At 39.9% G+C, this 144,179-nt stretch overlaps 3 protein-coding genes across 3 annotated transcripts; 2 read left to right on the top strand and 1 right to left on the bottom strand.

The window, feature by feature from the left end:
- Positions 1-31,318: 31,318 nt before the first annotated feature.
- rxfp1 (relaxin family peptide receptor 1) lies at positions 31,319-99,175 on the top strand. The gene is made up of 18 exons (XM_071532562.1): positions 31,319-31,361; positions 40,525-40,662; positions 69,874-69,957; positions 77,799-77,904; positions 82,532-82,603; positions 83,625-83,696; positions 84,529-84,600; positions 84,896-84,967; positions 85,166-85,234; positions 85,372-85,443; positions 85,664-85,735; positions 88,736-88,807; positions 89,162-89,233; positions 89,961-90,032; positions 91,257-91,486; positions 97,426-97,836; positions 98,093-98,311; positions 98,859-99,175. The coding sequence occupies exons 1-18, from the start codon at positions 31,319-31,321 to the stop codon at positions 99,173-99,175; spliced, it is 2,265 nt and encodes a 754-aa protein (XP_071388663.1).
- Positions 99,176-104,134: 4,959 nt separating this feature from the next.
- Positions 104,135-117,415, top strand: etfdh (electron transfer flavoprotein dehydrogenase). The gene is made up of 13 exons (XM_071532572.1): positions 104,135-104,319; positions 105,125-105,283; positions 107,653-107,882; positions 108,939-109,020; positions 110,360-110,478; positions 111,460-111,537; positions 111,831-111,977; positions 112,301-112,441; positions 112,914-113,057; positions 113,367-113,535; positions 113,870-114,052; positions 114,825-115,046; positions 116,786-117,415. Exons 1-13 carry the CDS (start codon positions 104,289-104,291, stop codon positions 116,947-116,949), a joined length of 1,869 nt encoding a protein of 622 aa, XP_071388673.1. The 5' UTR covers positions 104,135-104,288; the 3' UTR covers positions 116,950-117,415.
- A 144-nt stretch (positions 117,416-117,559) lies between these two features.
- ppid (peptidylprolyl isomerase D) lies at positions 117,560-126,932 on the bottom strand. The gene is made up of 10 exons (XM_071532583.1): positions 126,783-126,932; positions 125,906-126,046; positions 125,161-125,267; positions 124,454-124,642; positions 124,119-124,241; positions 122,791-122,897; positions 121,720-121,864; positions 120,992-121,078; positions 120,236-120,278; positions 117,560-118,279 (listed from the first exon to the last, which is right to left on the bottom strand). Exons 1-10 carry the CDS (start codon positions 126,865-126,867, stop codon positions 118,191-118,193), a joined length of 1,116 nt encoding a protein of 371 aa, XP_071388684.1. The 5' UTR covers positions 126,868-126,932; the 3' UTR covers positions 117,560-118,190.
- Positions 126,933-144,179: the final 17,247 nt, after the last annotated feature.

Here is a 144,179-nt window from a genome sequence, read left to right as displayed (position 1 = left end):
TCACTGGACAGGCGACCTGTCAATCACTCGGAAATCTACCCCGTTTTATAACCATTATATTCTGTTAATGACTCTATTTAGAAAATCGCCATATGGACACATAGAAGAAGTAAAATTAGCTACTGAGACCATAATCTCTTTATTGACTTTATATTTTGAGTGAGAAGTTGGTTTGTGGTCCCTTTGACTTGAATGGAGTTGGGCGGGATTTAGAGGGTGCATTCCATTTGGCCAAAATGCGTCCTCTCCTCCGTCCTCGCGGCCTTGTCTCCTCGCTGACTCGGCATCCAAAAATGAGCCGCCATCATGAAGGACGTTCCAATTGGTCAAAAAACGCATGAAGGATCCTTCAAGTCTCCTCACCTCCGTCCCCCAATAAGGCGTGGTTGGAGGATACTCAGGTGTATCCTCGATGCTGAAATAATGAGTTAAGTCAATTAACCATTGGCACGTGCGGATATAAGCCCGCCTCCATACCATCAGAAAACGTGTGGACATTGGCAGAAAAAAAATCCACAGGTGTAAGTAGCCCCAACTTGTTATATTTTTCAAACAGAAATAGCATAGGTTTTAAATGATAGCCGAATATTTGTTAATGAAGGGTTATACGTTAAATGTCCATATACTGACAGATCTGATGTAGTTGTAGGATGTCAAACTTTTTCCAAATAAGTAAATGATCTTAAGGCTTGAATGTGATTATAGGGACAGAGGAGACGTGCCAGCTGATCCTAGCATAGAGAGGGTGAGTTGGGGGCAAGTAACGTAAATGTTAGCTATATGGAGTTATTTTATAGGATTTATCATTAATATGAATGACATTCCATGATCTAATAAGCCTGAATGAAATCCATTCATTAGGACATAGACATAGCCTATAAATGCACACATGCGACGGCTGCAGCTGGCCCTGGTTCTCCCTCATACATGAGACTACTGGCGGGAGACCATCGGCACTCCCTCCCGCTTTAATAGACTCGTCTGGAGGACCAGCAGCCGGAGTCAGCCGCTGTGCGCTCCCCATCCAGCCCCGATCCCAGTCCCCCTGATGAGCAACCGAGGCCATCAGATGCTGCTGCCCACTCCTATGTGTGACCTCCCCGGCTTCCTCAGGTTCTCCGGGAAGAGGCCGAGGATGCACGGGCTGACCAGCAGATGGAGCAATTTTTAACTATATTAGAGACACTTTTTTTTTTTATATATAAAAAAATAAATAAAATGCCAATTTCTCTGCCTTTTAGGCGTAGCCTACCTGTGTTTCCATTCTCACCATATTCATAACCTTGGTCACGGTGCGTAATGTCTGTTGCCATGACAGGACATATTTTCATCATAAGGCCGGTATGTTTGTCTTTTTCTGGAATCACTTCTGTGTCTTCTCTGGATCACCAGTTGGTTTGCTGCGTTTGTTTGATGTGTCTCTCATTCAGTATTCATCATGCTTGTGAAATGTGTTTGTGATGCCATGGAATTTCTCTTCGGGAGAATAAATTCATACTAAACCCCATTTACAGCATTTCATTGTTTTAAATCACACATTTTTCTCTTAGATCTATGGTTATTTGGGTATTTATTTATTTAGTTAGGAATAAAAAGAAAGCACTTTGGTTCACTGCCAGTGACATGTCAAACAGCCACATGACCGTTATCTAATCCAAGCATAAAGGATAAAAGTTGGACAATTTGTATAACACCTTTCTTATCAGTGCTACAAAGTGCTTCACAAAATTAAAAAGTAGCATACAGCAAACAGAATTACGAAAAAAAACAAAAACGGAATAAAAACAGAAATCAGGAAACGGGACGCTTTTTAGGCATTAGGCATTTTTTTAAGTGTTCTACCTCCATGAGGTAGACAAGACATTAGATGCTGGCATAATTTAGATGAATTAAACATTAATCTGAACTTTGTTAAACATTTTTATGTGGATAAAACGTGAGCCTTAGAATAATTTAGACAGCTGTCATCCTGCGCGGGAGGAGCCTCAACGCAACGCTTCACACGTCAGTTCAATATGGCGCATGTGAGGACGTTCCAACTGACAAGCCAGGTTCACTCGCCTCCTCGCATCTTCTCCTCGTTTTCTCCGTGACCTTTGACCGAGGAGTCGAGGAAGAGACGCGAGACGAGGAAGAATCTTTACCAAATGGAATGCACCCAGAGTCTTTTTGGAGCCGACGCTAGTGGACATTAAAGGAACTGCAGCTTTCAGCCACTTCCTTATTGGCTTCAAAATTCACCTGTGGTTTTGGCTGCTTGGTTTCAACACACACTTGTCTGTAAATGTGACAGATGCCAAATACAGCAGTGTTTGCAAATTGTTTTTCCTCAAGTGTAGCAGCCCCGATCACAAATGCTCAATCACTTTTCATCTTTAATCTAGAGTTTGATATAGTCAGAAGAGCTTTTTTTCTGTTCATCTAAATGGTATACATCCCCAGAACAACATGATCTCACACAAATACGTGAAATGAACACGATCTCTAAAATGGCGATTTACACGCTGTGGACACGTATTATGGGAAAATAACATTTCTCCACCACAAACTGAATTACGTTCCCCCTCAACGAATTTAAATTTGTTCTTCTGCTGGAAAAACATAAATTTAACACCTTACCTTCCACCAACACAGTAATTCGCTGTTAACCTGTTAACATGTCATGTTCATTTCACATTTTTCTGTGAGATCAGTCTGCCCCAGAAACGATGCACAGCAGCAAGGAACTGTAATAACTGGATATTCTACGTATGAAGAAATGACATGCTTTTTGATGGGCACCTTTATTTGAGGCGCCTCACAGTACCATGAGTGCATACATTTGCATATGTCCATGTGGGTGGCCCCAGTGCAAATCACCCTCACTCTGACAGTGTTGGTTTCCCACTCTAGCTGCTGAGCTGTACAGGACCATATCACTGACGTATGACATAACTTTAACTTGATGCACTGAGAGTACATGCTGTACTCTAAATGACATAACACTGATTTTACACTCTCTGAAACTCAATAGAGTTTTGCACTCTCAGAAATCTTAATAGGGTTGTGCTCCTTCTGGACCTTAATACAGATATACTGCCTCTGGAATTGTATTAATTTAATTGGCTCAAATGCCAGAATGGAGTGAAAGCAAAATGTGAGTTGCAGTGATTCTTGAGACAATACCAGACGGCTATTGGATTGCTTTTCATAAACTAGAAGGGCACTCGGAGAGCGCAGACTTCCACCAAGGTTTGTGCTATTATTGCTTGTTAGTGAGTCGGATCCGGATCCGCTCCAAAATGTAATGGGTTCTTCCTTGGCCCATGCTACACCCTTCCACGAAGTTTCATGAAAATTGGGCCAGTAGTTATTCCTGCTAACAGACAAACAAACGACACCGAAAATATAACCTCCTTGGCGGAGGTAATAATAAGCAGATTGCACCTCCTAACAAAGCTTTCAGCAAGTGCTGTTCATGTTTTTAAATGTGCCCACTCAACTAACTTGGTTGCATGCTAATATTTCAGCCTGCAGGAATCACTGGAAGGCCAGTGACTGACAGGCAGGAGGAACTGCCGGTGGACTGTGTTTCCTAACAGTATAAAGTAATCTCTCCATTAATTATGGTCTAGCAATGTTCATAGCACAATACACAACACACAATTAAAGTTTTGTCAAATTATTGCTAATTTCATTTCAATCTTGCTTTGAGAGCCAGGGGTTGTCCCGTTTCCACCTTGAAGCAATATTTGCTTCAGTGGAAAATTTTACATTTTTAGCATGTACACCCCCACATGCAGTTCATCAACATCCCAACCATCCCAACATCAGTTTTCCCAGGTATCCATTGTGATGCCTGTAAATCTCCAATCTCTTGTCACACTGCTATAAAATGTATGGTGGATAATAAGACTTATTTTACTGGTAGTATAATTGTGCACCTTTTTACACTCAAAATAGCATTCCAAATGCAGGGTGCTGTGTAGCTAAAGAGACTCCATATGGTGCCACTTTCACTCTTAGAACTATGAATTACAAGGGACTCACTGAGCCTGCAAACTAATTTGTATGGTAAGCTGTTCAATTTAAGTGATGGATAATTGGAGAGTCTAAAGTGCCAGTCTTTGAATTATAAAATTACATTGTCAGCAATCAAGTTCAAAAGGTTTTGCACAGTTTTTAAATTTACATTTAGCTGACACTTTAATACCAAGCAATTTACAATCCAAAATATACATTTTATCAAATTGAATCAAAAATTGCCACCAGTTACCTGATGTTCATCTTTTAATATTTATAAAACATAGTGGATCCAATGTGTAAAAGTGTTATCATTCGGTCAAGGATTTAAGTTACAAAACTACCATGTGTTTCTTTTCATTTTGTGCTATTGATCATTTTGTAAGATTTGGTGTCATGTGTTTCAAAAGGTGAACAACTCATTTTGGAATTAAACTCTTCAATTAGAGCAACAGTAGAATAAGAATAAGTTCCACCAAGGTTACAAGCAACCAACAGCAAGGAGTGCAAGGGCCAAAGCCATAGTGTCCTCACAATAGATAGCTGTAACTATTCCTGTGACCATTGAATAATTACGTTATTATAATTATGCTAGAGAAAAGCTAAGTAAAGACATAAAGTCAGAGGGATCCGCTCCTATTTCTGTCTTTAACCAGGTTTGCCTTAGAATACAGCCCTTTTTTTAGGACTGTACTGTATCCTGTAAAATTGAATTTTACTGTTAAAATGAGGCAGCTTCCCAAAATAAATTGAATTTTTGACGAGGGAGAAAAGCATGGGGTGACTATCTTGTCCTGATTTTTTTTTTCCTTCAGTTCCCTGCAACTTCACAAAAAGTGGCCCAAAAAGCAAATTGGCTGTACATACAGATACTGATGGGTACGCAGGCACAACTCTGGTCTTTATTCTGTTCCATTGATTTGTCGCCTTCTGTTATTCAAATGACAACTTTTTCACTTTCGCTTCATCTTTTGTTTGGATTCTAACAAATTATGACATATTGGTGCTGTCCCAGGAGATTTATCATATCCATGCAGCCAAAGATACTGAGCACATGAAACAATGGAACCAATAGTAATGTCCCCAAGTACTCTTCAGCTTGATGAAAACATTATGTCTCTGTGTCAGTATTCATCGAATCATTCTCTTATTCTGTCAGTTAGTTGCAAATACACTACCTTCCCCAAACAAATGACTGTATCTGTGCTCCACAATGCCTCCTCACACAATGAACACACAGTTTCTGTAACATATATTTGTTTGTTGTCTTCACATACAGACTGAGCAGTGATGAGCATCTCATAACAGTGATTTCAGGATTTCCTGAATTATATGAACAAAGAGATATATATGTGCTTTATTAATCCAGTTTCCCTTCAAAGAAGTACTATTATGGAGGGAAAACGATTTATATGAAAATTGTAAGTTTTCTGTATGGCTTCACCAAAGTTAATTGATTTTGAATATTTATTTAATTATATTTGCGCATTTGTTTATAATGCAAAACTAGGATCAACTAGGAGTGCAACAGAATGCATCTATAGTGCAAACCCAATGCAATAATGAAGCAGTAACAGACTTTCCCATTTGGAATGAATGAATTTATGGTGGAGGGCTACAGATTTGTTGCAATCAGTGTGTTCATGGTGTTAGTTCTTTCAGCTTACAAAGGAGGCAGCAGACACAATCAAATGGCATTTTCTTCTTCTACTTCATACACAGACCTTGATCCCTCTCTTTTCATCCATCTTGGTTTTTTGTCTGTTGCTCGTAGTACACCTCACGGTTCCTAGGTATTTCTTGTCACTTTGATCAAAGGCAGCAAATGCCCACGATAATATTTTGGAGGATATTCTCTTTGTGTTTTCCTTTTGCACAGTGATTTGTTCCACCTTGCAAGCGCTTGTAACGCTTCCCATGTTGTTGGAAGAGGATGGTTCAAAGGAGAGAAATCAAACAGCTGGTGCTATCGTCCCTGGGGAAATTTATCGCCACAGGCAATGCATTCCAGGGATACGGGAGGATGTACACAAAAGCATTTCCATGATTTAGACCCCTACACATACACATGCATCTGGTGATCTAGGCCTATACCGCTGCTGCTTTTTGATCAGGGATGGATCTTTGCGTAGGTACCTTTTACTTTAAACATACAGGGTAAACAGTTTGCACGCTCAGATTTTCACTCAGTTTGTAAGCTCTGATCCATTGGGAGGATTGTCTTGAAATGTGGGGAGATTTTGTTCCAAACAAAGGCAAAAATCTCAGTGCCTGGAAAACTAATCATTGAGTCATTGGTATTGATCAAGAACCCTGTGACCCCCCCCCCCCCATAGATATATTAAGTAAGAAAAATCGGTACGACTTTAACATATTTAACATACGGTGCTGAAAGAACAGGGTAGCTGTCGGATATTGCAGGACGAATGCGAGTACCATCAATAGAACTTGCAGAAGTTGCCTGGTGGTTAGTGAGCATTAGTCAGAGTTGGACAGTACAGTTACATCTCCCAGGAGGTATCATTCCGTTTCTTTTATAATTTCAGTACCGACCTTATAATTATCAACTGCTACCCGGTCCTTACAGGACATTTGGGTAATTTCCCAGCAAAGAACCTCAGAGGTAATCAGAGTTATAGCTATGCCTAACAGAATCATGTAGGTCATGTAGTCAGTACCTCATCAGTACCTACCTAGTCCATACAGGAGAGTAATGAGTTTTAAGAGAAGAATCCATGTGGCTCTTTTTCAAACGTCAAATCATTTTCAGTTATTTCGCAGCTACCATGTAACTTCACCAGGTGAGCACCATATACTAAAGCAAGCCATTCCAAGTAGTTTCATAGTATCCATCCAGTCCTACAGTAGCCTACCTATCCAGTCCTTACATGACATTGAGTTTTATGAGAAGAATCCCTGTGGCTCGTTTTTCAAAATGTCAAATCATTTTCTGTTATTTCACTGTAGCTACCATGTAACTTCACCAGGTGAGCACCGTATACTAAAGCAAACCTTCCCCAGTAGTTTCCAACCCATTCTCATTCCCAACTTGTCCTACGTTGACTCTTTGTCAAATCCCTTAGCGTCACTATAACAACACTAACGGTACTGTTTCACGTCTGAATAGGATGCACCGGGTGTTCAAAAGACTCTATGGTAAAACCTCTTGTGGCAGTATTGGACGCGTACAACCTTCTCTCCTAGAACATGGAAGCGGTACCGAGTCTAGCCTACATTATCTCCCCAAATAAGGGATTCCAGTTTGCTGCATTTCTTTGCTTGAGGCTGGAGTCTCAAAACTTGAAACTACGCTTGAAAGAGCCTGCAGTGGGACAGAAGTGAAAATGAAACTTTGTCGTAGGACAAAATTGAACACATTTGGAAAGGCAAGAGGTTTTACCATTGAATCTATTGAACACCCGGTGCGTCCTACACAGACGCAAAAGTGTACCTTTAGTGTCATTATAGTGAGGCCAAGGGATTTGACCAACATGATTTCAAAAGAATATGTGAAATGAACACGAAATCTAAAACGGTGATTTACATGTTGTGGACACGTATTATGGGGAAAAAAATGTGTCTCCACCACGACCTGAATTACGTTCCTCCACCTCGAATTTGAAAACGTTCCTCCGCCACGAATTGAATTAAGTTCCAACGGTTGGTTAATGGTTAAATTTAGGCAAGTAAAACAAGTTTGGTTAAAGTTAGGGTTAACGTTATGGTAAAGTTTAGGCAACTAAAACAACTTGGTTAACGTTAGGGAAATGGTTTGGTCATGGTTAAATAAGAAAAGCGTTCGTTAAAAATTAAAATGTGACTTATGGTTGCATGTCCTATGGAAATGCTGGGAATCGAACCCCGGTTGCCAACATTGAAGGCCATCCCCGACCACAACACCATACTGGCCACCGCGCTACTTCAATGTCACACTATTTCCTGTTTATAGTCGTGTCTCCTTCACGTAACCGTATCGAGCTGGGAACACGTAAATGTAACACTCTACGTTCCACCAACATGTAATTGGCCGTTAACATGTCGTGTTCATTTCACGTTTTTCTGTTAGATCAGTCTGGATTTGACAAAGAGTCAACATAGGACGAGTTGGGAATGAGAATGGGCTGTAGTTTCACAGTAACGTCATGCCTGTAACCGATAACTTACCATGTCCAGTGGAAAAAGCCCCCGCGTAGGATCCATGTTGTGGTGATGGACTATTGGAAGCAGTTTACCACATTGGGGGTTGTCCTCAGAGCTGCAGCACCGGCTACTATTGGACCATAATCGGCGACCTATCAATCACTGGACAGGCAACCTGTCAATCACTAGGAAAACAACCCTGTTCTATATCCATTATATCCCATTAATGACACAATTATTTTGAAAATTGCCATAAGGACACACATTAGAAGAAGTTAAATTAGCTACTGAGACCTTAATCTCATGTGTAAAAAAATGTATTGACTTTATATTTTTAGCAAGAAGTTGGGCTGTGGTCCCATTGACTTGCATGGAGTTGGGGCAGGTTAGGAGTCTTTTTGGAGCCGGCCTCTAGCGGACGTTAGAGGAACTGCTGCTGCCGCCACTTCAGTATTGGATTCATAATTCAATGAGAATGAGTACTTTGTCTTTTTCTACTTTCCCTCTTGACCGGGAGGTAAGGGTGAGCTTCAGAGCAGCACCCATGGGTCTGGTAGGGATTCAGTGTGTTGCTCAAGGACACTTCATCAGGGTGGATGACTGTGTCATTGGGTGCTTGAGCCCATGTCTTCCAGTTGATAGATGGTCTCACTGTGCCATCCTGCTGGCCATATTCTCTTCATCTGCACCTTTTCCTTATTTTTCAGTCCATATTATTATTCCCTTGCAAAGACATTTTAAATGAACCTTGCAAGTGTTGTTAATGCACTTGATGTGACTGTGTGTTTGAAACATTTTTGCATGCATATTATCCTCCAGCAATCATGAATGTCCAATTTTGTTTTTTAATGAAATTGATATCTTAGAACATCAAAAATACTTCAATGGTAAAAATATTTTTTTCCTAATTCCTGAGCAGTTGACTGGAGATATGAAGTTTCAGTATTCGGAATGCATTATATATAGACTGCATTATACATAGAGTGAAATGAATTGTGAAAAGAGAGCGACTTAAAAAAGCTGTATGGATCTTCTCCTCCTTCATCTGCAGTAGTGATTGTGAAAAGAAGTTCAGCTTTTTATTCTAACTGTAGTTGTCGCTGTAATTACTTAGTCATTTAATAGTCTTTTCCTGTAGTAAGCTGGTAAATAGGTAGTACTGTTAGGGTGACTGTAAAAGGAACATGTTTTAGTTATGACATTTCTCTGAGGCAGAGCTGCTCTGGAAGCAGAAATAATATTTTTGGTTGAGTTAAAGCTAAAACTCCAGTCTGTGCAGAGTGAGGGCTTACTGATAAGTGTAGCACATACGGAAGCAGAGAGTACCTGTTATCTGGCAGTTTTCAAGTGGGTAAAAACTTCCTTCAGTCAACTGAAAAATAAGCAGAGATGATAGACAGCCCTGTGTCTGATGTGTGTTTTGAAGAATGATTTGCAAGACATTGACACCTTTGCTCCATCTTTTAAATTGAAAAATGAGATCAATATATCCTTTGAAGCGCTGTGGCACTTGCGTGGGGAAGTCTATAGCCTGTGACATTATTGAGTTTATAGTGTTTCAGTCATAGCTAATACACTGTGTATTGAAGGGGGCGAGTGACACCTTGATGACATTTTCAACAAGAACATTAAAGGAAAAATCGACCCTAAAACACTTTGTTAATACACTCTGTTAACAAAAAAACAAGCAAAAAAAAAACAGCCGTTCCTTGTATGTCTGGGCCCATTTTTTTTTTTTTGTGGTGTACTTTTCCAATTCCCTTGGATAACTGGTCAAACATAGACAATGTGAAGGAGTTTGATAGTAGAAACTCTAAAACATCAACAGTAACCATCAGGTTTAGCATTCAACAAATATAAAATATAACATAAAGGAAGAAATCCATCATTGGAGCAGAGATACCAATTTCTCCACCAACAGTTGCCTCAGTAAACCAGAATGCAATACAGCCACAAGACATTTTGCATTCTGAGTAAGTGGGGTGACTCTCACTTTATCTCGACTGGAAAAAAACTCGCTCCGCTATCGTTATTGCTATGGCTGCCTTCCCCTACATGTAAAACCTGCAGCTGAATGCAACAAGCTCACACCCAGTCTCTGGCGGGTTGCTGAAAGTCAGTCTTGGAAACGTAGGAAATCATAAACTGTAAAGTAGAGGCAGATGAGAAAGGGAAAGTGGGTACACCAAAAAAATGTAATTGCAACACTTAATTGTATATGACATCACAAAATAACTCCTGGAATGCATTGGACATAATAAATTGATACCATCAGAGGAAGGATTTTTCCTTTCAAGAGGGGTTTATGCAACAAGTACAAAGGTTTCCCTGGCAAGTCAAGTCAGGACAGTGACTCTAGGCATCCGGTCACGCACAGCAGCCTGTGCGTGACCGGATGGCTAGAGTAGAGAGTCAAAAGTGCAGGAGGTCGACCGCTGGAGACCGCATTGCTTTCTGCTTGTGTCTTGTCCGTCACGCGTATCTGTGTTTGTGTCTCTTTCTTTTCAGCAGCTTTTTGAAGTGTCTTATGTAACCAAAACCAATCACTGGGATATTCTGTTTGATTGTCACCATTTGAAGTCTGAGTGAAAGGCAGGTGGCAAGACTGCAAAAAAAAAAGGAGGAGCAGGAAGAAGAGAGAGAAAAACAGCAGAGAGGGAAAGTGAGGAAGAGAGAGGTTTGCACATGAAAAGTCCTCAGACTCTAAAGCAGTGGTTCCCAACGTGGGGTCCGGGGACCACCAGGGGTCCTTGAGGGAGTTTCAGGGGGTCTCCAGCAAAGAAGAATGACTGTTTTGATCATAGTTTCTGTGTTATCTCTCTACCTACAATACAGATAGTCATGACATTCTGGAAAAAATCATATCTAACAATAAAAATATTTTCAGATTTGGGTTTGAGAGACAAAATCTCATGAAATGGGGGTCCGTGGGCCTAATGTGGACTAAATTAGGGGTCCTTGATATGAAAAAGGTTGAGAATCCCTGCTCTAAAGGTTATTAGGTATACTTGGTATGTTGGCACTGGCACTCAAAAAAAGTGTGTTCATTTCAATTGTTAATACATAGATAATGTGCATAGCTCCAGTAAATGTATCCTGCATACCTTGACTGCCTTGACTTCTCTTTTCCTGGATATTGCCTGATAAGATAAAGAAGAGAAGCTGGAGGAGTTTGAAGAAATTTGGTGAACATATAGAAATGTTAGAAGCGATATACTGACACAGAAGCCAACCTGATCATTATTCTCTTTATTCTCTTTATGTTTTTTTTGTATTTGTTCTGTCTTCTTATACAGTACACTTTATCTATCTATTTGTTTTTTATTTATCTTATCCTGTATTTCTTATCTAATGTCTTATATACCTTGTGCAAAGCACTTTGAGTTGCCTTTCTGTACAAAATGTGCTATATAAATAAACTTGCCTTGCCTAATAATAATACAATAATAATAATACAATAATGCATTATTGTATTATTATTATTATTATTATTATTATTATTATTATTATATTTCCTTGGTTTGGTCCTCCACTGTCTGTACACAGGCTTTTTCTATGATTGCTAGTCTTTGGCTGTAGTAGTTACTTTTAAATTGTGACTTGCTCATTGTGGAGCCATTCTTCCCTGATAAAGACTTTATGGTGAAAGGCTTTTTAAATTTCAAGCTTTTAGTCTACCCTCCTTACCAGATTTAGAGAGCCTTGGGCTTTGTGCATAAGCTTGAGAGTTTACTTTTTTCTCACTGGAGGTTTTCAATCTTAGAGCTAGTATCTCAGTTTTCTGCAGATGAATTGGGTCACGTGCTAAAAATCTCCTGCCAAGTGTCATTTCCAGTAGATCCATTTAGTAGATCAGAATCGGCATTGCCACTGCAAACGCAATTACAGTCCTGAGCCCCTACCTGCTCACTCATTGTGAGTTGCTCTGGGTAAGACTGTAATTAAGCTAAGGGCCTGAAAGTAATTTAAATCCTTTTGCTGGCCATGTAGCACATATGAGTGTGGCTGATGCACAGCACGTCTCTGATGACCAGCGCTGCAAGGCGATTGTCTAGATCAATACCTGTGGTTACTTTTATGAGCAGATTATTATTACTCATCAAATTGTAGCCAGCTGGAGCCCTATCAAGTCTCATTTCAGGAGACGGATGGAATCTACAATGTACTAGGCCTAATCTTTATATAAAAATGTGTGAAGGGAGGGTTACATTTTTGGCTGGACCGCAACAGCGGGGCCAGCCCTACAAACGCGAATGTCTGTCACTGACTGACTGACTGACTGAGTGACTGAGTGATCAATTTACACCATTGGTCGGCCGTGGCACGTGGCACATCATAGCGTCACAGAGCCAGAAATTTAAGTTTCGTTTTCTCCGCCGTCTAGTTTCTCCGCTGAGATCAGGAGCCCGTTTCTCCCACACAGTAAGCAGGCTGACCAATATCATGCATGTAAGCTGAAGCTAAAGTAGAATCTATACAATTATATCATATCACCGTTTATGTCGATGCATATGCGCGAGCTCAGTCCACCTGAAATCCTCTGTTCTGTCGGGGGAGAGAGACACACAAACAAGCATGAAGGTTTCATCACGCCGAGGGCTTATTGCCGACCTTCCCGAAGTTTCCCGGGGCCACGGTTCCGGCCGGTGCCACTAGCTGGGCGCCGATTTGTTTCCGATGATCCGGCCGAGATTTCGGCCGGGGTCCCAATGACGATGCGCCCCCGGTGTCCGGCGAACAGCGTTTTTGGCACCGACGGGTAACAGAGCGCCTGGCGCTTGGATCGGCAGGATCGATGCGGGCCGTGGGTGGAGACGACAGCGGTGGAGAGAGAGACGGGACGCGCTGGAACGATCAGTATGGATGTATGGACTATTATTCTGTATTAGCAGTCTACAGCCAGGGGTTAAAGTGGGCCGGAACGATCCGGAACGGTGTTGCGGCACCTTCGATTAATAAGTAAATAAATCTGATTGGCAGTTTCATACATAATAATGACAAGCGAGTTCATAGGGCTGCCAACTCTCACGCATTGACCGAGAGACTCACGCAATTGACATTTTTCACACGCTCTCACGCCACAAGTCTATTTTCTCACGCAGTGAAAAACAAATTCATAACTGATAATGTCGCGACATGAAAAAAGGAAACTGACAGTAGGACAGACGAGACAGAGCAGCACGGCGCAGCAGCGAGTTATTCAGATCATCTGAATAGCGAAATATATATAAATTATTATATTATTAAATATATTATATTATTATTATATAATTATTATATTGTAATTTATTCCCATGCATGCTGCTCAGAGTAATCTCAGTCAGCAGCTCTTCTGCATCTCTCCCTCTCCTCTCGCGCCGTGCGCACGCAGGCAGGAGTGACAGTGAGTTGCTATGGTTACGGGGACGCTCTGTGTCTGTCTCTGAAACTTTCTCATGATTCCCAATAATAGGTTTTTTAGGTTAGTATGCCTATGCAAGATCATGAATGCAAGCACCTCCATGCTGAAATCTAGTAATATAACATAATCTTTACATTTTTGGTTAACATTATACAGGGTTGCTGTTTCTTGACTTAATCCAAGAGGTTAGGTGGTGTAGAAATGCAGGAAATTTGTTTTAAATTACTATCCCCCCCCCCCCCCCCCTCCGAAACAGGGTTCCCCCACCTGCCAAATCCCACTTTAACCCCTGTCAACAGCGGAGTTACTTACACCATTGGTCGGCCATGGCACGTGGCACACTCATACACGGTCCAGCCATATACTAGGTTTTGACCTAGTCTTGTTTGTATTTGTTTTGGATGTCCTCCACCAGAGCCTCATAAAACAAAAGGGACTTCTGAATGGCTGCACGTGGAAGCTGTCTCATCTGTCTGTTTACTTTTGTGCGCGGAGACGCATTATTCTTTTTCATGCGCTGGACTTGTTTCTTGTACTTTTCTTTTTTTTGCGTTTGTTTCTTCAACAGAACCTGTAGTTCTTGAATTTGTTTCTGAAGGTTCTTTAGTGTTTTTCGTCTTCTTCTCCACCCTCGATTACGTTGCCTAAAACACACATGTGCATCACAGTAAATGACACATTGCAATAGTTGTTACAATGTACTGTTACATTGTTACATTAACCTCTGCGACCTGCGGCCCTCTTGTAATATCACGCCTTGACTACTGCAACTCCTTACTGGCAGGGCTCCCGGCCTGTACTTTCAAACCTCTGCAGATGATCCAGAACGCGGCGGCGCGTCTGGTCTTCAACCAGCCCAAAAGAGCACATGTCACTCCGCTATTCATATCCCTCCACTGGCTCCCAGTTGCTGCCCGCATCAAGTTCAAGTCCTTGATGCTCGCCTACAAAACAATAACCAAAACGGCTCCGACCTACCTGAACTCCCTCATTCAGGTCTACGCTCCCTCCCGCTCACTACGCTCTGCCATGGAGCGGCGCCTGGTGCTGCCACCTCAGCAAGGCCCTAAGTCTCTAGCCAGACTCTTCTCTTCTGTGGTTCCCCGGTGGTGGAACGAGTTGCCAAACTCCATTCGATCCGCAGAATCCCTCTCTATCCTTAAGAAAAGGCTAAAGACCCAGCTCTTTAGCGAATACCTCCTTTCATAAAAAAAAAAATAAAAAAAAAATTGATGCACTCTACGCATTACCTCATAGCACTACCTTGTAGCACTCCCTCGTAGCACCTATGTCCTGTTGGACCAGAACTTAGCTTGTTGCACTGTCTCGTAGCACCTTTGTCCTGTTGGACCAGAACTTAGTTCTATAGCACTTACTCTCGTTGTTCTCTCCTATCTAGAAACTTGCTTGTGTTGTATGCAAATCTCATGTGTAAGTCGCTTTGGATAAAAGCGTCTGCCAAATGTGAAATTGTAATTGTAATTGATAAGTAGAATTTGGTTAATTTTATACTGTAATGTAATCATGTCTATTTTCATTAGCTACTTTGTAAGTACATTGTAACATTTGGTTATTACATAACACTTTGTTATTACATTGTAACAAACACACATATGCCCTATTGCCCCCCTTGCACATTTTCTTTGACACTTGATCCATTTCATAAACTAAAACTAGACCTGGAAGTGCTTGGCTGTGGATCTACAGCTTGCACTGGTGATAGCTGGGGGCTGTGTGGAGGGGTGACGAGGTCTTGTATTGCTTCTTTTCTGTCCTTGATCCTATGGTAAGTCTCCCTCCACTTTCTGCGACGTCTGCGCTTTTCTCTCTCACTGAGGTCATTGATGGTTTTCTTCCTGCCTGACTCTAGGTCCTTCCTGTAGTGATCACGTTACTTCTCTAAATATTTCTCTCTCCTCTCTGGGTCAGCATCGCTGCTGCTTTTCTGCAGCACTTAGTGGTGGATCGGCTCCCTGCAAGTATGGTATTCACATTGTAAAACTGATCTTAAATGTCAACAACTTCAGTAATTTCAACTGTAAAACTTAAAAATTAGGTGAATAGTATTATATTGACTAATATTCACACTAATAAATCAATAAACCAGAACCAAATTTCTCAGAGGGGGGAATGTGTTAGGGTAACAAGACTGAATGAAAACCTGGGGACACGACTAAAATGTGTATTTTAACTAAAATATTATGGATTTCTTATAAAAAAAAAATATTTAAAGCAAAGATGGGATATGGAGTCACACAACAATGCAAAAAATTACGATTTCTGAAGGATTTTAATCATATTTCATGGCAACGTGTAGTGTTAGAGCGCGGGGACAGGTAACAAATGCTATTTTTTCAGTGTTCTAGGTAGTTTTTATTAATGTTTTAAATTATATATCTTAACTTTGTAATTAGATCAATGTGCAGGACACTTTGCTTAATAATAAAATGTATTTTACAGTTAATTTTCATGCATATATAATGTCCTGGGGACGGAAATGGCACCCATTCGGCGGAATGGCTCGGTTAGCCAAGTTGAATATACTATTTAATTTAGCAATAGTTAGCTAGCCAGCAATGATGAATGCATACAGTAATTTTGCTAACTAGCGAAGAGTCTCTGCTCTCTCGAATTTCTAAATGAAGAAAAGACATCAAATCTTCCAACCAGGAAGATGCAGAGGGTAGGGTTGGACATTTCCACTGAAGTAATATGCGTCTACGTGCTATAAGCGAAGCAAAGTCTATGACACCACTCTCTCTTTTAGTCAGACCAGTCAATTCCTTGGGCACACCGAAGATAGCAATTAAAGGACTGGGTTCAAGTGTAATATTGAGAGCTTTAGACAAAGTATCAAAAAAGACAGACCAAAACCAGCTAATTTTGAATAGGAGTAAAACATGTGAGTATGATCAGCAATTGATGAAGAGCACCTATCACATGTATCACTCGTACCAGGAAACAGTTTACAGAGTTTGGCTTTGGTGAAATGTATTCTGTGTAAGACCTTGAACTGAATCAAAGTTAGGCGAGCACATGAAGACGTAGAGTTTACCCTATTGAGAGCTGTCTCCCACCATTCATCCGTAAGGTCAAGCCCAAGTTCTCCCTCCCAGCTATCCAGCTGTCACAGAAAGAGAGGGAGTCCCAGAAGATATAATAAATGCCCGAGAATGACCCAAAGGTATTTAGGATTTGCAAAATGTCACCAATACAATTAACTGGATCTGTGACATAAAGCAACAGGTCATCAGCATACAGGGAGACCCGGTGTTCCAACCCCGTCCTATGGATACCTGTGAGGAGTGGTGAGGACCTAAGAGCAATGGAAAGGGGCTCTATTGCTAAAGCAAACAGCAAGGGGGAGATCGGGCACCCTTGACGGGTACCTCTCGTTAAAGAGAATTAGTTTTTACACTGGCAGTAGGGGTAGTATACAAGAGTTGTATCCACAAAATAAACTTAGATCCAAAACCAAACTTATTAAGAACAAAAAATAAATAATCCCCCTCCACCCGATCAAAAGCCGTCCCTGCATCTAGGGAGACAACCATTTCAGCATCTAGCAAGACAGTAGGAGAAAGCACAATATTGAGTAATCATCAAATATTAGACGAAAGTTGCCGACCACTGATGAATCCGGTTTCGTCCTCAGAAATAATATCTGGCAGGCATGGGTCCAGACGGCATGCCAGAACCTTGGCAAGAAGTTTGACATCTGCATTTAGAAGACTTATAGGTCTCCAGCTACTGCAATCCTCTGGTTCTTTGCCTTTTTTGAGAATAAGGGAGATTGAGGCTTGCATTAGTGTTGGGGGAAGAGTTCCGTTCTTCAGGGAATCATTAAACATATCTAATAAAAGGGGAGCTAACTGGTCTGAGAACTTCTTGTAGAAATCAATAGGAAAGCCGTCTGGACCTGGCGCCTTGTTGCTCTGCATACCCTTAAGACTGCTGGTTATCTCCTCTAGACACAGAGGACTGTCCAATTTCTTTTGTGTGGTAGAATCAATATTAGGGACATTCAAATTATGAAAAAAAGGTCCCATGGCTGTACTGTCAGTAGGAGGTTCAGATGTGTAAAGGTTGGAGTAGAACGTGGCAAAGGCATTATTTATTTCAATTGGGTTTGTAGTGTGGGAATGAGAAGAGTCAAAAACCTGAGTGATGAACTGAGAGGCTGACTGGCATTTAAGCTGCAATGCTAGAAGGCGGCTAGTCTTATCACCATACTCATAGTAAGTCCCTTTTGTCCGTCTAAGAAGATATTCAGCCCTGTTAGTGGAGAGCAAATTAAATATGGTTTGAAGCTTAAGCATCTTAGTGTACAGTTTGGGAGTGGGAGAACTCGAGTAGTGCCTATCTAATTCACTAATTGCATCGATCAGGTCCTGCTGCTTTTGTGTCCTTTGTTTTTTAGAGTGAGCATTGTACAAAATAATCTCTCTCCACATCACTGCCTTAAAAGTTTCCCATAAAAGGGAGGGGGAGGTTGATTCTGACTTATTATTTTCAATAAAAACATCTATGCTTTTTGAAATATAATCACAAAATTCTACAACCTATCTGATTCATAAGTGTGGAAAATACTCGAGCCATGCCCAATGGGGTTAATATTTTGGGATGCGATCTATCTAACTTTGGGTCAATGACAAGGTTCAGGAAATAAAAAAGCAAATAAAATATATACATTTTTATTTTTTATTTTTTTCCCCCGTAACAAATTCATAACTTAACATTTTAGTTGCACTAAAGCCATGCAATTATAACTAAGACAGTACAAGATACAGAAAATTAACAGAAAGCATACACCTGCACCTTTGGTCGCTCCTTAACCCTGACCTACCCCATCCCCATGGGTCTTTCTCTAAATTCCATAACAGTACGTTGCAAAATAAATAAGGAAACAAAATAAAAAATTATATCATGGTTCTAGCTGTGTTGAGTGCCTCCTTCCTAGCCTTGAGTACAACCTGGCCTGCCCCATTCATCCTAGCAACAGAGAGCTCCATAGATAAAATCTCTGTTAAAGAGTGATTCCACTGATGAATAGAAAGAGTGTGCGGTGGTTGCCACCTAACCACCAACATCTTTTTAGCAACAGTGCATACTGATAGCCACAGCTGTCTTTGAGTATGGTTAAAATTCTGCCCGGAATCATCATTCAAGAGCATACATTCTGGGGAGCGGTCGATCTCTAAACCAAGTGTTTCAGAGAGACGTTTTGTTATTTGTTCCCAAAAACTTCTAACTGATGGACACTCCCACATGATATGTAAAAATGTCCCCATTTGATTCAAATCACATAGGGTACAGTTTGGAGAAGTAGTTATATTCATCCTAAAACACCGCTTTGGTGTCAAATAAGTTTGATATATGAAGTTCAGGTTTGTTAGTTTATGATTTGGATTTTGTGAAGAATGCGAGGCATTCTTCCAAACTCGGGCCCAGTCTATAGATGATTCAGAGCAGTCTTTATTCCATATTGTTATTATTGCTAATGACGTCTGTGTATGTTCTAACAATGTGTTATAAATTAAAGAGACATGTCCTTTAAATAATCCTGATAGTTTCTTAATTAAATCCATTATTGGATGAGTAATAGGTTGCCTGTCACTCAAAATACTTGCAGCCCGTATAGCAGAACGTAATTGTAAATATAGAAAAAAAGGAGTTGGATGATAATTTGTATGTTTCCCTCAAATCCTGAAACCTTCTTAAACCAGTATCATTCATAATGTCTCCTAAGCTATGTATACCTGAATTATACCATTGAGTATAATAATTGAGTATAGTATAGATAAAATATTGTCCTCCAATTTGGGGCATAGACATTGACCAACACCACTGGAGTCTGATGTAACGTACCCTTGACTATAATATAACGCCCCCCAGGATCTGATATTGTTCGCTCAGCAGAGAATTGAATCCATTTGTGTATTATTATAGCCGTACCCCTGGCTTTAGTATTAAAATTTGAATGGAAGACCTGCCCCACCCAATGTTTACGCAGCCTTGTATGATCATTCACACGTAGATGTGTTTCTTGGAGAAAAGCAATATCAGTATTCAAACTCTTCAGATGTGAAAATACTCTAGATTGCTTGATTGGCCCTCCCATTCCCCTGTCGTTCCAGCTGGTAAACCTAATAGAGCCTACCGACCCTCTCTGACCTACATTCTGGTTAGCCATTAATCAAAATCAATATGTAGGATGACAAGCATAGTGGATAAGCATCACATACACCAATAGAACTAAGTAAGAAAAATAAAGACCCTCCCTTATAAAAACACCCAAAGCATTCCCCTAACAAATCTAAACAAACAAAACAAACCTCTTCAAATCCAACGAAAACAAGAAATACAACAAAAAAGGACATCCTAAGCTCAACATTGCGGTTAACAAGGTGAGTAGCAAGATATACATTTTGCACAACCAGTTGACCACGCAGTGGCATCTGTCCCCAAAATATTAAAATACACGCCACTAGAACCATTGTGATTTTATAACAAGCAACTAACAACGATAAAATCCCAACATAAGGATTTAATCATTGGTACAGGAAAAATCTGAAGGTGACTGTGTAACATGGCCACCAGCAGAGGGCAGTGCTAGACAGCCCACAGTTTGACCAAGCGATCCAACCAGGAAACTACGTGTTAGAGAGAGAAAAAAAAAAAAAAAAAAAGTGTCTCACCTTAAGATCCATGCCATTTCGTTGTGTGAGCCCCTGTTCACAGGAAGAAGCGCATGATATATTGTCCACCAAAATGTCCAAACGGGCTGTGAAAGTAAAATATCCAACCAGAAAGTCTAATAAATCTGTCCGTGAATGAAAGTCTCTTGTAGCCATCTCTAATCCACAAGCGGTGGATTTGGAGAATAGTCCAGTAGTGAGGTTAAATAAATCGTCCATCCGGCCTGGGAAAGCCATCTTCAATGCTTAGTCCCCCCAAAAATAAAAACTGGAAAAAATAGTAAGCCTAAACACAGAAACATTCTTGGAAAATAAAATAGCCAGCGTCGCCTTGTATTTCAAGTCTATGTATGTGTCCGAGACTACTAAAACATACATCAAAGGAGATTACGGACGCCCGTAATGAAACAGGCTGTTAACCCTTGAACATAAATACAAAACTAATAGATTCAAAAGCCCTCCAGTTATTAGTGGCCTGAGGAGATTGACACTCGTATGTAAAACAGCTGGTGCCATATTGAATCTGTATCAAAAACAAATCGAAGACATTAGCCAACTATGTCTAGTGAACTAAAATGAGAACCGTATCAGCAACGTACAGCAGCGTCAGTCCCTTAAGATTTATGAATGCATTCTTAGCGTTCGGCCTGCTCTGGAGATTCAAATAGGCGATCCACGCTGTTATAGGTGACGCGCAGCCGGGCGGGGTAGACCATGCCGAACCGCGCTCCCTTCTAGAAAAGCAAGGATTTGACATTGTTGAAGGCGGCTCTCGTCTTTGCAACAGCGGCACTAAAATCCTCATAGAATTTGATGCTGTGTCCTCGGTAAGACATTTCCCGGTGTTCCTTGACCCAGTTTGTTCCTTCTCAATGTAGCAGGGGAAACAGACAATTACTGGCCGGGAGCCCTGACTGGGCTTAGGTCTCAGGCTGCGGTGTGCTCAGTCGAGTTCTGGAGTGGAGCTAGACAAGACCTCCCCAGCCACTTCCTTGAATAACTCAGCCATAAACTGCCTTGGGTTTCTACCTTCTATACCTTCGGGAAGACCCACAACACAGAGGTTTTGACGCTTGGAGCATGAAATCAAGTCCTCCACTGTGGCTTGCAAAGTTGTATTCTCCTCTGACATGGAGGCTAGCTTGGACTTCAACGTTGTAACGTCTTGCTGCAGGCTGACGATATCATCAGAGTGGGTGGAAAGAGTGTCTTTAATCCCCGAAATGGTAGGAGTATGAGTTGCCACAGTGTTGGTTATAGATTCAAGTGAAGAATGAATCAGGGCCATAGCTGCAGGTAGAGATGCGCTGAATTCTTCTGTCAAACTTTTCCTTGATTTCTCGAGTTCCTTGACCAGCATTTCCAGTGTTAGCTGTGTAGGAACAGCCAACGCCGCCATCTTCTTAGCCTCGTGTCCGGGGGTAGAGAAAGCTTCAGTCAATTGCGTTTGGTTTTTTCCTGCCCGTGCGCTCTTATTCATTTTTGTGCAACTTTATTCTCTCTTTATGTTAGAAAATGTATATACTGCAAATAAAGTTGAAAAAAATGGCGTAAACAAAGAAGTCTATCATGAAAAATGGGGAGCAAATACCATCTGCGTCCTCCCTCTACATCGCTCAGCCGGAAGTCCATATTCTCTTAATAATGATTAAATTCGGAGTGACAAAAAACTGGTTTATTAAAAACGACGTATGCAAAAGTAGCCGACTAGGCTAACGTTACTGCGGAAGTAAAGCACGTCATGCATGACAACACCACAAACTCTGACTGATGTCGCGGTGATAAAGGGGTAATTCACTTTTTAAATAAGATTATTATGGTAGCTTCTTTGATGCTACTTGAGTTGTGTCTGCTGAATTATATAGTGTTTTTGCATTTTTTCCCCAAATATAGGCCTAATTACCTAGAAAGCTTCTGTGATGATAATAACCATTTGTTTCTAACTTCAGGAAACTTAACTTTATCTGAAAGGATGGATGTATTTATTTAGGTATTTATTACTTTGATATTGATGTTCAGTGATCCAGATTTATTTAGGTATTTATTACTTTGACTTAGATGTTCAGTTCAACAGTTATCCAGTTTCTAATAAAGTCAAAGATTGTTCATTTCCGACAGTGTCAAATTATTTTTCACAGGGTGGGGGTGGGGATATCGGCAGATTAATCGGCTATCAGCTTTTTCCTGCTCCAAACTATCGTTATTATATCGGCCTTTAAAAATCCACTATCGGTCGACCTCTACTTCAAAGACAATCAGTGGTAAGTACACCAATGGGACTTTACTTTTTATTTCATCAAGTGTCTAAGTAAACTTTTTAATTAATATCCAACCTGTTATTATTCCCTTATTAGGCAGACAAGATAGACAGTATAAAGAAAGGCCAAACTTTTAACAGTTTTGCTGAGGCAGAGAAGGCCATTGACGTTTGGAGACGGATATCATCCAATTCATGTAGAAAGATCAGAAAAGCTTATTGACAGCAACAAAGAACTCCAAGAAAGGATTGTTTACTCCAGAATAACATATTCCTGTGTTCACTTTGGGACAAAGAGAGAGAGTAAAAGTAAGTAAAACCAAACAAAAACAATGGTTTTGAATTTTAGGAGACTGTGTCCTCTGAGACTCATCTATTGTGAGATTACATTAATTCAACATGACTATCAAAGTAATTGTTGAGGTTTTAATATAATTAGAATTAGCTAAACATGATAGGTCAATTAAAGATAGTACACTATTTTGAAGTGTCTCATGTCTGTGTTATTTGACTATAGGCAAACATGTGAGGCCATTCCAGCATTATCTGTGGATGGGGTGTTCCATGGCCATTCAGCTTCGATATGACCGGAAGGAGGGGAAACTCTGTCTCACAAGAGTGGCAGATGCACACAACCATCCTATATCTCATCTGCCTTTTCACAAATATCCAAAAAACAGGCGCCCAAATGCAGAGGAAAGAGCAGAAATTGAAAGGCTGGTACAGTTGAAGGTGAGTTAGGTAACATAAGTACATTTTTTGAGACTAGAAAGAAAATATTATGATGTAATTTTTTTACAATTTTGTTGCATGTTATGCATATATAGGTCAGTTCATCCACCCTGAATGGCTTTGTCTTTTTCCATAGTCATGGAAAGCACCTCAAGCTTAAAGACATACATAACATCAAACAGCAAGTTAAAAAAAGTGCACAAACTGACCAAAGTGAAGCTGAATGATAGTGAATATTGTCAAAAACTTGAAAGACAAAGGATACACAGCAGAAATGCTGTTTATTCAGTCCCCGAAAATGTGTTGTGCATTTGAGAGGAACCCTGACATTGTATTTGTAAACTCTACATACAAAACAAGTGGGTTATGTCCTCCAATGTTTAGCAGTTGAACATGTTGCATAACGCATTCTTACGGCATGAGACCAAACAGTATCTTTCTAAGGTCTGCTCTTTGTTCAAACAAAGAAATACAAGCCGGCGGAACATCAGAATGTTCTTTGTCGACAAAGATGCCACAGAAATTAAAGGTCTGCAAGAGAACTTTGTGGAAGCAAAAGTACTTTTATGCTCATTTCAGGTCATTAAGCATTGGAAAAAGAAAGTTGCAGAGCTTCTTCTGACCAGAGAACGAAAGAAAAGTCTTCTGTCCACACTCTACTCAATACTGTACAGTGAAACACTACCAAAATATGACTCAAGCATACAGAAGCTTAAAGAGCAATGCCTAGACAATAAATTTGTGGAATATTTTCTGACCAAGTGGGATGCCCAAAGAGAAATGTGGGCACATGTCTTTAGAAAGGACTTGCCCACCATGGGAAATAACGGATCGAAAGCCATTTCCAAAAACTGAAGATGTTTCTTGAACCAAATCTTTCTGTGTCTGAAAGCCTTACTGAACTGATCAGATTCATAGACAGGCAAGAATGTGAGAAGAGTTTCCAGGATTCAACCGTGTCCATGTATCAGTTTTTGGACACTCACTGTGACAGCCAGATGGCAATGGATTTATCCAAAATCCTTACTGACAGAGGTTTCAAAATAGTAGCTGAAGAGATACAAAAATCAGACAGCAGTCAAATCAGCATCGGAAAGAATGACAAAGACTACAGTGTTTACTGGAGAAGTCAGGGTAGACAGAAGACATAAACTGTGGACAAAGACATGAAAGGATGCTCTTGTAAACTGTCAGTGTCATTTGGTCTTCCATGTGCCCACATTATTTCCTGCCGGAAATATGAAAATGTGTCCCTTAATGACCCATCATTGTTTCATCCAAGATGGCATAGAGTTGGTGGCCAACCTGAAGTGGAGGTTGGAAATCACCTTTCAGATTCCCTTCAAACCACACTGAAGCCACCTGAACACGGTGGGAAGCTCAGTGGGAATGACCAATTTAATGCAGTCCGTTCTGTGGCTATTGAGGTAACAACTCTGATAGCAAGCTCAGGGCGTAAAGAGAGGAAATGTTCCAGATTCTGAAACAACTGCTGCACAGCTGGAAGCTAAACAGGAAGGTGGCATTACTTGAAATTGACCAAATGTCTGAAACAACTAGCTTGGAGAGGTTGGAGTCAGAGAGAGATGCTGCACATGTAGTTGATGGTGATGTCATGATGGTGGCAAATGAATGCTCCTGGACAGAAAGTGAGCCAAAGAGACAAGAGGGCCTTTCTTTAATGAATAATTCTGATGACATGAAGGTGACGCTCAAAATCACACCAGTGAAGAACAGATGGGGAAGACCAAACAGACAGAGAAACTTCACTTTTAAAAATAAAGGTGAACAAAAATAACAATCTATTATGAATGCAAAATGTAACTTAGTTCACATTGCATAACAATAGTTTAGACCCAGAAAACTGAATATCTGTCCCTGTATTCCAGTGCACATCAGAAGCTCAGAACGCTTTTGATTGAAAGTAGCATCAGATTCATTAAGGATATTGACATGAACTACATGTCAATATCCTTGCGAAAAGCTAGCAGACATGGACACTACAAACAAGGTAGTGTTCTGTGTATTATGAAATTCAGAAAACACTTGGTGCACAGCAACTTTGTGTTAATTGAATAAACAGCCTAATTTTACCATTTTCTTCCGATTGTTTAACTACCAAATAAAACTCAACGTTACATTAAACTGGTCATTATGATGGAAGGAATGGTTTACCAACTCAGAAACTCGGGAATCATCTTTATTTCCCAAATACCGTAAAGTAAATATTATCAATCTGATAATTCCAGCCAAAAGACCTCGTTGTGATGACCCCCCTGAGGTGGACGCATTGCTTCCTTTCCTTGTGCCCACTGAATCTACAGAGATACCATCACATTGTGCTGGCTTTAGTGCTGGAGGAATCACTCTACACCAAGATGACCTCAAGTCCCTCCAACCAGGAGCATGGCTCAATGATAATGTGAGTATAAAATTTGTTTTAGTTTTGTTATTGTTATCAAATGGTATTTATCACACATTTAATTGTAAAGCAGTGTCACTGTACCTTGCATGAATGGTTCATTTCAAAATATTCAACCTTTTACCCATTACTTGTGGTCTTCAGCGTGAGTCAGATTATATAGCTTGCTGGTATCTGTTGTACTTGTAACCCGGCCTGTTAGGCCATGACAAAATCAGGAAAAGACACCGACTGCCAATAAATACAAATTATTTATTGTACTAAAGAAAATAAACTGGGTAACTTTGGATTAGAGATGCACCGATTGCAATTTTCTTGGCCGATTCCGATTTCCGATTTTTTAAAAGTCTGACCTGCCGATTCCGATTTTGGCCAATTCCGATTTTCTTTCTAAGAACTATAATTGACAGCATACACAAACATTTTTGTAACTTTTCTTTAATGGAAAATTAAAATTCAATTGTATGTTCATAATAAAACATTGACTATTAATAACTTACATTTTCTCCAAAACTGCACCAGGTTACAGGACCTTCTCTCACTCTCACTCAAACAAATCTCAAAATAAAAACGTGCTCCAGGTTACTGGACAGAGCTTTTTTGTACAAATAAAATCCAAACGAAAATGAATTGCAGTATATCCCTCTTTATACTTTCCCAAAAGAAAACTGGTGCAACAGATCTATATAACAACACACCTAATGTCATTTATTTACATCAAAAGGTTATCCATGGAGCCCAGCCATAGTGCCATCTTGTGGTGAAAAAAAAATAACTTTTTGTTTTGACTCCGCTGAGATCGGGAGGTAGCTCGTTTCTTCCACACAGTAAGCAGGCTGACCAATATCATGCATGTGATAAACTGAAGCTTGAAAAGTAAAATCGCCGTTTATTTCCATGCATATGCGCAAGCTCAGTCCATCTAACAGCCCTCTGTTCTGTCGGCGGAGAGAGAGACACACAGAGTATGGTGGTTTCGGCGCATCGGCCGATGCTCCCGGCTGCATGTTGCCGGCCAAGGCTGTTAGCTTGGCGCTGATTTGTTCCCGGTGATCCGACCGAGATGCCCGGCGAACGGGTTTTTCGGCAGGATCGGGTGGATCAATGCGGCCCGTGAGCACGGTGGAGACAGCAGCGGAGAGAGCAGATGGGACGCGCTGGAACGGAGATCAGTATGGATGTATGGACTATTACAGCGGAGTTTTTACCGCTGTCTTAAATTTGACCGGCACAGAATCGGATAAATGAGACTGATCTGCCGGTCACTGGTCATGGCCGATCAGCTGAAAACCGGCCGATTCCGGTCACCGGCCGATCGATTGGTGCATCTCTACTTTGGATATGAGGTGTGTTAGTCAATGGCATCAGTAGTGTTCATGTGGATGTGTGTGGACAGTGTGGTGTAGGGTGTTGTGGAGTAAAAGCAAAATAAAGGCAAAGCAAAACAAAAGGGTGCAGGCGCTGGCAGGGAAGAGAGAGAGCCCCGCTGGAAGCTGGGACTTTTATATCCTGCAGAGCACTGGGCCCAGGTGCTCCAGATCTGGATGGACACTACCAATCAGCTCCTGCAAACAGCTACTGCAATGGTAGACAGTAACTGACACAATACACAAGCAGGCAGGGGCCGTCACACAAGCTACAATTAAATACTGATGAAATTGTATATGAGGGTTTTTTTTATATCACATGTAGATAATACATGCCTACATACAAGAATCCACCAAGCAAGTGTATGTTATTCAGTGTGCCATTGTGAATTTTTGGAACAAGTCCAAGTACACTGTCTGGGATTACAAAAAGGTAAACAAAATAATTTTACAGTCATCAACAATGCAGATCTTAATGTTCTTGTTGTTGTGCTGTTATTAAGACAAATTTTTGTTTGAGTGAATAGGTGCGTTTTGAGGAGTATCACTGGATTTTCCTGCCAGTGTGCAGACATGGACACTGGTTCCTTGTTGCTGCAAATGTGGAATTGCGGCAGGTCTACATCATGGACTCCTTGCCAAGTTCTGCAAGAGAGCGGCGGTTCTTCTTGCACTGGAGGTATATTTACTCCTATTGATAGTGTAAAATCAGTAAAGCCAATGACATCTTTCACTTATGTTAGTGTAGTGTAGGCTCATGAATAAACACCGGACTCTTAACAAGTGCTGTTTACTTCAACAGGCTAACAGCAAAGCAAAACATATTCTCAGTAGCGACATAGCATCGTGCATTCAGTAGTAGCCATCTTGAATCTGTCTATACACAGCGTCTCAACTAGTACCTACTTTACGTCAGTGCCGCCTAGTGGTAGAAAGTAGCACTAATATAAATGATGGAACACAACAGTTAGTCTTTTTAATTATGAATCAGAAACTTCATGAAGGAGCGAGGCACCTCAACAGGGGAGTGTCTGGATGGATGGACCCTACAGAAAGTCCCAGTTGCTGAACAGCAGCATGGCTCAAGCCACAGCCTTTTTGTGCTGATGGAAAGTATTTATAAAAGCACAGATTTTAAAATTGCCTTGTTGTTAAGTAATTTTTTAAATGTATTATATATATTGTATATGCTATAAGTGGCATGGTTTGTGAGCCACTGGATGTTTTCAAATTGTGTCTTTCAGAATGCTGAAGCCCTGCTTAAAGATGCCGATCCTGCCATGGTCCAGCAGGAGCACATGGAGAGCCTCAGAGGGTACATCCTAAATCGGCTGATTTGGGCACAATTACAGTACAGATTTGTTAGTCTGTCTGTCTCTCTGTTTGTGAAATGTTAGTTCATTTTAGTAATCTCACTGTTTTAACGCAGTAATTTTGCTTATTTTTTTTAACACAATATTAGGTGGGTCCATAGTGTATAGTGTAAATTCAGGACCTTAATGCTAATACATTGTAGCTGGTGACTGATGGTCAATTTCTCCCACCATTTGTCAGATGTTGTTGGAGTCTTAATATTGAAAATCTATTTTATTCAAGCCTATTTTGGCTGGCTTGAATTTGTCTGGATCTGTGGCAAAAATGTAGATCTCAGCTACGAGAAAGTGTTGCCTACATGGTTCCACTCACATTACCACCCTCCACCCTGACTGCCTTTGTTTCATCCTTTACTTTTAATCAGTAAAATTAGAGCTCTCACATGCACCCAACTGCCAAAGGTAATTTTTCGATACCAGAGGAACAAAGGCTAAAAATAAATGTAATCCCCCTACCAAAACAATGAAGTGATGGCAAGCTCTGTTAGAGGAAAGCAGTCAGTTGTGTAATTCAAGTAATTCATTGGCTGCCAAGACATCACAAGCTAACTTGGCAAGCACCCACAGGGGTTGTTTGTATCTAATGATCTGACAATCTGAGGCTTGGCATAGACTCTAGCTGCTAAAAACATACTCACATTAAACATTCTGAAAACCAAATGTCATTGTGTTATTTTCACCTTTAACAATGTCACGAAATAGTTAGCTTTAAAATGTTTATGTTCATGCAATGTGATTGTTGCCCTACATTGTTAACCCCATCCCACTTTATACCGTATTACTCCTACTTGCATCATTCCCTACCATGCTGCAAACTCTTACTATAATTGATATACATGTTGATTGGATTGTTTGTATTTTGCATTTTTTTGTGAGATCCTCTCTGCCCTAGTACCATATGTGCATAGTTGCATGAGCATGTAGTGTAATGTGAGCTGTATAACTGCACCATTAACACCAAGGAAAATTCACGTACTTAATTGAATTTGAAAATAAAGTGTTTTCTGATTATGATTCTTAAACCGAAATAGTCTCTGGTGGCATGGTTGATACGGTCTGTAAACTCACCCTTAAGTTAAATATTTAACAAAACGGAAATGAACAACCTCTCGTCATGAATCTGTTTTCATTTTCAGAGGGAAAAAATGAATATAAATAGGATTTTACTTTTAAAACCTGTTCCCCTGAAAGAACTATATTTTCCAAACATGTCTCGTTCGACCCAAAATAAAAAGCTTCCAGCGTGAGTCCTGCATACAAGAATTGCTAGTGTATGAGACAGTCAAAGCAACAGTAACGTGAATGAATAATTTGAGTGGCATTTTAGGTTAAATACGAGTGCTTTGGGGATTACCCTGGTGATAGAAACCAGGATTCCCTTTTTTAGACAAATCAAATCAAATTTAAAATCTCATTTACTCATTCTACTGTTTTGTATTCCTGTATTCTTGTATTTTCAGCTGCTTGCGATCTTGAAGATATAGTTATTCAAGTTTCCCAGACTCTTAGGCTTGATGCCATAGTCTACACAATGACTAAATATGTAAAATTACTAAAATGTGATGTAATGTAACTTAGTTCTCACAAAAACAAGCCTCTGCCTAGCTCTTAAAACTAAAGGAAAGTGCATGCAAGCAGATGGAGAGGGTTATTTCATCTGTCGCAGGGATGATAAGATAAGCTAACCGCTGGGAATCATATTTCAGGCATGCATCACCCTGCCTGTCACACCAAAGCCGCTGCCTCCAAGAAAAAAATCTATGTCAACACAAATACTATATACAGTAACAAGAAGAAAAAAAAAACATAACTAACAACAGCTTCTGGACCTATGCAGTTCTGCTGGTGACTGAATTAATCACAAGAGAAACCTTAGGAATAATCATGTCATAACCGCTTAAATTTCTTTCAGTGGATGGAAGCTGTCTCAATGTTTGGTGACATGTGGGACCTGACCCTCAGTAGGAACGAGCGGAATATGGAAAATTCATGAACAAATGAATGGGGTTGTTAGATCTGTGAGGCATCAATGTTTTGCACTGGATGACCCCAATCAGATCAACCATGGGGGACAAGGCTCTCATGCCAGCTGCAACAGGGTTCACACACTGCCCCCTAGTCTGAATTTGGGGATTCTGCAGCTTACAGTGAGAGCAGCAGAGCGTTGGATCAACAACATCAATCAGGTCAGGTTCCTTTTTTTTTTTTTTCAGTTACAGCCTGGTTATCCCCCCCCCTCTTGTTCAGTGCCCCCCCCCCCCCTCTCACTCTCTCACTCTCTCACTCTCTCTTTCTCCCTCTCTCCCTATCAGATGTCAGATTCAGAGAAAAGCTTTATTGGCAGGAATCAGAGTGTGCCAAAGCATATTACAATAGTACATATTACAATAGTACAGGACAAAACAAGGTGCAATATAGATTCATATAGGAATTATAGCAATATATTAATTCAAAATACAAAATATAGGAATTCCTAATTACAAAAACTCTATTTTAAAAATTGTTCATATGATAAATATGATTCCATGGACAATGCTCATATACAATATATCCTAGACAATTTCACTTCAGTCTCTCTCTCTCTCTCTCTCTCTCTCTCTCTCTCTCTCTCTCTCTCCCTCTCCCTCTCCCCCCTCGCGCGCTGCACCTCTGCTACTGTGCGTCAGATGATGGCAATTCATTCACTTCAGACTCTTCTCTCTTCTGTCCAACTGGTGGCTGAAGGAATCGACCTGGTGGAGGGACTGCAGGTTCTCGTGTAGCTACTCTCCTCCAGTTGCACGCTTTCTGTCTTGCTCTCTTATAATCGCACGCATGCGAACAAACTTTTGGTGATTTTTACGCACAGGTACCCACAGGACCAGCACGAAGTCCGGCTATCGTTATCCCACATTCTCGCGTTTTGAACAAAAACTACAAAAATACCATGCAAGTTTACGTCGCTGTGATCCTTGCCTATGGAGTCTCGGGTAAGTTCAGCTTGCATTTATGGAGTCTTGCCAGGCAAGGAACATAATGAATGACTCATAGGCTCCAGTAGACCTGCTGAAAGGAGGCTTATGCGCAGAGAGGTGATAAGTTGAAGTGGAATTGTAACCACTGTAGACACTAAATTTACCTTCCTCAATCAATTCGCCTCGTCGTGCCTGTCTGGATTTTGAACTTCACGGTTGCCTTTTACTCCTCCATCATCGTTTCCATCACTGAATGTACGAAATAGGACACTTAGTCTTTTCATGAAGTACACTGATGAAGGTGAATGCAGGTAAAAGCCATCATCCCTTAGTGATTCCCCTTATTAAATCTTTACCAGTCACACAGGAGGAGATGAGGTGAGATGTGGATTTAGCAAAAAAAGGGGCTGCAACTCAATATCAGGAAGATGACCCTAATATTGTGTACATTTCATTCACTATTGCACATATATATTTGTACATATTTTTATTTCTTATTTCTTATTATATTTTTTATAAATATTTTATATTTTTAATTGTATTATTATTATTTTTATTTTATTTTATTATTTTTATGTTTATTGTATGCACCTCCATGCCAAAGCAAATTCCTTGTACTGTGAAAACTTACTTGGCAATAAACGTTATTCTGATTCTGATTCTGATTCTGATACATGTGATATTGATTTATTAATGTTTTACAGCAGACAGCTTATCACTTACGCCTTTGAATGTAAAACTGTAACAGAGATACTTGTGTTTTTTTAATTACTGTATGTCCTCTTTATTATTTAATGTCAATCTTCTTTGTAATAACCAAATGCATAATTGCTCTCAAATTATCTGGAGGTGGAGCAGACTGTAATCAGTAGCGGAAGCACCTTTCAGCGTATGTTAGCTCACTTAATTCCTGTTGTGAGATGGTATATAGCCTATAGCATACATATAGTCTCTAACCATGAAATCTAAAGTGATAGCATAGACATAATATTCCTACTGTGCATGCAAAATCTTGTAGTGTGAATGTAGAATTCAGCGTTTTGGTCAGTGGTAGCCTTATTTTAAGAAAAAAGAAAACATAGACTCGGCATGGATATTTAGCAGGGAACCATTTCAGCTCTTCACTAGAAGTATTCTTTGGTGACTAATGGGATTTCAAATCATTAGAAAGACCACATACTGGAAAATAAGGGTAGCAGTAGGAGTCTGCTTAGTGTGTTGTTTTTTTCTTTGTTTGGGTTTTTTTTTATGTGAAGAGCTTCTCAAAAAAGAGAATCTTGTGAATGGAACCATTTGCTATCCTGTTTTCTGAAGGGTTCACAAACCTGGTTGATTAAATGCAGATAATTAACTAATTAAAATATAGCCACAAGCGGCGATTGCAGGATCCAAGCACAATTGGACAGATAGACAGACAGATAGACAAAACATTACAGAAGGTAGAAAACACACAAAAACTGACATGTTGTGAAGATCGAACATGCAGTCTAACACCGGCTTTTGTGTTGGCCAGTGACTTCTGTCAAGTTAACCATTTCATAGCAACCACATTGCTGGAGTTGTTCATGACTAAACGTTCTATTACTTGTCCTTGATGACTAACGACTTTGGAAAGGGCAAGTCTGGATTTGATCCCACAACCTTCCACATGAAAGGCTGATGCTTTACCTAGTGAGCCAAACACCTGTTACAGGTTTAGTGAGGAGAAACTAACTAAAGGGAGAAGTAGTGTGATACTGCAACCTATGTTTGACAGACTGACAGTGCTAATCACTTATCAGAACATTGTACACTCACCGAGCACTTTATTAGGAACACCATACTAATACTGGGTAGGTATCAGCTTTCAGCTCAATGTCAACCGGCTACCAAAGTGACATCCGCCTCAAGGTTCGACGTGTTGTGCATTCTGAGATGCTTTTCTGCTCACCACAGTTGTAAAGAGTGGTTTATCTTGAGTTACTGAAGCCTTTCTGTCAGCTCCAACCAGTCTGGTCATTCTCCTCTGACCGTTTCCGTCCGCAGAATTGCCGCTCACTGAATGTTTTTTGTTTTTCGCACCATTCTGTGTAAACTCTAGAGACTGTTGTGTGTGAAAATCCCAGGAGATCATCAGTTTCAGAAATACTCAAACCAGCCCGTCTGGCACCAACAACCATACCACAGTCAAAGTCACTGAGATAACATTTTTTACCCATTCTGATGTTTGATGTGAACATTAACTGAAGCTGCTGACCTGTATCTGCATGATCTTATGCATTGCAGTGCTGCCACATGATTGGCTGAATGGATAATTGCATGGATAAGCAGGTGTACAGGTGTTCCTAATAAAGTGCGCGGTGAGTGTAGTGCTCTCCATTAACGAATAAAAGAATACTAAGTCACATGGGCCAGAAAACTGCTGCTGCACTGCTCTCTGTGGGTTGAAACGTCTGGCTACACCCCAATCAGTGATGACATTCAGGTATTTTGCCATTGACAGATGATGTCAAACACCTGCTTTGAGTTTTCTGCACTGTGTGATTTAGTGTTGGATTTACTTTTCATGAAACTTCAAAATGGTCAAAGTCCATCAGGGACTTGAACTCACAACCTTGTGGTCCAACAACCTGAGCTTTACCACTCTAACAACTTCTACTGTAGTGTGCCACAGTGGAGAAACAAAACAAAGCGGAGAAGTGATAGGTCACAGGTGCTAGTCCAACCCATATTGAAAGCCTCAGAAAGAATATTATAACTGTACTAGCGTGCCACATTAATCAATTTACACATGGCTTTACAGACATCATCTTGACAGTCCAGACATCATTTGTATTTAGTTTGATGAGATTGATCAAACTATCTTGAACATATCACATTGTCAATTTATCAAACTATTTGCAGCTGCACATTTCCATCTACCGTGCACTCAGTTTTCAATATGTCATTATAATTTTTGGGCTGTTTACTAATTAAGGTATTACGATTTCAAAAATCATGTTCTTTTTCATGTAATGTACGGTTTAGGAGGACAACACTGTGGGATCACAGTCAGTTTTTGTTATAAACAGAGGGGGGTGACGTCAGAATCGGGGGTAGGTACCAGTGTACGAAAGATTTATCTCACTTCAGCCGATTTGGTTATTATGCAATAAGCCACGCCCACTTTCATCAGTAATGACCAAATTTCATGGATCAACTTGGACATCATCCTAGAACAAATTTTCATAAAAATCTACGCAGTCAATTATGAGATATGAACTTTTTGCATTTGTAGTGCCCACTAGTGGTACAGCTTAAAATGCTTTTGTCAAAATAGCGGTTCCAGCACTACGTGTTTGGACCCCTAATAAAAGGCATTACATTTCACTCATGGAGGTCTTCAGGAGGAAAGATCCATCAAAACCATGGGTGAAGGGTTCTTAAAGCACTTTGATCTGCATGCTGTGTATGAAAGGTGCTTTACTAATGAAGGTTATTAGGGGTCCAAGCACATGCTGGAACCATTCTTTTTTTCTTTTTCTCCACTAAAAGTGTCTATAGCTCAGACACCATAAGTCCTACAGCAGCCATATTTGGCAGGTGGGCTCCAACGGTCCCCCACTACTCAGGCAAGGCATCTGGCCACACACAATGGCCAGATGGTGGCCCTATAACAAACAAATTTCTGCTTTGGCCAATAACTTCTGAACTGCGTGTCGTAGGGAGAAAATTCACGTGTCCATAGATTCTTTGGAAGGTGCTGAGTCCAATCCATGTATCACTTTCAATGTCCACCATATTGGATTTTTTGCCATTTTTATTTCTTTAAGAAACACTTTTTTCTGAACTCCTCCTAGACCGTTCATCTGATTCACACAAAACTTGGTGTGGACAATCTTGGGTCCTCTCCTCAAAGCTGTATAAAGGTTATAGATAGGCCAAATGGTTTGGCTTTTATTGACCAATAGACTTTTAACAAAACACGTCCTATAGGCCATAACTCATTAACCATTCATCTAATCAAGCCAAATTTTGAAACACATATTGAGGAGTGTTGCATGAGCACGCCCACAAAAGCGTTTTAAGGTCTACCACTAGTGGGTGCTACAAATACAAAAAGTTTATATCTCATAATTGACTGCATAGATTTTTATGAAATTTTGTACACATTCTGGGATCATGTCTAAGTCGATCCATGAAATATGGTTGTGATTGATGCAAGTGGCCGTGGCTTGTCAGTTGAAGTGAGATAAATCTTTCATACAGTGGTACCTACCCCTGATTCTGAAGTCGCCCCCCTCTGTTTATGGCAAAAACTGACTGTGATTCCACAGCGTTGTCCTCCTAAACCATACATTACTGAAAAAAAACATGATTTTTGAAATCGTCATACCTTCATTAGTAAATAGATATAAAATTGTACTGATATCTTGAAAACTGAGTGTACGGCAGATTGATATGTGCAGCTGCAAATTGTTTGATAAATTGACAATGTGATATGATCAAGATAGTTTGATCAATCTTCATCAAACTAACAACAAATGATGTATGGACTCTCAAGATGATGTCTGTAAAGCCATGTGTAAATTGATTAATCTATCACCCATAACCAATCACTTGTCCCTTTGTTTTGTTTCCCCACTCTATCACGCCAAAGTGGAAGTTGGCAGCACAACGTCATCAGTTTCAAGTCCCAGAAATACGTGTACACAGTACGTACACATGAAAAGTAAATCAACACTAAATTAGTGATTAGCACTGTCAATCATAGGCTGCAGTATCACAGTACTTCACCCTCTAGTTAGTTTATCCTCGACAAAACTGTAACAGGAGTTTAGCTTAGTAGGTGAAGCATCAGTCTCTCATGTGGAAGATTGTGGGTTAAAATACAGATTTGCCCTTTCCAAAATCATGAGTCTTTGCAAAAAACTTGGTTGCAATGAAAGGATAAACTTGACAGAGGTCACAAGCTAACAAAAAATTAGCCATAACTAACAGACTGCGTGTCCGATCTTTACAACTTGTCTGTCTACCTTATGTAATCTTTTGTATATCTGTCTGTCTTTTCAAATTGTGCTTGGACCCCACAATTGCCACATGAGGCTATCTTGATTAATATTATTACTGTACATTGCCTCATGGAAAATGGCTCTCTTGCAGGAACAAGCAGGAATAACCCAAAATGCTACTTTGCACTTTTCACATTGTGTAACATACACAATGAGAGGACACACTCTTGGCACATGGTTCAGCAGTTCACAGGATAATTCACTAGGGATGTAAATTACCATATATTATGTTGTCCCAAGGTCACACATTATTCTCAGTCTTCATCTTACTTGTGATATTGCACCACAATCCTCCAAGCATGTTTTTGCATGTTGATGTGCATGTGTATTCATGTATGGCAAGGCTCTGTGTATTCACCAAAGTCAGCGCAATATATTCATCACTTGAAAGTGCAGTATGACAAATCGTATAAGAAATGCAGAACTTCTGGGAAATGGACGATGGCTTTAAAGAATGAATGGCTTTGTGGTAATGATATTTTCTCTGTTGAAAAGGCGGTATACCCTGACTGACAAGCTTTATTAGGGACATGTGCAGCTATGGGGGATTTTCTGATGCACAGCCTTGAAAACGCACCATTAAAGACATGCAGTCTACACTCAAGAGGAAGATAACTAGGGATTCATTTCTACCCACTGTCATTTGATTGCTTAAATTACATATGTAACAAGTGTAGCCTTTTGTAGAACTTTGCCACTGATGAGCACCTTTTTTTGGGCCATATCCACCAGCTGATGCTGTCTCTGGTCTTATCAACTGGTGCTAGGGATGGGACAATCAGCTTTTCTCACGATACGATTTGACACGTGATATGGGGTTCACAATTCAATACAACCACCATACGATGTAATAAATAAAAGTTTAATGACACCAAAGTATGACTGTGCAGAATTATGTTTATTTCTGAGCCTTCTAGCAATGGAATTGGCTTGCTAGAATGTAAACAACAATTTAAAATTTAATATGTCATTACAAAGTGCAAATAATATAATTTTGACGGAGAGCTTGTGAAATTGGGCTGGGCAAGCCGTCTCCTCTGTGATTCCTACAGCAGAATAAAATAGAGCTAATATTGTGATTACATTTTCTGCCCAGCGATACGTATTGTCAGATTTTTCTAACTGGTGCTTTATTGATGTTTGCTTGTGTGGTATATGATGCGGTGATTTTTGTTGTGTGTGTTTTTTATCCTGTCTTCCAATCAAATTACCTTTACATATTTGAACATAATTGAAATGAATTGAAGCTGATTGATTGGCCAGTGATCGTCTGGATCATGTTGGTCCTATAGGTGTTTGCTTTATCTACCTATCACTGTAAACACATGAATTACTAACTTGCGCTGGAAGTCCTTAAACAGAAATAATTTAATACAACACTCGAGTGACAGGCTTCATGTATCCTAAACATGAGATGGTGTATGATTCTAAACGGATTTCATAATTGCCAAGAATTTACAATGTACTTTCAAGAGCGAGTTTAATTTACACTCCAGTGCATCCCTAATGATTTCTGTCGGTATTTGTTTTAGAAATTAGAAGTCATAGTCATGAAGTTTGTTCCAGCCAGCCGGCTTGGTGACAGAATTGCTTTGTTGTGATTCATTAGTAGGATACTTGTCAACGGGGAATTTTACGGTCAACCGGCAGGACCTCGCCTTTGTAAATATGATGCAATAATGGGAAAAAGGTCTCCTGTGCTTAAATAGAGCACCAACACACTTGATCAAACAGTCTGTGCCAAACAATAGCACAACTTTCTATCAGAATAGATCTAGACAAAGGGATATATTATATTAAGGGTAATTACTGACCTTTTGACTTTAGAGGTATGATGTTGGTCTATCGCACAGTTAGTTGTGACGAAATGTTATGATAAAGGAAAATTCCACCCTATACTGTTAGATATCAGTCTGTGATGTTCAGTGCATTCTAGTTATTTTGTGGTGAAGTGGTGGAATTTACCTTTTTGGTGAACCTCTTTTTTTTACTCATTTACACTTGCTAGGGTGCACACCAAAACCTGACGTTTACTGTTGAAGTTTTAGATTGCTGAAACATTTTCTCTTGTTAAACTCCATTGTAGCCGTGCTGGAAATATCTTGACATGACATCACATGGTCTATGTTTGGCCAGTTATCCATGGGAATAAGAACAAGCACAGATCCTGCACAGCCACAGACCCACGGCGCATGTGTTCAATTCAGTTCAGTTTAATTCAGTTCAGTTCTATGCACTGAAGCACTGCGACACGGTTATCGGTTAAATTACCAAATTCCACTAACGTTACTTAAATACCACAAGGTAAACACGTTACCTACCGTTAAAGCAGTGGTTCCCAATGTTTTTTGGCTCGTGACCCCACTTTGACGTCACAAAACTCTAGTGACCCCAGACATTCAAAACACAGACAATTTTTTGCTAAAATTAATTTGTTTTCGATCATGTAATAGTTTGTAAGACTATGTTGCAAGTAAATGTTCATTTTAGACCACATTTAGGCTATTTCATGTATTATGTGTTATGTATTATGTATTATATGTCATATATTATTGTGGACGGCAGCCGGAGGCAGAATAGCCAGACGAGCCACAGATTAGTGCACAAAGTGAGGATTTTATTTTCCCAGTGCAGGATATGTACACGTGAGCTTGTATTTACAAGGCTGCAGATTAATGCTGAACAAACAATGACTCAAATTAAATTGCGTGCTGTTTATGTTCGAGCGTGGGAATGCACGTAGCCTGGTCATGTGTGATCGCGTGAATCAGTTAACAATATCCTGCATTTTATTTGAACTCGATTTTTATGAGGGGAAGTGAAAATATAGGATACGTTTCGTTGTTTTAAATTGTGTGTGGTGTTTTTATTATTAGAATAATAATTATTATTTGTATTGATCAATTACTAGAAATATCAGGCGACCCCATTTGAATTCCATGTGACCCCACTTGGGGTCGCGACCCCAGGGTTGGGAAAGCCTGCGTTAAAGTTTCTAGGGCAGCAGAGTGTTATCAGGGCACTGTTTACAAATTCTATTTCTAACACAGGTGCTTGGAGCAAATTGTGGAATCTTAAGTTTCACTTTTTCACACTGGGAGACTCTGTGGATTGAGTTCAATGCTGCTGGTCGGCACATCTCCAAATGACAAACATGATGTGATGTGCACATCAAGCGCATTACAGATCGATTTGGATACATTTATATACATTGATCAACTTTTGATTTTGTGGCTCTATATGACAGTCAAAGATGCCCTCTGGAGGCCATCTGACAAAACGTATTATCTCACAAAGCATACTAAGGACTGCCTGACCTGAATCTGCCTCATGATGCCCTCGACTGCAGCGTGGGAAAAAATACACCACCAAACAGCAAAATGGGCTCAAAAATGCGAGGCACATCACGAATAGCTGTTAGCAATTTTTAACAGTGTTAAAGTGTTTTAGGGTGGATTATTCCTTTAACTGTTCAGTTTCCACTGGCATTTACTTTTATCTTTTTGAGAGAACTGGTAATATACAGAGGTTAATCCAGTTATCAAATGTTGCAAGTCAGAAGCAATAAAATGCTGCAGAATTCATACTCTCTTTGAGGCCAGTAGGAATGATTGTTGTTGTTGTTTAAAAATGTTGAATGAATGTTGCATAAGGAACATTTTACATTTTCACTCTAAAAATATGCCAGTGACCGCATCTGCCTCCACCGAAACAACAGGCTTACTGTGCTCCCCAGACACTTTATGAAAGAACATGTTTGAAAGGTGAATGCAGTGATATGTATATCTTTTTTCTCATAACAGTACAGTACATACTGACACATGTACCACATGTGTCAGTATGTACTGTTTGCATAATCTATTCTGATTCTGAAGAGAAACACATTTGTAGCCATATAATACTCTAAGGACATACAGCAACCCATTAAATTTTACATGGCAAGGTCTATCAGCTGCTTCTTGAAACACTGAAGACTGAAGTGGTTTTGGAGGAATGCAACTGAAAGCTTTCCTGGCTGATTAGTGAGATGCACAGACTGCATGGGTAGGCAAGATGTTTCAAATCTTTGACAAGGGCCCTTAATATGTCTGTTTTCTCTGAGAAAGACAAGTGGCAAGTGGTTCTTGAATTTTCTGCCGTGTTTACAGCGTTCAACATCACAGAGGAGAAGGCGACATGCCCCCTTGGATATTTCCCCTGTGGCAACATGACCATGTGCCTCCCTCAACTCCTGCACTGCAATGGTGTCGATGACTGTGGAAATCAAGCAGACGAGGAGAACTGTGGTGAGTTGTTGGTTTAATTATCTTGAACAATGATTATTGTGTTCTGACCAAGTTCATCTTTATCCCTACATCTCCAGACTTTAAAAAGTCTTTTAGAAATGTGTCAGTTGTGAGTCAACTAAATGATATTTATCTTGTATACTTAAAACTAACAAATCTAAATGGACACTTTTTTATGTGTGGAAAAAGCGCTGCCTGGAGCGCTTCTGGTGAGGAGAAATGAAAAGTGGAGCACACAGTAACGTTATCTGACATTAGCTGGGGAGTAGCTGGCTAGCTCGCTAACTAACTTGTTCCCATTTGAATTTGATTTGGTAATAACTACAACAGCCTGACTTTTCATGGTAACAGTTAGCAATTTTTTAAAATTGAAACTATGTCTTTGTGAGCTGTATTTAAAAGTTTTTAGCTTACAATTGGAGCCAATGACTTCTGGTTTGAAGGATAAAAACGGTATGTGGGAAGATGGAAAGTAATGAGAGTAGAGCAAATGCATTGTTGATTTTGTTATTTTCATAGGATTTATTGACGATAAGAAATGTATTTAAAAACACCAGCCGAATCCTTTAATTTCAAATGGGTAGGGAGTTTTTGTTCCAAAACAGAGAGTATGGGCTGGAAAGTTAGTATTAAAAGCCAGACATCTAACCCCTTCAACCCTCTGCAGGTACATTATGGTCATTTGGTGCTATGGGACAATAAAAAAATCATACTTATTACACCTTAAAGGTGAGAAGGAATGAGAGGTTGTTGGTGCAGATTCAGTCCCAGGAGGAGGTGAAGGGGTGGTAGGATGGGGTTAGGGGGGTGGGACTGTCCTCTTAAAAGTTGTCCTGCACCCTGGGTGCCTGTCAGATGTAAACCACTCCAAGACTTTGTAAGTGTTTAGAATGGGAGAGAGGGAATGCATTTACTTTTCTTGATGCTTACTTGAGGTGAAAAGAGCTAAGGGAGCAGAAATGATTGCCAATTATTTTGGAGCAGGTGTTTACTAGACTGGGGAGGTGGCTGCTGTTGTTGCTGGAGAAGAGTGAGTGAAACCAACAAATGGATGAAAAGGTTCCTATAGTTTCAGTGAACATATTGAAGTATGTCTCTGCTCACCTCATTAGAATTAATTTTCTTTAAAATGTGCTATTTCTGTTGCACTATGGATTCGGTCTTCTTTCATTTGTTTGTTCATGTGTTGATCCGTCTCATGTGATATCTTAGTACTGATCAGATTTTGACAAAATGCGGGGATCATGCATCTTACTACTGTGTTGTAACATTTCAAAATTACAGTGATTGGCCCGGGGGGGCGCATTACATTGTTTGTTCGTCCATAACTCAGACATTACTGATCAAATTTTAACAAAACTTGGGGGAATTATGTATCACACTGTTGCAGTTCAGTGTTTTCAAAGTCACACTGATTAGTCTAAGGGGAGCACCACACCGTCCGTTTATGCATTGGTTCATCTGTCACACACACTATCTGAGATACTGACTAGGATTACATGCTGTAAAGATCATTAGCTGGATTCAAGCCCACAATGTCCAAGTATACTCCTCAGCCTGCTGAGACACCACGTCGACTCGACTTTCCTGGAGCTTTTTTAATGACTGTGACTGTGTGCGTGCGTCTAGTCTTTGTTGTTGCCAAAGTTAGGTTGTATGGTTTAATCCTGAGAAATCTTTTTGTAAAACATTAGATTTACAGTCCTGTTACAGTTATAAATAACTGTTTTGGAACATCAACATGGTGGAGAGGCAGAAATATAGTAGCCTAGCTTTGCTCATAACAGCGCTACTTCATAGAAACTAATTAAATTCACTTGAACACATTGTTTTAGCACTACATTGTGTTGAAAATAGGAAAGAATGTGTAGTTTCTTCATTCTCAACGTTTTCACAACACAACCTGTCAGCTCCGCGGCTCAGATTAAACTATGTGTGCCTGTCATTTGATTGTGCGTTTGTTTAATGTGGCCCGGCATCCCGATTGAGTGGAGTTTTCCGTTTTTAAGCACTGTGATTGGTCCAAACACCGCCCAGCCAGAAAAGTTTGGTCATAAAATGAACCGAGCCAGAAGTTTAAGCCCCTAAAACAGGTACTTCCACCGGTACTGCTCTGTATTTATTTTTTCAGAACCAGAACACACGTTACGTCGTCAAATTCACTCCCAGAACGGCGTATCAGTGCATTCCGGCCCAATGACCCCCTGGATATAGCCTAGATTTGTTTCCTCTGTCAAGAGACTCAGGGCTAGTCAAAAAACATCCCGGCTAAAGCCCCGGAAGCCCGATGCTGATGACGGAAGCAATGTTCGGCTAGCGCGACATGTTTATCGGTTAAATTACCTACTCCACCAACGTCACATACCACAGGTAATAATGTGACCTACCGTTAAGGTTTGCAGGACATAAGAAGATGTAGATGTCTGTAAATTGACGGCGAAGAGTGTGGCTCTGTGTGAGATCCAATATGGAATTATCAGCGTATGAGACTGAGGCATTTAGCCCATAGGCAAGAGGCCATCTCTTAATCAGAGACGCCCTCTAGAGGCCATCTCACGAAGCGACATCTCACTAAGCATTACCTGACTGACTGACCTGAATTTGCAGCGTGATGCCGTTGGCTGCACCGTGGGAAAAAGATAAATGCCAGTTTCCTAGTATCTCTATTCCTAGTATAAGTTACCTAATATTACTGCCTGATGTTGGGTTTCTTATGCAGTCTTGCTAATGTTTAAGATTTTTGTGCATGTTATTAGGTGAGATGCATCATTATAAAGACACCGTCAGAGTCATGCTTTAGTCTAATTCATTTAACTGTGCTTACTTCTTAAACATCATTCAGCGACAGAATTACTCAGTATTAAAAAAGTGCTGGCAAAGCAGTTTTGAATTATTTGAAAGTACTGCAAAGTTTTTGCAATAGCAACAAAGTTGGCAAATATTGAAAGAGAATTTGTAACAATGATTCTGTGATTTTTGATGTATACCAAATATGTGCAAACATTGCTTGAAATGAGAGATCTGAGATGAAAAATGTACTTCAAGCAACAGCAAGGTTAACTTTTATACCTTTTCTGCACTAGCAAGTTGGGTATTCATGTCCACTTCTCCGTCCAGAGATCTTTTGGATTTTCCACCTGCCTTTGGGTTGCACAGTGGTGAGAGTTTTTGCCTTAAAGTTTGAGGGTAACTCATTGAATCCTCTTGAGGCAGTTATACTGTCACTCCATTTTAAAGTATCCTTGAGCAAGACACTGAGCCCGTCATGCCCTCTGGATAAATGTTAAGATTGCATGTGCAGATTTTGTAGATGTTCAGGAATCTGCCACCTCCAGGAGGTGAACTGATGCATAGTTTCACACTGATTCAATGTTACATTTGTTCTAGCCAACCCAGTCATAATCTAAATTGCTTAATTGTAATTAGCTCTCTGGGAGAGAGATACATCAAGATACATTTTGGTGTCTTACTGAGACAGCAGATTTTAAAAACACTGGAGTGAGAGAAAGCAGCATTCTGTGATTATGGGCTTCTCACAGAGGAGTTTAATGGTCTCTCTTGATTCTAACATTTTAGTGATATTTAAATGCTTAAAATTATGCAAATTACATCAACGACTGAGTCACTATACTCCTTCTGAAAATAGTATCCTGCCTCATAGTTGTAAGGAAGCACAAAACGCTTCTTCTGTCCAACTTGAAGACTCGTGTGGTCTGCAGCAAGCATTTGGTGAAGAGTTTAGACCTAACAAGCATACATAGAGCTACAATGGCTACAGTGAGAAGGAGTGCTCATTAAAACGTGGGATGTGTTTGACTGCTGGCATTGTCATAGCTGACAGGAATGCTGGATATCAAGGATTTTTCCAGTCTCCTGTTTGTTTATTCTGAGCACCACCTCCACAGAGCCTTCAGAGCGCACTGTGGGTCAAGGAGTAGAGGTAGCAGTGTTTCAGTGTCAAAACAGTGGTGAATGAGCTGTCACTCCACAACGGTGAAAATAAGACTTTAGTCAGACCACAGCCTTTATATCGACACGCTAACTTAATGTTTTATTCAGTTAAATGTATAACTGACTATAATTGAGTGACAATTTCCTGTTGTCTGAACTGTTCACCGTCTGACAGGATATGTTCTGTTCTCCTCTGTTGCAAGGGAATTGGAATATTCTCTTTAATTTAAAGAGTGTCAGATTTTATTTGCAAACGCACTTGAAAATAAATATATATATTTAAATATGAATTTAGAATTAGTTTTGTTGTTGAATTTAGTTCAGTTAAGACAGCTAAAAAGAGAATCAGGGATTAGATAGAAAATTGCAATATCTTGTATGCATTTGCCCTCCCTCCTACCTGCAGGAATGTCGCCAAACTAAGGGTAAAAAGGATTACATTTTGACAGCTGTGTTTTTTCTTAAAGACTATGCATTGAACAATGCAAAATCACCTATTGTCTTTCTTCTTCTGTAGGCCCAGCTTCCATGGCAGGTTTGAGCCTGTTTTGGTTATCAGCATAGAAAATGTCAGGGTCTTACATCAGTGGAGGCCTTGAAAGGCAAGGTGAAAAAACAATTTTTGCAGCCAATGGCTAAGTTTATCTCTTCGGACAAGTTACTAAGTCATTCGAACGACTTAATAAGTTGTTTGGACATGTTATTAAGTCGTCCGAACAACTTATTAAGTCGTCATAAATGACTTAATAACTCGTTCAGACAACTTAATGCGATATAAACTTTTTTCAGCTTGCCTTTCAGGGCTTCCATATATATTGTATATCAGCAATCCTAAAATAGACTACACACACACTTCCTTGTCCAGTTGCTGTAAGGATGTAATATTTGGGATGGGCCTTAATATAATATTAATAGACCTAATATAATTTCCTGCTCCCTTAGGCCCCCCAAGGGCAAAGCTCCATCCCTGGTAACAAGGAAGCATACAGCAGCTTATTTGATTTTTTCCCCCCAAAGAAGCCAAGTCTAATGCACGAGCAGTGTTCACCCCTTGAAATCATAGGTCAAACATCCAACTGGTTGAAGAATAAAAAATACAGGAGGACTTTTCTGGGATTGCTGTTTCCACCTTTTGGCCTTCTCTTCTCTCTCGCTTTGTGTGAAGTGGACACCCCTGCTCTTCCTCATGCAGTCCTTCCTCTTCCTGTCAAAAACTCAGTAGTTTGATGTTCTTCTTCTTGCCGACTCCCTAGCAAAGTTCACCACTTTTAATTATAGATTTAACAGCCAACTGACATTGAAAAAAACACTTTGGAGTGGAGGGTCCTCAGTAACTATGGAGAGAAGAATTGTAGGGGAACCAGGAAAACCGGTGAAGTAGGCCTAATTGGAGAAACTAAGAAGAAACTTTAGAAATTGATAAATCTATTTGAAATCCAATACATTTAGGGTTCTATTGCATGTTATCATTTTGTCAGGACAAAAGTAAAATCCTTCATTTTGAAAGAGTAAGTGATACTTAGCCTGAAGTTCAGTTTCTGGCCTCTCCTTATATTTTTAGACCAACATAAGTATGGCTAGATACAGTATGTACTGAAAAACAGTTCATCCAACTTTGGCAGAAAGGGCAAATTTACACCTCGAAAAGGTTAAAATGAAAACTCTTTGCTTTGAAATGACAGAAAATACATCATTTTAAAGTTGTTTTTTTTAAAGGTATTCAGCTGAAAAGAGGAAATTGAAATGTTCTATTGTAGTACCGTGAATTTAGAAGTTTAAAAGTGTTTTTTTTTGTCATTCAATTCTTCCCCTGACACCTCCAAGACCTTTCCCGACAACATGGCTTTCTATCTGCAGTGTTACTGTTAAAAAGGCCGTCTGTTCCCTTAAGACGGTGGGGACTGCGTGCCTCCTAAATCTCGCACGTAGAACTACAAGGATGTAGACCGGCTCGTGAACAGTATGGGGAATTGCGAGTCATCAAGAACTGTTAGTTAAATGGTTTAAATACCGCAGTTTGGCGTTCATTAGTTTAGTTACGGTGGGATTTGTGCATCCATGAAAACCGTGAGTAGTTTCCTGCGTTTCCTTGGCATTAACCGTGTAGTTCTGTAACTAAGCATTAAGAGAATGTAATCTGTATGTTAGCCGGTTTACCGTTTGAAGTGGTAATTGTAAGACGTCATAAATATTGCATTAGGCTGACATATATAAGATGTTTACACAGTTTAGATCGCCTTTCTGTTAGAGAGCAGTGTATTAAGATATGTAATGTTTATGTGGTTTGGGGAAATTTACTTATTTTTGCCACTGGCGCCTGCGCACTAATGCCCATGTGCCTTACACGTGAAGGGGCGTGCTTTAGCCTCATGGACAGTAACCAGACAGCATGCACCTAAGTAGAGAGTAGCCAGTAGATATCTGTAGGTTACCCCTAAGACACTACTAACCTTAGCCCAGCATATATTCTAGGTTTATTCTAGGTTTATTGTAGAGGATGTATATTTGATATTTACCGTATTGTCTGTATACTTCATTCTATATTTTGTATTCTGTTTATGTTTACAGAAACCACAAGTTTCACTACCACTGGTTTAACTACCTTAAGTTAACTGTCCTACAAGTATAAATAAAGGAACCCTTTATTGCAAAAGGCCTGGTTATTGGAACCCCTCTTCGACGATAACCCCAGAGTTCTAACCGGACTCCCCACAGTGATTTGAACTGTCCCATCACCACAGAGTTCACTATTTTCATTATTTTTCAGTTACAACATATTACCTTGGCTACTGTTGTATATTCACTGTGTTATTTGGCAGTCCTCCAACTGATGAATAGTCAAGTGACCTGGAAGCTGAACCTTCACAGATGCACTGCAGCATTGGTTGAGTAACTTGGTTGAGCAAATCTTTTTTCTTACTGTAATGTCAGCGGAAGACAAAATGAAGAAGACTGTCACGTGTGAAAATCAACACTGGTCTGACCATTTTTGCCATCCAGGTTGTCAGAACTAATTATCAGGATCTCTTTGAAAGTCATTCAAAGCAGGAGGGGGTCGGATGAGTCAAAGTCAGTTGAAGGAAAGGTGATTTTCCTAGCTTTGAAGCAGAATATCTTTTTAGATTATACAAAAAAAAGTCCACAAGATTTGGAGAGAGGAAACGCTAGATAACAAATCGCCAGTGCAGCTTGAAAGTTGTAAATTGAATTTCTCTCTTCAAGGGACATAGCTATCCTTACTACTACTTATACCTACTTGTTTGTGGTGATGTTACTAGCAGTAGCTACAGTAGTAACAATTTTGGAGACAACATGCTCAAACAAATGTCTGCCACAGGCGGTGCTTTCCTAATAAGTATACTAACATACAACAAACATATATTCATATATGAATATATTGAAAAAAAGCTTCACTAACAGTTCCTTTTGATTTACACGATTTTATGTTGTAGGTATGTAAACACTTAAAAAAACAAACAAACTGTACACTATTGGCGATGTATTTTGCTGGGCCCATTTTGTTACTTGGTGGTGTATTTTTCCATAACTAGCCACATGTAGACGACAAAACACAGCTACAAAGGAGTTTGATTGCAGAAAATTGTTCAACTATCTAACATACCAAAAGTAAACATCAGGTTTTGTTGTCAGTCCCTCAGAATCAAAGACCAAGGGTGTCTTTCTAGACTCACCATTTTGCACTGACGTTCAACAATCATTCATACAGAGAGAAAGCAGAGATACAGAGATACCAATTTCTCCTCAATAAACCATAATGCAATGCAGCCGCAGCTTGCAGCTTTGTGGATCTGTCGTCGGTAATGAGTGAAATACAATGCCGTCTTCGACAGTTTTTTGTAATTTGAACAACCGGGCATGTTACACCACGGCATTGTTCTCTTAGTACTGTAATATTACTCCCAGACAACCACTTTCTCTGGGGTTGTTGGAAGTCATTCTAGGAAATGGATATCGCTAACTGAAATAGAAGTAGATGAAGCACGTTGAGGGAAAATTGGGTACACCAAATGCAAATTACAGCACATCACCACAAAACAACTCCTAGAATGTACTGAACATCATAAATTGATGATATCTAAGACTGGAAGAATATCTGATTCTGGATTTTTTCCTTTAACCGACTTATGCAGCTGGCTCTTATCCAGAGCAACCTACAGTGAGTGAGCAGAGTTTCAATGTCCTGCTCAAAGACGAATCGACAGGAAACTTGGCTGTTGATCACACACATTGGCTGTTGTGGGGATCGAGCCTGTGACCACCTGGCAACCCATTTACAAAGGCCTTCAGGTCACCTTGTTGGGGATGTAGCTGAAAACCTTAAGAGTTCAGCACCACTAAAGACTCATGACTCTGCATGGTGTATTCAAAAAACAAACTCTGTGGCATGAAAACCATTTCAAATGAGTCTGTGGGAGTGAACATATTAAGTTGCAGGATTCATCGCTAGTAGCAACATATTAGATGCCCGCTGAGGAGTATAAAAGCAAATGTTCTGCCATTTAAACAAGACATTCATTTCAAAACATCTTCTCACTCATAGTCATTCCAAAAGGCAACTTGAAGTGAAGTTGCTGCCAAAACAGCCTCATCATCATGTCAAGCTAATGGTGCAAAAAAAAAAAAAGCAGTTGTAGGAAACCATTTCTGGACAGGCTTGAGCAATAACACTGTTAGCTATGGGGTCTGCATGTTCAATTTGAATGGCAGGGCCACACTTACTCACCCTCTCAACCCCAACGTGACGCAAATAGCATACTGTAGTTCTGCAAATGATAAAAATGTGGCAGGGCATGAAATGATCGATTTTGTAAGCAATTTTATGGCGAGTGAGTGCAGAAAAGGAAGCATTAGCCCAGTTTGTGAGTGAGACTGGGCAGCAGATTCTCATTCCATGCATGAATCTACATCAACATTTAGTTACAGTGTATAGAGTGGCTGCCATAGTGCGAACACTCAGTGCTGAGGCCACAGCGTTACTGACAGGCAGGCAGCTCTTTCGCTCTTTTGCTCACTGACAGAAGTAGCTAGCTAACGTTAACAGCAGCACTATTAACAGACCTCATCCAAAAATTAAATGTATTGATTTTTTTGCAAATGTACCACCACTGTCACCACCTCCAGAAAAGAAACCGCCCTCCAAAAATTACGAAGAAAAAAAAATAAGGATGTTTGTGTAGAACTGGAAGATAAATTAGGTAAACTCATTATGTGGTGTTCAGCCTGCTGATACAGTTATAGTATAATTGTATATTATAGTATAATACAATAATGTATATCATCTTAAAGCATGATTTATCTTTTTCATCTTGAACATTACATTACTTATACTGAACTAGTAATAATAAAATATTACACAAACTTATTTTTATACATAATATAAAGTAGCATAAAATTATAGACCATGATCTGCCTCAATTAAAATCCTTAAATTCAACCCTAGCTGTGGGTATCAAAATTAATAAAACCACCACTGCACAAGAAGAAGTAGATCACTTTTTCCAGTGGAAATCAATGACAGTGGCGCTGGAAAGAGAAAAATGAGAACAGCGACTGGGGAGGCACACCTGACCTGATAGAGCAAAAATAGATGCAGGTTACAGGATAATAGGATGAAGTGATGAAAGGAAATGAAGAAAATCACTCGCTCTGACAGTGGTAATGTTCATCTGGCGGAGTGAAGTGGCTAAGGTTCATGAATGCAACAGGCTGCGCAAGCAGAACGAACCAAATCATATTTATCTCATATCTTCCCTGTCTTCTTGCATTGAAAAGGCTCCTGTCTTTGTTTTTATTTTTGGCTGGACTGCAACAAGCCAGCCCTACAAACGAGAATGTCTGTCACTCACTGACTGACTGACTGACTGAGTGATTAAGTTACACCATTGGTCGGCCGTGGCATGTGGCACATCATAGGATCACAGAGCCAGAAATGTAAGTTTCGTTTTCTCCGCCATCTTGTGTCTCCGCTGAGATCGGGAGCCTGTTTCTCCCACACAGTAAGCAGGCTGACCAATATCATGCATGTAAGCTGAAGCTAACTGAAGCTAATGTAGAATCTATACAATTATATCACCGTTCATTTCGATGCATATGCGTGAGCTCAGTCCACCTGAAGCCCTCTGTTCTGTCAGCGGAGAGAGAGACACAAACAAGCATGGAGGTTTCATCATGCCGAGGGCTTATTGCTGACCTTCCCGAAGTTTCCCGGGGCCACGGTTCCGGCCAGTGCCCATAGCTCGGCGCCGAATTGTTCCCGGTGATCCGGCCAAGATTTCGGCGGGGGTCCCGATGACGATGCGTCAGCGGGTGTCTGGCGAACAGCGTTTTCGGCACCGATGGGTACTAGAGCGCCTGGCGCTTGGATCGGGATGATCAATGCGGGCGTGGGCGCGGTGGAGACGACAGCGGCGGAGAGAGAGGGACGGGACGCGCTGGAACGGAGATCAGTATGGATGTATGGACTATTATTCTGTAGTAACAGTCTACAGCGGAGTTAGTTACACCATTGGTCAGCCGTGGCACGTGGCACACTCATACACGGTCCAGCCATATACTAGGTTTTGACCTAGTCTTGTTAAATCTTCACCAAGCAGCTCTTGTTCATCCTTCTAGTAGACTATATCTATTCAAATCTATTGTCTGAGCGCCTTGGCTTTGACCCTTACACTCCTTATGTTGGTTGCTTGTAATGTTGGTAGGGATGGAGAGTCAACTCCAAAAGAGTCGATTCTCGATTCCATCACGTCGATTCTGAGAATCGATTCTACTAATAAACGGAATCGGAGTCGACTCCAAACTCTGGAATCGTAGAAACTGTTTCATTTAAATTAATTTGTTTCAGTTTCATTCAGATTTAGGCCTATCTATACTAATCTGTGTTCGACTGCCTTGGACTGATCCATTTCACAACAAGTGGGGAGGGAGAAACTTAAGGCTCACTGTTGAATGCCAACCAGAGTAAAACTTCAATTTTTGTGTTGATTTTCATTTGGAATCGGAATCGATTTAGAATGGATTCCATCAATTCCATCACAAGGAGTCGGAGTTGGAATCGACTCCAAAAAATGTGGAATCGTCCATCCCTAAATGTTGGCAATGCAGGAATTTTAGCTTATTCTACTGTTGACTGGACCTGCAGTTATCCAGGATCCAATTTATGGGAGCTGATATTGAGACAGCTGGAAAGTTTAAGTTAAGAGTTTAACTGATGCTGGAAAGGTGGCAGCACTGGATAGGATCTAAAGTCCTTAAGTGTGGTATTGACGCACTGGCGTTCTTTCTGCAATATGCTGATGATCTAGGAAGTTAATCTTATTCTACTATTGCATTCATCTGAAGTCGCTCTGGATAAGACTGTCACCTACATATCTACAATGAAAAGAGCAGTGATATCGCTGTACAAAACATAGTGCAAGCATAAAAAGAGCTGATTCTGATCTACTAAGCTGCAGCATAAGCATTTTGTGTGTGGAGTAGAGTCGACAACTGGCATCCAGTTAATATGGATTTTGAGGAGTGGCAATGGTAGTGCGTAAAAATGCAGGAGAAGGTTATTGAAATGGATTTCTCCCATTGATTTACTAAACTAAAAGGTGCATGATTGTGCCTGGTATTTAACGGCCAGAGGAAGCAGGTCCTAACTTCTCACCCTGTTCTGCTGTGGTTTTTGTTCAAAAGCACAAAAGGCAGAGAGAAAACAAGAGAATTATAATAAATAAGAGAGAGAGGGGGTTCCATTTGACAATTACTTTCTATTAATTGTCAGAGAATGAGATTAAAAGATGAGAGATTGCCAAGTCATATTTAATAATAATAATGTTATTTTTTTTCCACTGCTTGCAGGAAATGAAAAATTAACTGGAAACTCTGAGTAGGGCTGAAAGATATTGACAAAAAATTTAATTGTGATTTATACTTCACAAGTTTTTCTTGTCATAGTAATTGTAGAACTTAAAAAAAAATATAGATGTCAGTGTGCAGGATATACTGAGTTTGAGTATGATGAAAGGTTTTCACCAAAATTGCACTTGATTCATGGACCAAACACCTTGTCTGGAAATCCATATTGGATGCTCCTGTCTCTCTCCTCTCTCAACCGCTAAACTGGAGAATCTCATAATGTTTCTACACACGTTAGTAACACTCCTCTCGGTAGATACGGCCCTCAAAGTGCATGGTGTTTAAAACTCAGGCAGTGAACGCCTGGTGTGGGCAATTTTGGAAAGAAAGACGTTTTTTTGAGAATGTTTGGCTGGCACGATGCCAAATTGTTCCAAATTGCCAAATTGTTTCCATTCTGTTTTAGTTCCATTTTATTAAATGTAATGCACTTTTGAATAATATAGGCCTCTCTGTTATAATAAGTTTAGACTCAACAGCCTCAGGGTATTAACATTAACATCTTAACATTACCAGTGCCTGTCGACAATGGAGAGTTATGCTGATATTTCAAGCTGCGCCTATGAAAAAAACAGCAGGTAGGGGGATCAGAGTAATGGGATTTCTTTTGTGCATTCATCTAGTGCATAAAACCTGACCTGCTGGCCAGGAAGCTCAATGATTTACATCTCAGCCCACACTCAGGTCAGTTGGGTCAGGTCTCAGTATGTGACACACAAAGAGAATGGTAGATGAGATCAAATCTAAACCTTAAAAAATGAATTTGATGCTTACTTTGTATGAGGGTGATGTCAAACATAATCATGGTCCTGGAAAACTCAGTGGGTAGCATATGCCATTGTTAGGGGCTCAATTCCAGCCACACTCGGTGTTTGCATTCACGATACTGTAAGGTGGTCTGTGTAAAAGCATTCCCCAAATTGCATGCATATCATTACATTCATAAATAAAATGCAAAACTTCTGAGATGATACTCCAAATGTCAGCAGTATTAGAGTGGAAAAATTTAGCATAAGAGGATGTGACCCAGGCTTTTGTCTGATGGTGCGAGAATAACTGTCTGAATTTCAAACAAACAAGAGAGGTGGCTGTTAAGGGGACAAAGCCTGAGATGCTGAACAAGATTTTTACACCGAGAAAAGAGGCTAAGTGGATAAGTCTTCCTCTTGGGTATTATGCCAGATAAAACAGTCAACCATCAACAAAAAGTTGATTACAGGTCTATAGAAAAACACAATCAACGCTGTACTTCTTCCCTCAGCCATGACCTCAAGGGGAATCAAAAATGCATGACAGCAAGCTGGGAAACATTGCCAAGACACCTATTCCTAAGACACCTAAGACATCTATTCCTCTAGCAACAATCATGAGTCACTGGACAAACGGTACAATGAGAAATTCAAGGCTAAAGTTTCTATCGCCCTGGACAATATTTGCTCACTGTCTTCACAATATACTGATGTAACACGGGAGCTCTTTCAGCAATATGTTTACACTTTAAAGAATGTATAGAGAGGCTGAAGCAGTTGTTTGTTCTTCGTGCGATGATGCTTTGCAATGAACACAATGGAGAACCCATGCTGAGAAGATGAGTCAGGTACGACACCTGACTCATCTTCTCAGCATGGGTTCCCAGTAGTATATGTACTGATTGTTATTATGAAAGCTTTAATTATTAAGTTGTTATGTTACTTTATACCGTATGTGTTCCAGTCTGTCTGTGTGATCAATGTCCTGATGGTGTATTGAACCACTTGTCATGTTTCAATAGTGACAAATTTCCCACTGTGGGATCAATAATGTAATACTACTTCAACTATTACTACTACTACTACTGAAATTATAAGCCTTTCTACAGGCCTTGTGAAGTACATTTTATTAGTATCCCGTTTTTTGATTAATCTGTTATTTTCCCAGCCATCTTTTGTTTTGTTTTTCCACCCTCAAAGGTGCCTTTACCCAAGTAATCTACTGTATAGGACTGTTGGTAGCTGTGGGAATGTGTTGCTTATAATGAAATAGCCCTTCAGCAAGAAATATTTCACAAGGCTCAAACTAAAGTAATGGCCTATACACACATTATAAAAAAATAGCCATATAGAACCCAAACAAGGTGCTTGGAAAACATGAATTAATTTTACTCATTCCCAGCAAGCATTGAGGACAGCAACATGCAGGAGATGGCATGCAGGTCCAAGCCTGTGGGTTTACATCATATGCAGGTTCAACTTCAACCCAAATGAGTACATTTTCACAGTATAATATTATAGTATGGTAAAAATTCAAATTAAACCAGCTTTGGAAAATGGTTTGAAACAGTATCATAAATATATTTAAGTCCCAGTTTCAGGAAACAGTGCAGTTAGCAGTTAGGGACGACAGCAGATGTAATCTCAACTTCCATTTTGTTAGTTAATGGAGGCTGTTGCATCGACATCTATATCAAAATGTTTGCTGGGTGTCAAAAGACTCAGGCATCAGGAGGATGAGGGTGAAATACTATTGAATTTATTATCGCCCAGGGAAGTGCTGAGGAGAGTGCACTTCACATTGAGTTACGGTGAGGATAGCACTGTTGAATAACAGGGTGGCAAAATGGTCTAGTGGTTAAAGAGACCATCTCATCACCAAAAGGTTACAGGTTTGATCCCAGCAAGCGCCACGTGTCCTGTGAGCAAGATGAACCCCTGTCTGCTCCTTCACTGGAGGAACATGAGCTAAATACATAAATCATACATAAATGTACCATCTTGTAAATTCACGGATTGGATCGAGGCTGCAGCCTGTACATCCCTGCCAAATTCACTCAAAAAGATATGCAAAGAAACTAATTCCAAATTACACTGTGTGTAATATGGCGATTGAAGTGTGTGTTTTCAGTTTCGTAAAATAAACAAAATGCTACTTGACAATTACACTGCATACAGTTGTGAAGACGCTAATCAGTTGAAGGGCGCTGGTGTGTGACAATAACATGCAGGTTTTTTGATGCAAGAGCCACAGAGCAATATTGTCATTGGAGTTTAACATGACATATTAATATAATATTTTCATTGAAATCAGTACTATTGTCACTTAATTAATATGGTGCTTTTTCTACCACTGCAAAACAAAGCAATGCCAATGATGCAATAAAACAAAAACAAAACTTATTTTCGTCCTTGATTGTCCTCAAATAATGACCTTACATCAAATCTTCTCTTTGTCAAATTATAATCTTAATCGACAAGTATCCACAGATTGATAGGTTTGATTTGTTCCTTTTAATTTACTGCACTTTGTAAATTTAAGAAAATTGCTATATGAAAGTCACATCGTTATTATTATTATTATTATTATTATTCATTAACTAATTAAATCCTAAATCTAAAAGCTCAAACAAAGCCTATCAAGTCATTCATCGATAACAAAGACAGAACTCTTTAATTAAGTGGCCTTCCTTTTTAATTGATGTTAAATTTAACAAAATGTTTTGTAGTGTGTTTCTATTCTAAACCACATAATATGAACTCTTAGAACAATTTCTAAAAGAAAAAACATGAGGTCTTGGAGTCCATATTGTTGAGTTACACTTTCCATTTGTTCAGGACATTTTTGTGCCAAAACTTAGGCCCAGCGGTTCACTAATGGTTTGCCTGTGTGGCGTCAAGCCAGGCTTACGAAATCCAAACAGGTTAATCATCTTAGAGGGCACTGACTTCAGTGAATTATAAGGAAAGCAGTACAGGTCAGAGATCTACTGTACATTGCAGATACCATTTTAGTTTCCATGGTTTAACACTGTTTCATTCAAGCGCATTTGGAATACGATAAAATAACACAATATTACTGTATTGATCATTTAGTTTCCATGAAATGAGACTCAAATGAATTAGTGAGAAAAAGTGGATGAACGATTTTATGAACGAATTGACATGAATTGACATGACATACTGACAGAAGTGACCCACCCAACTGTTGCAGTTTTCCTTTCACTTTTTTTCAGTATTGCATTCGCAAATACTTTCTCCTCCAAGTTGCATGTACTAAAATAAGAATTGCACAGTACATATGCATGGAGAAGCAACAGCTGTTCACAGATTAGGTTTGAAATGTCTTGGTCTATCAGAGATTTAAGTACTCCCACTCTCCCCTGGCAGATAAGCTCTCTCCTCTACAATTTTATGGGATGGAATTCATGGAGCAGTTGGTTGGGTTGTGCAAATCCCCTGCACAGTGAGTTACATCCTATTGTGGCCTATCTCTCTGCTACAGAGCATTCTGCATATGAAATAGCCTTCTTCCCAATTGAACTTGACGCGTACCTGTTCTTTCATGCTGTTGTTCTCATCCATTTCTTTTGTGCTGTGTCCTAGTGTGACACCCACAGATTAGGAACTGATCTTAGAAAGGTGCAGGGCATGCAGGTATGATAAGGCAGTGGTTCTCAGGCCTTGTCTGCAGTAATCCGGATAAATTTGAAAGCATCTTTATTTCTCCGTTTTGGCCTTCCATCCACACTAAGACAGCGTTTTTGACCACCGAAAACGGAGCTTTCTGAAAACGCTCTCCAGAGTGGATACATTTGAAAATGCCAATTTTGTGTGGTAGTGTGGACGGGGAAAACTGGGCATTTCCAAAACGCTGACATGGGATTGTCATGTGATCTCAGGCGGTAGTCAAAATTCTCCATGGCTTTGGCGGTCTTGTTGTTGCTCGTTACTTCCAAAAGCAGCTCAACTTCGTCGTCTGTCCAGACAAAGAAGTCTGGCTTGCTTTTGTCTGTCTTTTGTGGTGATTTGGACATCTTGTTGGTGCTTAGGGCACTGCTACTGCAGCCATGACAACACTTCCGTAAACAGTGGTAGCAACATAAAGGTCATGGGTCAGAGGCTTGCGCATGCCCAATAGGGTGGTTTTACTATCTTTTTTGCATATCAGTGTGGATGGGAAACTTTTAGAAAACGTCCTGGAAACGCTAGTGTGGATGGAAATGCCGTTTTCAAATTTACCCGGATTAGTGTGGACAAGGCCTCAGTCCTGGTCCTCTGGACCCACAGCCCTGCTGGTTTTCTCTAACCCGGGACTGATTTTTAAGTAGCTGTTAGGATAGAAAACCAGCAGTATGCTAATTGTATGTTCATGTGCTATCGGTTAAATCTGAAAAACTAAGTTCCTACTTGGAAATTTCACACAAATGCTCCCCAAAGTCAGATTATTAAATCAGAAACTGAGAAAATTCCCTTCTCAACAAGGTGAAAAATAAAGTTTTGTCAGTCAACATTAAGGAAACACATAGATGCTCCTTTTTTTGCAGGTTTGTAGGTAGCCAGACTAACCCAACATTTGTTTGAATGAAGTTTGTCAAACTAGCTTGTTAAGCTGCAGGATGCCTGTATTTGTTTATTGTTTGTCTTCTGGGTATGATTTCCTGACAAAATGAGCCAAAACGTTGGTCATTAAATCGTTATGTGGAGCTGAATGTGCGGTTGTTCTTAATCTACAACTAAAATAATCAAACTAAAATAGCACATGAATGTAACGCTGTTTAGCAGCCGACTTGGAAGTCCCGGAGACCAGGACTGAGAAACTGACCACTGTGATAAGGCATCAATGGGTCACACACATCCTCCCACAGTGGTTTTCAATCCTGGTTTTTGGGATTCAGAGTGCTGGTTTTCTGCCCTACTAGGTAGTTAATTGCAGTTAATTGCTTTCACTTTCACACTTTCACTTTAATTTGATCGCCAGAATGAAAACCAGCAGGGCTCTGGGTCCAGAGGACAAAAAAATACTGTTCTACTGTGTCATTGTAATTCAGGACTGATGTGTGTTCAGAATGCTGTGCAGGAGCAGTGTGGCTCAGCTCTGTTGTTTGGGATCATATATTTGTAATGTTTTTGGAGATGTGGAGTGTATAAAGTTAAAGTCTAGCCTTTTTAGGACACTGATAGATAGCGGGTGTATTATCAGCAGGATAAAATGAATTCATGGATCCCATTCCATCTGCAAATACTGTGTTCATACATGGTGTGTGTGGCTGTGTGCATGTAAGTGCATGAGTAAATTCACATGGTTTACACCACAACATTCCCAGAGATTGTGAAGGCAGCTGTTTACGCTTTAAAACCATACAGAGCGGGGTAAACATGGGAAATGTTCCTCTGTTATAACCTGTCAGGCCCATTGCCGCCTCAGTCTTCAGCCTATGAGCTATGGTTTTCACAAACTGGATTTTTCCACCAGAAAGCAATGTTAAAGTTCCGGTGCAATGAGAACTGCATTTCTCAATTTCATGGTATAATTTAACAAAGGACCTGTTTAGAAATGAGGGCAATTATGCAATTACTCTGAAAACTGTAAATTCTTGTGAAAATTGGAAAAAAGTCTCACATACCAGGAATGTCTTTTTTTTTACTCTATATTCCTCAATAAGAAGTTTAAACAAAAAAAAAGCAAAAACAAAGGACCTGTTAATTTAAAGTTACCTAAATTATTATAACTGTTATTATATTATAACTATTATAACACACTTTATTCACACACTTATTCAGGTGTTACATAGTCTGTCAGTCAGCCAGCTACTTGCCAAACTAGCCAAAATCTCCGTTGTGCCTCCGTAGTTGCTGGGTGCTGAAGTTCCTGGATATTTGTTCCCCAAAGACAGAAATATTGGCCTGCAGTGGAAGGCACAATAATAAGGAAGGTTACGCTCTCACTCAGTCCTACAAGTTTTGTTCCATCTAATCTAAAAACTGAAAACAAAATAAATAAATAAATATGCTTTAACTTTTCCTGAGTTAAAATCATTACACTGGATCTTTAAGGTTGGGATTTGCCTTTTGCACAGGCTAATTTTAGAAAGTTGAAAGTTTGTGTAAACCCCCCCCCCCCCCCCCTTTTCTTTTTGCCTGTCTAAGAAAACTATCATTGTGGCTGTTCCTCCCAGGACTGCAATGACACATTAAATTTTCAACCATTCATTTGATTGAGCGTCCGTCTGTTTGTGCTTTATGAGTTATGTCTATCATCATTACGCATGATAATAAAATGAGTCCCAGATCAATCTGCCTTCGAAGCCAAAGTTCAAAGCATCTCAGAAAATTCAAATATTTCATTTCTACGGTTTATCAAACTAGAATATTGACTGTTTTCTTCAAAGTTTTATATCACACCAGATTGGGCGTCAACTGTGAGTAATTGTAAAAACCAAAACTATTTTAGGTGTTTGAAAATTCCCTAATGGACACAGCTAGTTGTAAGAAGCATGAGGTCTAAACCAGGCATGGCTGTTAGAACCAGGAAGAACAGATTGCTTCCATCCAACAACTTCAAAGGACCACAAATAATCTGTTATTTCAAAAGAGAACTGCATAGAAGACCAATACAATGATGAATAAAACTTTGGTTCTTTTGCTTTCCATGACTGAAATGGCATCTTGATGGTGAAAGTTACACTAAACGTATTTTTGGAGGAATTATGATATATAGATATAAAGTGACAACAACAATCAGTGTATTTCACATTGTTACTGAATATAGTATTTCATTTGTCTGGATAGATATGTGCTATACAGTACTATCTATCTAAAGGAGCAGAGATAAGAGAAAGATACTACATCTAGACCTGGAGATATAGGTTTGGGTTGAAGATGCTAGTAATTTTATCTTTTTAACTTATTTGACTTTTTTTGTGCTTTTACATTCTCCCCTGTGTTGAGATTTGTTATTTGATTTCTGTGCCTAATTTGCCCGTTGCACAGCAGGGACGTCACATACTGTACAATGGAACAATATAGAGATCAAACTCATAAGGCGGCAAAAACAAATGGCACATGACGCAGAAATATTATGTCAGACATATTTTACAAATAAATGCAGAGCAATTTGTATCTATAAACCACTATTTGAAAAAAAATAACTAAAACTAAAAATGAATTGGATGTTTTTATCATTATGTTGTTTTCTCACTTATTTTGAGGGCTGAGCGTCCAAACCAGAAGTTTTATTTTTTATTCTGGTCAGCATAATGCATCTGGCATTTGTGGAGTCCTTGGCGATTTACAGACAGTAGAACAGTCTTAAAGGTATCCACACAAATAGATGAAGATCACAAATAGATTAACATCCAAAAATGCAAACTTGCAAATTCACAAATATGTAAGTTTCAGTACTGTGAATATGGTTAAGCTATGGAAATGGACATATTTGTGGAATAGATGTCTGTGTTTACGTACAAATCATGACATATTAATGAAAACTGAAAAGCATTTGCTCACAGATATTTTTAAATATTTTCAGTTAATTTTTTTTCAAATGGTGGGTTACAGGTACAAATCATTCTGCATTTATTTGCGCAATGTGTTTTAAACACATGTGGTGACTGACATGATATTTCTGCATCATGTGACTTGTTTTTGACTTCTTATGAGACCATTTGATCATGCAACACTCCAGTACATACAGTAGCCTAGTACAGACAATATATGCATAAAAATCCATTCAGCATTCAGCTGAACTAACATTGAAAACACGACACAGACAGACTTTACCCATCCCAATAAATTCACATCAAAATCACATGCATGACAAGTGATGATGAAGAGCCTGTGGTGATAAAAGAGTAGTTTGTCCCAAATTATGTCCAAAGTAAATATGTTGATCTATATAAAAAAGCAGGGTAGAAATTCTTAGAATGTATTGAAACAAAGTTTTCAGTCTGGCGCTGTCACTATTATGTCAGTAGATTTTAAATATTTTATGGCTCACTGTGACATGATTTAAAGCCACCATCTGTGGAACAGAAAAATATTTAGAAAAGAAAATTAGTTTGGATTCACAAAGAGCTACTGCCATTTGCATTAGTCCAGATGTGTTAATTATGTTGTTTTCATTGTGTTTGTCACAGCTCCTTTTCAACAAATTGATCAAAGGGGGTTTTAGATTTTGGAAAAGTTATTTAATATCATGTATATAGTGAGGGAAACTGTCTTGAATTATTGTTTTTATGTAGTAATAGTATTGAAATACAAGTTTGTAACTTTTGTTTGCAAGCCTTGACATGTAACAGTAACAAAATCATTGACGCTCTGTTAAAATGCTGTCATCATAAAGTTCAGCTTGGTCCAGCTACAACGCTTTAAAAGTATAGTGTCCTCAAGTTTCACACCAAAAAATGCAGCTTGTAAATCTGTCTCCTAGAAACCTGTAGCTTATCGCTGCTCGATAAAACGTGACTGTAACAAAAATACATCAGATACAGTTTAAGTATCTGTTTTTAAGGGAAGAATCCACCCTAAAACACTGACAAAAAACAGCTGTTGGTGAAGTTCCTTGCATTCCTGGGTTCATTTGTTTGGTGGTGTATTTTTCTTATTCACGTGAACAACTGGCCAAACATAAATGACACTATGTCATGTCAAGATATTTCCAGCACAATGGAGTTTGATATCAGAAACATTTTCAGCAATTTAAAACATTCAACGGTAAACATCAGGTTTTGGTGTCAGTCCCTCAGAATCAAAGAGCGAGGGCTTCGTTCTAAAGCTGCCATTTTGCACTGAGTTTCAACAATCATAAATCCATTGTAGAGGAGGCAGAGAGACCAATTTCTCCACCAACAGAAGCCTCAATAGACCAGAATGCAGTGCAGCCACAATCACAGACATGTATAACCCTTTTTTACACGGCCACCTTTGATCAAAAGCAACAAGTTCAAGCCTGTTCTCTGTAGGAAATCACTAACTGAAGTAGAAGTAGACAAGGCAGGTTGAGGGAAAGTGGGTTCACCAAAAAAGCAACACTTCATCATGAAGTAATTCCTGGAAGGCATTGAAAATGACGATATCTAACATTTTAAGAGTATCCAAAAACTTACAGTCTGCACCTTTAATAAGTATTTATAAGTACTTCAGCATCATCCAGTAGCATTGTGCTTGTGCCAGAAATATGTGGGCCTCACTGGTAACAAGGCTGACAACTGTAGCTTACAACTACTGCATTCTGCCTGGTTTTACTCATTCTGTCTAATTACAGTGACTGTCCACCTCACAGACAGGTAACTAATGTGCTGGAGCACCAATTTTCTGCAGCAATGTTAATGTTAAGTGCCAAGCTGTCACACAATTGTGAAATGAACTCATAAAATCTCAGTCTACTTATCCACAAGACTACTGTGCTTTTTGAATACTTGGCATGAGAATTATTTGTCAGTGTTGTACACAGGTTTAAACAGAGGCAGAGAGAGAGTTAACTTTCTTTTAGTAGGCTACACACAAATTACACACAAATTGCCCTCTTTCAGCTTTGGGGTTACTGTCAGATGGCATACTGATGATGGAAAAAGGGAGAAACATGGAACAGTAAAGTATGAGCTAGATCTGGGCCACTCAAAGTGAGGCTAACAGGCCAAATTCAGCCCTCTGCAATTGTGTTAGCCTCCCAGTGAAGGATCTGTTACATAACTACCTTTATAAAAGGCATATTTTGATGATAAAAGTCCCTAATACGCTGTTAAATTAAAAAATGAAGTAGAAAAGGTGGGAGCATTTGGATGCTGCCTGGGGAAGAGCGCCAAGCTTGAAACACATCTGAGTAGCTGCTAAACCAAGCCTATATTTGTGTTCATTTATTGCTTTGAAGTGCTTGTATTTTTCAGCACTATTTATTGCAAATAAACTACTTGTTTTGTGCATTATACGGTTTCCCACCTTTTATACTTTATGTTCTCTGACCCACTGGGAACCAATGCCTTTTTATGTGAAATTATAAATGATCAATATCCAGTAGCATTTGGCCCAACACCTATGTTTGGCCCATTACCCTCCTTACGAAATGTCAAATGGCAGGGTGGGTGAGAAATCCGCAAGCAGAACAAGAAGTTCACAGGTTGCATCCCTGCAGCAGCCAGTGTGTGTCCATCAACAACCATGTGTCCTGTCGAAGTGTCTTTGAACCTGTAGATTAATTCCAACACTGCTAAGGAGGTTTTGCAGGAGAGTGTGAAGGTTCAGGCAACCAGCACTGAGGATCTTTGATTTTACAACATTTTCTTTGCACACATAATCTAGACTGTTTTTTTGGTTTCACGAACTTGAGCGATGTTTAGATGTTGTGTCAATGGACACACTTTGGATTATCGTTTATGTCTACCAACGGCACTTTTACAGTGTAGTTTTACAGTTTCTACAGTTTCTACAGTGAAGAGAGAGTGAAGAACACTTATCTGCACGCTTAAAATTATTATTGAATTCTGAATTACTGCTACTTTCTAGGTATTCTGCAATTTAATCACAGTATATTCATATCAGTGGGAGAAAAATATATCTATTTGCATAGGATGATAAAGGTTTGAAGATGATAAATGTGTGCAGACCAAATTTAATACACTTCCTTTCGATTCAATTTACGTAATGCATTAATGCAGACTTAACGGAGCAAATCTAAGTAGCTGCCAGGGTCTATTCATTTGAGGGACCTCATGTGTTTCCTAATGCCGATTTCAAATGAGAAACAAAAAGCTATCTGAGTATGCAAACTGAGATTCCTATGGAGGTTGCTAATATAAGCAGAAGACTGTGGTTGCCTGATCAGAGCACCATATTGTGGCTGACCCAAGTCCACAGACATAAGACCTAGCAGTGCATTGTGTGCGTGTGTGTGTGTGTGTGTGTGTGTGTGTTGTTACCATCACACATTTCTTTTTTACCTCCGCCAAGGAGGTTATGTTTTCGGTGCCATTTGTTTGTTTGTTTGTTTGTTTGTTTGTTTGTCTGTTTGTTTGTCTGTTAGCAGGATTACGGAAAAACTACTGGCCCGATTTTCATGAAACTTTGTGGAAGGGTGTAGCATGGGCCAAGGAAGAACCCATTACATTTTGGAGCGGATCTGGATAAGACTCACGAACAAGCAATAATAACACAAACCTTGGCGGAGGTCGGCGCTCTCCGAGTGCCCTTCTAGTTTAGAACACTGTGATATTGATCAATTTCACCAACTTGAAATTCAACCAACGTAGTGCAGGCTTAACCGTGATGACATCATTGTTTCTAATAGTGATGGGATTGACAGCAGAGAAAAAAAAATCAGTGGGAACAGCACTGTGAGATCTCAAGTGAGTCCAATAATAATAATAATGAGAAACTTTATCTGTACAGCATAAAATGTTATAAAGTGCTTGAAACATGAAAAAGGCAAAGTCAAACAAAATGAGGAGAGCTATAATCAAACAAATATTGCTGATCATAGTTGTTGGCAACATCAATATTGCTTCTATATGTAGCCCATTATCGTGCGTTCATCCCCAGGCTCTTGGACAGTGTCTGTCAACAAATTTACTTGCTTGACAGGATCAGATAGACCTACAGTATCTGAAAATAAGTAGTTTTTGCTTTTTGATTTGCATTCTGAGAGAGCCAATTAACTAGAAAGCACTCAGTCTACATCGCTCTCGCAGTCTACATCGCTCTCGCATGCTTGCAACTCGTGCGTCTTATTTCTCTCAGAACACACTCACATCAGGAAGGTTTATCAGTTAGTGCCAGGAGCGCCGTCTTTTTGTCAGAACTGTTTTCATCATAGCTGATGGAGTCACAGCAACTGTGCTTTGTGAGATTTGCATTTCATTCCTCAGCTCAACTGCAGTGAACGTGTGAGAGCCCTCCCACTGCCTTTGAAGTACTACTGCCCACCAAATTGTAAAATTCTAAACATAAATCTAAATGACAAGAGGAGGAGTAACGTTTTTAAAGCACTCTTACTGCAGAGGCTACTGTGCTTTGATCATAAACCCCAGCAAATTGTTTAGAGCTAGTACATACTATGAGTATGTTTCTGTGGCAGGGCTTCCAATTGGAAACTGATTGTATCCACATACAAAGACATGAACTGCTGTAAGGAGCACAAAACCTGAGCAATGGAAACAAGTCATGTGGTATTATGAGCAGGGACGTGCAGAGAGTTGTTCAGGGGCAGGTGCTCAAAATGGGCATCTACAGTGTCAAACAGTCTGTGGAATAATCTCTGTGTTTTAGGAGTGCAGCAATGCAGTGTTGTTATATCTCTTTACTTTACTCATCTGTTATATTTGCTTCCATCACCTCCCTTTCCATTTTTTGTCTTTCTCTCTCACTGTCCTTTTCTTTCTCTCCTCTCCCCCTCATCACTGCATTTCTGTCTGCCTTTGATTATCTTTGATTATAAAGGAGTTGGATGTGCCATCTAAACATTGTGAAAGTATCAAAACGCACGATCGCCAACTAAATCCACACAATCCATATTAGGAAACCAAGCCTCTAAATGAGCCGCTTGCACTTCCGTAACTTTGTGGCGTCACAAAGATTTGCATAATTTTTGTAAGAAATAATAGCCTAATAAAGTGTTGACGCAGTTGTCATTGTTTATTACCGGGGAGTTTGCTGTCTGTAGCTGCCATGGCTGTGGTGTCATGGCAATGCCAATCAGAACAGAGGGGTCATTAATATTAATGAATGAATGAATGAATGAATGAATGAATGAATGAATGAATGAAAATCAAAAAACAAAACTTATCTTAGTGATGAATTATATTATTATATTATTATTATATTTCTATCATAATAGTACAAGCTGAAGACTCTAAACAAATTGTGACAATCTTCATTGGATAGTTTTTATGATAAAGTCACTAAATCTATTTTTGTGAGAAGGACAGAGAGAAGGGGCAGTGCACTATGCAGACGATCCCATTTGTGTTTTGCATTTGCTCAAATAATTTTACTTGTATCGCTAATTAACTATTCGGGAAATGCCTAAAATAAATGTATTTATATTGGAAGGGACGTTTGTTCAATTAAGGGGAAAGGGGCAGGTGCCCAATCACCCAGACCCCCCCACCCCCCCTCTGCAGGTGCCTGATTATGAGTCACCTCTTTGTCCATGCAGATGGGTTTTCGTACATTTGGAGACAGCCTTGGAGAAAGAACCTGTTCAACCCACAATGTCTGTTCACTAACAAAAACCACAGCACTATAGAGATATATTTAGACTGTTTATTGAGAGAACGAGGGGCCGAGAATGGATGGATGTAAGAAGATTCGAGAGTGGAAGAATGAAGCATGTAGGTTGGACACACTTGAATAGGTTGTTACAGCAAATTGAATGTATGCTTGAAGCGTGTTCTTTGTTCCCGAACCTTATAATAACTTAATTTGGTAACTGTAAGCATGCTGGTTGATCTGTAATGGTTTAGGCAGTTATCTTATGGGAGTCATTAAGTCCGATGATTGCTCTGCACGGTCGTATAACAGCCAAGGAATATGAGACCATTTCACAGAATCAGATAGACCCGGCGCTGCAAACACTGTTCCCTCATGATGTTTCAGTATAGATAATGCCCCCATACACACTGCTAGACAAATTGAAGAGACGTTTCATGAACAGCAGAATGAAGTCAAACACCTTCCACAGTCTCTCCAATCAGCAGATCTCAAAATAATTTTACGTTTATGTGAAGTTATGGGGCAAAGATTTCTACCTCCTTCATCCTTTAAATAACTAGAGGTTTTTCTTCTTGACAATCGCTCCAATATCCCACTACACACTTGTGTTGTCACCAGTACTAAGTTTAATATCTAAAAAGTTCAATGCTACTACAATACCACAGCAAACAAGAAAACCCATCAAGCAGTCTGTCTCCACACTTGACTTGGACAGCTTTGTAGAAACCTTTGCACAGAGGTTTGATGACGGTTGGTCCGTCTGGTCGGCTCTGTAAGTGAAATAGTTCCATATTTGGCTCCTGGCACCAGTCTAGTCAACCAGTTTACATGGAGAGGAACCCAGTTCAAGACATGGTGGACTGATTCTGATTGATTGCTGATGAATGTTTGCAACAGTTTGACTGCTGCAGTTCAGTGTGAAGAGCAAGGCTGAGGCTATAGGCACATTTGAGATGATTGCTGGCTCGCCTGGAAAATTGTCGAGAGTAGCTGAGCGCAGTCAGATGAGGAGTCAACAAGCTGAACACTCACACCAAACACTGCCACATATTCATTCACATACATTGTTTCTGACGAGGTGGATGCAGTTGAAATACCACTTCATAAGGCACACTGGAGTTGAACAATTTAGATCGGGTAATGCACAAGAGTGTGATTCACTGAATAGGCTATCAATATGACCAACAAACGTAAGTTGTGCAGGTTTGCTGTTGCAACTTGCTGATAATATAAAAAGCTATGATTGCTTTTACAATTGATTAGTGAGAATATTCTTCTTTTGCATGTATTATGAGGTAGAAATAGGAAATTATCCAATACAGTTGAGTAGAAAATACATGTTCTTTTTGAATTAATACACATTTAGGTGGACATGATTGCATTCAGTGTGATTGAAAAACAGAATTACTCAGCAGACACTATTGTATGGGATATTAAAACAAGGTTGAATGTAAAAAATTGCATCTTGCAATTTTAGGTCAAACAGCAGCTAGACCATTAGATCAACGATGTTTAGCAGTTCATTTTGGTTTGGCTTTTATTTGAGGGCAGCCTATATGAGCATTCCTAGAAATACTGGCTTATAGCATCTCACAGCAAATTGATTTGAATCAAGTATGTTAATTTTTGTCAGTAAATAAGCTTGTGAATACCCAGACCATAATACTCCCCAGTGGATTTAAGCCATTTCATTTTGATGTTGGCATGGAATTGCAGAGAGGTGGCATTTATGGAAAATGCATAATATTTCTGGAGTGTAAAATGGTATACGTCCAAAAACATACTAATAAAACCATTTGGTTGCTGCTTGGCGGCTCATGAAGTAACGTCTTGGAATAGATATAAAAACTGAAGTCTCTTCATTTCTTTGATGAGCCAATGAGCGCTCAGTTTCCCATCATTCTTGTTGTGCAGATGGTGGAGAGCAGCTGCAGCGCCTCGCTCCAAAGACTGCGTCTGCCTCAGTGCTGTGAGATTTTTAAGCAAGTCAGGCAACATTTCTAGCCGTCATGCAAGGGACCACACACGGCACTGGTCAAAACTGTCATGTCAAACAAGCCTTATGTCTATTCCAGTCCTTCTTTTAACTATTCCAATCTGCATGTAAATGCCCTCCAAAGTGATTTTTAAATGGAATTTCAGCTTGCAGAGCACATTTGGTTAAAGTATTGAATGCTTATAAAATTCAGCATTGAATTCAATCTTTTGTAATGGTATTGAAGTAGTACTGAAATTTCAGTTATTGTGACAACACTATACACACAGTTCATTGCTGTATCACAGCAATCCATGGAGGACTGAAGCTGTTCTGGAGGCAATCGGTGGCCCTACTCCTTATTAGGCATTTGATATACATATATTGTTAGGTGTTTCCGTTATTTTTCCTCTGTGTGCTCCACTAGACCAACCAGCCATGAAAACCTCATGCAAAAAACCCATTGCAAGTAAAACACAATATTGGTTTGTAGTAAATCACTACATTTCATGTGCGGTTGAGGTTGTTGTTTGTACACTACGCCACAAGCATGAAGTTCATTCTGAACTTGTCAAATGTATGACAGATGATGCAGAAAAAGACAAGTAAATATTATTGATTTAAAGAAAATGACTGTATTTCAGATGGCTGTTGAGGGTGATGTTTCTGCATTGCACCATAAGCACAGAATTTGTTCTGAATGTTTCAGATGTGTGAGATGTGATGATTGATGAAACCACGGTGGCTTAGTGATTGAAAGTACTAGCTCTATTTATGTCAGCGATTGTATTCTGCTGAACATGACATACTTCCCTGCTGCTGTGGGGCGGCTGTAGCTCAGTAGGTAGAGCGGGTTGCCAACTAAGCAGAAGGTTGGTGGATCAATCCCCCGCTCCTCCAGTCCACATGTCGAAGTGTCCTTGGGCAAGATACTGAACCCCAAATTGCTCCCGATGGTTGCACCCTGTGTGGTAGCTTGCTGCCATCGGTGTATGTGTGTGTGAATGGGTGAATGGGTGAATGTAGGCATGTGTTGTAGGGCACTTTAGATGCAGTCCATTTACCATTGGGAGGATGTAGGCATCTTGTAAAGCTCTATAAAAATGCAGTCCCTGTTCACATAATCACTCCTATCAAGATTTAAAAACCATGTTGAATAGATATATGCAGGTGAGTGTTTGCCAAACAGTGTGTCTGTGTATCCTCAATGTAAGGGATGATCAATACGCAGCACTTTGTGATTTATGGAAGAACAGAGAGAAATTGCTCTGGCAGAAACAGACCGCTACAGTACCTTGAATTATAGTTAAAAGCTGTTATTCACAAATCCAATGAAAAGATATATTGGCTGTGGTGAACAAATGGTGGGTTGAACTTTTCTGATTCCTGATGTGTCATTTTCTTCTCCAGGAGACAACAATGGATGGCCCCATCTTTTCGACAAGTATTTTGGAATGCCTAACTATAACACTGGAACCAAGTCCAATGCATGCTGTAAGTATTGTCATTCTTGTTTGAAACTGCAAATTTATATTAGTGGTAATCCGCAAGATTCTTGTGTTGTTGTTTTTGTTTCATTTTTTTTTTTTTTACTTCTTTGGTGCTTAAGCGCTCATTGCTGTTGTGTTCCTGCACTGCACTTCCCAGAGATCACCTGTCAATCAAACAGTGTGGGCAGAGCTTGGATTTTCTGTTGATGAAGTTTGAATGTCTGTAGGTGGCGCTCTTTTCTTTGTCTGGTCAGCCATGGTGGCTATCACTGCTCATGCTAACTACCCAGTTCTTCTTCTGTTTATTCCAAACAAACCGCTGCTCCCAGAAACATCAAATGCATCACTTTCTGTGCGCCAGAGAATCTAACAGTCACTGAGTGTTTAGAACAATAAATGTAAAAGCCCTCATGGTCTCGATATAGGTTGAATTGCCATTGCGTTATATCAAATGGGCAATCGAGAGTAGAAAAATTGACATTTATTTATATGAAAATGTCACCGATTGTTACTTAAAAGCTTCAAAACGAATCAGCATGGTTCTGGTGTACATGGAACTGAGCCTCATGGTTTTTAAGATAGATATATAATATTTTTTTCTGCCATATACCATTGTGGCAAGAGGACAGGGTTCAAGCATCGGACAGGAGTAAATCGGACAGGTCGAGAGTAGCGAAACTCCGGTTAAGGTCTTATTTGGGTTGAGCTGTTTACAGGCACCTTTGCGGCCCTGCGGTTATCTCTGTTTCCATGAATAAATCAGATATTCCTGTCTGCCTGTAGTGCCTCATCCACACATAGAAAGGTTGTCTGTCAGCAAAAAAAAAAAAAAAGAATGAAAAAGACGCCAGCTACTCCCTTCCTATTTGACTGAAATGTATGTTATTTCTAATACAAAAAAATAAATTAGAAAGAAAAGGAAAGGGAAAGAAATGATCATCCCAATAGTAATAAGTGAGTACTGCTCACTGCCATGTTTTCTGTTTGAAAAATTTACCCATAATGCCCTGTGAGTCAGAGTTTGTGCAGTTGGCAAGTGAAAAGAGTGAGATGTTTACATGCCACAGTAGCCCATTTAATATGGGGGTAAGCCAGGCATCTTAACCGGGTTTCTCATAATTGGCATATGAGTTAAACTGGACTAGGCAATGTGTGAAGTTGCCTAGTCCACTTTATACAGGATTTGGCTGCTGATTTGAGGCGCTCTTACTCATCAGTCTGGCAGGCCGGTGTCCCAGGAGAGTCTGGGTAAAATGAGCACAAACTCCACCCAGCCAGTACATCACATCCCGACTGGGAGCCTTTAAACAAGTGCGCCCTTTAAACTCAAGCATATCCACCCTCTTCCACTGGTCCTGACTTTCATCCATAATTGTGATATGGATGAAAATGGTACTTTGGTATTCTGTGCGGGCATCATCAGTACATTTCTAGTGGAGAGTGCATTTCCAGCAACAACTCTACCTGATGTTCTTGACATTTCTTGACATTTGTGATTCCTCAAGTGAAAAGTAATTGCCTGCAACATAAGGCTATTTATCAGAAGCATCAAGAAGATTGCAAAGAATTCTACTGGGATCATCACTTCTTTCCCATGTACTAATCTAATATTGCTCAGTCAAAGAGTGAGGGGGTAGCTCACAGGTAATTGGGATATTCTGTTAAGTGTTTTATTCTTGGCAACAGGGAGACTCAATCACAGGGAATTAAATGTGCACATAAACAGTTTAACACAAATACGATCTTAACCATAGTCTCAATTAGGTTTTCCATCAAGGTCAGATTCAATCTGTGTAAAGATGAAGAATGCGTGGCCTAATTGTTGACTTAATTGCAGTTTCAATTTACTTTGTGTTGACTTAAAGAGAGAAATCCTAAACATGTCTCTCTGAGGGAATAAACATTGTAGGTTTATTTTTTTTCTTTTAGCTATGCCATAAAGTTTTCTACTCGCGGTGAAGTTTAAAGTTTTCACCTGAGTAAGTCTCATGTTTCTTGACTTCCTCACTGACAACATTTCAGTAGTTTCACAGCTAACAACCGCAATGTGTTCCTTCAGAGGTTATGCCACCCTCTGAATGTGTACAGTAAAAAACACACACACACTGAACTTTGTGTTTCCAAAATAAAACCCTTTAAAAACTGAGAGTGTGAGATTCCCTAGTGCCACACATTAAAGTCTGATAGCCAGAGGACAGAAGATGTGTGTCCAGCCAGCTGATTTCTTCATTACAACTGGAGACGGTTTTGATTAGGAGAACAATGTTTTTATAGAACTGGTAAATTGATACTGTTCTGTTTGTGGACAAGTTAGCTTTCCAAATCCTCTCTCATGACAGCAACTGCTGTAATCAGGGCAAATTACACTTCTAGAATAATTACCTGCACTTTTTATTTATTGGAGTGACCAGAAAAGCATAGGGGCAATGAGCTTGAAATTGTGTTTTATGTGGGCTCTGAATTGTCGCCTGCCATATTGAAATAATGATTTGCTGTGTGAACAATGCTATTTTGTTTTTTGGATTATGCAGATGCCTCCATCCCCTGTGATTTGACCTAGCACATTTTGCAATAGCAATCACCTCAGTTTCTTCCAGCCCTCTATCAGCATTCAAAACAGCCAAAAACTCATTCCATAGAAGTTCAACCCATCATCCTCCTCTCTTTGCGGCGGTGTGTCATCGCCTACATTTCCATACATGGAGAATTCCTTCATTTACCCGGATTAGGGCTGCAACTAACGATTATTTTCATTGTTGATTAATCTGTCAATTATTTTCTAGATTAATCGATTCGTTTTTTGGTCTATAAAATGTCAGAAAATGGTGAAAAATGTCAATCCGTGTTCCCCAAAGCCCAAGATGTCGTCCTCAAATGTCTTGTTTTGTCCACAACCCAAAGATATTCAGTTTACTGTCATAGAGGAGTAAAGAAACCAGAAAATATTCACATTTAAGAAGCTGGAATCAGAGAATTTTTTTTTTTTTTTTAATATATTTTATTGTTTGCATATAATTTTGGTGATCCAGTATTTTCAGCTTACTGTAAGTCATCCTGGATAAGACTGTTAGATAAATGACATACTGGAATAGTTTGAAATACTGGAATATTTTTTCAATTGTCTGTGTACATCTGACAATACAAAACAATCATTTTCTCAGTAAGCCATAATAACAAGCCATAATCATACAGCAATTTTTGAGTAATGCTTTTCTCTCCTTCCTCCTTACACTGGAAATTGCAATGGGTCAAACGGTTGTTTTAGGCTTTTTTTAAGGCTCACTCGCTATCTCAACCTTTTATCTGTTTCATGTGGAATTGAAAGTAAAGGTCTTCCTTACTGTAGTATTCAAGCAAGCCTCAAAGGACTCTTCTGAAACTCTAATGGAGCAGTCACAGTTTTGTTCTTTATTTAGCTTGAGAAGAGGAAATATCTCCAGTTCCATACGGGCCGGGCAGGAAGGAGCTGCCGTCTCCTTTACATTGGGGTTCAGACTTTATGCCATGTATGAAATTCCTTCACAGCGTTCTTCATATACAAAGGCAGCCGTGCCCTTTTCATTTTTGTGAGATTTAATGTGGTGGCAGGTCTTATTCATGGTTATAAATTGTCCTGCCTCTTCCAATCAACCCTGTTGATGTGGCCTTCCTCAACTATTGTTGAGCAGACAAAGATAATTACACAGTGATAGTGAGTGCTTTGTTCATTCAATATCAAAAGAAGATTCAGGCATTCCCTTAAATGAATGGAATTAATGTATTCATAGCACATTCACAATAATCAGCATTTACTACAAGGGACAAGCTGCATCTATAAATCTATAAATCTATAAATATTAAATAGCCTACACCACTCGTTTTATTCACATGTTAGGCGTGTAGCTGATGCTTCTATCCAGAGAAATGAGCAGCAGGGGTTCAGTATTTTGCTCAAGGACACTTTGATCTGACATGGCTGTTGATTGACACATTGGTTGGTGTGGGAATCAAACCTGTGACCTTCTGGTTTTAGGACAGTCTCTCTAACCAGGAGGCCATTCTGACATTCCAATCTGTTTTCCTTTTTGCTGTTCATCAGCTGTTGCTCAGTTTGAAACTCCATAAAATATGCCAGAGACAGATATTTTCAATCCCAAACCATTATCCCTCATTGCAAATATAGCTGCACGTTGCAAATGTATGTGTACAAATGCAACTTTCCTTACTTTCTGCTGGAGAAACAACTTTCTTCTTCTTTTCAGGTAATAACTTGGATAACTGGCAGCAAGTTCCCTGACTAGAGGCATTTAGACCATGCATTCAGAGAGAAAAATGTTGTCAACATTGGAATTGAAAGCTGTGAAATTGTACCCTACACATAAATGTCTATTACAAGGACATATTTTTTCTATTATCGTTTCTAAGACCTCTTAACTACTGCTGTCAGCACACTGATGTTGGAGCTTGAGTGAGGTTCTGTACAGCTTAGCACGAAGCCTACCAGGGTTACAGATATCTTTACACTGGGGTCATCCGTACAAAACACACTGCAATATTGGTATAAATAAGTGTCTACCAGATAGCATATTTTACTTTCATATTAAACCATTTTCAAATTCAATATAGCAAAAACAGCCCTCAGATCAGCAGATACAATGCAGAACTCAGACACACAGATCAAGTGTTTGGCTTGTTTTTGTCTAGTTCCTGCTGACCTCTGACCCCAGCAGCAAATGACCTTTCAGTTAAAAGGACCGGTCCAGAATCATAACAATAAAACTATTTTATGGGAAGTGGCCTATTGGTAAGGTAAAACTGAGATGTGATTAAGGAAATGAGCCAAAAAGTGAGCGTGAAAACACCCATATTTTCTATCAAGCGTTTATATGGATACTTCAGATAATGAACACCTTCAGGTATGAAAAGTTAATTAATTCCAGAAAAACATTTCTGAATAAAATGTTTGCATCTGTCAAAATCCTCAAAACAAGGGAAACTCAAATGATCACAATAATTGCTAACTTGGAGCAGCTTTATACTGGAGTGTCCAGGTACTCCAGTATACAACTATGACCACAATCCTTTAGATAAATCTACTCTACTTCAAAGATCTACGCATCACCATTGGGTATTTATTACACAGACGCACACACACACACACACACACACACACACACACACACACACACTTTGGATGTGATTTAAGTCACTAATCATTAATCAGATGTATATTCTTCCAGACTCATTACTGGCCACAATCAGCAGAAACAAATGTGTAATCATCTTTTTCTTGAAATGTGTTTGCCCCTCAAAAGGTAGCCTCTCATTAACTGCCCTCTGTGGCTAATTCTGATGTGTCCTCAAATACAAGATGCTTCCACTGGAGCCAGGATGGCCTCTCAACTGCACGGGTTCATCACATTATGCAAATGCATTCTGCTTTTCTCCATTTACATGCTACCTCTTGGTGAGATATGGTATTAAATTTCATTGTTACACGGACGTTACTCAAATTTACATACCAATTAGACCTGACGACTGTTCACAACTTACAAACCTAGAACTATGCCTAATCGCTGTCACAAATTGGATGTCACAAAACTTCTTGTGACTAAACGCCAACAAAACTGAGATGCTAGTTGTTGGCCCAAAAACCCAACTGCCTCTTGTTGCAGACCTCACTTTTAACTTTGGGAACTGCTTAATTACCCAGCAGTCCCACAGTTAAAAACCTTGGCGTTACTTTCGACTCAGCTCTCTCATTCGATGCTCACATTAAGGAAATCACTAAGATAGCATTTTTCCACCTTCGCAATATCTCGAAAATTCGCTCCCTGCTAAATACGACGGATGCTGAAACTTTAACACATACTTTTGTTTCATCAAGACTCGATTATTGTAATGTCTTACTCTCTGGCCTACTGAACTGCAGTATTAAAAAACTACAACTCGTGCAAAATGCTGCCGCCAGAATACTAACCAGAACTAGAAAATTTGACCACATTACTCCAATCCTAACCTCCCTTCACTGGCTCCCAATTCAAGCCAGATCTGACTTTAAGGTGCTTCTGTTAGCTTATAAATCGTTACATGGGCTTGCACCATTATATCTATCCGACCTCATCATCCCTTATATTCCCCCTCGTGCCCTCCGATCGCAGGATGCTGGCTACCTTATTGTCCCTAGAATCAAGAAAAAATCAGCAGGCAGTAGAGCGTTCTCCTACCGAGCTCCCTATCTCTGGAACCAGCTACCTCTTACAGTCAGGGAAGCTATTTCTGTCGAAATCTTCGAATCTAGACTCAAAACCTATTTATTCTCGCAGTCATACGACCTACCTTAGCACCGTTGGCTTGGGCTCGACACAGTCTATTCTCTTACCCTAGCCTAGACAGTATTTATATTGAAATTTGCCGTTGGGAACATAGCATAGGGCTGCCTCCTGGTTACACTGTGTCTAATCACTTTCTATCTGTTGTCTGTATGAGCTTGTCTGTGCCCAAATACGTCTGGGTTTTGTGCCGCTTCTGCACAGCTCTGTGTGTGTGTGTGTGTGTGTGTGTGTGTGTGTGTACGGCTGGTTTTCTCCACCCTTTCTCAGATTCCTATGCAGTCTTCTAGCTGTCAGCTGACGGGTACTGCCCCGGCTCTGATGTCCTCGGTGCTGGCCTTAGTCCCATCCCTGATGCTGCTCCCACCTGGATGTCTCTCTCTCCGTGTGTTTGTTGTCTTTGTGTGCACCTGTCTCTCTCCCCCCTTTCTCAGACTCCGGTGCAGTGCAGTGGTCGTTGGCACCGGCCTTGTCCCATCCCTGATGCTGCTCCCACCTATCGTGTTCCTGACCCTGTGTGTTCTGTGTGCAGCTGTTTTCTCCCCTTCCTCTGTACGTGTGTGTGTGTCTGGGTGTGTTGTGTGTGTGTGTGTGTCTGGTTGTGTTGTGTGTGTGTGTACGCGGCCTCGTGTCCTCCCTCTCTCTCTCCTCTCTCTGACTCCAGTGCAGTGTTCTACCTGACAGTGACGGGTGCTGCCCTGGCTCTTCGTCATCAGTGCTGGCCTTCCTCTTCCCTGCTGCTGTTCCCACCTGGACGCTGAATTACGACTGCTGCCCTCGTCTCACTGAATTTTCTAGCGCTAGCCTCACCCCCCTCTCATCGCCGCATGCCGCTTCTCCTTCTTTTTGTTTCTCTCTGTTTGCTTCTGTCATTATTGTTGCCCATGACTCTGTCAATGTTTTGCCCGGCACCTATTGCACGATAAGCCATCCCGGGGGGGGGGGGAATCCCTATTTGCCTCAGCCTGCCCAAGGTTTCTTCCAAGTTTTCCTACTAGGTTTTTCTTGGGAGTTTTTCCTTGTGTGCATTTAGGGTCTAAGGCCGGGGTGCCGGGTAGGTTAGGCTATGTAGAATAGGTAGATTGTTTGTCTTGCTTATCTGCTCTTGCCTACCTGTGTTTTTTGCTATGTTTGTCCTACATAACTTTGTTCACAGCTGTTTGTGTTTAGTTAGACCTAGCTAGACACATTCTCTGTGAAGTCCTCTGAGACATGCTTGTGACAAAGGGCTATATAAATAAACTTAACTTGACTTGACTTGACTGTGCACAATCTGGGATTTATTCAAAGCTAATCAGGTATATTATGAAGAGCAATCTTGATTGACCAGGATCTTTCATTAATTATTGCACTGCTTCTTTTAACTTTTCTCTTTGCTGCTTTAATCTCTGGGCTTCCAGTCTCTTTCAGCAGGTTGCCATTAAAGCCATTCCTCTCCTGATGGTTCCCGTCTTGACAGTTTGGCCACTTGATTGACTTGGTCCCTGATATGCCCCCCCTCCCCCTCTCCTCCCTCCTCCTCCCACCTCTCCAGTGCTGGGTGTTGTTCCTGAGCTGTGCCAGTGCCGAGACCTTGAGCTTGACTGTGATGGCGCCCATCTTCAAGACGTCCCTGTGGTGGCGGTGAATGTCACCATGATGTGAGTAAAAAAATCCTCCCCTCTCCCCTTTTTTTTTTAAACACAATAAAGCTATAGCGATCCCTGGAAAGCTTCCATCCTGGTTCTGACTGTCACAGTATTTGAGTGTGAGAAGTCAGTGTGGCAAATAAACCCCCCACTGTGAGAGCCTGTCATTGCCCAGAGGTTAACTGACTTACTGACCTGAAGCCAGCATTGAAGATGAATCTCTATTGGGGAGTGGGAGTAACTATTGCAACCCCTTCAGACTCAGGCACTGAGTATGTGCTTGAAAGCTTGTCAGTGGAGGCTGCATCACAGCATCACACATCGGGTTTGTCACATTTGGTTTGTCAGAAGTGTATGATAAAAGACACAAAAGTGCTGTTTTGTATTCCTAACACCTGTACAGGATGAGAACCTAATGTCATTATGATATGGTTCATTAATGTTGGATGACAGTACATTACCGTCTGTCAATCTTTACACATCCTGCCAGGATTATTGCATCACCTGTGATGTGAACATAAATATAAAGCAGGTTGGCCTCTCTCCATCGTCTGTTACACGGTGTATGTTTTCTCTTTGGCACAGTATCATTTAAATAATGGCATGTTTATGCTATATTACATTCTACAGTCTCACTGCCAAATACTTCTCTGTTGGTGAGATCAGACCATTTTTTATGAAGTAAATGCGGGGACATTTGTAGTTCACGTATCATTTATTTTTAAAATAAAAAAACAGAAGGAGATAAGAAAAGAAAAGGACATAAGCCCTCTTCAGACGGCATTAGTTTTACCAGGGGAGGCCGGTAATTAGATTTTACCCACGCACATTGGTAATATCAATTAGTCATTCAGGCGAAAGAATTATTTTCTGGGCGAGCGTGGTAATCCAGGGACAGACCACACAGTGTTACCCACAGTACAGAAAAACAGCCCAAACTCTCTTCGAGTAGCTTCATATCTGTGTGACACCAGACGCAGCAGCTCCTGCACTCTTTCCCACTATATTCTCTATATTTCTAATTTTCTTGGCACCAGACTGTGCTGAAATACACTATCTCATCCCTATATTTCTTATTTTGTATTGTGTTTGTGTGCTTATATTCTATTTGTCTTTTTCCCTGCTAAATTCTATTACTTTTTCTGCTGCATTCACCTAATTTCCCCACGGGGATCAATAACTTTTCGAATCTAAAGGGCGATGCTGCCCCCACCGCTGGTTATACAGCTCTTTTAATCCAGATGCCGGGAGCACAAGTCAGTAATTGCTTGGAACACCAGAACCTATTCCTATAGCCTCCTATCGGGCGGGACACCAGATGCGTCTTGTAGTGTGATCAACTTGCGATACTCGTCTGGCTTGTGAGGCTACTGTATTACTTACAGTACATTACTTACTTATCACTCCCATAAATTACTTAGTGGGGTATCATTGCCATAAATTTGTGGAAAACATCTACCGCACGATGTATTTGTAATTTATGAATCACTTACCATCGATCCAGGCGGTACAAGAATTGACGAAGGACACAGAGTTCACTGAAAAACAGTAGGTTATTTGCCTGGTAACTATTACTCGAGTAACAGTTACCGGTCAGGATAGTTCCGGTCACTTCGCGAGCTTGTGACGGAAGGTCGTCGGTTCAATCCCCCGGACCGGCAGGATAAATCTGGGTGGGGAAAGTGAAAAGCAGCGCTTGCCCCTCCCTCATTACCACCACTGAGGTGCCCTTGAGCAAGGCCCTTAACCCCAACCGCTCCAGTGGTGCTGCTCAGTGGCCGGCAGATCAGACTGCGGTTGTACTGGTCAGCTTCCAGGTGTGAATGTGTGTGTGAATGTGATCAGGGCGTTCCTGAAAAAGAGAGCATTGCTCTCAGTGAAACTCCCCCTGAATAAATAAAGGTGAGAAAAAAAAAAAAACTCCTGCAGGGACACCCACTTTGTAATAATCATAAGTAATGTTGATCCGCACAGAATTTAAATCACTGAATCACTCTGGTAAAAACTATATTACCAAACATACACTAGTAATACTAATGTGGGATAAAATTCATCTGATCCTGATGTAAAATTACCAATCACCAGACCTCCGCTGGTAATACTAATGCTGTCTGAATAGGGGGAAATCCAGGGTCATTAGCAAGGACAGCACCAATTCCAGGGACGGTCTCTGGAAAACAGGGACATCTGGTCACCCGAGTTTAAAACTGCACTAGGCAACTATTTATGTTGGCTAACTGTTTGAACTTCAATAGAAATAATGTAACGTGAGGTCAGTAAACACAGCTCACTTGCTGCTGTTTTGGAGACAGTTTGTGTTTCAGTCAGAAGTTGTGATTCGTCACTTCCTGTGGGCCGTACCCGACACCGTAATTTAATTTGGGCAAATAGGGTGAATCTCTGCAGCGTCTCAATTAGGAGGAATGGGAAGCTGTTCTCTATTGCTGCCTCACTTTGTGATTTAGTCCGATAAGACAGGTGCATTTTTACATAAAAAAATCTTACCTAGTGCAGCTTTAAAATTATCATAAAGGATCTCGAGGGAAATTTTATGAGGAGCTGTCAATGCTTTCTTTTGTCGAGATTTGTATATGCTTTTTTCCACAGAGTCTGCTGTTTTGGACTACTGCCTGTGAGTGCTTACCTCACAAATTTTGATTTTGCTCTTACCGTTTATAGGAATCTGATTTTGCTTTTATACATTGTTACATGTTTTTGAGATTCTTAATCTCAGTGGGACTACCTGGTTAGATGAAGGTTAAAGTGGTAATCTGTAAGATTCTTTGTTGCTAAGCGCTCATTGCTGTCGTGTTTCTGAACTGCTCTTCCCAGAGATCACCTGTCAATCAAACAGTGTGTCCAGTACTGTGAGGTCTTTTTCCTTGGATGTTCTGTTGATGAAGTCTGAGTTTCTGTAGGTGGTGTACTTTTCTTTCTGTTCATGGAAACGTAAAAGGCTTTTTGGATTGGATTTTCCCCCGGAAAAGACCTCCCATGACATAATTTCAGAAGAACCCAAAGACAGACACGCAGACAGGAGCTTAGTTTTCAAGCAGTGTATTAGACAGATTGTTCAGGGCAAGAGTCAGGTTAGGTCGGGCACTGGAGCTGTGGCTGGCGTGTTGCCAGGTAGAGTGGCAGCTCCCGGCTTGGACTGTAGGAGCTGTGACTTGGCGTGAACTGGGATGAGTGGCAGCTAAGGCTGAGTGCGCAGTGGTGTCCCCAGGCTTGGGTTAGGCTGTAGGTGCTGTGGCTGGCGGGGACCAGGCAGAGTGGCAGCAGAGGCAGTCTGTGACAAGGAGACAAGGAATCAGAATCGGACAGCAGGAACACAACACAATCCAAACTATGACTAGATCTTAACTTGGCTTAAGACGTATAAACGTTCACAAGACGGGTCACTAACCAACAGTCTAGCGGCTGGCACACAGCGCACTAGAAACTACGATGTGACGAAGACTGCAGGCACAGCAGGGAATAAGTAGTCAGCGTGATTGATGGACACACCTTCCCACGTGCGGAATGCAGGTCCAACCTATATGCCCACCACACTCCGACAGAGAGAGAGAGAGCGAGAGGGAGAGAGAGGGAGAGAGAGAAAGGGAGAGAAGGAGAGCTGCCAGGCAGCTGCCATGACATCCCAGACACCGGGTGTTCAGAACAGCAAATGTAAAAGCTTTCATGAACCTGTGACAGGTTGAATATTGTGTTACATCAATCAGCAATAGAGTAGCAAAACAGATATTAATTAATATGAAAATGTCACACAGATTATTACTTTAAATAGTAAAAATAAACAAGGTTTACTCATTTGATGACATCCAATTCCAGTTGGTGGAATGTGGTAAATTAAGCCTTTGGTCCCATAGGCTTAATTTACCACTAGAAGAATTCAGTTGTGTCAGTTACATGTAGTCGCTTCTTCCTGCACATGGCCTCAGCATTCATCCAAGTCCAACAGCTTTCTTCCCGTTGTTCGCTGCCAATTTGCATGCAGGCTTTATCTGAATGGGACCTTATCTGCCTGACCTTAGTTAAATAGTGTCTGCATTGAGGTGGAAGCGTGGTGGGAGGTTTACTCTTCATTGTTGTAACAGTGTGTTCTGTCACCAAGTCCACAGAAATGTAATTGCAGATCAGAAAGTATAGATTGTTGGCATTTTGAATGTACACAAAAGGAAACGAGAATCCTAGAGAGCAATACGGTGAATGAGAATTAGGTGGTTGTTCATATCGCCGGTTTTTGAAGGTACTGATCTATGGTTTGTAGTTACAGTAAATAGCGTGACCATATTGCTGCTGAAGTAAATACACAGACTTGCAGTGTTGGTGTTTTTTCATATTAACTAAAAGTTGACATGGTCATTTTTATGTTGAGTGTGTTTCATGATCCTCAGGCCCTTGAAATCTGTGAAAAAGCCCCATCTGTAATTTTAAATTTCTATGGGCATCAGTGAGAAATGAAGCATTCTGTCCTTTATTCCTGACAAAGTAGCATTTTGCAGACGTGTGTTTCGTTCGACAACAGTGATATACTTGAACATCTGGTCCCACCTCAGCTGTTAATGCTGAATGATGGCAAGTGCAGAGCAAGGTGTCATCCTATATTCTGATTTTTAAATTTTTCATATTCCCTCAGGTCCTTACAAAGGAACCGGCTTCAGAAACTGAATGCAGACATATTCTATAAGTACCAGAGCCTGCAGAAACTGTGAGTTTTCCATGAATTATGAATTGCATATTATTACAATTCATTATATAAGGATGGCGGCTCCACCGTAAAGCCTTTATATAATCTTTGGCTTTTACTCATTTCTATCTGTGTTGCCTTGTTGCATGTTATTCGATTTGTTGTATCCCTATAGCAGGGACTATTTATTTTATCTTATTTGATTTTTTATATTTTTATTACTGTTTTATCTCATTGTATTGATCTATATAATGTAAGATCAATATAAGCACTTTGTAGCATTGTTTTGAAAAGTGCTAAATAAAGTTTATTATTATAAAGATTATTATTACTATCGCCTGCACTATTCTGTCAGTAAAGCCTGTTGCTGTCATGGCACAGAATATAATGACGCGCCTTTGCATGATAAATACAACAAAAGCGATTCACAACTACAAAGCTGAAGTGTGGAAGGCTAAGAGGACTGCTGGGAACACTGACTGAACTGATTGTTCTTTACTGCATTCAGATCCATTCATTACAGACTTATGTTGTTTATCAACCTCACACACTGCCACTGACTGTGGAGCAAAGAGTCGGTCTAATCCACTGCCAGGAAACGTTTGCCTATCTCAGGCTGTCAGCCTTCAGCTGCTGCTCCAGAGGTCCGATCGGATTGAAAGCTTTCATGAGATTGCAGAAACAAATTAGAATGTATAATACAGGATGTGTAAAATATACAAAGAAACAAAATACAGGTGTTAGTGGGGTCATAGAGAGCTTACAGTATGTGATGTCAAAGAAGATGCCAGGTATTAAATAATTGTTTGACATCAGTCTAATTTCTGTCAGCTCTTTTCATACATCCAATTTAAACATTTGAAGCAGCCAATCCTTAATCCACATGTAGACAAAGGACTATTTCCACTGCAGAAACCAAAATATTTGGATTGTGTACAGATTTTTTTCCCATCAAATCAAGGGAATCAGTGTTACTTACATTTGTTTTTTTCTCACATTGATCATTAATCATTCATAAACCGTTTTGTGTTTGTTTATATAGATATCTCCAGCACAACCGAATTCGAGCTGTGAGTCCCAACGCATTCAGAGGGCTGTATAATTTAACAAGGCTGTAAGTTTGCTCATTTTACAGTGCCCTTGACTTTCTAAGCCATATTTGTAAGCTTGGCATAATGGTTATTCAGCAATACTTAGCTCAATCAAAGGAATAACCGTGGTGTTTGAGGTTTTCCGTGTCAATTACAATTTGTTCCTGGATAAAGAGAAGGCTAGTCTGTTTCTGTGAAGTGCTTGACTGTAGTGTGCATATTCTAAACATTATGTTCTTATTAATAAAGTGCTTTCACATATTTTGATGCCACACTCCAATGCTAGAAACAAAATCACAACGTACATACATAAATACAGATAAAAACAAGAGAACATAAACCACATTGCATTCTCAGTCAATATAGCAATAATATCAATATCAGTTCTGTACTGTGATTATGGCTACAATGATGATGCATTATGAGATACAGCCAAATACTGTTGGCGTCACCAAAGTGCTAAGAATCATGGTATAGCACACTCACTGTTTTATTAATTATAAACTGCTCAATAAAAAACAGGGTTGATTTGTACAAAATTACTTTTAGCATACTGATGAAGTTTAGGTAGTGAACTGTCTCGCTTCCAGTTGCCTGTTGAAGACCATGGTGCCGTCACTAACTTGCTAACTTGCTTGCTAACTAAAGGTCAGCCGTACCCTATGGGAATCATTATCATGAAATGCAGTCAGAAAGCTTGGTTGAAACTACCAATTCTCAACAGGAGTAAATTTGTTCATTGAAAGCAGATGACACGGCGCTGTAAAAAGTATATATCATATCATTTGACAGATAATTTGACATGTTCAGAGAGCAGCCTCTTTAGGTCTTTAAAACCAGTCTTTTCTCTCTTAGATATCTGAGCTACAACAAGATATCTATCCTGATGCCAGGGGTTTTCCAGGACCTACACAAGCTGGAGTGGTTGTATGTTTCTTTTCTACTGAAAGAACTACAGTAAATTGTATAGCAAATATAAAATGCTGCATGCATATGAATGAGGATATTTTATATTCAGTACATATTATTTTGCCATAGACAGATCATCTGCAAAGAGAAGTCCGGTTTCACAATAAATAATCCCTACTGAAGCTGTTTCCCTCTTGTTTTTGTAGCGTAGAGGTAATATATCACTGCTTTGCTGCTATTTCCTTTGAATCAGTATGCTGCAAATGTTGCAGATGATGATGAAACTGTATCCTGTTTTTTTTTTTCTTGGTAGGATCCTTGAAAATAACAATATTCATCAAATATCCACCATGACCTTTTCGGGATTGAACTCCCTGGTTTTACTGTGAGTTTTTACTTCTACTCCACACTCCTTCACTTGGACCTTTTTTTGCTTTGTTGTGATGTCCTCTCATTGCAATTCATCAAAGTGCTGGCATTAAGGGCCTCTGTTGATCTGTTAGATTGTCATTGAGTGTTTCCCCTTTGATCCATGAATGAAACTGCAGTGCTCTTTGTTATATTTTGTCTTTCTGACTGACAGAGTTTTGTTGAACAACTCCCTGACAAAGCTAGATGACATCTGTCGGGAAATGCCGAGATTGAACTGGCTGTAAGTTTGAAGTCAACAAATAAAATGCTGTTTGGTGATAAGAGTGATATGGCTTTTGATGAATTCATTCTGTGTCTTATAGTGTGTGGGTGTGTGTGTGTGTGTGTGTGTGTGTGTTTCATGATGTGTTCTTCCAGGGATATGGAGGGAAATCTCATTGAGACCATTGAAAATGTCTCATTCTGCTCATGCAGTATGCTGACAGTTCTGTAAGTATGAATTTACTTCGTTAAAGCCAAAGTTTCTGCCTTTAAAGGTTTGCTTTTGCAAGAATTTGTGTGTGAGGCTTGCAAATCAATCTAAGTTTTTCAAATCTGATCTGCATCCTATGCATGGAATCCACACTCACAGTTCATTAAATGGGATTCAACAGGGCAAACAGTAGGAGCATGATTAATTCTTAGTTTGTACTGTATTGCTTTTCTCCAGGGTTTTACAGCGGAACAGAATCAGCCATATACACGAACAGGCTTTCTCTCTCCTACAGAAGCTTGGGGAGCTGTAAGTTCATTTTTGTTTGTGCAAAGAACTGAATGCAAAAAAAAAAAAAAAAACGATTGTCACAATGCTCAAATTGTGCATTGAAGGGTATTTTTACTGAAGTGATGCTATTTAAGATGTAAGACCACTGTGAAGATGCATAATGCATGATGACTTGAGAAACTACTGAAATGAGAGGAGCACAACAAAACAAAAATGTGAAAATGATAAAGCAAGCATCAGAACTGCATGAAAGATGGTTATATATATAGCCTCAAAAATACAATAAATGCTAATTTTCACACCTCTTGAACATTGGTATGTCTAATTACATGCATCAATAAATATTATAAAATATTATGGCCGTCTCCCTTCACACTCATGCACTCACATTTCCTCCTGTTTACCGTCATACAGAAAAGGTTTGTGAATCCTTTTTTTGTGAATTTGTGAATTACTGGGATTCATCCTCATCCAAGTCATAATAATAAACACAATCTGAATAAACAGATGACACACAAACAATGTACTTTTCCATGTGTTTACTGAATACATTGTTTAAACATTCACAGTCTATGCTGTGTCTATACAAAGTATGTGCACCTCTAGATTTAGTAACTGGTGGAACCTCCTTTAGCGGCAATAACCTCAACTAATGATTTCTTGTAGCTGCTGGCCAGACCTGCACAACAGTCCAGAGGTCTTTTGGGCTATTCCTCTTCATATTTTTGGGATGACTTGCATGAAAGGCTCGTTTCAGGTCATGCCACAACATTTCAGTCGGGTTACAGTCGGGACTCTGACTTGGCCATTCCAAAATTTTCGTCTTTTAAAAGCCCTTCTTTTGTAGATATATTTCTGTGTTTAGGGTCATTGTCATGTTGCATGACCCACGGACAGTTACTCTGATATTCCTCTGCAGAATTTCCTGATACAGTTTGGAATAAATTGTTCCCCTCAATGACTGCGAGCTGTCCAGGCCCTGAGGCAGCAAACCAGTGTTTTTTTTTTCTTCCTCCAAACAGCGCTGTGTCTCTTTGCCAGAAAGTTCCATTTTTGTCTCATCTATTCACAGCACATTGTTCCGGTAGCGTTGTGGAACATCCCAGTTGTCTTTGGCAAACTTGAGACAGGCAGCAATGTTTTTCTTGGAGAGCAGTGGATTCCTCTGTGATATCTCTCCATGAACACCACTCTTGTTCAGTGGCTTTCTTCTCGTGGACTCATGAACACAGATGTTAACAAGCTCAAGAGGTGCCAGCAGATCTTGTACCCGACAGGTCTTTGTCAGCTCTTTGAGCACTGTATACTGCACAGTGATCTTTGAAGGACGCCCACTTCTAGGGAGAGTAACAGTGGATCTCTGTTTCTTCTATTTGTGCACTATGTGCTTGACTGTTGACTGATGGGAGTCCAAGTCTTTAGAGATGTTTTGTAGCCTTTTCCAACTGAACCTCAACAACTGTTCTTCTGATATCCTCTGAAATCGCATTTGATCGGGACATGTTTCACTTCAACAGATCTCTGTTGTGAATAGCAACCAAACTTTGCGCGGGGTTTTTTTTATGTCATGACACCTCTCACCCACACCTCAGTGTCATCACATTCATTGGAATACTTGACCCTTTCATAGACACCATTATCCTCTAGGTTCATATATTTTTTTCAACCAGGACTGTGAATGCTTAAACAGTGTCTTCAATAAGTACATGAAGATGTACAATTGTTTCTGTGTCATTTGTGTCAATCTAGGTAATTCCAATGGGTTCACAAACATTTCCTCACAGCTATAAATGTGCCGCTAAGATGAATCACAGTTACACCCAACCTAGAGGAAATGGTGCTTGCAAATGAGTGTTTATTTTTTACCTGCTTGGAGTACCAGATGAGTGGTGTTTACCATATTAGGACAGCACTTTTCATTAGTACAGCACTTTTCATTCAGCAGCCAAGCCTCTTGGCTGTTGTTTGGCTGTTTGTTTTTTTAGGGTTTTTTATGTTTTCCATTTCAGACAAAACTGATTCCAAAGCTTCATCGATTAAGCTATCCCTGAGAGTTATAATAATAATAATAATAATAATAATGATAATAATAATAATAATAATAATAATCTTTATTTATAGAGCACTTTTCAAAATCCACGTTACAAAGTGCTTCACAAAGGCAGCAAAAATAAAACTAAAACAGACAAGTCATAAAATAATCAGGTTTTCAAAGAAAACATAAAAACAATTTGGTGTATAAAACCAATACAGTGTAATAAAAGACAGTTCAAAGGAAATGAAAACTCAAGTAAAATCAGGAAAGGCTCTGCAATAAAAGTATAAGTTATAGTATAAGTTTAAGAAGGGACTTAAAAGAGATCACTGACTCAGCCGACCTGATTTCCTCGGGCAGGTCGTTCCAGAGCCTCGGGGCCCTGACTGCAAACGCTCTGTCCTCTTTAGTTTTCAGCCGGGACTCTGGAACAGACAAAAGACCTCTGCCCGAGGATCTCAAAGTATGTACCGGTGTATTCGGTACTAAGAGGTCAGAGATATAGCAGGGAGAGAGGCCATGAAGAGCCTTAAAAGTAATAATAGTTGTTTCCGAAATTCAGCAGCACCACCAGAGGTGCTGATTGGCCAAAACCCGATCCTGTGGTTCAGGGCCAGGCAGATCTTGTGTACAATGTAATTGTGCATGTGTCCATCTGGTTTCACAAGGCTAATATGCATAACCCACAGCTGAATGAAACAAATTCAGCCACAATCTCTAGGTTATCAAAAGGCATTTTGGTAAATCGCTAGTTTGATGGAAAGTCGGTGCAACAAAAAGATATTATTATTACTACAACACTTCATCACAAAATAAACCCTGGAATACATTGAACATCATAGATTGATGATAAATAACATTGTCAGAGTATCCGAGAGCGGATTTTTCCTGTAAGATCTGTATGTATCAGTCAGATGCCTTCAATATTTGTTCTATTTCTCTGTGTTTTTGGGGGACCGATATGGATTTGTCTCGGTGCGCAGGGATTTATCCAACAACAGACTGGTGGCGATCCCTCCCAATCTCTTTGTCTTACTGGGGGATTTGCTCCAATTGTGAGTTCCATTTACACATATACACATGGATATGCTGTTCTGAATGCAAGCATACCTGTTCCATGAGATATTGTATTTTGGTATTACTCTTTACCAACAAATCCTCTATCACACTAGATTACACTAGATTCTAGGGATGCAGAAATGTCTGTTACATCTATTCTCAGGGTGCTGTGGTTTTGAAACTTATACTCCTTACTGCTGGTTGCTTATAACATTGACAATCTAGGAATTTAAGCTTATTCTACTGTTGCACTCACTGTAATTCACTCTGGATACAAGGACATGCTAAATGCCTAAAATCTAAATGTAGTGTAAATGATAAAAGGTTATTTCTTTCTTTTTTTCTTTTAGGAATATATCATACAATCCCATCATGGAGCTCCAAGTTGACCACTTTGATAAGCTGCATAAACTGAAGTCACTGTAAGTATACCATTTCCCATTCATCTCATCTCATGGGTACACATGCTGAATGGCTCCCACGAATAATTGAAAACCTGTGTCACCTACATTTAGAAAAACAAAATAGGCCTGCATTGTGTTAAGATGCATTTGCAGAGCACTCCGGTGAGGACTGAAACACAAGGAGGCATACACAACGCAAGCATACAAACACACTGTATGTAGGGTACCTGGACAATGAAAATGAAAAAAAAAGATCAAATAAAAAAACATCCAAACAAGCTAGTAGGAGGTCACTATTCCCTTCACTTTGTCTGCTTTTATGTGGGACAGGGCATTTGCTGCATGATGGTTATACTCTGTCATTTGGATGTTATGTGTTTAATGTGTTTTTTTATTTTGAAAAGAGAGCACTATCTCACATAAAAGTCAGTAATTCTGTGGCTTTTGTATTAGCAAAGGAAGGGAAATGTATTGGAAGTACTATAAAAATTTCTCATACAGTCTGCAAAAGATTGTTTGGCAAGGAAAACCGACCTTTGGTGAAAGCATTTTTTTTATACTACCATGATGGTTGTAATGGTGTGCAACTAGTGGATGAACATTGTGTGTGTGTGTGTGTGTGTGTGTGTGTGTGTGTGTGTGTGTGTGTGTGTGTGTGTGTGTATGTGTGTGTGTAGTGCCTAACTGGCTGCATGTTTTTTCTCTTTGTTGACCTCTCAAGACAAAATGTTGTTATTTTCTCCAGGAGCATAGAAGGAATAGAGATTGGGAACATCCAACGGAGAATGTTTGAACCTCTCAAACACTTGACTCATATGTAAGTACTGTGAATGATGCATATGTCGTGGTTATAGCTATTGTTTTCAAATTTTCTGATCTAGCACTATGGCAACCAAGAGATCCCTTGATCTTGATTTGAACGTCTGCATTGAATATTTTTCAAAGTAAAATACTAAATCAGATTTAATATGTATGGTGTTTACACCAAATTTCCTGTGTGTATACATATATCAAATCAATACATATACTCAGTAAATAATAATAATAATAATAATAATAACTTTATTTATATAGCACTTTTCTGATGTTTACAAAGTGCTTTACATACAATACAACACAAAGAGACAGTGATGTAAGTAAGTACCACAATTAAATAAAATGAAGTTGAATATAAAAAATAGAAATAAAAGGTATGAGATACACAGGTAAAACTAGAAAACAAACAGATAAAACTAAAAACATAATATTTTACATAAAAGTGTGCGCCTAACCACGTGAATGTCAAGAAAATAATTATAAATCATCATAATTAAAAATATAATGATATCTAAAATCGATAGTGGAAGTTGCAACTTCCTCTATTTTAACATTCTGTGTTTATGCTGTTAATCCTTGAGTCGACATCTGCAAATGTTTCTTCTGCACTCTCATGCAGACCACAGCTTTTAACATATATTTCCAAAGTGGAGAGTCCAAAGTTTGCCTTATCTGAACTGTCAGGCTTCAATGCCAACTGAGTGATGATTAAGTGTGGCATAGTGTAATCGATCTTCCCCCGGATAAAACTGCTCCAGATACACCCATCCAGGTCCTGGAGGGATACAACAAAAAGTAAATTAATGCTTTTTTGGCTTGGGATATAAAGTCCTTTTCTTTCCTAGTGGTTAAGGCATGAATAGTTTGTTTTGCTCTGATAAAATCCCCCTCATCTTAATGTTTTTCTTTAGTAAACTATTAACATATTCTTTGAACATATCAAAAACTAAAAGAGCAAAAAAAAAAGGGTGTGGTTAAGTCCACCGCCTTGAGAGCCACACATTTGCCCATGCTGACAATGGATCAGATCCTGATCAAACCCACAGAAGCTGTGTCTTTCCTACTTTGTCTCCCTTTCTGCTCTCCAACTGTCTGAATATAAAAATAAATACTAGACTGCCAACTCTGCTCTAAACCCCTTAAAAACCTTGTAGCTTGTAAACAGACACAAACTCCTTTTTCCTGTGCTCAACTTCACGCTGTGCTTTGATTCCTGTTATCGCAGCTACTTCAAGAAGTTCCAGTATTGCGGTTACGCTCCCCATGTGCGCAGCTGCAAGCCCAACACCGATGGCATTTCGTCCTTTGAAGACCTGCTGGCCAACATTGTGCTGAGGGTCTTCGTCTGGGTGGTTTCTGCCACCACCTGCTTCGGCAACATCTTCGTCATCTGCATGCGATCCTACATCCGCTCGGAGAACAAGCTCCACGCCATGTGCATCATCTCCCTCTGCTGTAAGTCTGACTATATTCAAATCAGGGATCCAGTGGAGGGCAAAGCCACCTAAAGTCAGCTGGCCCACCTTTTATTTGCGGAGTAGTATTCATTTACTCACCTTTTAGGCTGACATGAATCTTTATGACGTAAATTGTAGTATACATCATTATGAATAGATTCAAACTGATGTACACTACCTGACACACCTTAATATACTATGTTTTTCATTATCTTAAAGCCATGAAATTTGCTTTTTTTAGACAAATATAAATAGTGAAGTTGATGCCTATGTATGAATTTCTTTCCAAAGCCTTTGCCTTTCCATCAAGGCAAAGGGTGGCTACTTTAAAGAATCTAAAATATAAGATAGTTTTGATTTGTTTAACACTTCTTTGGTCACTGCATAATTCCATGTGTGTTATTTCATAGTTTTGATGTCTTTACTATTATTCTAAAATGTGGAAAATAGTAAAAATAAAGAAAAATGTGGTGTGTCCAAACTTAAGTTATATGAAGATAGGCTTTTTTATAGGGGCAGTAATTAAGATTTATTGCCCCATAGCAACCACTTCTGAAAACATATTATTACTATCATGTTGGCATGAACTTTCTGTATTGCTGGTTGTATGCTAGCATGAACTTGCTATACCAACTGATGTATGCTAGCATGAACTGGCATAAATATTTCAGTTTACTCACCTTTTTTGCTCACTTGTATGACTGAACTTAATCTCAATCACCCCAGGTACTGCTACAGAAGTGGAAATGACAAAATTCTGGAAAATAACTTAGCGGTGCTGCTTGTGAAGTCAACAGGGAAAAAATTGGTCCTCTTCCAGCTGTTTATTATCAAAGACTCAACTCAGCAGGCAATTTGAAATGAGTTGCCAGTGTTCATATCAGTGTGTTTATTCAATACTGATTTCATATTAGACACACTGTTGGGATACCGGACACTCAGGAATAAGAATACATTTACGTATATGTTTATATCAATTTCTTTCCAAAAATGTCCTGAAAAAAGATACCCATACTCTTAAACCGTTAGTGTTACTGGTAGAGCTGATTTTGAGAGTGAAAAAAATTGAGAAGAAAAAACAATCTGTGTATCAACTTGATTGGTTTGTGGACCAATCACCCCATAATCACGCTGCTGCTCTTCAAACTGTGAAGAGCAGCAGCCACTTTCATGATGAGCAGAGACCCCAAAATCACTCCTCAAAGATTAGGGCATAAAACAGGAATTTGGCAACCAAATGACAAACTGTGATGTTTCTCTAGTAGAACATACCTTAATTAATGAGAATATTACAAAAAGTATGAAAATAGTCCGAAATTCTTAGTGCCAGAGCTCCTCAAAATGAACATGACTGTGCGGTTGATAAGTTTGCAAAGGGTAGAACCCAGGACAGACTATATCTAAGGTCTTGAAAAGATTTTACACATAATATGTTGAAGGAAATTGCTGGAGGTTGATTGTGATGGAAGGTTAGTGATGGAAGTAAAATATTCCATAAAGCTCTTTCCAGGGGTGACCTTTGTGTGTTGGCCTTGGATATAAGCAGTTTCTGAAAGCAGCTCTGCCGCAAATACCTGGCCTTTGCCAGCTCACAATGTAAAATTGTGTTGAGATTGTGTCACAGAGGTATTGATTCAGTAGTGCACTGATTCAGTAGTACATTCAGTACTACATGTAGTATTAGCACCTCTCCTGTCAAGTGTTCTTCTATCCTGACCATTGTTCCACTTTACCGATGCCGTTTGTCTGTGTTTAGCACGTGATTTTGTGATCACATGATTTTGGAGACAGTTCCCTTTGCCACATTAAATAATTTTGCAGTTTTTGTAGCTGATGCACCTGCAATTTTGGCACCGATTATTTGGCCCCTCTGGAACTCACATATTAAAGAGGTGATTGTCAGGCCTCTCTCAAAGCTGACACACTTTTTGGCATTCGGCTTAATATGAATTGCCTGTGTAGCAGCCTTTGAAACTGCTTTTTAGTTACTTCAATGTAAGACATATAGCAAACATGCTGAGCACGTTTATACTGACCTCTACATGTCTGCAAGACCCGATGGTCTTGCAGACACTAGTCTGTTCCATTCTATTAGTAACTGGATGAAAAGCAACTTGCAGAGATGTACTGCTTGCATGAGAGACATAATCCATTGCAACCAAAAAGAAACTGAATGAACTGAGAATGAATACATCAAACAAATATTTAGGGGTTCAAGCCCGTAGGGCTGAAAGCCTATTGTTTTTGTGCTGGTTTATTATTGTTCATCTGCGTTGGCGCAAATTCCCGTGAGTTGGTACATCGCAGGACATCAAATTTGGCCCAATGACAGATACTATGACCCATTACTTGCTCAACAAATATTTTCACAATCGGCCTGAAGCCGGCGCTATAATTAAAGGTTTTACTTTAAAGGCCATAACTCGTATACCGTTTGTCCGATTTACACGAAAATTGGTACACACATGCAGATGTCCTAACCCTACAATTTTGCAATTTGGACCCTCAAGGTCCGCCTTGAGGGTTTTAACATCTCCTCCTACACCATTTGACCGATCACCAGCAAAGTCAGGCTGTAGCATCTATGGACCAAGCTCTACAAGTTGTCTTTTCGGATTTTTGATACCGACTTTAGTTTTGAAAATATACATTTTTAAAGTTGTGAGAGGGTGTGGCCAGCAAAATTGTCATAACTTCATGACCGATTGTCCAATCATCATGAAACTTAATGAACATGTTCAGTTATCCTCAATATCCATGTGTGCAAAGCTGTTTTAAGATTGAACAGTAGGGGGCGCCACAAATGCCAAAAAACTGTATCTCCTAATCCCAATGACGAAATTGCGTGAAATTTGGAACACATGTTCAGGGAGTATGTACTAGTCAAAACCCAAAGTTTTGTCATCATTGGTGGAAGTGGGCGGGGCCTATAGTGTAATAACCATGTAATAGGTGGTAAATGAAAGTCCATTTGCAAAATCAGTCCCAAACTTCTCAGCCTTGTCTGGAATGGCATTTCTAACATCTGTACCGAATTTTGTGCGATTCGACCAGAAGGGGGCGCCACAAAGCCCAAACATGGGTGTGGCCTAACACAAAATGGCAGTAAGTCCACACCTGTTTGTTCAATGATCACACGATTTTGCAGATATATCAAGGGATATATTTGGATGATGTCCTCAGAACCACTGACACTTTTTTTGGAACGTCAGTAACATTCAGAAAAGGCTTGAATCCATTTCATGGCCGCTTGCGGCTATATTTTTTCTTGTGTTAGTTGCCTTAGGTTCTGTTTTTGTCTACACCAGAAATAAGTGGGCTGCTGAAAATAATCCCCAAACACATAAAGATCTATGTATTAAACAGATGAACCCCAGAGTGAGATAATGAATAACAACGGCCATCCTCTGCATGGCTGTCAATGCAGGTATAGCAGGAAAGAGAGCCCACCCTATAAATTCAAGTTCTTTGATGCCAGCAGCTCTGAGGCTTGATAATAAGCCCATGTATTATCCCTCTTTGCACGTACACACTTGAAATATCGGCTCATGCATATGATGTACAATGATATAATATGTATTTAAGAAGTTTCGTTGTATGCTATAATTTTGTGTTTTTGGTGTGCACATTTCATGTTTTTGATTTTTTTTTTTTTTTTTTTTCTTCATTTATTTAACCAGGTTAGTCCCATTGAGATCAAAGATCTCCTTTACAAGGGAGACCTGGCCAAGAGGGCAGCAGCATAGTCACAGTAAAAACAATAAACAACAGATAAAGTTACAACATTAAAACTTGCTCACATAAAAACACTTGCACACCGACAAGGTAGACTGCAATGATTTCACCAGAGCTTTAAACTCATTCAGTGTAACAAGGGCTTGAAGTTGCAGTTGACATTGTAATTTATTCCATGCATTAGATGCCGAAAACCTAAATGCTTTCTTGCCCAGTTCAGATCGTACTTTGGGGACCACAAATTGCAGAGTATCCATAGATCGGAGATAGTGACTTCCATATTTCCTTGTTAAAAGACAAGACAAATAGGAAGGAGTAATACCCAGAATGGTTCTGTAAATAAACACATACCAATGACTGAGACGTCGGGCATTTCTCTCCATACAGACATTGGTCAAATGAATTTCCCTCTTGGGGATAATAAAAATAAACTATGTGAGAAGACTGCCATCTGCAAAAGATGGCAGTTTTGTAAGTGAAGTATTTATAAATTTGACATAATGTTATTAATTTGGCCAAACAGGACAAAACTGAATACATGTATGAGACTGCTTGTTCAATGCAATGTGTAACATTACTAACCCTATAGACCTATAGAGTGAATTTTGGTGCAGTTTGTGTATGATTTTGGAGATTAATCTGCTGTGATTGGTTGAGCAGGACAGCAATTAGGGCAGTAAACTATAGCTCAAGTAACTGACCAGGGCCGGGCGATGAAATGCCGTCCATCCACCCTTTAATGTTACCACCACAGCCAAAGAACAAAACCGTTTTAATAAACTATTTAAAGTGTTACCATGCCAACACATCACAGCAACATCGGCATATTAATATCAAATGAAAAAAATGCTGCCCCTTAAACTAAACTTTCCCAAAGCCAGAAACCCAAATCAAAACTGTTTTTATCTACTATTTTGTGTACAATGTCAACATCAAATCATCGCCAGCATGAAATTATTAAATTTCATGTGTCAGTTTCAATGTCAACCAATCATTGCTTAAAGGATAAGGGCGGTGTTTTTTAATGCATTGCTTACCGTCAACAAATCCTATGAAAATAACAAAATCCGCAATGATTTTGTTTTGCCAGCAAATCTCGTCCATGTAGCCGGTGCCCAATGAAGCCATGTCCCAGCAGCCATAGAACTCCATTGTATTAAAAAAACGATTAAAAACACGTCAATGAGCCATGCTGTTGCTCTGGCAGCATATTTCATCATCGCGATGCACCAGGCCAGCCGACTTTTTCCTCACTTTTTCCTTAATAAGCCGGCTGTAAACACATTTGCGATCTCAGGAAAGTAGTTCCGTAGCACCGAAAATAGTCCCTGGCGTAATGAAGAATTTGTTCCCATTTGAATTTGATTTGGTAACAACTACAACAGCCTGACTTTTTGTGGTAACAGTTAGCGATTTTTAAAATTGAAACTATGTCTTTGTGAACTGTATTTCAAGGTTTTTAGCTTACAATTTTAAATAATGTTGACCCACCACCAGTGGACACTTCAGCGAAGTCCTGGAAGGTCTTGGAGTAATGTTAACTAACTGCTAACAATTTTAGAGAGATGAGATGAGACGGTTCTGTGACATATTGTTATCGTACAGATGTATGTAACCAAGAACAGATCCTTCACAGGCCCATGCCACATGCTGAATTCAGATCAATTCAATGCAAAAGCAAAAGTCTGTAGGGCAGCAGAGGATGTGTTATCACGTTACTGTTTTCAAATCCCATTAGTGACTCATGCAAATTTGAAGCAAATTGTGCAATTTTAAGTTTCACTTTTGTGTTCACCTTGGGAGATGCCACAGGAGACGGAGTACGTGTGCCATGGACATGACCTATTATGGGAAGCACTGCATCTCTTAGTCAAAGATGCCCTCTAGAGGCCATCTGTTTAAGATGCATTATTTATACATTCTGAATAATGTATTCGCATTTGTTTACATCCCTACTGCACACTCAAATATCATGCATCCATAAGCTAATACAATTTGTGCTGTTATGATAATAATACTATTTTTTAGTATTGTGCTAACACAACTGCCGAACAAGACTTTGTGGAGCCTTAATGTTAGTTCCCTAATCATATGGCACAGACATTCCTAAAATCTATACATCGTCACACACAGTGGCAGTTTGGCAAGGTATTGTGTCTAAATAAATTGTGAAATACAGCAATCCTTACTGCCTCCTTCCAGGTGCAGACGGGCTGATGGGTGTCTACCTCTTCATGATCGGTGCCTATGACCTCAAGTTCCGCGGCGAGTACAACCGGCACGCTCAGGCCTGGATGGACAGCATCCAGTGTCAGGTCATCGGCGCCCTGGCCATGCTGTCCACCGAGGTGTCCGTCCTCCTCCTCACCTACCTCACCCTGGAGAAGTACATCTGCATCGTCTATCCCTTCCAGTATCTGACGCCAGGCTGGAGACGGACTGTCAGCATCCTGCTCGGGATTTGGGTGTTCGGTTTTGTGGTTGCTTTCCTGCCGCTGGCCTGCAAGGGTCTGTTCCGCAACTTCTATGGAACCAACGGCGTTTGCTTCCCCTTGCACTCTGAACAGCCTGAGACGCTGTGGGCCCATGTTTACTCCATCGTTATTTTCCTGGGTGAGGGTGTTTGCTTGGAATAGTCCTTTGAGTATTCTTGTTGTTTACTGTGTGTGGCTTTGTTTTTCAGTCAATGGTAATTATACCCTTATTACCAAAAGCTCATTACAATGTCACAGTATCTAATTAATTTAAGTGTGCGTGCGTGCGTACATTTGTGCACTTCTTTGTAATGACTCTTAATGCGTAGTGTGAATATGAGTTTAGGCATTTTAATTAATCACAAACCAGAAACTAATCCCAGTTCTCTCAACAGGTCTGAACTTGGTGGCGTTCCTCATCATTGTCCTGTCCTATGCAAGTATGTTCTACAACATCCAGAGAACAGGCACCCAGACCACTAAATACAGCAACCACATCAAGAAGGAGGTGACCATCGCCAAGAGGTTCTTCTCCATCGTCATCACTGACTCCCTCTGCTGGATCCCCATCTTCATCCTCAAGATCCTGTCCCTGCTGCAGGTGGAGATTCCCGGTATAGTAGGAGTGCTATAACAGTTTTAAATTATTTTATTTATGTTATTTAACCTAGGCAGTCTAACCAGGTAGTCCCTTTGACATAAAAAAGGGATCGAGAGAGAGATTGAGAGAGATCTGGCCAATGAAGAAGCATCACTGACAAACAGCATAGACAAATGACATACATGGGTATGTACATAAAGTACAAATTATAAAAAACAGAAGATGAAGATGATAAGCAGTGGCCTACTTATTTTTAGCCACTTTAGCAAGGTGTGAGGCTACATACACAGATGATGGTATCATTTTGTGTTGTACAGAATCCATTAGCATTATAAGTCTTCTGTAGAATTTCAAAGGAATATTCATTCTCATATTAAATGACTTTGATAAATTACCTTTGATAAATAAATTTGACTCCTCACCATGTGAGACGAAAATTTGGACATCAAAGAGTCTTTTAACACACAGACCACCAGCTAGCTCTGCTGTTTCACTTCTCTCTCTCTCTCTCTCTCTCTCTCTCTCTCTCTTTCATCCCACCTCGCTCTCTCCACTGACAGGTACTATCAGCTCCTGGGTGGTCATATTCATCCTCCCTATCAACAGCGCCCTCAACCCCATCCTCTACACGCTGACCACACGGCCCTTCAAAGAGACCATTCTGCAGGTATGGGCCAACTACAGGCAGCAGAGGCCCCTGCTCAGCGGTCATCCAGCCAATCACCCGTCACTCACCTGGCAGGAGATGTGGCCGCTGCAGGAGAACAGCCATGCCCTCGCCTCGCCGGAATACCCGGGGCGCCCGGCGGAAATGACATGCGTCTTGGGCAAATCCCATCTCATCTCCTCGGAAAATAGCAACGGAGGCATACAATGACATTGCAGCTTGCACACACAGCAACAGCAACAACATACAGTTTGTTTCTGTGTGCATGCACACAGAAACAAACAAACACACACAAATAAACTTTGCTAACCCTTCTTTAAACAGTCAAGGTGACTAACAGCGGAGCTACACTGATCTGTGGGTAACGTCACCAAAGAGTCACTTCGACCAATAAAATGTGATCCAGGGTTATCCATCCCAGCAAATAACACAGTGTTTCAATAATCTATTTAAAATACACATTTTAATGGGTTATAGACCGTTTTTGTGTAAAAGGGCTTCAGAAAAGCATTTACATTATTTTTTTTATATACCATTGTTGTGTGAAATTGCTGTGCATATGTGTGTAGAGGAAAAAGAAATAGACCCCTTGCACAAAAATGGAATTCCACTGCAGCTTCCATCGCTGGTGTAGCAACTTTAATTGGTTACAATGGCAGCGCTCAGCCGTGGCACTGTGCAAGTAGACATGTCATGTCTCTAACATCTAGCCGCCCAGTAAGGATACGTTCACACTGCAGGCCTGAATGCTCATTCCCAAATTGCTGCTAACATCTGATTTTTTTGGGTTGACTGCTTGAGGCGTCTCCCCAAAAACCAATCAAGTTAATTGGCTTTCTTTCCATTGTTGTGTCTCATTGTCTCAATGTCTCATGCTAACGCTGTCTCAGCCAAGCTGCCGTGGGCACCAAAAGTATTGTCTCAGGTGAATGACGTAAGAATTACTTAGTCATGGCAACACTGACAAATTCCGATGTGAGCGTTGTGTATGTGGCATGTCTCGGGATCAGCAGATCAGAACTGAAAAAATGTGACTCTGTGAAGCTTTTTGCTGTTCATTCATTACAGAACGCAGATCTGTGTCACATGTAAGGGGGAAAAAAACAGAATTGGGACACTTTCAGCTGCAGTGTAAGCAAGTGTGGTTTCAAAGTTATACCCTAAATTGGTACGTGTGCATTTACATATTGGTTTGGTTATGCTTTCAAGCGAATTTATCAAGCAAAGCCACACAGAAGCAGTCTCATCCCTCATTGGTCAGAAATTTGGTGTGGGAAATGACTTTCTTCTAGGGTAAACAAATATGGAGCATCAGCAGTTTGTCAACATACTCCGTGGGAAATCTGCCTGTTGTGGTCTTGGTGCATAACAAAGGATTATCCCATTGGCTATGGAATGAGATTCTGAATAAATCATTGATACTTTTTGTATTAATTTCTCCGATTTGCTATTCAGTTTGTAAAAACAGTTGGATCTGCTGACACTCCTGCAAGTTAAACAACTGAGAACATTTCCTATTTTACTGTTAAACACATTTCTGTGATGTAACACTCTTGTGATGCACACTGCTTCTTGTAGTTGGCTTGGTCGGATCACATTGTCACTACAAACAAACCACTCCAGGGTTTGTGATGCACTGGGGATTTAAAGTAATAATCTGTGACATTTTCATACAGATAAATGTCAGTGTTTCTATTCAACCTATACCCAGTTCATGAAAGCTTTTACATTTACTGTTTTAAATACCTACAAATGGGTACCTCATTCCCAGAAAAATCTTTTGGAGCACAGAAGTGATGTGTTTTACATTTAGGGAAGCAGCAACATTGCTTTGTTCAGAATATACAGAAGAACTGGGTAGTTAGCATGAGCCACCATGGCTGAACAGACAAAGGAAAGACTGGTGCCTACAGAAACTCAAAATGCACCAACAGAAATCCAAGGAAAAAGAAGCAGCTTAAAGGGAAAGGGACCGTCTCTGAGGCAAAACTAAAGTGAACATTGGCATTGCCTTTCAAATATTGGTTTTGAAACTTGTTTTAAACTGTTTTGCTATCATTTATTAGCTGCTGTCTATATTATTAGTAAGTTGGGTCAGAGGTGAGATGCAGCTTCTTAGCTCTCTTAATGTGACTGTTAATGTAATCATAAGCAGTCACTGTCTTGTTTCAATATAACGTTATAAGTGGTTGAGAATTTGCTCGCGGCTGTCAACTGTAACAGATGGGCAGAAGTAAAGTAACTAAACAGTTATTACATTGTTTTATAAAAGATCCCTTGATATATAGCGTAGATGTTACCGTTTCTGTAGACATGGTTGCTCTCACGCATGGTGTTGAGTTATTTGTAGTTACTTGGCGAGTCTCAGTAGAACAGCCCATGCTTGTTTGTATGGTGGTGTGGTGGATACTGTCACTCAAGTGACGTCAATGTACTGGCAACGTTGTTTTGTGAAGTGATTGCTGGGAAGCGCAGTGCAAAACACCACAGCAGTGAACGCTTCTCACCAAAGAAAAAAAAGGACTCTCATGGATTATCACAAAACCAGGAAGTATTAAAATATATAATACATGAAGAAGTAGTCTGAAAAGTTTTAGCTTGTTCTGCTCACAACAATTGATCCTACTTACCTCGAACACATTGGTCACATCTTTGCCCTGTGATTGGTCGCCTCAAACAGTGCATTGAAAAGGACCACAAATAGCTTATTTTATTTCACCCTGGCTACAATCACTTTGGTTTACTTCACTTCAGGTTTCAAGCTCTTCTTTCTGGGAAGAAGAGCCTGAGTGAGAGTGAGGGTGGTTTGTGATTATAGTATATTACAAATAAATATATAAAATGCAGCTGTAAACCAGCAGTATTCATTCACAGTCTCGTACTATCAGCCACTAAGCAGCTCTACTGAAGCAGCTGGACAGTGGGTTACCCCCATTTTGTGCCTTTCTCATTGTAGCAGTCAATGTCACATCAAACTGCATGTAATATGCTTGTTTAATGCTTTCTCTATCACATGCAAATGTACTTGATGAAAAAAAACACAACTTTTTACATCAGGGTGTGCTCCTCATTTTGGCATTCATCCAATCCACTAAGCAGGGCTAAAATGTCCGCTTTTGAAACTATTTTGCCATTATTAATTTGTCTTCAGCACACAAAAGACACCATACTTGCCACTGCTGCTAGTTTTAAAAAATGTAATTTTAGTGAAATAAGATTGGATCTATGAGGCAGGTAAGTTCAACAAGTTCAAAAAGTATGTTTGCATTTGAATAGGGCAAGTATAAAGTAAACATTTTGCCATGCAATTTGATGACATTCACTTAACATAAAGAGACAGGACAGGACAAATCGGGGCATGTGTGCAGGTGTGATCAGGTTAGAGAAGATTTATAGTCTTAATGTCCCCCATGTAGAATTTCCCAGCTGGTCTGGGGGTTTGAACTGGGTCACAACTTTGCTTCACCAACCTTCACCCCACTCCCATGCTATGTGAAATGAAATATTTTGTTTATAAAGGTAGCCTATGTTTACAACATGTTTACAGTCGTGGCTTGTTAAACATTTTTGCACTGTGATTTGTATAGTCAAGACATTTGTACAGTCATCATAGGAGCTGTTTTGTGCATACTTTGTTTATTGAATTTAATTACTGAAAATGTTTGCTCAAGTCTTAAGATATGTTTAGTCCATTCTGTTTTTTGTTTTTTTTGGTCTGTCAAGCTGTTGAGTACAGGTACTGCCAGGTGCAGTATGCACTTCGGTATGGAACGACACAGCAGCAATTACTGTAAAAATTGACTTTTTCAGACAGTAAACCATAAATGTAAGAATGTACAGCAAATGTATAAAAATTGAGCAGAATAAATCAGTTATTGTTTTGATCAGTTGTGGAGTAGCCTGTATGCTAATATCTGTTTACATTCTGTTTCCTCACGATGTGAAAACAGAGAAGCCAGCAATTGTTTGAGACATAATTTCTGCAGGCTTTTCATTTAATATATAAATACTTTTAAACTTGTGTGTAACCATTTCATTTGTTGTATTTACTGTGCCATGCAATAAAAATGGTTATCTCAGAGCCTGGTTATTTTCATTTTTTTTCCATTAATGAAATGTGGGGGAAACGAACAGATTTATGTCAGATATCACGTCTATTGCCTGTAGGATTACTTATTTGTCTATTTCAGGGCTCTGTTGACTTGTATTATAACATCATTTAGAATGGTCTAGTAGTAGGTAAGTGTAATACTTAATTTGATGCAATTGAAGGAAAAATCGAACCTAAAACAGAAGTAATTTTATTCCTATGCAGCAGTGTAGTGGTAAAAAGGTGGGTAGACAAGATTTATGTCACCCTAAAAAGTTGTGTAAACTCTATTCTGCAAATTAAAAGATGAAAAACTGAGTTTAGATGGTTTTACCTTACACTGCATCCTTGTTCCTATGATCCTGGACAGGTCATTCAACATTTGTGAACACTAGCTTCTCCCATAGCCATAAACAAGACTGCCAAGACTCATGTGTGATGTAATCAAGAAATGTTTAGACTATAGGCCTACTGTGTAATGACGGGAGACTGAATTAGTGGGCTGCAACAAGCATCCTATGAGTCAGTGGAGCAGCTTTAGAGAGTGTGTCTCATAGGCTTACATCACACATTAGGAGTGGTAAACAGAAAGAAGGGTGAACTATGACCTCCAATCTGTGATCATCATAAGGCAACAAACCACCAAGCAAAGCAAAGAGTTAATTATAGTTTCAGAAACGAACTAACTTATGCTTATTTCTATATATTTAAATCATAAATTTGATACTATTTCCTATGGTGATTAAAAAAAAAAAAAAAAAGTCAGCTAAAAAAGATGGGTAATGGTAATGGGGTAATCCTTACCCTTCACTGAATCCCTGGATCTGCAGATTAGGGCTGAATCTGGACTGGCAACAATAATGTTTACAACAAATATTATTCAAATTGCCCCCGTGAAAACAGCGGATAGTGACTTTAATGGCAGTTTACTAGGATTCCTAATTTCGGCATTTCCCCAGTTAGTTTTGTATAATATTTCATCTACTCTTGCGCAGTTACCACTCCTTTTAGATCAGCGCCGACGCAGCAGCGCAATTCTTGGCACGCCCCAATGTTGATGTATTTTGTAAGGTAGCTGTCTCGGTTCATGGTATTGTTGACCACAAGTTACACAACAAGCTCTGTACGGACAGCGAAGTGAGGGCGCCACAACGTCACTTGGGTTGACATAAAAATTAAAAGAAAACTGCTGTTCGCTAGTGAACTTGCACTAGCTGACGGACTCACAACGTTATGTTTCCAGCTAGCAGATATTCCGTTCAAGGTAAGTTAGCAAACATCAGCTAGCTAACATTTAACCGGCTTGCTTCGGTGGCACCAGAGATCAGCTGTTAATTCATTTTAGTGGCAGTGTTGTCAGGTGTATCTACACGATTTGCATGCTAACTTCAGCCTGTTATCAAGGGTCAAGTGCAGAATAATTTGCTGCATTCTTAAGGTTAGATTGGTGGCTTTCTACAACCGCTAGCCTTAGCTGACGTTAGCATTAGCCAACAGCTGACCATTCCCATTTGCCTTAGCATCAAGCTAAAATGTGGGTTAAAGTTTAAGTCAGATATAGGTCACCTGAATAGTGTCCTTGTCCCGTTTTATATATTCAATTTACACTTGATCGAATACATTTTGAAGTGGTTATTAACTTGCCATGGTTATGACAGTTACCTTGAAATGTTTTGCTGTTGAAGAAGTGGTTTTATTTACAGCATTGTACTTTGGATTTAGCCGCTGCCAGCCAAGTTTAGCTCTGCTAGCTCGCATGCTGCTACTCCTGCAACCTACTTTGTGACAGCTGCTTAACATATCCATAACCATAACATTTTGGGATGTTTTTTTTTCATCTGTTTTTGATATGACATGTTTCCATTAGCCCTCTTGGTATTTATCGCACCTGCTCAAATTTGTAAATTTGTAAATCTTCTTTCTGTGATTATGTCATTGTATGATTTCATCACTGTATTTTAGCACTAAGCAAACAAACCCAGCCAAACTAAACCAGAGTGCACAGTAGGATACAACCACATGGCCACCAGTTTGAACTGGTCCTGACTGGGAGCTGGTCTCTCTTGCAGCCCACAGGTGTATCAGGCTATTGAAAACAGTCCAGGCAGACCATGCTGCCCCTCAGCTGTACACATCTGTACACAGACGGACTTGCTCTTCCGTCTCAACACCCCGAATTACAACACACTACACCATCCACCCTCGGGATAAAGATCCACGATGGGAAGGTAAGACACTTGCATCATCCTGAATTGTCCTGAGGCGTTTTCAGAGTCACTGTAACTGTCAAGTGCAAAATGTGCACAGATTGGTCTTGTTGAGGTTCATGTAAGGACATATCGGCCACTACAAGGCAGATAAGTGCATACTGTTGTTAGATGTTTAGATTTTGTTTACTTACTTGTGTGTGGATGGGAATCTGTGACTGTGCCCCCTGATAGCTTCTATTTCCTGTTTATTTCCATTTTTGGCTTCTCCGTATGTATGTATATGCCATGACTGCTTCTAGTGTTCATACTGTTCATTCATACACAGGGCCACAAGGCTACTGTGCCAACAGGAAAACTCGGCAATTGTTACTTTTTACTTAATTACTTATTTTATTACGTCAAAGTTTGTGAGTTCGTAAGTAATTTATCTAAGATTCATTACTCATGCCCTGCTGAAGTGTTCTTGAGCAACATACTGAATCCTTGTTCCAGAGGCACTGTTCTGTAGCTGACACTGCTCGAACCTGCCTGTGGAGGGGGGCAAGAGAAAAGAGAATTTCCTATACAGATCAATAAATGCCAGAACTCTCTTTTTGAGGAGGGGTACTGCCCTGTGAATTCAGAGCAAAACAATATATAACTTTAAGTAGAGATGCACCGATTGCAATTTTCTTGGCCGATTCCGATTTCCGATTTTTTAAAAGTCTGACCTGCCGATTCCGATTTTGGCCGATTCCGATTTTCTTTCTAAGAACTATAATTGACAGCACACACAAACATTTTTGTACAGACTATTACTATTATGGACTATTATACAACAGATAGTTCCGACCAAGCGATCTGATTGGTCAACTAGACATTTAGAACGTGATCAAATCAGCATGACAGCACACCTAGCCGTGCTCATCACTAAATATTACTCCGCCATATTATCATACAATATATTTAAATATAACGCTACGCTAACTCTGTTCAGCCTTGATGTTACCAGACGCTCTGCCATCCATCAGCTGTGCCGGTGAGTCGGTGACACGGCGCTACTAGCTTAAAAATACATGTGAAGTTCGCGGACATAGCAGCTTAATCTGTCCATGGAAAAAATATTTTTTTCAGCAGATATCTTAGTTACAACAAGATTGAGCTAGCAAGGCAGTTTTGTGTTTATATGTGTGGTATTTATTCAGTTTAGGAAATCCCGCGATCTCTAGAAAGCATTAGCTCAAGTTGGCTGGCTGACTCAACAGGGACTAGAAATCGTCTCTGTTGCAGGTCGTTACTAAGGCTCCGCCTACTTGCTGGAGTAGTAAACTAGGTTCCATTACATAGGAGTCTACTGACGTGACTGATCATTTTCCAGTTATTAGTCAGACCCCATGTATTTCCAGGGAAACGGAGATAACACTAGCAAACTTTTTTTTATTTTGAGAGCGAATTGCCCCACAATATGAATACGTTTTGTTTGTATCTTTTATTTTGTTGGTAACTGTTGTATAATCGCAATATTACACTCGAGGGTGTGCGTTACCGTCATTATTGGCACGACAGTGATGCGGTCAGTAAGCATCACGGTAACGCACACCCTCTCGTGTAATATTGCTTAATTACAGCTGAGTTTTTACCGTTGTCTTGAATTTGACTGGCACAGAATCGGATATATGAGACTGATCGGCCGGTCACCGGTCATGGCCGATCAGCTGAAAACCGGCCGATTCCGGTCACCGGCCGATCGATCGGTGCATCTCTAACTTTAAGCTGTGCATCCCACCCATCCAAAATCTACTCCAGTGGTGGTAGAGGAACAAAAAGCATTTCAAGAGACCAAACACTACCTTGAAATTCCTCCCAGTTCCAAGGCTTGCTGTGTTTTGCGCTGCGGGACAAGTGTTTCACAGACTCTGTACGTGCCTCGCCACCGTGCCGTGCCGTGCCACCATGTAGATATGTTTCTTTATTTCACAAGAACTACGCTCAAACATAGTAAGCTTAAGGTGTTGTTTTTTTTTCTTGTTTCTTTTAAATCTGATCAGACCGGGGTGAATTTCATTGAGATTTTCCTTAACCATTTATTAGCCATTGCCTTATTCCGGTGGGCCTAGGGAGCATTAACGTTTCAATTGTGCGTCACTTGTGTGGGTACATCTATTTTTGACTATACGAGTCGACTCTGAAATTCTTGTAACTACTCAATTTTTTTGAAAAGAAAATGCCATCCCCAGTTATTATTCTGCTGAGAATAGAACCCGTCCTAGCAGTTTTGGTGCCAGGCTTTTCTCATTGAGCCACACAGGTCTACATTTCTCCTCCTAAAATAAAGCAAAATTAAATTAAGATGCAGTATTCCTATTTTTTGTTTGTGAAATAATGGTTTCTTTTTGGTCTCTTTTCAGGCATAGAGATGGAGAGGTTTGCCGATGAGGCTGATGTGGTGATAGTAGGTGGGGGCCCTGCTGGCCTTTCAGCAGCCATCCGCCTCAAGCAACTAGCCAACGAACAGGGGAAGGAGCTGCGAGTCTGCCTGGTGGAGAAGGCTTCTCAAATCGGAGCACACACGCTCTCAGGGGCCTGTCTGGAGCCCACGGCCCTGAACGAGCTCTTTCCTGATTGGAAGGAACGAGGGGTAAGTGTCAGTCTCTCAGACAGCAGGGTGGGAAATTCTTTCTGATCCACTGCCCAGTGCGTCTGGTAGACTCCTAAATTCTACCAGCCACTCATGGTCTTTACCAGCCACTTGTAAAATAAGATAAAGTGTCAATATGATGCATGGTCTGGCTAGATGGTTCGAAGACCAACCAGTCGCAAATCTTGCCTTGCTTGTCGTGTCGCCACTTCTCATTTTTTATTCTTTGACCCCTATGCCTCCTCCGTCGCTTGCTGCTGTGCACTACCTCTCATTATCTGTGTCTGCTGCCTCGAACTCCAATACTGTGTCACCACATTCTGCTTCCAGTTTGACAGTTATCGAACCTAATCAGGGTAGACAAGCTAAACTAATGTAGTGGGTGGTGAGGCTGCCCTATTTAATATTTTCTTTGGTAAGAAGATTTTATATCAAAACTATTTGTTTTGAAACTACATTGCTACATTGCAAGTACGATGCAAAGGAGTGGTCATGGGAAGCAAAGAAAGGCATTGGGGGGGATGGCTGGTGGGTGTTAATTTCCCACCCTGTCAGTGAGTGAATCAATCAATCAATCAATCAATATTCAATGAATCATCTGTGATGGGAGGTGCCCACATGATAACCATAATAATATATCTCCTCTCACCCACCTTTTCCTCTAACAGTCAAGATGGGTTTCTACATAAATTACATCAGATCCTGCATATTGGTTAAATATCCAGGAATGTATGCTGAGCATGCATGCTCTATTTCAGCAATGCCAGCAATGCGAATGTGCATGAATGAACTGTGCTGTAACTTTATGTGAGTGAATGTCAAATTCATTCACATAAAGTTACAGCACAGTTCATTCATACATATTCGCATACACTTACACACAATCACACTTGGGAAGGGTGTTTGTGCATGTGTTTGTGTTAAGAGTGTCTCATGGATTCCTAGCCATACACCCCAGCAACATGTGGGTGTGAATGTTAAATGCAAGTGTACAGGCAAACCCTCATGAAGTCTCCCCAAAGCAGAATAAAAATACCCGTTGTGCTCTTACCTCAGGCACCTCTGAACACGGCAGTAACCGAAGATGTGTTCAGCATTTTAACCGAGAAATACAGAATTCCCGTCCCCATCTTGCCAGGTAAGAGCTTGGTTTATCCAGTGTGAATAAAAATGGTATAAATGTGCCTTAGTTTGTGAGCTCCTCTTTTGACCTGACCTGGTGTGTTCAGATTCTGCCTCCCAGATGGTATTATATTGCAGTTTATACTAAAACTAAATATAAGTATTTTCCATGTTGTCAATGAGAAATTTGCATAGTGTCTGTAAACATTATTGATTTAATTACTGTAGGTGGAAAACATGCTCAGAACAAAGTATAAGGGAATATAAACTGACAGTTAACTTTGACAGTTAATGGATGCAGCTAGCAATATGCTATGTTATCTGGGTTGTTGTGTTGCAGCCATTTAACAAGCTGACTCAATCACCGTCAGCAGAACTACACAAACTCTAAAGAAAGTCAACGGGTTAATTTGTTGGGGGGTTCATCTGTAAACATGGCTTGCCTAGCAACAAACAAGCTTTGCTTTGTCCTGTTTCTCCTATTATGCTGCCAGAGTGTGTGTGTGAGCATAGCCCCAGTCTCAAACTTAATTGTTGTTGTTGTGTTTTTTAAAGATAAAATGTCTGCAATTCCATCCAAGTTAAGTGGTGTACACAAGGGAGTAGATGCCTTTCTGAATAAACACAGTATCTGTACTTTGAGGGAGAGGAACCGAGAGGCAAGTTTAGCACAAGAGAGAGAGATGTGAGAAGCTTGTAGCCTCTTGTTGAATTGTGTTTTTCTCTCTCTCCATTCACTGCCATTGTATGGCAAAACAGGTCTGAAAATCACACATCTAGCACATAAATGAATGTGAACAAAGCAGATTCTGACAATATATAAAAAAAACTAGTCATTCTGCTGAAATGTTTTTAAGTGAATTGCTTTATGTTGTTGTACACAAAAATCCGGTCGGAAGAATTTCAGTGTTACATAGGGCTGCAACTAACGATTATTTTCATTGTCGATTAATCTGTCGATTATTTTCTCGATTAATCGATTAGTTGTTTGTCTATAAAATGTCAGAAAATGGTGAAAAATGTGGATCAGTGTTTCCCAAAGCCCAAGATGACGTCCTCAAATGTCTTGTTTTGTCCACAACCCAAAGATATTCAGTTTACTGTCATAGAGGAGGAAAGAAACCAGAAAATATTCACATTTAAGAAGCTGGAATCAGAGAATTTTGACTTATTTTTCTTAAAAAATTACTCAAACCGATTAATCGATTATTAAAATAGTTGCCGATTAATTGATTAGTTGACAACTAATCGATTAATCGATTAATCGATTAATCGTTGCAGCTCTAGTGTTACACTTGTTCAAACTGAGTAGCACTAGTACTGATCTGATGCATGACTTTCCTTGGTGCCTGTAGGTTTGCCCATGAACAACCATGGTAACTACATAGTGAGGCTGGGGAACTTTGTGCGTTGGCTTGGGGAACAGGCAGAGGAGCTGGGAGTGGAGCTGTATCCTGGATATGCTGCAGCTGAGGTAAGCTCTCCTTTGCAGTCCTCCTTTACTGTTCCTTTTGACAGCTCAAGTATCTTTAAACTGTGATACATTTTTTTTTTCTTGTTTCTCGTAACGGTCAAAAATGTGAACTCGTACGTGATATCTCAGACCCCACTGGTCCAATTTTGACGAAACATGCATGATGCATTTTGGCACTGTGTTCTGGTGTTTAAGAAATTATACTGATGGTGGCGCTATAATTAAAGGTCAAAATTCAAAACTTTGAAAAGCTTTAACTGGTCTGATTTTGATGAAACTTGGATGGGATGATGCTTCTTGTTACTTATTGGCCCAATGGGTGCTTACATCTTTCGTGGGGGAAGACATGTTCATTTGTTTTTAACTCAGATTTTTTTTTAAATACTTTTTCTGTAAAGCAGTACAGCAAGAAAAATAACCAAACCAAAAAAAAACACAAAACTTGTCTTTCCCAGCTCTTATTTCTTCAATTTCTCCATTATATCTGAACATTCAAGGAACCGAGCAGTATGTTTTTTTTCTGGGCGTTTTCTGACTTTGAACTTTGCACTCCTTACAGCTAGTTGATTGTAATCTAGGAGTTTAAGCTTGTTCAACTTCTGCATTCATTATAAGTCACCCTGGGTAAACAGAGAGCTAAATGGCAAAATATAAAATGTTATTCAGGAATTAAAGCGAGAAAGCAAGGTCAGCATTTGCATGTCAGTTCAAGGTCTGTGTGGAGAATTGCTGCACATTCTGTCCTCTAGAGATGTTACTGCTTCATTTTCAATTTTTTCCCCATGCTGGACAATAATTAAAACTACATTCATGGTTGTTTATGTGCATTAATTGCTCATTATTATTTAAAACTGGCTATGTCTCACTTGAGTTATCATCACAGGTCCCAGTGATCACTTGTTCAGCCAGTTTAATTAGACATGATTACAAATCCCTCTCAGCTTCAAGTGTTTACCCTCCATCTGTGTTTCTTTTGTCAAGGTTTTGTTTCATGAAGATGGAAGTGTAAAAGGAATCGCCACCAATGACGTAGGCATCGCCAAGGATGGTTCACCGAAGGTATTCTCAGAAATTCAGTCAATAACACTGAGCCAGTAAAGTCCCTTTTTAATTTGTTGTTGAATAGCCTGCTGCATGGAAATTAGAAATACAATATTCGTTTTATATAGTGGTCTGTGCAATATGGAATGGATCCAAAGAGGAAACAAAACTGACAGAATGAGCACATGTTCCCAGTTCTTAGAATGTCATCACATTTCCACAAATGCCACTTAACACCAGGGTTAAGCTCTGTATAATATTCAGCTGCTTATCTCCATAGTTAAGTGTCCTCTACTCTTCCCTTTTTTCAGGATGTCTTTGAGAGGGGGATGGAGCTCCATGCTAAAGTCACGCTGTTTGGAGAGGGCTGTCATGGCCACTTGGCTAAGCAGCTCTACAGGCAGTTCAACCTGCGGGAGAACTGCGAACCCCAGACCTACGCCATCGGCCTCAAGGAGGTAGCGAACTCAGCCTGCGCTCATCCAGCTAATTGGAGAGAGAATAGGTCACTCCATATGTGGCTTGAATTTAATTTCCCCTTAATGTAGTTTGATTCATTTCCAATGAGAAGAGTCAATTTAAAATAGAATAAGGCCTCCAAATAATGGTTGGTTACTTGTAGAACAGACTAACAGAATAAACTAATAAAAATGCATTTTGCTGATGGGTGGTGCAGATTCCGGCACCTTGATGTCATGGTCAAGTAGTTGAAAATGTGAATGAGTGGACTGAATAAATGAATATTCTGCTTGTTGCTAACAGTCTGTGTTTACTTTTTTAGCTGTGGACGATTGATGAGAAGAAGTGGAGGCCAGGCAGAGTGGAGCATTCGGTGGGCTGGCCTCTGAACAGGAACACATATGGCGGCTCCTTCCTGTATCACCTGAATGAAGGGGAGCCGCTGGTAGCCTTGGGCTTTGTGGTGAGTGTGAGCACATTCTTGCAGTTGATGTAAACACATGTGACGGCTGGACGTCATGCAGGCAATGTATAACCTCAGAAAAACTCAGCCTTGGGCAATGCTGTATACTATGGATCTTGCAGGGGGAAAAAAAATCTCACTTTTTAAATTGCATGCTGTCATGTTTGTACAGTATGTGTGGTGTAGGTGTGATGACTTGAATTGAAACACAGCTTTTAAATGTGCAACAAAGGGGTATTTTTACATTTTAAATTATAATACAAGTCCTCAGTGAAGAGGAAAACTGATGAACCACTATGAGGTGGCGGTGCATTTGCTTATGAAGCAGTAACACAGAAGTAACGAAGGAATCCATCGCTGATCCCTCATGGATTCGTCCAGTTGCACACGTCTGTGCAAGTTATTGTGAAGTTCATTGTCTTTGGTGTTTACAGTAACTATGATTAAACAAGCTGGTCTTTTCCTCCCCTAGGTCGGCTTGGACTACAGCAACCCCTACCTGAGCCCCTTCAGAGAGTTCCAGCGCTGGAAACACCATCCCTCTGTAGCTCCCACTCTGGAGGGAGGCAACAGGATCGCATATGGAGCCAGGGCCTTGAATGAGGGAGGATTTCAGGTGTGTGCATGTTACATGCAGGATGCATTATTCATTATTGATAAGAGTATTTATAGCACCTCTCAAGTGTTGTAAAACAAAAGGATAAAACAAACATAAAAATCAGATAAAACAATAATAATCTTTTAATCTATTTATAGCGCACTTTAAGCACTATTGATTTGGCTTTGTTGACAGCGATATTTTCTCAGTCGGCATACATCATATTGAACACTGACCAAACTCTTAAAACCCAGGCAGGAGATGAAGGTCTGGGAAAAGTAGAATGAAATGTAAATTGGTCAAGAACCCTCTCCTCTTCCTCTCCAGTCTGTCCCAAAGCTGACTTTCCCTGGAGGGATGCTGATTGGCTGCAGCCCCGGTTTCATGAACGTACCAAAGATCAAAGGCACACACACTGCTATGAAGAGCGGCATGCTGGCTGCTGAGGCCATCTTCCCCAAAGTCACAGCTGAGAGCCTGGATTCAGAGACCGCAGGTAACCAAGACCCATTGATGATGATAACGATAACTAGGTTTGTATTGCATTTCACTGATTCTGTTAAGGACTGTAGCTTGTTAAGACCCACTCGGTAAATTTCATAAACTATATTGGACTGTTAATACTACTGTAGCATAATGAGAGCAGTAACAACGTATCAGTTAATTGCAGGTTTTCAGTTGTATTAAAAGAATTAAAAACTTCAAACATTTAATTCTCAGCTTAATTCTCAGATTGAACAAAATGAACAAGGAAGCTGAACAAGCAAATGAATAGTAGAGCAGAAAAGAAATTACAAATCCTTCCATTTTACCAAACATTAATCTTCCAGGACTTCATGTACCCGAGTATGCCGAGAGCTTGAAGAACTCGTGGATCTGGAAAGAGCTGCACGCAGTGAGGAACATCAGGCCATCCTTCCACAATTACTTTGGCCTGTACGGTGGCATGGTCTACACTGGAATCTTCTACTGGATCTTCAGAGGGAAGGAGCCGTGGACTCTCAAACACTGTGGTAAGTTTCCTTACAGGAGTTTATAGTGCTGCGGACGGGAACAGGTGGGAACGGGTGGGTCGTGAATCAGCTGTGGGATGTTGAATCCTCCTTAAAAGTTTCAGCACCAATGCCGAAAAGCACCACTTAACTATCCTTCAGTTCAGCACCACACAAGTGGATAGTGCGTAGGCGGATGACACTCCCTTCCTACTTTGAAACTGAATCCATTATTCCCATTCCCCTTTCCCCTGACGTAGGTTGTAAATTAAAAGGCAATGACCAGAAAGAAACCTACAATATTCATGTTTAATATCCATTACACAAGACTAAAAGAACTGTGTAAAGATCACAACAGAATGAATAAAATCACTGTAATTTATGACTCCATATCACGGTTGTTTCTCAAGTTGCTAGAATGTTTCAATATGATGTTGCAGGACAAAAATTTTCAAGAGCAGTTAGGAACGAGAGGAAGCTTTTAGAGTGCAGGTCAGTTTGAGGTCAGTTTAATGCGGGAGTGAGCAGGAGGAGCAAGGGCACATCACAGCACTGTAAAAATAACATGAAAACGACATTGCAATAGGAGAATGACGGTGTAGCATCCATGAACCTGGAGAGGAACAATGAGTATTCCATGTACAATGGAGCAGTATGGATTTTCACTGTTTAGTGTGTTACTGTCGGCCTATAGCTGTAACGCCACAGTAAACCAATGATTTCTCTTTGGGAATACGAGGTCATCTTATCTCAAATCAACCTTTCATAACTGGCCATGCTGGGTTTGTCTCAGGCCTCGACGCAGACCAGCTGAAACCGGCTAAAGACTGTACACCCATCGAGTACCCCAAGCCCGACGGCAAGATAAGCTTCGACCTGCTCTCCTCTGTGGCCCTGAGCGGCACCAACCACGAGGGAGACCAGCCCGCCCACCTGACCCTGAAGGACGACAGCGTCCCGGTGGCGAGGAACTTGTCGATATACGACGGGCCTGAGCAGCGCTTCTGCCCTGCAGGTAACACCGCTAACACCACGATCACACCTACAGGTTTTCTTTGGTCTGAAGCATAGCGGGAAATGTTTACTTTGTTGCATTGTGTATTTGGCCCGTTTAGAATCACACCGACCACTTACAAGTGAACCAGGGATTGTAAACCTGTTATCCTGTGAAGTTAGAGATTTTGGCAGCAGGCGAACCGCATCACAGTTCTCTTGGAAGAGGAGCGAGAGACCTGCATTTTCAGGCGTCTTGGTTTGTTTATTTGGTGCTGCCCAGAGTTCGATTAAATCACATCAAACATGTTTGGTGTTGCAGTAACTTGGTTATCTCCTGAGATGATTGCAGGGCAAGAGCTGTACTGAACTCAATTCTTAAAACTGCAAAGCAAAAGATATGTAGTTTAGTGTTGAAAATGAGTTGCAATGATTTAAATTTAAATGATCTATATTTTATTTTATAGATGCCTTATCACTTAGCAAATAATATTTCCCGTCATGTCAGATATTTAATATCCTGTCTTCATCCTTTGTTTACACAAGGTCTCGAGATAAATACACATAAAACTTGGATTAATGCCACAACCTCTGTTTAAATTTTTTTTCATGCGACTCCCAAACAAATGTGTTGATATCTTAAACAATAAATAGAGCCTAGTGTTTGCAGTTATCAAGTCAGGCAGCCTTGCAGTCTCGGGGTATTGGCTATGTCTATCTCATTTTCACACTCTAGGTTTTCAATCAACAACCGCCAAACTCCATTCTCTCTGGGACAGTGGCTGCCTTTGAATTCTCTACAAACTTTGAAATTTAATGAAGATTAGTCAGTCGCTACACTAGGAATGGCAACTGAGGAGGAGAATGCAGCGAGACAATTATCTACTCTTTATGCCCTACAGAGGCCAGCCATGACAAAGAATTGGGGAAACTGGATTAAGTAGGCCTCAAGCACAGCAACCGCAGCAGAAACTATCCTTAAGCAATGTAGCTTTGTGTTAGTATTTGCATTAATAGTTTTGATATGGGGGGGCCGTGGGGCGGCTGTGGCTCAGGAGGTAGAGCTGGTCATCCACTAATCAGAAGGTTGGTGGTTCGATCCCCGGCTCCTCCAATCCGCATGTCGAAGTGTCCTTGGGCAAGATACTGAACCCCAAATTGCTCCCGATGGTTGCGCCAGCACCCTGCGTGGTAGCTTGCCACCATCGGTGTATGAATGTGTGTGTGTGAATGGGTGAATGTAGGCATATTGTAAAGCGCTTTGGATAAAAGCGCTATATAAATGCAGTCCATTTACCATCCATGATATTTAGATATGGAGTTAATATTGGTAGCTGGCATGAATTAACAGTTCCTCCAGGAATTTGTGATTGGTTTTAGTTGCAAAAAGCAATTCTCATCAAATATTGTAAGGACAGGCAGTAACAACAGCTGGAACTCATCATGCCCTTTTAGAAAATTACAAACTGCTACTTGTTTATCAGCACATTTTATCCTAATCAAAGCACATGTCAAATTATTATAATTTTGCCCTCTGACTCAGTTATTGCTAGAACCTTCAAATTAACCACAGAAAGCAAACATTGTAAATTGCTTTGCATATCTTTTCAGACTACATTTCTGGTGACTGTCACAGAAACCTGAAACCAAGAGAACTGAAACCCTTACAAAGTTAATGGAAATGTTTGTGTTTACGGTGTACGGTGCTGTGTATGACTTGTTTCCTAACTAATTTACCCACTTCTCACCCCTGACCTCCAGGTGTGTACGAGTACGTTCCCTTGGAGACGGGAGATGGGATGCGATTGCAGATCAATGCTCAGAACTGTGTCCACTGTAAGACCTGTGATATCAAGGATCCAAGCCAAAACATCAACTGGGTTGTGCCTGAGGGCAGCGGGGGACCGGCCTACAACGGCATGTGATCATCTGTGGGGGTTTTCTGCTTTTTTTTTTGAGGGGGGGGGGTTTATATCATGAGGACCTAACCACAGCAGTAAGGTGGCTGTAAAATATGATCCATTCAGTATTGGCTGCCAGCTAATGGCGAGTGTGCCTAAATATGAAACTAAACATCACCATATAGCTGTTGGAAAAAAACAAATCTGCAAAAGGTACGCTTTACAGAAATGAAAAAACTTGTATGCATTTTCACATGGAAGCTGTGTAGTTTGGAAATTATACAATGGGGTTTTAACAGTTTAAAATGGCCCCAGGGGTCATGAAACTTAGTAAACAGAAATAGCCACATAAACTTGAATTCAAATTAGAAAAACATCAAAATTTGTAGTTTTGTGTTTTTTGCAGCACAGCTTCAATATCAATATTCAATACTTCACTATGGGCATTGTAAAGAGGGGTTTAAGACAAAAGTGGCTTTTGTTTATGTATGGCTTTGAAAAGTGAATGAATGTTTGACCAACTCAAATACTTAATATATTATATTGCTATGTTGTGAGCAGAGCAAGCAGTGTTGTGACCATGGATAGCATTTCCTTCAAAGCCCCCTATAATGGAACACAAAATCAGAGGAGCTGTGCCTATGTTTAGGTTTATTTCATACAAGTTTCATTCAAGTTATTGCAGGTATCTTTTTATAATTAACAGCTTTTGATCTGCAGGATACTGTACATAATGTCATTAGCTCATAGAATCACTGTTAATGAATAAAGAACACTAGACTGTCTGTTTATTCTGACATCTGTAAAAAAAAAAATAAATAAAAATGATGGACTTGTGGTAAAGTGTACTGCATCAAACAGATTAATATGAAACTATACAACATACACAACTTTGCCTTTTCCAGCTGTTGAACCACTCGACAGTTTAAAAACCCCAGGACAAATAAATGGTGGAAAATCAGTTCTTCAGAGTAATGCCGTCATTATGACAGTAACGCATTACTCAAAATAATCACACAGTGAAGACACTTGTCAGTATGCTGACAGGCCACAGCTTGCAAAAATCAATTATTCCCTTCTATCAATTTCTTCAGTGAGAAATGTGCCACTCGAAAAAACATAAAAGGACCTGCCAATGAAAACATTTTCAACCTTGTTACACAACACTCCCTATCTGACTGAATTGGTAGTGCGGCTTCCCTTGGAGAAATGACTTCAAATATTGATTAACAATAAACAATTCATCACATAATCTGGTGAAATGTTTATGCAAACATTTTGGCATAGATTTTCTTCTCTTTCTCCTTCTCCTCCTTGACTTTCAGCTGGACTCTCTTCATCTCGTTGCCGATTGCTATCAAAAGAAGGCAATTTCAATTGAATTGTCAGACAAGAAGCTTAAGATACAAGTGAATCGATGGGCCAAATCTGTGAGCACGGCCAGTCTGTGCTGGATGACTTGCCAGCGAGAATGGTGAGATTTCTCACATTATGCTTTTGATTTCCCTGTGTCTAAATTGACAAGATTTGTCTGCCTCTCTGGACATTTTGCCAATTGAATCTTTATTCTTAAAGCCTGCTTCTCAAGGCGCAGACAGCATGAAATGCACAGTTATCACTTGTCTCCTAGCCAGCAGCCAATAAACTGGAGCTTAAAATATCAAAAGAACAGTGCGACACTTTCAAAAGCAGAGAAGAACACTCAAGTCCCACCCAGTGCACAGTTTGTCGGCTCACCAGTTGAAAAACTAAACATCCCAGGTATGATGACAAAACCTATCTATTAACTGGCAAACAGACTTGTACATTCCACATTCACTGGACAATATGAGTTTTTTGTAATAAAATACTTGAATAATCAACACCATCAGGGCATTTTTAGGAACAGTTCCAAGTGTCCATAGATATCAATACAACCTAAAACACGTTAGGCTGACTGACGCATGTCCAGCATGGTGGGTTGGACTTCTTTACTAAGCCTGTTTATGTCTCCTGCTGACAGCCCTGAAACGTATACATTATTAAAACTTTTCTCCCCATAGGTGAGAGCTGGGAGCAGAAAAAGATTGTTAGGACCCACACAATATTAGCTGTCCTTTCACTATTTATGAAAAAACTGACATCTCCAAGGGCATTTTGGATTAAAGCGCCTTTTTCTCAGAATAAATGGTGAAAAGGCAGCTGATAGTGTGTGGCTTTTAACAATTTTCCAATGAGTCACTTTCGACCAAGCACCTAGACTGTGTATCTGATCTATACATGGCTGGGAACAGAGACACAAAGTATAGTTATCGTGTGAGATTGACTTCATTAGAGTGATCTTTGATGAGTGGTATTATGTTTTGAGCTGTAGATGTGCTTTTGTAGGCAATTACAGTACAACATCACTAACCCCTTGACGTGTTGTCGAATATTCTGAGATTTTAAACTAAAGTAAGTTAGGCTAGCAATTTCAGTCCAAGTCTTTGTCAATGACATTCAACCCAGAGCTGTTCAATTTGGCTCCTGTGAGCTCTATAAATACTTGGACAGTGATGTTTTGCCTCCATACTCTTATGTCAGATATGAAATGATAAAATTACTTTAGGTTAAATTGCAGAATGATAATTCTTATTTGAGGGTATTTTCACCCATACTGGAAGAAGAGTTTAAGAACTAGAACCTGTTTTCTTCATGTTCGTCCTTAGGTCACTAATCCCTACCTTTCAGGGCCCCTAGTATTTGGATAGATAATGGACAATAACGTCTAGTAGTCTTCAACCCATAAATATCACCAGGCTCTTAAATAATGTTAACATCAGATTGTCTTTTCAGCCCTTTCAGCTTTAGAATGCATCTCTGAGGATTCAGCTGTGACTACACTTGGCTGTCAGTCACACCGAGGCTGTAAGGAAACACTGGATCAATAACTAAACAAAGGCCTGGGTTATTGACACTGATTCTTCATGCTCCTGTGACTGAGCTCAAAGGTTTTCATGAATAACTTGTTTCTCCCTACGCATTTCCCCATAGAAGGAACAAGGACCACAAGGACCACAATGGAAACAAGTCCAGGACTTTTTCCTGCAATCCTGGACTATTTTTCTTCTGTATTTTTCTACTGTACTTGCATGATATAGATTTTTAAAGTGTTCCTGCAAATAACCTAAACTAAAACTAAGGAAATTAGAAGGGAGAAGCAAACATTTAAATGATTCATTGCATTTGTGGCAAGCCATTTCTTTGATGGAGGTAACAAATCACAGCTGGGGAAAGATAAACCTAATTCTGCCTAAAATTGGAGAAAAACTGAAAAAGAAAACTTCCCCACCTTTGTCCTCTGGAGTTATTTCCTGAGCTTTCTTCAGATCAATCTGTAATAAGTTCAGAAAAACAATGTTAAGTCAAACAGACCCAGACTGCTCAATATTGACTGCACAATTTTGTCTCGTCTCAACCACAAGGGCATTGAAATTAAGTGTTATATAAATGAGGAATTATTACTTCTATGTGCCATGGGCTTAACTATAACATGTTTGTTGCTTTTACATCCTAAAAATGTAATCTGACATAAAATTGAACAGGAGAGTGATGAAGCTATTTACCTGGCCCTGGCTGTCATGTAACCAATGTAACCAGTTATGGGAGTTCATTAGATGTGGACAAAGCTGTTCACGAGTAGAACTTCACATGTACTAATGTCAGGGTGGGAAATTACCATCAGCCCCCCATAAAATGCTGGTACATTTTGGTTGTGGCTGAATCAATCAGCAACTTAAGTGGGTAATCAACCATCAGTTGAAGGACCTATACATTTCTAAAAAAAAAAAGAAAACTCTAGTGGCTGGTTAGTATTGGGGTTTACCAGTCAGTGTGTCCTGTATAGACACAAAAAATAGTTTCCTGTGCTGCTAATGATGTATGAAACATATAAAACCAATAGAGAATGCATATAGATATACGTTTTGAGCTGTGTGAATACAGAGCTGTTTTAGTGTTGAATCCAATACATCCAGCCCCCAGTCTGATATTTTCATTTCTCGATAGCCACTTTAAAGACAGACAGAGGTGGTTGTGTGGAGGTTACCATGGCTTTGTTGTATTCCTTTAAGCCCTGCCAGGCCTGGGCCCTCCGGAAAAGTGCCTTAGTGTTGGCCTGGTTCAACTCTAGGGCCTGAAAGACAACAAACACACACACCATTAACATATGTCATTTGGCAAATGCTTTTATCCAAAGTAGGGTTAAGCTGATATCGGTATGAAGATACATCTGGCCGATATTGGCCAGTCATGATAAGATGATTTCTCCCTCAGCTCAGCTACATAAAAATGGTCTGTATAACCTGCGATGGAATTTTATCCTCTGTGCACATTTTATTTATTAATTTCATTCTTCCATAATGCTTTTTGTACATTAATTATTCATTTAAAGGCCAAATGTATCCCAGAGTTGCCTCTACCACTGACTAGGTGAGGTGGGCCACCCTGCCTTAAGAAGCTGCTAACCCTTAAAGAATTTCATGAATATGGGTTACAGTCGAGTTGATTGTCCCATAGTTTGTTTGTTTTATTGTTATGCACAAATTGCAGAAGGAGGAAACCATCTGAAGTACTTGGCATTTACACAAGGGTTAAAAAGTACATTGTTAAACTAAGTTAAATATACAATAAAAGGTTGTTGTTTTGACATGACAATGGTCAAATTTAAAGATATAGAACATTGGTACAAAATATCAGCTACCAGCGAATTCAGTCTAAAAATAGTGTGTGTGAGTGTGTGTGTGTGTGTGTGTTTAAGTTATGGTCTGGCCTTACCTCATTGCAGCTGTCGAGGGCATCTTGCCAGAGCTGCATCTTCAGCTTGCATGCCGCCGTGTTGAGAATGCAGCTGAGAGCGATGGGCTCCAACTTCTGCTGGGCTTCCTCCTCCTCCAGCTGCTCTCCGCTCATCTCCAGGTACCTGCAGGAGGAAAAATCAAGCACACTTGATAGGAATGGAATTGGATCATGATGACTTAAGATTGGTGTGATAGACTCACTGTAAGTATATTGCCATCTGCTATTAAGCCGGGGTCAAATTGAAGTCGAAATTGCAGTGACTATTTTTAAGTGTTCTTAGTCCTGGAGGGAGTCTGTTGTGCCAGAAGACCCAGGATAGCTCAGTCCATGTTCTGATGCTACTTCAAAAGTATCTCAAATGTAGTTGACAGATGTCTGTCATGTCATGTCTGCAAGCACCAAATGCCGGTAAAATTTGTGCTTGGCGGATAAATAAATGAGGGTCACACTGCTGCCACACTGGCCGGTAACTTTTTGAAAAGGTGACATTTGAACTCCTTAGTTATATACAGTTTTTGGTCTTTGCCTATTCTCAAATGTTGTCCCTGCTGGCCACTGTACCCTCTCTCCAACTGTGAGCCAATCAAATTACAAAATAGTAGCATCTGAATTTCTGCAAAATTTTCCTCCCGTTTCTCCACTGTCCAAATGGTTAACTATCCTAACATTAGTTGAGACTTAACCTTGTCCCATATGACAAGCCACTTCATGATGCATTACAAATTGATCCACTGTATAAGTGAGTGAGTAAATTTAAATTACTCTTGTCTCTTTATTGAAAGTTTCACACAGTACCTGATTCTATAGAGGAACTAGCATTGAAAACAGATAGGGTGACATATTTCTATGAAAAAATATGTTAATCATTATGGCTGGCAAAAATGATTCTTGCCACGACACTAGGTGTAATATTTATAAAATGTCCGTAGGTCATGTAAGATAATTGAATGCGTTTACATGGATACTAGCAAAGTATGTGTCTCCGATTCTCACTCATGCTCAATGAAAGTAACTGTGTAAGTAAACCACATCCATCCAGTACTTTACCTGAGGGCTTTGGAGTATTTCTTGACTGCAGACTGCCAGTCCTGATTCTTAAAAAGGTTGTTCCCAATATTCTTGACATCCTCAGCAACGGACAGGACTTTGTCAATCTAAAAGCCAAAACAAATTATAGTGCAACTGAAGACCTTCACTCACAAAATCTGATACCTACTTCGACAACTGCTGGTATGAAAGTAAACCCCTGAATGTAAATGGGGTTTCTACATGAAGACACTACATCCAGAGGGTCTTAATGAAGAGTTGTCTCTCTCGTGCTTTCTGTAACCCCTTGACTGTCTCTCTCTCTCCCCAGGGCCTTATTCTGTAGCCGTGCCCTCCATCCTTGTGGATTTGTCATAGATTATTTTGTATACTTGTATAGCTGCCTATGTATTCATGGAGTAAGTCCTGTATGTGAATTGTATCTGACATTCTTCTATAAGCCAACCTATTTCTTCTTAGTAGATAGTATAACAATGTTTGAGCTATTCTTAATATATGATTATCTGTATATATATTTTTGTATGGGTTGTGTGTATTTCCTTGTAGGCCTCTTGGCCACAATATGGCTAATGGGCTGATTGACTGATTGATTCCACCCATCAGCCTCATTCCTATTGGCTGCCGCTAATAGGCTGGTTGCCTATTTAGAGCCAACATGAAAAACATGGAAGTGGTGCTGATGATGGTCTGAGGACCGAAATGTTCACCTTTTTTCTCACTTAGTCACTTTTTTTCACTATGTAAATAAATGATCTATTTTTGCATCCAATGAGCCTCAATAGTTTTTGTCAGTATGCAGGCTTTTTCTGATTACATCAATAAATACGCCACACAGATTTATTCAACAATCCCTAAAGTGTGGTGAGGTGTATACTGACATGTGTAAAGGTGCAATCACACCTACAGTTTGTTTTCTTTAGCCTGAACCATAGAGGCAAAGTTTAGTTTGTTGTAGTTTTGCTTTGGTTCATTTAGGTTCACACTGCACAATTACAAGAGAACTAGGGCTTGTAAAGAAAAGTCACATGGACTCACAAGTAGCCTTTGGACAGTGTTTTGTTAACCTGTCGTCCCGTTATGAAGCAAATGTAGCATTGTTGCCAAATGTAGCATTGTTGTCCCCCACCCAAACTAACCAAACTAAAGGAGTAAATGCTCCAGAGTCTGAAAAAAGCAATCCAGACGTGCTTGACTTGAACACGCCCTAAATTTGCCTATTAACTGAGGGCAGCAGAGCAGTCTGAAATTATTTCCCAAAGGAAGAGGATTTATCAATTTCCTTTAAATGAGTAGTTCAGCCAAAGATCAAAGACCTCATGGATACTTACATCTTTGAAGTCGACGTCTGAGTCCTCAGGGAAGTCTGGGTGGGCGTCCCCTGACCCGTCGCTTGGTGCCAGGCCCCATTCGTCCCCGTCCTTATGCTCACCACACTCTGCTATGACACATGGCTGCAAAGACAAACATCGAGAGAATGACGTCTCTGGGCAAAAGCGTACTACATTTAAGAATCTGATGCACGGAACACACACTGTGGGCCTGTACAGGATCTGTGCTTGTTGTTAGAGTAGGTGGCAGCTTTGTCAAATGGTGGATCTTATATCTCATTTTGGAATGAAACTCTTCAAATACATGTTGTTCTGGAAGACATAGGCCTATTTACCTTAACAGGGGCGTCTTCTTTGGTATCGATGTCCTCCAGCATTTTCACCAGCCCCATCCCTTTCAGCACCTGTCCGAAGACCACGTGCTTCCCGTCTAAATGCGGTGTGGGGACAGTCGTGATGAAGAACTGGGAGCCGTTGGTGTCTGGCCCTGCGTTGGCCATGCTTAGCAGACCCATTTTGTCATGCTGTATGTGGAACAAAAGAAATCATCACAAAAGAGAGAAGAGAGCACTACTAGCATACACAAAATACAAAACACCCTGAAAGGTGCTGTTTGGCAATTTCAATGTCATCCAAAAACAAGATTATGAATGCATTTTTTTAAGAATATTTTTTGGCAATCACTGTAGAGAGACAGGAAACACTGGGAGAGAGAAGGGGGAATGACATGCAACATAGATCCCAGGCAGTTACACAGTATGCACCTTAGCCAAATCAGCCACCAGTACACCCTGGATGAATGCATTTTTAATTACATATAAACAAATAGTTTGATTTTTATTCAAAAGTGAAGACATCCTTAGTGCTCTTGATTTACCCCAAAAACCTTTTTTGTTTATAAGCATATCTGTTTACAATGTACCAAAGGCAATCGGTAAGATGCTGGATGTAGAAACCAGATGACATTGCAGACCCTGGGAAGATAAGGCTAATTTATTGCAATGGAGTCAGCTACTGGGGATTCAAATGATAAACCCTTTACCTTGTAATGGAAGTTTTCATCCGCAAACTTCTCCCCATAGATGCTCTCGCCTCCAGTGCCGTTATGGTTGGAGAAGTCTCCCCCTTGGATCATGAACTTCTTGATGACTGTCATTAACAAATTGACAGTCAAGTTACTTTTCAGAGATCCTCATGTTGTGCCATACAACAAGACTCAATGTTGATGGTGCTTTAGAGTGTCTAAACACAAGAGTTAAAGAACGAAGGACTCATTTATTCCCACTGAAACTAGACCGCTTGATTTGTGAAATGATATATAGCGTCTAATGATGGTATAAGAATATATTTTGCACTGATACGCAACTTTTTATTCCACTATATCAAGCTACTGAGTACCTGTCTGGTCTTATTGACTGATCTTTATCTGTATGGTATATGCTGTGGCATGTGTTGTTATTGTGTATTTTAATTGTTAACCATGTCTGTAAACCAAATTGCTTTTACAGGACAATAAAGCTTTCAACTGAATTGAACTGACCACTTTACCTCTAGTGTCACGCTGAACTTAAGATGTTATTTCTCTTTGGTAGAATATTTTCACTCTTCAGCATGCACACTTCCATGAGAGTTCAGGAGCAGTTCAATCTTAAATATTAGCTGCCCTGTAGACCTACTGTCCAGGATTTCTCCCCCGGTCAAAATATAAAAAATTTAAATTGCAAAAACATTAAGATGTCCTACCAAGGTGAAATGTCACCTTAACTTCACCTGTGAATGTTACTTACTTCTGTGGAATGGGCATCCTTTGAAGTGCAGCGGCTTCCCAGTGGATTTGCCAGTCCCTTTCTCTCCAGTGCAGAGCGCCCGGAAGTTTTCAGCAGTTTTGGGAGTAATATCAGCAAACAGCTCCAGAACTAATCGGCCAGCTGGGGACACACAACAATTCAATATACAAGTTCAGATTCTGAAAGACAAAAACAGCCTGTGGGCAACCTGAGAATGGTCTGGACCGAGACAAACACTACCATACTTGCTTTCAACATGAACCAAATCATTCTGTTGTTACTTGACAATACAGATGATATGGAGCTGGATATTGAGGTATAATGAACGCGTTCTGGCTAACCTAACAGAACTATAATAGTGTATCTTGTGCAACAATTAGGCCTTGCCAAGCTACAGTAGAATGACATAAAACATGCCATGCTTGTAGTGATAGCCAATTATTCATTTACAGCCAGTGGTAAGATTACATAACATTAGGTAAATGATGTTACCCACCACATGCATTACTATTTAACCATTAGTATGCCTATTAACGCTATATTACAGTGGTAAGACTCATTACTTAGGTTAACAGTCTTAATAGACAAGTCAACCACACATGGTTCATTTACTCAGACAAGCTCTCTATCGTTAAATGAATACCATTTCTTTGACTCGATGCTAGCTAACATTACGATAGCCTTATTACAAGTACCAATAACGATATTTTTAAACTGGCTTATTCAGTTTTTACGGTTTAACTTTCCGGCTAGCTGGTAAATGAATCAGTGTGTTTCTCGAAGTCGCTAGAATGTATGAGCCAGGACGGTGCTAAGCTAACGAGGCTAACAGTTAAACCGGCCCATAATAGCTGACGGTAAGTTAAAATGTCCTGACCTCTTTCTTCACCAATGTCTACATCAAAGAAGACACGGGGGTTTTCGGGGTTTGAAGGCCTGTTGGACGGTGTTGCGTGAGACATTTTAAAGAAAAAGGCGATTTAAGGCTATGTAGCTAAACCCACGGTACTCCCGGCTTCAGATCAGTGTCAAGTCACCAAGAATGAAAAGACGTAAAACTTCCGATCAAACATTTCAAAATAAAGCTCTTTTTACATATTGCAAACTTGTTGTTTTGTAATACAAAGTACCACAGTGACGAAAGCGTAATGGATATATTTAATTTGGAATTTGCAGTTAAGGAAGATACAAAAGTGCGGTTGGTTGTTTTCCCCTCATAAATATCCTTTTCACGGCATATTATTAAGCGTAAGTGTAAATAGAACTGTGCGCTTAAATAAAACTTCCGGTCATAATTTGCAAAATAAAACCCTCATTAACGAACATTATGTTGCTTGTTTTGATTATTGCCAACGTGAAAAAAAATATTTAAAGAACAATCTGTAGTAAATGAAAATAGTTGTCGTTGTTTTCCATGTTTTCTTTTTCACAGCATATATCCTATTCATTAGTGTGAGTGAGGTTTTGAATTCTCGTGACATACGAGACTATCGCTCTTCACTGATGCCTGCCATAGGCCTATCGCCACCTATCATATTGACCGTGCAAGTGCGATTTGTACCACTGATAAAGGTTGTTTGTTTCCAAACGTTTTCATGTCATGAACCCCTAAATAGATACACTGAGTTTATCATCTGATACAATTTTGGCCCAAGGAAACACATCTGAGAACATTTTTGTAGTTGGTTATGATTTTGTATAGGATTGCTTATCTATACGTAGGGAGGTAAGAGTTGGCACAGTGAAGCATATGAACAAACTAGTCAAACATTCACTCATTGTGCTGATGTAAAAAAAATAATATATATATATATATATATATATATATATATATATATATATATATATGCTGAAATACTGAAATTAAACTCTTCCTCATTTTGCTGGGGACCCATGGAACCCCTTTGAGGACCCCTGGAGGACCCCAGACCCTACTTTTGGGTCCACTTTTTTGTTTAACACTGTCAATGTGACACATCTCTCATCACAACTCTTTGACATGGACTGCACAGGGGAATACAGCCTTTGTGTGCATGCATGCAACGTTCTGTCACAACAAAAATCCACCGCAATACGCTGTAAAGCAGGTCTCAGATTGGGGGCAGCCAATGACGGTGACGGAATTACCAACAAATTGCAGTTGAGCTAAAGAAGAGGGTGTCTGTGTGGCTGATTACATGAAAATTGGTGGTCTCTATTGTGGTAAATGGTTCTCTCCCAAATCTATTTGAGTCTGTACAGCTATCTACTCCAGACTTAAGGGAATGTAATGGCTTTTGCCCTGGGGATGGATTACCAGGTGCTTCTCATATAGGAAAAAGTCAAAAGTCTATATTTGTGACATAATGGAGGGGAGACCTCTGATAGCCAATACTGACTCAGTCATCATTGACTTGTGTTTTTCCTGAAGTGAATCCTCAGTATGAGGAGTTGATATCATCTTTGACAACTTAAATTGAGTTATGCCACTTAAAGCAGTTTGACAAAACTTTGACAAAGAGACACTTTGTTTGCCAGACTTCCACCCTGCCAGTCCCACCAGTGGGTCCATCATTATAAACGCATGTTGCACGGCCAAGCTTTGTTCAAACCCACCAAACTTTATTTCAAAATCTAGTCAAGATCCCAAGGTTTTCAAAGATACCAAATATGTCATGCTGAATTGCAGGGAAATGTGTATAAAATTATGCACAATACACCTGGATTTTTTCCATTTGATGTAATGGTACAGCCATAAAAAATGGCAAAAATGGCAAACGCTAGTTCAGGCTTCATACAAGACTGTTCATATTGTGGAAGATGTACACTACTTCAGAAATAAATTGTGAATTACATTAATTACCAGTGAAGTAGAGGCTTAGCTGTAGGTGTCATGATCTTTGTGCAAGACAACAATCTGGGTCAACTCGGCACCGACAGTGTGTCTAAATGGTTCCTGAGACATGCACACACAGGCCAGAGAGTGCAAAGAAATGAAACTGTTTAAAAGTCAAGTCGTAACGAGGAAGAAAAGACGTTTAATCAAACTTGACGCATCTCATTAACAGTCGGGTCCTCCACACGCTGTGGGTGGTAGTGTGCCATCTGCTGTTAGCTCCGACTGTTTCTGTGAGACTCGGTGCCGACTGGCAGTGAGGCATCCGTCAACTTCTTTCTGGGAGGAAATAAATGAACCTATCAGGGATTAGAGGCTACAAAGTGATGGTGGAAGTGTTTAATGAGACAAGATTCCATTAACATTATCACTGACCTACATGTAAACCTACAGGGTGTGTTATTTTTAATTGGCTTAATGCTCTCTCACACAGATTAAAGAGACCCTTCACCCAAAATCAAAGTTTACTCATCGGCTTCATAATGTCATTCTTATCCCAGTGTTGTAAACAGACAAATTCATCTGGTTTGAGAGTTATTGACAGCTAATGAGTGTGATTTTGCCCCTTGCTTTCAAATCATGATAACAATGCTAATAATATACTTCATAATGTTTTGCAAATAAATGTAGTTTGTTTAAAAGGTTTTTTATTGATGTGAAGACCAAGTCCTCACAACACTGGATCCTGACTAGCCGACAACAGCAGCTTCTCTAATTCAAATGAGATAAACCTGCTGAGTGGAGGCTTTCCATTCAAATACAGAAAATTGGACTAATTCAATGACCTGATTAGAAATAGTATAGTGGGGGGAGCCAATCAAGACCAAGTCCAATTTTGATGTGTTGCCTGCAGCCAGTCTGAAAGTAATGCAATAACTTTAAATTTAACAACTCAAACCAAACAATTAACTATGTATTCATGAAATATCTTTGATAGAGGGAAATTTGAATTCCTGTAATACAGGCCCTTTAAATACAGCTCAATCAAAGGATGAAAATGCTTAAAAAAAAAAAGAAGAAAAGAAAAATAGCATGGCTTGAAGCTTAACAGAAGATTCATGTTGGGGAAATATAGTTGTCAAGGTAGAGCTTCTTAGGAATTCAGAACAACGCATTACAGTATAGAAATACAAATATCAACAAATATTAACAAAAATCTTTCCTGGAGACTTCTTTACACTGAAGACTGGGACAAAAGAGACTTCAGATATATACAGTCACATAGATGCTGAGTCTGCTGAGAGTGGGTTGGTTGGTCCCAAGACACTTGAATGCACAGTTGAGCCTTAGTGAGGTATTGTGGGCCTAATCAATAAAATATCAGTGATTAGGCCCACTCGCACACTCACATTTAGATTAAGTGCTTAGTGGATGGTGCTGGCTTGCTGATGGTTCATGCATTACATTAACCATTTGTGGGTCAGTATGTTGTTATTTTAACACCTGTATCAAGCTTCTGTTTGAGTTATTGCCCTGGATTATGGCATAATCCAACATCCTGTGTATTTTACCACATTACCAACTTCTATAGCTTCCCATCAGAGCAATCAGTCAGGTTCCAACAGAGAACCATGTGCATACTACTGTATATAGATAAGAGACATAAAATATTTTTTATACACTACTCATAGTTTATTCATTATTTTTATATACTACTTTCTTTATATACTTCCTCAAAAGGAGACCCATTCTCTAAATTTCTACTCAAAATTGTTATACTACTTTATTATAACTTTGTGTTTTCCTACGGGAGCAACCCGCCAAGTCAAATTCCTTGTCAGTATTTATATCACATATTTCTAATTTGGTAATCAATATTTAAATAAGCAATCTGGTAACATGTGTGTGTAACAAAGGAACTGCAATAACAACTGTAACTTAACTAACTTAATTCATACATGCAATCCATACGCCTTCCCCATATTTCCCATCAGTACAGTTTACTTAACATGTTTTAATTGACACTGGCATACGTTTGTATAACCCCACAATTGTTTACATTCTTTTCTATTGCTTTAATATTTTTAAGATTTTTTTTTGCTGTTTTTATTGCTTATTCTATTCAATTTGTGTGCTTATATTCTATTTGCCTCTTCTCCATGCTGAATCCTGTGACTTTACTGTTGCACCGACCTAAATTGATCCCATATTCACTCTCACAACTAGTTCAGTGAGTTAGAGTTATGTAAATTATCCTTGATACTGTGCTACTTAAGGGGAGGAAAACCTCCTTGTTGAACTAGATGACTTACCCTGCAGAGTGTTTGCTTTTGTCAGTATCGTTAGTGTCATTGATGTGAGTCCATGTCTGTCTGGCAGGCTGCTTATCTGGAGCTGGAGGCGGTGTGTGCCTGCAAAAGTGGAAGTGTTGCATTATGAATGGGGAAGCGGATAACCTACAATGCACTCACTCAACACGATGCAAGCCTGAAATGTTCTCACTTGTGCATTAGATACAGTGCACACACAGGTAATATGACTCTGAGTGGAGGGAAATAAAGGACATCCAGCAGGTCCAAAGTAGGGGTTACAAATGGCGTCTTACTGTGGGTCTTGGAACCTGTGAGTCACTCTGTCCTCCAGCGCCGTCCGCAAGTCAGTTTTCTGTCAAAATAAGGTTGAGATTGGTTTAATTTATCACTGACATGCTGTTTTATTTAATCCAAACAACACTTTACAGCAATGTGATAACTCTGGTTGTCCTAACACACAAACTGAAAATGATCTATGGTCCTGATGAAGAATGTATGTGACATTTTTTCCTATTCATAGCATGTGAAATCTCTTTTTGTGTCACGAATCATGAGTCAGTGTTGTGTTAAAAACAAAATTAAGTAAGTTTATTGGACAAAATGTCAAGAAGTTACATAAAAAAATAAGCTGAGTACTGAATCCAGACATGAAAAAATATACGTTCCTGACTGCTTCACTTCCATACATCACAATACTGAGGAGATTAATAAATTATGTATCATATCCAACTACAATTCTTAAATTTAAGCTTGGTACCTTGTAGCAGGTTATTCAAGATGCTAAATGGGGCAATCAATAGCAAAACTACAGTTTTGTTCTGAATGCTTATCACCAAGGACGTTTCACTTCCTTCCTTCTTCATTAAATTAATCATCTCATTAGCATAACGCTGCATGCATCTGATTTCAGCCCTACCTTGATTTGCATATTGCTGAGCAGTGTCCCATGGTTCAACAGCTGGTTATACTGCCAGCCCCAGCCAACCCCCCCCACGTAGCTCTGCTTGGGCATGGCTGGGGGGGCGCGGGGGGCGGCCCGGCACAGGTAACTCAAATCGCCTGTGCCCTCGGGTGACGTGGCACCCACACCAATGTGCCGGGGGAAATAATTTGATCTCGGTCGGTAGTCTCCAATTCCATCTGGGCCTGGTTAGAATCAGTGAATGTGTGAGAGATGGAGGTAGAGAGGAAAAAACAATAGGGGAGAAATATCCAGAGTAACCTGAATCATCTTCTTAAAACAGACACAGATGCATAAAAACTGAGTAAAAAAAGAGAAAACATTGCCTTGAAGATTCAGTGTGCAATATTAGCAGCGTTGTTATTATTATCGCTGTCACGCACTAAGGGAAATGAGCAATATTACTGCTGGAATCTCCATGGCATGCCAGTAAAACAGCAGCTGAAGTTGAACTGAATAGAAGTGAGAGACAGAGAACAGAGGAAAGAGAAATAGATATTTTAACATACAGCGTTTGCTTAAAGTTAAAATCTCAAAGAGTAGCCTGCATCCATTCTGCATTTAGCATGCATTCTGGGAAAAAGAAAAAAAAAACATCTTGGTCATTACAAAAACTTATTGGTTCTATGTAGAATCTCTTGGTAGGAATAAACACATTCATACTTCAAAATTGAACTGTGGCAGTAAAATTAGAGCAAAGGGTCACTGTTTTTCTGAACATGGATTTTGTTCTCTTTATTTGTTCTTTTTTCTGTTTGTTTCATTGTTTCTCCCATGTGGTAACAGCCAGATGATGGAGAAATGCTTTATTAATCCTCAGTCGGGGGATATTCAGGTGTTGTCAGCAGTGTAATAGGATACAGAATAGTAAAGATAGCAAGTCAATAATACAAAAATATATAAGGACGCAACAAACAATAGATACATTGATAGATTCAAATTTAGAGTCATTTTAACATAATAGAATTGTGTTAAAATGACAGGTGGAGGTTACAGTAAAAGCACATTCTCTCACATGCTTCTCCTACCTGTAAAAATCATCCTTTTTCCACACAGTGGCTCTGCTGCAGCCGCTTCATTGTTGCCTTTCATTCCTGCTCCTTAGTGCTATCACCAACACTGTTAGGTGGGTCAGTTGGAGGCTGGATTCACCCATATGTAGGACACCCGTGGGTGATAATGTGAGCCCAGCGGTCTGGTCATGGGGTCACAGTCGGTTGTCATGCAACTGCTGGTTGTCATGGCGTCAGTGTTTGTGGCCTCATGCTAGTTCACAGACTAATATACTGTATTATAGCTCAAAGTTGAATATAGAAAATACTATTACCATTACTGTTACTATGACTGCTGTTTCTACTACTACTACTACTAATAATAATAATTATATGAAAAGTGTATTTGACAGTGTTGCTAAAAAGAATAAATAACAGACGATTTCTTACAACAATAAAACATAATATAGTAGCGTTGTATCAATAATAAGCTACTGAGGGTGAAATCACTTGGGGGACAGGGAATTAATTCTTGGAATGTGAAAAATGATTCAAAATTGCGCCAAAAAAACACTGAAATGGCTCTTGCACTGCAATGCTGCCAAATGGAAATGTTAATCACTCTTCTGGGTTTGTAATGGCTCCTCAGTGGTTCCTAACTCCAGCTGGCCAGAGGAAGATACTAGTGGTCGATGTTTACATTTACATTTTAGGCATTTAGCTGAGGCTCTCATCCAGAGTGACTGACATTGAGTACAACAGTAGAAGAAGCTAGCGCCCATGGTAACAGTAGCAAGTTCTGAACTCAATTCAGCTGTTGAGTCAAGTCAAGTTTATTTATAAAGCACATTTAAAAACAACTCAGGTTGACCAAAGTGTGGTACAAGTATTAAAGTGCAAAAACAAGAATAGAAACATACAAATGCAATGCAATTGATAGGCCAGGTACTAAATGCATACAACCCCCATACACATGCACAATACAAACTGCAAGGCATGTTATGCAGACTCAAAGGTTGAAGAATAAAGATGGATTTTGAGACGGATGGAGGGGGCTGATCTGATGCAGTGTTCCACAGTTCTGTCTCTGTCAGATGACCTAAGAGGCCTAGGGGAGGTAGGGAGGTAGGAGGTTGGATATGAAAATGGGAGCCAGCCCATGCAAAACCATAAACACAGTCAAAATCCTAGCAGCAGTGTTCTGCTGTAAAGCTATACTGTTGAGTGGGTTTCAAGGGAGACTTTTAGTGTCACATGGTCTAAATGCTTTTCCAAAAATATGGGTATCAGTATGGGCCTTAACCCTAATATGTAATAATATATGGTTCTATGGCACCCAAAAAAGAGGTTTTATTTGGTACCAAAACTAGTTTACCTTTTTAAAAACCTAAACCCACCACAGCCACCCCATATCACAATTTGAACTCAAAATAGTGAGGATAGAAACAAGTCATGTCAGCATCTAAAAACAGATGCTGTTTCTACTTTTAAACCATGTCAAGTTCATATTACATTTTATCCCCAGTTACTGAATTAAATAACTGAACATGGAGGCAGAGTTACATCTATCCAAAGTGTAATTTTAGTTTCTTATAGAGCTCTCCCTAACAAAAAAAAACAAAACACAGTATAATTTCCTAATTCATAGTATTCCCATGATGTCACATGCATTTCCTACAAATATGGCACTTTACTATATACACAGCTCATTGGCTGTGGCTGTCATTTCATTAGAATCACCTGTTAATTTATTACAATCACCTGTTATTTTCCTACCAAGATGGCCGTGTGGTGAAACAGAATACTATGAATAGGGCCTTATGGTAAGATAAGATAAGATAGCACTTTATTGATCCCTCTGGGGAAATTCAGGTGCCACAGCAGCAATTGGTGGAACAATGTCAAGGAAGTCAAGCATTTCAAGTACAGGAAGGTAATAAAAGAAAATAGGTACTAAAATAAAATAAAGCTAATGTGCATAATGTACAACTATAGAGACTGTGTAAATAAATGCAAATAAATGCAAATATATAATAGATGCAATTCATAAATGCAATATCCGTGTACAACATAGTCAAGAGTTCAAGTTAGGGGAAGGGGGGGGGGAGTCCAAGTTATTGTGCAGGTTGGGGTCTGGGTGGGGTCTGGGTGGTGTGTCTGTGGCACTCAGTTGTAAATTTATAGTGACCTTGTAGTTCTTTATGGTATTTATTTTAATCTCCTGTGGTATCACTAAAACATTCCTATAATATCCCTATAGCATATTATATATAGTTTATAGTTTGGTTTAGTTTCCTTTTAAAATTTGTTACAGGATAACTACAGTTGTAATTCAACTAACCACATCTTGCACTTTTTGCTCTTTTTTTTTAATCTATCCAACTGTCTGTTCCCGCATTAAGTCACTGGGTGGTGACAAAACATCGCTTTGCCACATTGCATTGTCCTCCGGCTCCATTTTTTTTTTTGTAAATGGACTCGCCCATGAGCCTCCCCTTGTGACTCAATCTGCGTCAAGCCGACCACAGATAACTAGAATAACAGCGGAAGTGAATTGATTCTACCTTCAAAATAAAATCGTCAAAATTGGTCACCTGCAAAAAAGAATGGAGTGTGCAGAACAAATCGTAAATACTCAGTGTGGAATCATTTAATCAAATATGAAGTGAAATTATAGCTGTACAAGAGATACTAAAATATTATATTGTATATATGGTGCATGGTATTTCCTGATATATGGCATCTTGTCTAGCCAGTAGCTCCCATTCTGTAGCCTTCAGGAACACATTAAAAATTTAAATTTTTAATGTGTAGGTTTAAATTGACTTTTTCAAGTTCATACAAGCCTATATGTACATATATGACATCTTGCATAGCTGTATATAGCTATGAATGCTCTGAAAATGGCATCTTGGGGAAAAAAACACAACAATTAATTAAATTAATCATCTCATTAGCATAACGCTGCACGCATTTGATGTAAGCGCTACCTTGATTTGCATATTACTGTGCAGTGCCCCATGGTTCAACAGCTGGTTTATTTTCACTTTGTATTACCCAAAACCGCACACGTCATTCGTGATTAAGGCTTTTATTTTGAACAAATTTTTACAGGAAGTTTTATTTTTTATTCTTGCTGGCTTGACACTGGTGTGTCAGTCACCATGGTGGCATACAACAGAGCTCAGCGGCGGCGGACCTATCCTCACTTTTAAACCCATCAAAAAATGCTTCTATAATGAATTTTCTCAGTGAGTGCATCAACGCCTATCTCTCATAATGGACACCAGATTGTTGTTGTCGGGATAACTGATAGCCTATAGCCTACTTTTTTTGTTTGCTGGATCCTACATGGAATTTCTTTTCGTCGATAGCAGAATGCTGAAGAGACAAGGAATGGCTTTGATGAACGTTGGCTTGAATGAAGGAATAATTTTTACCATAGCACAATAATTCTGCTGGACTCTTTGAGCCGCGCCTTTGAAATAAGTTTTCTCTCGGTTGGGACTGGCCGCAGCCCTCCAGGATCGGCTCGGGGACTGAAAGACACCCCGAGGAGACTGCTCGGCTGTCTGGCTCCCGTCGTGGCCTGGCTCCGGGGGACTCCCAGCTTATCCACTATTATCGGAGTACTCTTAGACAGGCAACAAGAAAGAAGCAAGACAGCAGGGGACTTGTTGTGCACCTATTTCTGCCCTTGGATATTTATAAATACTTTGTAGGACAAGGAATTCAATTTCCTCCAGAAGTCGTCTTTCAAAACAATGGCGTCTTATGTGGATAACAGCTTTCGCCAGGCTGTGATGATGAATCCGGCTGAAAGGACGCAACAGGTCAGATGGAATGATTTATTAGCTTTAATATTGGCTTCTGTGATATTGTTCCCTCCCGCTGTTTGTTGCCACTCACTCGCTACATTGCAACACTGGAACGTCCTAACATTGCAACATTGTAGCACTGTTTCTGTGTGCAACTGTTGCCATTCAGCTTGTTCCAGTGTTACGTATGGCTACATCCCGCTAAGCCCTCTATCAGTAGAGATAATCAGGGCTACTTAACATAACATGAGCTACGGCCATAATGGGAGCCTAACCCAGCCGATATAGACTACCAAAGCAAACGTCACCCCCACCCATTTTTTGCTAGACCCCAAGATAATTAAAAGAATAGTGTTCCTTAACTAGGCCTGCTAATATCAACATACATTTCCAGAATGTTTTTTGGTGGGATTTAGCGTCCAGACTGAAAATGGCTTCACTGGACAAGAACAGTGACCTAATAGTTTCTTGTTATTTGCTAAACCACACGTTGTGTTCACCGCTGAAGCTCAGCACTGTCACCAGCACCACAGTATCATCTGATACAGGCCTATAGTTTCCACTGGGAAGTTTGGAGCGGCCAGTTGCATGGCTAGTTTCGGCCCATATAAATCTGCTGTGGGCTGTGGCTGTTTCCCATGGGCCACATACAGGCTTATACGACTAGGCATATTAGCAGTTATTCTTTAAATGTACACGTACTAAACTATTTCAGTTTGGTTTCATCTATGCTTACAGGCTGTAAATGCGGCATTATTCGTATAGGCATTGCTCCCACTGCAAATGGATCCTGTTGTAGCAAAGGCTTTACACACAATAGACAATCAATAGGCCACCACTTAAACCAGTGGGCTACAGCTAGTGGCACAGCCGCATGCCGGTCTATCTGACATTGAGGAAACAATTATGGGGTCATTGATAGCTTGGTAACTGCACTAGGCCCACAGTCTTTACAGGTTTGTGCAGGCTGGGTGACAGATGCCAGCATGGTTATGGAAACAAAGACTAGGAGACAGAATTTGACATGCATCATTGGAGACAAAATTCGCCCATAGAAGAGTCTATGAATTTAAATTGGTAGTTTACATTGCTGCACTGGCATAACAAAGTAATTGTCATAAAGCCACATTGCTTGCATTGTTATATTAACTGTGACAGTCCAATCTGTTGTGTTTTTTGATTTTCCACTCACTGCACTTGTGTTTCTTGGTATGGAATTGGGTTAGACCGATACATTGGTTTGTTGATGGCCTTTAAATTTGATTAAACAATTGGATATTGGCCAGCCTTTGTTGCCCACTGCTGATATGATAGAAATGAGGGTATAGTTTTACTCAATAGCTTCAGAGGTTGCAGTCTGTAAATGAAACCTGCCTCACCCTGCCTTAATAAGAATCTACTAACCTACCTAAAACAATTTCAGTAGTATAGTTTCAGTGGGGAGTGTTAGTGTCACATCATGGTCTACATGCTGTTTCAGAGGCTTTTCCAACATGCCAAGAATACATTTCCTATAGGGGAAAGATGAGTATTTGGATTTTGGAAAATAGTGGCTATTGGCTGCATCAATCCAAAAAAATATTGGTATCGACCTTCAAAAACCCTCAAACCCTAGTGTGAACTCATTCTGTGTCAGGATGGAAGCATTGCATTTTGCAGTTATCCTTTAAAATGTAGCAGAATGTATGGCAAAAGGTCAAATCATATGATGAGGCAAACTAAAGGACAGTGTTTGAAGTAGTTTAGTCATAGGGCAAAGCATGATGTCTGAACACATTTTGGAGACAAGCTGTGTCCAGTGTCACCCTGCGGTCACACCACAGAGGAGTCCACACCTTTTCCATTCAGCATGAAAAAGGCCAGCAGAACCTATGGTGACTGAACTGAAAAGCAAAGGAGACATACAGTACTTAGAATGACAGTGAGAATTCCTTTCCAAACCTATTGAATATCATGTGACTGTGCACCCCTACCGGTCTACTCCACTTTGTCTTTGTATAGTAACACCTTTCAGAAACCTTCTTTTCAAATGTCGAGCTTGTGGTTCCTCCTGTGGTGGCTGACACAGTTTATCCTAATGGTGTTGGCAGGGCCTCTCTGTCAGGATTAGCTAACAGTTAGAGGGATCTGCCCTTATCGCTCCAGACTGACCACAGTGGGATTTGACCCTCTGCCTTGCCCCATTGTCACATGGCAGGTTAAATAACTGACCAGTTGAGAGCTATAGTGTCCTCTCTGGCGTGGTCCCATTCCTTTGCTCGGTTTTGGACTGTAGCTGGAATTGCATTGAATTTTGTGGGCGGATAGAGTCAGTGTGATTAATTATCAAGAAAAGAGAGGAGACGGAGAAGGGCACATCTTTTCCAGTAAGGAGCACTGCACATTATTGCAGTTGCGGTTTGAATTGTGATACATAGACACTCTATACTTTCTCTATACTTTCTTTTCAGCGCTTGGAAAATGTTGAAATTTAAATTATGTATTGAAGAGAAAATGAGATGCTAATGCGTAGGATTTGGTCAGTTTGAATTAAATGAAAGATTTTCTCAGACATGCAGTTTGATTATTTGGCTAAGGATTCTGCAGAGCACCAGAATACCTTATTTAGAACTGTGGAAAACGATGCATCCTCTTGCGATTTGGAAAGTGTTGTGTAGATTATATTGTGATTTCAATACGTTTTTTCAATCAATTGAGCAAACCTACAGTAAAGTCCATCCCTTTAGCCAACCTGGCCAAGTTGCAAGGAAATCTTGTCAAGTTGCAAGTTGTCAAGAAGAAAGGAGTAGAGTTTTAGACTTGTCATCTCTTTCATTGTTTAGTCCAGTGGTGCAAGCCAGCTAGTCCAGCTCACGTTAAATTAACATTTAAAGCATTGAGCTGACACTCTTATGCAGAGGGATGTAAACTGAGAATTGAGTGGGCCCTTAGGTGTTCATTGTCTTGCCCCAGGACAGATGGTAGTTGATGGACATGTTGGATGTGTTGCAAGGATTCAACCTGTGACCCTCCATTTACAAGATGATTTCTCCAGCCACCGGGCCGCCCTTTTGACCTCAAGTCCTTCTCTTTAGCTGTTCTGTGGAGCTGCAGCAAGTAGCAGGATTCAAGACAGTCATCTCTTCTCTCGTTTAGCCAGGTGGCGAAAGCTAAAGGCCACAAACACAGTCATCCACAGCGGTGACCCTGCGACAGAGCCACTTAACTGGAAGGACAGGCAGCCTACTTTACATTGTTTCCGCATATTCTGGACCTAGATACAAGATTAGCACTGGCTAGGAGTATCTAGTATGAAGATCATGGGGACAAGGGAGAAACAACATTACATTTTAGGCATTTAGCAAACATTAAGGCTTATTTTTACTTTAACAGTAGTTTCCTAGGTCACCAACATTATAAGCAACCAATAGTAAGGAGTGTAAGGGTCAGCCAAAGTGCACTGATAAGAGCTGTAATAAATATTCCTGTGTCATTAGAATGATCATGCATGATATATAGAAGTGCCAGGCTGAAAAAATAGTTGGCAGGCTGAAGCGGCAGGATGATGCTCGTTTATTGCATTACAACTAGCAAAGATCCATTTGTGATTGCATTATTTAGAGATTAACAATATTTACTATCATATGAAGATGAAAATGAATAGATCTATTAAAATAGAACTGCTGCAAGTTTTTTAAAGCACCTATTTACACTGCAGCAGAGCAATCACGGAATAAAAACAGTACAAAGTTATCTGCTTGATATTCATACAATTGCTATTCATACAGATTATGGCTGCAAAATTGTATGTAATTATATGTTACAATTCACATTTCAACAGTTGTTAATTGTAGAATACGGGCATATCGGCAATATTGAATTTAATTTCAATTTGAATGTCTGCTTTAGTTAAGAATAATCAAGATGTTGATATAAGATGCCAAAAGACAATTCTTTAAATATTTTTTGTAATAGTGATCACATTTTATCCAGAATTATCCAGTGATTATCATTTTATCCAGAATTGTGCCGTCCCAACAAATCAAGCTATAGACTATAACATAGACTACAATAAACCTATAAAGGGAGCAGTAGCTACCGATTGTAAAATGAGTGATGAGCACGGAGCTGCCCTGTCTCTCGGCATCCTGCTCAGTAGAAGCAGGAAGAGGAAAAGCGTCAGGATGCTTTTTGAACTTTGTCAGGAAGGATTTGCTTGACAACAAAACCTCTTCCCCCCTGAAGCTGTGTTTTTATTTTCTGAAGCTGGTTGTTTCTTTGTGACCGGGCATCCTATTTTTATCATCGCGTCAGAAGCATGTGAAAGTCTATTTACAAAGCCCTAGAGATCACTGGCTCAAAAAGTAGGAAGGACTTCTGTGGCAAGTTTCTTCTGGAAGTTGGAATAGTGTAGTTTTTCCCAGGCAATGTAGGTTTTTCTAATTCCCGAAACTCCCGTCCTCTCCGTCAATCCAAGCGCCACTCGCCTTGGCCTCTCCTTGGGCTCTGCTAACCCTGTAGAAGTAAAGTGATGTCACATGTTATTCTTGTGTTGAAAGTGGAGGCCGAGCGCCGGCTGAAGTGGTTACACACAGCGCGGTCACAGTGACGTATTCACCCCAGTTTAAATACAGGGGATGATTTCAGGAGGGGGAAAAAAAAAAAGGACCAAATGCACCAATGGATGATGCCTGCACAGTAGTTCAGACTGCATCTCAGCACAGCCTCTGATTGGCTCATTTTGAGTCATGCTTTCAATTCCACATTGACATTTATTTTTACGACTGAGATTGTAATATAGCAGAGTACTGACTGCCGGTCAATAGACTCATAAAAAGTATTGATTATTGTGTTAAAAACGTTGATTCTTTAGTGTTGTGGCTGTACAGGGAGCAACTGACATAGTTGGTTTTATCTTAAATCATATATAATCTCGTAACTGCAGGAAGATGGCATTTACAGCTGTTTTATAGGACTACAGGGATTAAAGTTACAGATAAGTGCCTGATATCAGGGAGGGATACAAGGGAGAGAACATTTACATTCCAGACTCTGTTGCTCACTGGAATACACCAGGACTTTTGTGTAGTCCTACACGCCCGTTACTAACAAAATCTAATAATGAAAAGACCAATCCAGTCTACTCTCTGTTTAAATGAGCCAGTAAGATTGAAAAAAGTCAAACACACACTGGCTTTCATTCCCCATGAAACATCATTTAACATCAGTGGAGCTCTAAATCCGAGTTGAAGCTCTTAAATATAGGCTGTTGGTGCATTTCTGCTTTTTTTTGTTCCACTGGTGTAATTTTTCACTCTCCTGACCAAGGTAGGTGACTATTTGGATTTAACTCTGAAGTACAGATGTCAGTTTAAACTTAATTTCAAGGAAAAATCCACCATCGGATACTCTTACACTCTTAGATATCATGAGTTTGTGATGTTCAGTGCATCGAGGAGACGTATGACCGATAACATGTTGTGATTGTTTGGTCTACCCACTTTCCCTGATAGTTGAAAAAATAAATTCAGCTATTAAACTCCATGGTAGCTGCACTGGAAACAAAATAGGCCCAGAAATGCAAGTTGTGTTAGGGAGGAATTTTCCTTTAAGGTTGCATGTGAAATAAATGTATTGTTTGTGTGCCCCTGGAATAGATATCCTTTAGCAGCATCATATATCAGTGTTCTTTTTAAAACAATGGAGGTTAAGGGGAAGATGAAGTAATACAATTCCTAAAATGTTTATCAGAAGACTCCATGCTGGCCAATTAGTTGCTTACTTTGCAGTATCCTCTCTGCTGTAGCTGCTTTCATGTTCTGCTCTTGCTCTGTTGCTATACTTTGCAAAACATTTTTTTTTCTGTCATCTGTTTCCACAGATTGCATGCATTGGTCCGAAGCCATGCTCTGTGTAGTGCAGAGGGAGTACTTCCCCTCTCCTCACCCCCGACTCCCACTCTCAGCGCTATATTTCACAGGAAATTACAACGACTGTGTGCAGTCCTTGAAGTGCGTTGCTCTCCCACCCTACATCTTGTCAGATGTACAGACGGGCTGGGACGTTGCCTTTGCGGTCATATGTTTGTTGCAACTGAATCACATGCATTGTAATGTCAAAGGCGTGTTTCACTTCCTTATGTTCGCATTCCGGTGAGATATTTTTAAAGCAAAGAAAAACAACTCGGGAGTCAAGGCCCCAGAAATTCCATTGGCCCTTGCAGCAGAAGGCAATAGACCTCATGCCACCGAGCAACCACAATCTTTACATAACTTAGCCCGGGACCCACTTGGCTTGTTGGAGAGGCTAGAGAATAAACCATTCCCGACATGCAATATTTACATGACTGCTATTGAATTACATCGCTCCTCGCTATATCTGTCATTAAGAGTTTCATTCCCAAATAAGATCTCTACCATTTGGAAAAAGTGACACCTACTCTTATAAAAACGATTAATAGCACAATTGAAACAAATTATGGTACTTTTTATAGTACAGTAGGTACCTTAAATCCTTGGCTGACATCACTTTAACAGAGCAGGGCCCTCATTTATCAGCGTTGTGTAGAAAAGGTTCTCTCTTACGAAGAAAAACTTTGAATGTTCGTATATACAAGAAAATTGGTAATCTGCATTGATGAATACCACACTTTCTAAACCACCATCATGCCTGTGCACAGCCACTCATTAACATAAAGATACACCCCTTATTGACCATATATCATAACAACCTTCCCTTTAAATGCTGGGAATATGTCACTAATGTTTCCTTAACACATAACATGGCACAGAGAAGCAAAAAGAAGATTTTTTCTGATGCAGAAAATTAAAGTTTTGGTAACTGAGGTTGAGTCAAGAATTAATAAACACACAAAGAAATATAGCCTTGGAATAGGTGAAGCTAGCTGCAGTAATCTCTGCTTCATCTAAATGCAGAACAGTGGCAGAAAAATTAGAAAATGGTTTGACTTGAACACTTTCGCTAATGAAACGAGGGATATTGCTGCAACAGGGCGAGTGAGAGCAGCCTGTCTGATATGGACCAGCCACTTGCCTCCTGTCAGGTTGAGGTGTGGGTGAGAGGGGTCTATGGCTTTAATAGATGGCCCCAGCCTCCTGCAGTGACAAACAATCATTTAAGTAAATTTCTGTAAGCCTGCTACATCAAAATATAGCAAAGGCTAGACTTATCAATAAGCCATTTATCCGTGACAGCTCCTCCCTGGAGGCGAAAGCCAGCTGAGCTGTTTTGTACAATGACTGAGTCTTGTGTCCCACCCAGACATTAAGCAACAACATTCAGCAAAGCCAAAAGAACATCCCATATCTGTTGACAAAGTCAAATTTGTTGAACGATGATGCTTTTAGTGCATATGTGTGCAGTTGATAGCTCCAATG

The sequence above is a fragment of the Centroberyx affinis genome, unplaced genomic scaffold (genome assembly GCF_046629955.1).
Source record: "Centroberyx affinis isolate AG114_WGS23_722 - 3 ecotype Tasmania unplaced genomic scaffold, CSIRO-AGI_Caff_v1 ptg000153l_1, whole genome shotgun sequence".
NCBI lineage: Eukaryota > Metazoa > Chordata > Actinopteri > Beryciformes > Berycidae > Centroberyx > Centroberyx affinis.
Note: the sequence above shows the minus strand (reverse complement) of the source record. Positions and strands in the feature narration are given on the sequence as shown.

Bases quoted from the DNA above. Each gene is read 5' to 3' on its own strand.
- etfdh (XM_071532572.1), top strand. From the start codon at position 104,289: ATGTTTCCAGCTAGCAGATATTCCGTTCAAG. The intron at 105,284-107,652 runs GTAAGACACTTG...GTCTCTTTTCAG, and splicing joins TAAAGATCCACGATGGGAAG to GCATAGAGATGGAGAGGTTT. The intron at 107,883-108,938 runs GTAAGTGTCAGT...CTCTTACCTCAG, and splicing joins CTGATTGGAAGGAACGAGGG to GCACCTCTGAACACGGCAGT.
- rxfp1 (XM_071532562.1), top strand. From the start codon at position 31,319: ATGCAAGTTTACGTCGCTGTGATCCTTGCCTATGGAGTCTCGG. The intron at 82,604-83,624 runs GTGAGTTTTCCA...TTGTTTATATAG, and splicing joins TACCAGAGCCTGCAGAAACT to ATATCTCCAGCACAACCGAA. The intron at 85,736-88,735 runs GTAAGTTCATTT...CTCGGTGCGCAG, and splicing joins CTACAGAAGCTTGGGGAGCT to GGATTTATCCAACAACAGAC.
- ppid (XM_071532583.1), bottom strand. From the start codon at position 126,867: ATGTCTCACGCAACACCGTCCAACAGGCCTTCAAACCCCGAAAACCCC. The intron at 124,643-125,160 runs GTAAAGGGTTTA...TTCCACATACAG, and splicing joins ATGAAAACTTCCATTACAAG to CATGACAAAATGGGTCTGCT. The intron at 118,280-120,235 runs GTGGGGAAGTTT...TTCTTTTGATAG, and splicing joins AATAACTCCAGAGGACAAAG to CAATCGGCAACGAGATGAAG.